The following is a 113,394-nucleotide window of genomic DNA, read 5'->3' as shown; positions in this document are numbered from 1 at the left end:
TCGCGGCCCCCCGGCCCTGTCAATAAGCTGAGCCGGGGCCGGCGCTGATGGGCCCCGGGGCCGGGAGACGCCAAGGTCGGGCGCGGGCGGCGGGGACGGGGGGCTGCGGGGACGGGGGGCCGCGGGGAGCGGGTCAGGCGCCGCGCGGCGCTGCCCGTTGCACCCAGCCCGGCCGGGTCCCGCTCCCCGGTGCTGCAGGGTTGCAGTGCTGCACCGCAGCTGCACGGTGGGTGCCCGGGCTGCTCCGGGCTCCTCCAGCGCCCGCGGAGCCAGCGGCTCCAAGCTGCACAGCCGGGCCGCACACACACCGGGGTCGCACCGGGAACTGTGCACCGCCTGCGTGCAACCACCGCACTGCCGTGCCTTGCCCGACCCTCGCCCCATGGGGATGGGACCTTCCCGCTGCCTCTCCCCGGGCCGTGGGGCAGCCTGCGCCGGGGTTGCAGGTGCCGGGGAGAGGCCCGGCCGCAACGGGAGCCCGGCACCCCAACGCGGCAGCCATGCTGCCATCTCCTGGCGCAGCCGCGGCCGGGCCAGCGGGCTGGATCCAGCACGCGCGATGCAGCCGCGGCGATGCTCCCGGCAGGGGGGACCGCGCTGGGCTGCCCCTGTCCCAGCACACAGCGGACACGGCACCCGTCTGGCTCAGCATGTTTTATTCCCCGCCGGGGGGTCCCGCGGTGCCGCCACCGCTCACAGCCGCTCCACGTAGAAGGCCTTGCCGAGCCGCCGCAGCTCCTGCTGCAGGTGCTCGCGCTGGAAGAGCCGGCGCAGGGTGGCACGTCGGACCTGCCGGGGCACCGTGAGCCAGCGGGCAAAGGCCGGGGCGCCCGGCGCTGCCCCACGCCGGGGATCGGGGCCGGGTGCGCCCGGCCTCACCGCAGTGCGCTCCTTGCCAGCGAGGCGCAGCTCCGCAGCGATGCTCTCCCGCAGCGCCCCGAGGGTCCTGGCCCAGATCCCGGCCTCCCACTGCGGCTGCTCCCAGCTGTGGGCACACGGCAGGGCACGGCCAGGTGCCGCGGGGACGCCGGCCCGAGTGGCCAGGCCCTGAGCAAAGCGGGGTCGAGCCCTGCGGCGACTCCCTTTGCCGACTCTACCTTTCCTGCACGTTTGCGCCACCGGCCTCCTTCTCCAGCGCCTGCAACCACAGCAGCACAGTTTGGGCAGCCCCGGCCCAGGGTTTAACCCATGCAAGGGGGGCGCGGGAGGGCGACGCGCTCGGCTGCAACGCTCCCAGCGCCCAGGGGAGACGTTCCCACCCCAGCAGAGCCCAACCGCCGCAGGGAAACCAGCCCAGGGCCGGGGCGCTGCTCAGCTCCAGCCCGACGGCCACAACGGGCCGTGACCCGAGCTCGATGCCCCGCAGGCTCGGGGAGACGAGCGGCCGCGGCCCAGCCCTGTCCCACCTCCTCCTGCTGCCGCAGCGAGGGCGCCCGCTCGCTCGCCACTGCCCTTGCCACTGCCATGGCCGCTGCTGTCCCTCCGCGCCGGCCGGCCGTTACCGGGCGTCCCCGTCACCCCGGCAGCCGCACGCTCTGCGGAGACAAAGCCAAGGCTGGGCCTGGAGCCACGGGCCAGGCCAACGCCTCCTCGAATCCCCGCGCCCCGGCGGGGAGGAGCAGCCAGCCCGGCTGGGAAAGGTCCTTCTGGCGGGTCCACAGCACACATCCACCTTGGGGGAACCGTCATTTTATTAAACAGCAATTAAAAAGAGTGCAGAGGCCCAGGCGAGGGGCACGGTGCCCTGCCCAATGCAGCACGCGCCGAGGCGGCCGGCGAGCAGCAGGCGCTGCCTTCGGCCTTGCAGGATGCAGACTTCAAGCCGGGGGCTGCGAGCTTCTGCCCAGAGCTGGGCTGCCCCCGCTGCCACCAGCAGCCCCGTCCTCCGGGGCTCGGGGGGAGCTGGCAAACCAGGCGCTGGTGAGAGTGGGAGGAAAAACCCCCTTGGCAGGGCAGACGGGACGTGTAAAGCTGGTATCTGTCTGCCTGAGACGTCCCCAAATGCCCAGTCGTGGCAGAGAGTAGAAACCGCAGCCCAAAGAGGCAGCTCATCCACGGCTACTGAGAACCGGCCACCAAACTATTTACACTCAGTTCAGGCACCCTCGCCCACGGCCCCGATGCAGAGGCAGGCTGAGCACCCAGCCACGAGCAGCAGGCAGCGACGATGCCACGCTCCTGCAGCCACAGGGAAAACGAGAACATTCACCCTTTGGAAAGAACAGGAAAGCAGCTCCCACGAGAGCCCAAGACCCACACGGGTGAGATGGACAGACAGAATCAGCCCCCGCCGGCCATCAGGGGGAGAGGACAGGTGGAGGAGAGCACTGGCTGGGATCGATGTCTTTTATAAATAAGCTAAAGCTAATCAAAGTCTATTCACAGGGCCAGGGCTCCAAGAAGTTGCTGGCCTCAAGGGCAGAACAAGCCTGAAACGTGTCCCCGAGCCTGACACTGAGGAGGCCCAGGCAGGCCGATCCCCTCCGGGTTCAGCAGGCAGGCACACCGCTTTGGAAAGGCCTCCAGGCGAGGGATGGGCTCCACCAGCCAAGACGGAGCCTCCGCTGAGCTATTATATCCAACGTTGTGCAACAGAGAGACCTAAGAGTGCAGCCGCTTCCTCCCGACGCTGCCCGCACGTGGAACTGCGGCCAAAACCTGCCCAGGGCACTAGCTGCACCCATCAAGGGGCTCTGCTCGCGGCAGGTCCCCGGAGCAGCGCTCCCTGCGTGGCTCACAGGGTGCTCTCCAGCGTGTTGTAGTTGTCCTTGAAGCTCTTCAGCTCCAGGAAGTGTTTGGCACGTTTGCTCTTCTGGCTGGAAGGCAGGTAGGTGACCTGGATGGTGGCTGGGTTGGAGACTTCGGGAGAGAGAGTGAGGTCCTTCGCTGCCGACTGGTGCTGCCTCTGGCTGCTGCCTCCCCGCGCCTTGGTCCTGCGGAGAGAGGGGCATGATCAAAGCAGGAGGAGGAGGAGGAGGAGGAGGTGCCGCCCTCCCCAGAGGAGCTGCTCCGCCATCGGGTCCGTCTGTCCAACGAGAGGCAGATCTGCCCTCAGGAGATGGTTCTTACTGCAGTTTTGAAAACCGAGACTGGCGTTTCCAGGGGTTCTAGGCCTGGAGAGCATTTGAAGCCCCTGGCTCAAAGCAGCCAGCCCAAGTGGGAATGCAGACAGCGACCAAGCTAGTAACTAGCCCAAAAGATATCCTTAACCCCATTAAGGGCTTGTTAAGGGCTCATAAAGTTACTTAATTGCATGCTGAGACGTCCCCAAATGCCTGTTAAGGATAAGCAGGCCTGGAGAGACAGGCTGGCCTGGGCAGAAGCAGCCCGTTTCTCCGAGGCTGGGCGTTTGCCCCAGAGCCCCTCTCCGTCCACACCTCCTGCAGCCCCAGGAACCAACGTCCCGCACCAGCTGCGTCCAGCCCAGCAGCGACACTTACATGTTTGCTAGCTCGTTCAGAGCATCCTGGTACTTCAGATATTCCGGTTTCCCAAAGACCTAGACACAAGCAGAGAAGACACTAGAAACCCGGGCCCAGGTTACACTGCTATCTGGGTCCTGCCACGAGGCTGGAGAGCAGCACCCTGGGCTGCTGCGGACACCAGGCAACGGCAGGGCTGGCGCTTACCCCAGTGCCGTAACGGGCACTCTCATACCCATCCAGCAAGGTGTCAATCAAGGTTTTGCGGATGCCTTTGAAGGAAGAGCTGGAATTCCGCAGTTCCAGCAGGTAGGCACAGAAGTTCTTTCCTGTTAAAGACTTTGGGTATCTGCCCTCTGCATGAAATGGTATTTCTGGAAAATAAAAAGGCACAACAGAACCAGCTGAAGCACAGTTTAAAATGCCTCTGTTCACCCCACAGACCGAGCTAGAAGTCCACAACTAAATAACTTCCTACCACTTCTGCTGTCTCAATTCGCCTGAGCCTGGATGGAGAGATGAACCCAATCAAGGTGAACGAGTTCACTTTGTTTCTAAAGCAGCTTTGCTGACTGCATCCTACGTGTCAGCAAAGCCAACCCTCAGGCAGCCAGGGCCACCTCCTGGATGGGCTAAGCGACTGCTGTTCTCAGAAGAGGACTTCGTGCTACCACAAGACCCTTGGTCAACACACTGAACCCTTATTTTATATACGCGTGGTCTCTCTCCCCACCCTTTCCTCCCTGTGCCCGCAGTGTGCTGCCTTACCAGATGTTCTGATTGCGTCCAGGGCCTTCATCCTGTACAAGTAGTTATAGCAGCCTGGAAGAGACAACGCACAGACTGAAAGCTCTGCACAACTTGGCAACAGGAGACACAGTCACACCAGCCTGCTGGTGCAAAGGGGGGGTTAGATGCACAGGAGCAGGGGGCAGAGTGCAGAGAGACCATCTCATATTAAGCAGCCAAACATGATGCTGCAACATGACAGCCAAAAAAAAAGGCCAGCAGTGCAGCTCAGCACTAGGGGAATGACCACAGTCACTTAAGTGAGACCTGAGCCTGCTACAGGGGGAAAAGCGCTGGATGATCTCTCTGGTGTCCTCTGACTCAGCTGTGCGTTCAGCAAGAGAGACGACACAGGCTACCTTGGGTCTCCAGCTGCAGAAGCCTGCTGTCATCCTCAGCTAGCAGCCGGGGCTCATACTTGATGTCCTGCACCCTGGACAGTCGAATGTCAATCTCCTCCTTTAAGTCCTGTACAAACGAAGAAACCACCGCCTTGAATTTACAGAGCGCCTGCTTTTTTACGGGCTCACAAGGATGATAACAGCCAAGTCCTGGGGGCTCTCTAGAGTCAATCAGAGAGAAACCCGTTTCCTCTCGAACCACCCGCGCCCCAAGGTGCAGCAAACCCCCCTGTGTCGGCTGGCACGGACAGGTCTGCGGGCACAGGTGAGGGGAGACACGTCCCCACCCGCGGGGCCGCGCGCACCAACCTTGGGCGCGTGCTGTCCGACAGGCACGTGGGGGCCACGGCGGGACTTCATGGCGAAGCGCATGATCTGCCGTTTCACGAAGATGAAGAGCAGCACAAAGACCTAGGGCACCACAGCGGGGGCAGGCGGTCAGACACCGAGCTGCACCCACGGGGGCCCCACGGGCACCTGGGACCCACAAGGGGCTCACGACCAGCCCCACGGCCACCCTGGTCCCGGCCCCAGAGACACCCCGGGCCTAGCAACCAAAAAAACCCCACAGCCACCCCAAATCCAGCAACTGCAGGGGCCCCTGCCCCAGCCCCAGCCCATCAGGGGCCCCATGGACACCCGGGCCAGCCCCACAAATGCCCTAAGACTGGCACCATGGGGGCTCTTACACCCCTCCCCGGCCCCATGGATGGCCTGAGCTCAGGCCCATGCGGGACCCTATGGACATCCTGGCCCAGCCCCACAGCTCCCCAAGTCCGGGCACATGGGGGCCCCACGGACACCCTGGCCCAACCCCATGACTACCCAAGTCCGGGCATGTGGGGGCCCCACGGATGCCCCAGACCCGGCCCCACACCAGCCCCACGGACACCCCAAGACTGATGCCATGGGGGCTCTTACTCACGCCCCTCCCCGGCCCCACAGACGGCCTGAGCCCAGCCCCACGCGGGACCCTACCGACACCCTAGTTCAGCCCCACAACTACCTGCGTCGGGGCACACGGGGGGCCTACGGACACCCCGGGCCCGGCCCCACGGGAGCCTCAGGCCCAGCCCAGGCCCAGCCCCACGGGAGCCCCACGGACGCCCCAGGCCGGGCCCCACGGACGCCCCAGGCCGGGCCAGGCCTCAGGGGCCGCACTGAGGCCGCACCGCGGACGGGGCCGTGGCCGTGGCCGGGCCCGGCGCGGCGGCGCTCACCAGGCTGCCGTAGGCCATCACCAGCACCACGTTGACCCCCGAGAGCCAGTTGCTGCTGGACGCCGCCATCCCCGGCCCGGCCCAGGGCCCCACAACATGGCGGCCGCCGAAGCCGCCCCGCGCCCCCGCCACGTGACCGGGAGGAAGGGGGGGGCGGCCTCGCGCCTGCGCGCGGCGCGGCGGCGAAGGGAGGGGAGGGGCGGGGGAGCGAGCGAGCGAGCGAGCAGGGGCCGCGCCCACGTGACGCGCCGCGCCGCGTCACGCCGGGCGCGCGGGCCGCCAGGAGGGCGCTCCCGCTTCCTTCCCTTCTTCCCTTTCCTCGCGAGCGCGCGCGGGAGCCGGGGGGAGGGGGGGGCGGTGTCACGTGGTCGCGGCGGGGTGAAGCCGGCCCGGCCCCGCCCCCCGCGCCCGCATCACGTGATGGGGGCGGGCGCCGCTGGGTAGTTGTCAGTGTGGTGGAGACTCAGGTAAAGTTGGCTGCGCGGAGGCGGCGGCGGCTCCGGTAATTGCGCGCGGCCCCTTTAAATCCCGCCCCCTCCCCCCCGCCGCCGCCGGGCTCCCCTCAGCCCGCCCGGCGCCGCCGCCGCCGGCCCGCGGCCGAGCGCGGCCTCCGCCCCGCCGCCGAGCCGCGGCCGCCGCCGGGCCCCGCCGCCGCCGCCGGGCGCCGCGCGGCGGGAGGGAGGCTGCGGCGCGGCCTAGTGGGCCGGGCCGAAGCCGGGGGCTGGCGTAGCGCGCGCGGCCGCCGCAGGTGAGGGGCGCGCGGGGCGGGCGGCGCGGCGGGCCCGGGAGGCGGGGACGCGGCGCGGGGGGCAGGGAGGGAATGGCGGCCGCGGCCATGAGGGCGGAAGCGGCCCGGGGAGCGGGCCCGGGCCCGGCGCCGGGCCGGGGAGGGGACGCGGGGCGGGGGGGGGGGCGGGGGGAGCCCCGCCGGCTGCGGGCCCCGCGCCGCCCGCCGGGCCCGGCCCATTGTGCCGCCGCCCCGGGACCGCGCCGCGCCTCGACCCCGGCGGCTGCGGCAGGCGCCACGATGCGGGCTGCCCCGTCCCCTGCCGTCCCGCCGCCGCCGCCGTATTGTTCTCCGGCTCCTCCGGCCTCGCGCGGCGAGCGCGGAAACTTCCCGGCGTCGCGGGGAGCGGCGCCGCCCGCCCCCCGGGGCCCCGGCGCTGAACTTCCCCCGGGGGCAGGACGCGCCGCGCCGCGGCTTTGTGCTGCCCCGGGGGCCGGCGGCCGCCGCAGGCCCGGCCCGGCCCGGCCCGGGCCCCCTCCCGGTTTCGGGGCAGCTGGGAAGCCCTGCGTAGCTGTAAACACCGGTGACTCCCGGGAATCGCCCCAGGTTCGCGGCCGGGTCTCTGTCCTCTCGAGATCCTGCGGGTTTCCTTTGCTTCCACGCCAGTTCGAAGCGCTTTCCTATCATATATCCACGCGTTCTCAGACTATAGAGCTGTCCGGTGAGACTTCCTCAATAAAACAACATGCTTTGATGCTAAACTCAGCTTCTCTAATGGCTTATCTTGGAGCATTAAAAAAAAAAAAAAAAGCTTTTATTCCACATATGTGTGAGTTGCTTGATTTGCAGCTGCCATGCGTTTGCTCCTGGGCAAAACTTGTAACGCTGATAAACCATCCCGCTGTATCGGGCTCTTTCTGGTGCTTGCTGTCCCCCACGGTGCAGAATGGCCGTTCCCCGTGGTTTGTGCTCTCTAGTCCTTGCACTTAAAACCTGCGAGCCTTTTGCAAATGTTAATTAAACTTTGGTGGAGGGGTATGGAAATACCACTTTTCTGTTTTAACAGATGAGGGAAACTGAGGCTGGGACGTACTGTGACTTGCGTAGCTTCACCCGGCAAGTCTAACAGAACTGGAAATAGTAAATGTGATTGACAGATCATTGTTCTAAAATTGTAACTTACCTGAAATTTCTAATAAAACTAACAGTTTTGTTATGTTTCTGTATTACCTCTTTTTCTAAAGACTCCACGTGGTGCTTAACATTTTGCGTAGACAAGAATCTTTTCTACCTAGTAAGTGAAAAGCAAGTAGTGATTTTAGCATGAAAAGGCAAAGAGGGTACCTATAAAGTGTGTTAAACTTACTTGCAGCTTCTTTGAAGAAAAGGTCTTGTAACCTGTAGCTGTGAAACTTCTTGTTTTCCCTAAATTGTGTACAAATACATTTCTTTACTGTTGCCTTGAAATGTAAAAGTCAGCCTGGTGTAATGTTATTTCTCTAGTATGATTCATTCAAGAATTTGTTTTGGCTCTCTAGAATTGCTCTTTTTATTATGTCTCTCTGTATGTTTGTTTGTTTTTTTTTAAAGGATACATGTAAAACAGTTTTGATAAATACTTGTTTGAACCAGCTGTTAAAATCAGATTATCTTTCCTTCTGTGCAGTGGCAGTTCAGGTGTCAGAATAATCAGCTAATATTTACATTTAAATATTGCCCGTGAGCTGTACTACAGCAAGTTGTATGGTTAAGGAATAAATTATCCGTAGACAAGTCCTGTTCCCTGAAAGAGACTTGTGGGGCGTTGCATGGACATGCACGCTTACCTGAAGGTCTTTGTAGGATCAGGGCCTGACTGATATTTATGTTTAACATGTATTTTTACATGTTTAAAAAAAAAATTACTTAATTGTCACTAAAATGCAGCTGGGGCAGGAGCAGAATGTGGCAGCTGTTGAACAATGCCCAGCTACTGCACAAAGGTTTAGGACAGCAGACTAATAGAACTATATCCTATTGAAATTGCAGATTAAGTTACTGCAAACATGCAGTATTGCTTCCCTCTGGGCCTGCAATTCTGCTGCCAAATTGGTTTAATATGACAACTTGTTTGTATGTGAAATACTTAGAACTGGAAGAGAGGCAGCAGTGGGGAGCAAGAATAAATACCATGGGGAAGAATCCCATATCAAGTGTGGGAGGGTTCACTATGTATCCGAAGAGGCTTTTTGTTTTCTGACTTTGGTGAGCATTAAGGTTTGGTACTCTTCATTAAATCTATTCTTTGTTGCATGCGCCTCGAATGCTCTTGTTGAATGGATAGGTAGCACGGATTGCTTTCTAATGAGCAAAGATTTCGAGCTGTGTAACCAGAAAACTGTATTCTTAAATTGCCACGAGGCATGGGTAGCCCCAAAGGGTGAACTTTTGAGGTTTTGTGGGAAGCTATAGGAGCAATTGCATTTGAAAATTTGAATACAAATGAACAATAGATGCTGATGCAAGCTGGAACAGCAAAATAGTGTTGTGTGTATCAAACCACAGTGCAGAGGTGATGTTAGGGTCTTTGTGCTCTAAAGGAGAAGTTTCTGAACCTTCGCTGATCTCTCTGCTCGTGGACTTTGAAAAGAAAGATTCCCTAATTTTTACAGTGCTTTTTGCTAGTGCTGCTTTTCAGCCTGTCTCACTTTCTTCCTGCTGCACCCTGGATCTTGCTCTGTGCTGCAATATTGATCTTTATAAGCAAAGTTTCAGATCATATCCTGGCAATTGGGTCTTCTTGCTCAGATTTCCCCCCCACTCTTCTGTCTGTCTCCTTCATCTACCCAAAGAATTCTGTGTGCAGCACTAGCAACTGGAGTAGAACCTGTTGCTTTGCAGAAATGATTTTGTTAATAGGACTAATAAACCTAAAATGTTAAGTTCGTAGTTATTTAGTTTTCAGAGGCTCATAAATACCAAGTCCTGCCTTGTGCCTTAGAACGTACCTGGCATTCCTTATTCTTGAGAGATTTGTAGGTAGGGTAAGATTATTCACTGTCAATCTCATTTTAACTACCAGTGCTGGAATTTCTATGTTCTATTATTAGGAGTTTTTTGCATCAAACAGTTACATAACAACATTACTAGCTGTTATTTCTTGTTGAAATCTACTTCATTTTCGTAGCACTTTTCTTCCACTCAATTTGGAGTATTCTAGAGTAAATTTAATATTTCTAGATCTGGTTGATAATTGAAATAAGCAGAAACATGTCTTTCCACACAGACAGTAGAACACTGTATCTCACAACATCCCACAAACCAGTAACTCTTCTGCTAGAATGTTTTTGCTTCCCCTGTCCTACTTCAAAGGTGAAGGAAGTAGGAAAGGAGAGAGAAAAGCAGTTAGAAATTCAGTCGATAGGTTTGAGGCTTTGAGGTATTTTACTTTCCAAATGAAGTTTCTTTGGGGCTTTTTGAAGTGTTCCTTGCTAGAGCTCGTTGCTCTTGCCTCCTAAGGCCCCCTTCGGGGCAAATTCATGCCAGTTCATACCCTTGCTTGTGTTTTCAGTAGTGAATCATTAAACCTTTAAGACAAAGTACTTCAGCTCTTAGGTCCTGGTTGCTGACACCTGGGTGCAGGCTGTGTAGGTGAGGTGGGGGAGATGAGGTGATGATGTTTTGTTTGGAATACTCCACTTTTGAGATTGTATGTTAGTAGTGGAGAAAATACAAAAAGGACAGGTGGCCTTTTTATCCTGGATGCACATGGAAATCTTACGTTGTCCTGGAGCGGTCTGGGGGAAGCAGAGGGGAGGGTGGGGACGGTGACGGCTTTCCTTGCTGTCTCGCCCACTCGATTGTTCAGTCTTGGTGCTGCCTTTTGTTTTCATTTTCTAACAGTCTGTTCTCTCTTCTCCCCTGACCCACCACAGAGTTCTACCTTGTAAATACTGTTATTTGTATATACTGTAAATGATGACATCGGTGGGCACTAACCGAGCCCGGGGGAACTGGGAGCAGACACAGACACAGAGCCAGACACAGCACAAGCAGCGGCCGCAGGTAAGGGGAGCATCCATGGAAACCAGCTAGCTTGGAGGTGGAGACCTGGCACTCCTACCTGGCTTGAGCGCTCGTGGCCAAGAGCTGGGCTTGGCCTAACGAACTCCTAGAACCGCTTCCTGTGGGCTGCGGGGTGCTGCTCTTGGAGGCAGGTTAACTGGGCTGCCACTGACACGGTGGGATTTCTGCATCAGTGCCTCCAAGTAGGAACTGGTGCTGGAATTTTTTTACTTCTATCTGACCATTCCCTGTTCGTTTTAATAAATGCAAGCAGCTGAGAAGCTGTGTGCGGAGTTTGCCATGACTTTCTGAAGGTGTTAAGGTCTGCCTCAAAACGGAAAAATAGTTTAGGTTGTTTTGGCTCATCCGTTACAGAGAGGCTGCCCAATGGTATTTCACTTCTAGATGTCACCCACTTGCTCTTCTTTTGTCTGACTTTCTTTCTGAAGATTTCTTCTTTCTGACCCACATTTGCGCCTCTTTCTTCGTCATATTGATTCCTTTCCAGTGTTTTCAGAGAAGCTGTATGACCTTTGGAGGAGGGTTAGTTTGAAATGTGCTGCTCTAACTGTACTCTTTTTTGCATTCAATCTCCTTAGGCCACTGCAGAACAGATTCGACTTGCACAGATGATTTCGGACCACAATGATGCTGACTTTGAGGAGAAGGTGAAACAAGTGAGTATGGAAGGTGGGAGTGAACCCTGCTGGGAAGGCAAGATCAGTGGCAAAAGTACAGTTAATGCTGGGGAAGGTGGTGGCAGGGAAGGAGGCTGCTATCTGTTTCCTGTATTTCCTGGGGCAGGCCTAATTTCCAGGGGCTGGAGGGTCTGCTGGCACTCTGAAACAAGGGGGTTGTAGGTTAGGCTGTGGTAAAACACAGTAACTCAGAAATTCCTACCCTCAGTTCTGCAGATTAACTCTTCGTTCTAGGGCATAATTAAGCTGGGGCAGATGGGGAGACTGCCAAACCCTGGCGTTTCTTTGTAGGATTTCTGTTTTGGGATTAAATTTGATAGCCTCTTAAGAGATCTGTAGAGATTTGGTGCTTCGTTGGTTTGGAGTGCGTTGACTGTACTGTCATCTTCTCCTCTACAGCTGATTGACATCACAGGCAAGAACCAAGATGAGTGTGTGATTGCTCTGCATGATTGCAATGGGGATGTTAACAGAGCCATCAACGTGCTGCTGGAGGGCAATCCGGACACGGTAGGATTGGGTCCTATAAATCTGGTGAGGCCTAGTTCAGTGTAACTGCCTATTTGGAGACAAGACCTACAATAATGTCTAGACAACGAGAGCCAAAAGGACTTGCTAGTTACACAAGTAGTGTGTAAAGTGTGATTATGTCCTGGCTTCTTAATGTTGGTGTTTGTAGTTTTGCACAAAATATGAACACAGGCAACAGGCCCAAAAGAATAGAGGAGAAAATACAATTAGTCATTTACTTCTATTCCTTTTGAATCCCAGCACTTTGACACGGTACAGTGGATCTGTTTTGCAGTAACTGCCCGTGTGCAAGCTTTCACACTGCTGTAGGTGTGAAGCAACTAACCTCCTTTTCTCTGAGGGCTAACTGACCTCGATTGACCTGTGTGTGTCCTAGGGCAGGTGTGTGTGTGTGCACATCCATGGTTCTTGCCTGTTAGTGCTGGAGTGATGCAACTGTGCGTCTCTGGCCCTGGATGTTCACATCTGGTACTCGGTGGTGCGCTGACTGGCTTGTGTGCCACTGCCGTGCCGTGTTTTCGTGGGCCTTTTTGCCCCTCATGTGCCTCTAGTGTTTTCTACTGAGTTAGACTTGACTGCTGTCATTCATACAAGTGCCTTTTTTAGGCAAGCTAAAAGTGCTCGCTTGGGAGAAGCCTTCCACATGGCATATGGGATATTTTTCTTGACAAAGGTAGTGGAGACACAAATTCTGTTACAACCTAGTAAAAAGCTTGAGTAGAATTGACTATCGGATCCTTCCAAACTGTGCCACTGATCAGACTGATCTCCCCCAGCATGCTGAGATTGGCTGACGCCAACTGAACTCTGTAGAGCTGAGGCTCTAAATATCACTTCAGAATGTTATGCATTAACTCCCCCCCGCCCCCTCCCCAGATTATTAGCTATGAATTTAGACTGAGCTGTCCAGCTCTTCTGTCTATATTGTAATGTAGCTTCTTCCCATCTTCAGGCTCTGGTGTGCTTTGCTAGCTTTGGCACCGACTAAGTTCTGCACAGTGCGTATAGGGGTTGCTGCCTTGTCTTCAGAGAGCCACGTGTGTTTATGGAGCAGCCCTTTCCATTCGTAACCGAACAAAACTGTCGGTTACTTGTAAAATCCTTTTGGAAAAGGGAATGATATGAGTGTGCATTGCTTAGGCAAAGATCTGCTGTGACACTATTTTCCTCAGCATCCCTTGTAACCAAGAGCTTCTGGTTTAAATGACAAACCCCTGCTAACCCAGCAATTACATTTCCTAGATGAACACATTGCTCATGAAAATAGCATTCATGATAGCATGCAGCAAACGGAGCTGCAGTAGCAGCATCTCCTTTACTGAAGCAGCTGAAACACCCAGCAGCATGAGGTGCAGTTACTGCAGAAGATTTGTAGAGACGGAAAGAGTGTTGGCAGAGTAAAGCCCTCCCGGTGCCTGCCACTTCTGTAGTCTGCAGTGCCATGGGGGGCCTGCAGGTTGGTACCTGCTGCACTGAGCATAGTCAGCGTCTGCACTGTAATTGGTCAAAGGTCTTGGAGCTGTTCCTGGTCTGGATTCAACTTATACAGCAATCCTGTGAAAATGGATTGTGTGATAAGAAATAGACTTGTTAATGGCTCAAATACCCCTGTGCTAATGGCAACAACTAACCTGCCAAGCTAGTTACTTGTAATTTACCATATTTCAAACAATAAAGGAGCTTCCGTGATCTTAGTGTTGAGTTAGATTTGGCTTAACATTACAGTATTCAAAGTAAATATTTTCCTAAATTTCCTTCTGAGCCAGATACCTATGGAGAGAGACTCCAGAAGCCTTTGGTTTGAAAGGCCGTTTGTGCCTGAAAGGTTTTTTGTTACTGTCTCTGCATGTTGCCATCCAAAACCAGCTGTTTACTTGTCTGCGAGTTATGTTTTCAGGTGTTTGTCAATGACTTGTGACTATTTTTAATTGTTCTAACAGTATGTAGCAGTGGTTTGGTAAGAATGTGAAACCGCTGCAGACTGTCATAAAACAAAACTGGTGTGGGCCCACAGCAGTGAGCTGGAGAAGCATTTAGCTTTTTACAGTTGAACTTGGGATTACTTGAACTTGCCCGTTGGATAAATTCTGAGATAATTTTCTCCCTGTGATCAGCATATTCAAGGAACGGATTCTGCCCCATATTCAACACGGTGCACCCCTGTGCTTGGCCGGTCGACCCCACGTACCTTTTGCATACCTATGTAGCCCAGGGAAACAAGTGCTGTTGCACCTGCTGCCAGTGGCTCATCTTACCCAAACTAAGCTTGGGATTCCTACCCTGAAATTGAAGTCTAAACGGATACCACTTTTAGGGTTCTTTTGCTCAAAAGTGGGGTATTCCCTTTCTTCACTTGCAGTCCAAATATTTATTTTTTATGTTGTTTTTTAGCAATCCTCTAATCCTCTCTTCTCTGGCATGTAGCACAGGTGCTTCCTTGAAATCCTGTGGTAGTGGAGTGGAAATAATCCCTGGAGCCTTTTCAAAAGATTCTTCTGCTTTTGAGAGAATAGTTTACCCTTAAATGTTGACTGCAGAACACCATGGGCTATTTACCTGGGTTGTTTTGAGAGCTCCCCAAAACAGTGACCTATGTGAAATAGCAGTTTTATTTCCACTACACAGGGTAACGCTATCCACACTTTGAACAACAATGGGTATTATGTCCGCTCCAATCTCAGATGTTAAGTAGATCATTGCAGAAATGGAACGACCCATCTCCTCTTCCTTCAAACTGCCTGCAGGTCAGCTGTAAGAAAACTTTCCTTGAAGGAAGAAGTTATAGTAGGTGTATGCAGGCGGAAAGGTTTTTCTAATAAAATCAGGCTGGAAACAGGTTTTTCTGGAGTCCCTCATTATATTCTCTGTAGAATGTTTAAGTATTTGTCTTTTGCACCTAGTATTGATCAAACTGTGATTAACTACTTTCCCTTTTGCCAACCTTCAGCATTCCTGGGAAATGGTCGGGAAGAAGAAGGGTGTCTCGGGACAGAAGGACAGTGGACAGACAGAACCCAGTGAAGAAAGCAAAGAAAACCGGGAGAGGGATCGGGATTTCAGCAGACGACGTGGTGGGCCACCAAGGCGGGGGCGAGGTGCCAGCCGTGGAAGAGAGTGTATGGACCTGCCCTTTAATAGCAACCGTAACTGTCACGATGCATACCAAGGCACTTAATGCGCTGCACAAAAACTAGCAGTAAAGCTCCTAGGGCAGGCAAATGTTTTTTACGGAGAATCACCCTTGTGTGTGTATGTAGAGGCCCATTTAATGCTCTCCTATCTGAGATGATTCCATGGGTGATGCACTCAGTATCACTAGCTCAAACAAAATAAGTTACAGAAATGTTTGGCAGCGTGATCTCCTGCACAACCACCATATTTTAGAGTTCAAGGTTTGGCCTTGTATCCTCCCTAAGGATGAATCCTGAAATTGTCTTTGCATCATTCTGTCTTTCAGTTCGGGGCCAGGAGAATGGACTGGATGGTGGTAAGAGTGGAGGGTCTTCTGGAAGAGGCACGGAAAGAGGAAGACGGGGACGTGGCCGAGGCCGAGGTACACCCAGGGTTCGAGGTCAGAGGGGTGGCAGGAGAAGGATTGGGTTGGTGTACCTCTCTCCGTGAATTTTAAAAGCCTCTTTTATGAGAGGGATTGCCAAACTGAAAATCAGTACTTGTTTTTTCTGTTCTTGTACTTATACTTAGTGCACTACATGTTTCTTCCATGTTTTGAGCAGGGTAGAAACAGTAACTGGTTCCTGCATCCAACCCCTGGAGTTGAACTGAATGTTGTTTTATTTTACAAAGAGGGGAGATTAAAAACTGAGGTGGCTGTCTGGCAGGTGGGCAGATTGCCTGTTAGCAGCAGAATCTGTATCCTCCTAGTCCCTGGACTCGTATCTCCCAGCACCATTACTGTGCAGAACACTTGGTTTGGCTTTTAAATACTCGGGAATTCATTTTTCCATGAAACCTGTGCTGCTCAGGAATTGTTGCTGAGAACACACACTGTAGAAATCAGAACCTGGGGTCCAATATTTATGCTTTGTGACAGCTGGAAGCCTAATCTGAGTCTGGAATCATGCATCACTAATTACACTGCCAGCCAGCTGAGGTCATTCACATACCTATAAAGATGATGCTGGAAATCTCATCAGCTCAGGAAGATCCTTGACACTTTCATATCCTAGGCATCAGGAGCTCCATATGTTGTTCTAATGTTTCTTTTCCCAGTGACACAGAGCCAACAGAGGTGCTCAGTGGTCCTTATGTTTATATTTTACAGGTGGCTCTGGAAGGCGGGGAGGAAGATTTTCTGCCCAAGGCATGGGGTAAGTTTCACTGACACAAAACAGCCAAAAAAACCCCCAAATCAAGTCCTTCGCGCAGGGATAATATTGTTTGCTTTGAGTGGCCTGTGGCTTCAGTCATCTGATTGTGTCTTCTGTTTGTTTTTGTTTTTTTGTTAATAATACAAAAGCTGCATCATGCTAACTTAAATTTGGAACGGCTAGCGTAGCTGAACCATCCCTGTACTGAAGGAGGACTGTCTTCTGGGAATTTTCTAGCTATGTCATGGTCTGAATGAAATCAGTTGCTTTTAAAATGCTTGGGAAGAGAGACTTAAAAATGTGCTTCCCCATATTTATGTTACAGAACTTTCAACCCAGCCGACTATGCTGAGCCAGCCAGCACGGATGAGAACTATGGGAATAGCAACAACAACACGTGGAACAACACTGGCAGCTTTGAGCCGGACGATGGCACAAGTAAGTGATCTTCGTGCTCTTGTTTACTGTTTTGTGTTTAGACACCAGTTGATTCTGTGTCCCTTCAGTCTTACTGAGGAGGTTACTGGCAGTAGCCCTTTGGCTCGGGGCTGGTGGGATGGGTGGTTGGTTCAGAGCTGGAATCCAATGGCCTGGTTTCTTTGCATCCAGAGGTGCCTTTCTATTGAGGAGTATCCAGTATATATTTGAGTTTATTCTAAAATAAATTTGAAACTAGAGTTTTAACTGGAAAAGCTGCATCATGTGATCTGTTATGGTAACTGTATTGGAAATTTGGAGGTGGATGATTGTGGTGTGAACTTGTGCAGGCTGTTGCCCAACAGAGGCACAGGAACACTTGCCTCCAGTTTGCTTTCCAGCAGAAAATACACTGCTGCTTTGGGAAAAGAGGCTTTTTTTATAAACAGTAGCGTGACTAACACCTGCAGGTTTTCCTGATATTCAGTGCATCCTCCTGAGAATGTTTTTTGAGTTCAGATGTTGTCTTGATCTTGACTGGGATACTGGGAGCATTTGCCTTCCTTTCATGGTGGTCTTGCTCAACCTGCTTTGAGATGAGACCTTGCTACAGAAAGCCAGCTGAAAAGAAGTCTGTTTATTGCTTCCCTGTTTGTACCAGAAACCTCTTGTTCACTGGGCTGTCTATGAACACTAATCTGCCCTTGCACATTTTCTTGCACTGGAAAAAGGTATATTGTGGGTTTTTCGTTGTTAAGGATGCACACAGTTATACAAGTGAACTCAAGATTTTGCAGTGCAATAATTGGACAGTGTGTCATGGGACAATCTCTAATCAAAAGTTTTTTAGCTGTGTGTTTTTAAGTGTTTGGGTGGGGTTTTTTCTTTCTTTTTTTCCCTTCTCCCTGGAGTAGTCTTGCATCACCATTTCCACATGCCTATTCTTTTGAGCATTCAAGTAAATACCAAGTTTGAGTTATAAGAAGCATTCACAACAGTACATTAATGTTGCAATAAACCATTTCCCTATTTCTTGTCTACGATGACAAACTTTGATTGCTTTGGAAGAAGAGAGAAATAAAGTACTGTGCTCACTTGTCCTCATTTAGTTTGTAAATCTGTGAAGAGACAGTAACCTAGCAGTTGAATTTTTACATCTAACTTACAAATACTTTTAAGCAATAATCCCTTTTACTACACGTTGTCAGTGTAGACTTTATTCTTCTTCAGAAAATGGAGAGCTTTTTGATGACTTTGAGAAATGGAGCCATTTAAATACCGGGTGACTGGTGTAGACATGTTAGTTAAGGGCGGTCGGTGCGTTTGTGGAGGAAAAAGGGATAGGAACGTATGATCTCTATATACTGGAAATTTATAACTGTCTATTCTGCACAGTAGGATGTATGTGTCTGAGAGTTTTGCAGAAACATAAAGCAGCTTAAGTACTAGTTGGGGTGAAATGAAGGTTTTTCTTTGATGGATCTATATAAATTAGCTCTAATGCTACAACGCACCCATAAAGTTTATCATGAAACTACACTGTTCACATGTGTCATGCATGGTCATTTTGTTTCCATTTTAGTAGCCTCAAGCATCTCTTTAACAATATCCACAGGTACAATGTGACTGATATACGTGGGGGCAATGAAACTCACTTTCACTTCTTAAGTCAAAATTTCACTGGTTGTCTGTCTTGTCTTTTTTTTTTGTTTCAGGACTTGATTTCATTGGGGGTGAGGGGTCAAATTATCCCCGAAAATTTGACACTGCTCCTGGTACGATATATCCAGGTGCACTAACTGCCCCGGATACCTTTACTTTATAGCTTTTTTTAAAAAAAAAAGAGAAATATCTGTGGATATGTTGTTTTTCTCTCTCTTAATTTGTTTGTTTTAATGAATATTTGATGTTTGTTCTGACTATGCTTCTACTAATGCTGACACCTCGAATCTATCTTGGGAGAAGTTAACCCTTTTATTTGTAGACTGTGTAAATTTTGACTTCAGCCACTGCTTATCAGCACCCATAGCAGCCCTGTGTCCACAGCATTGATGACAGGATCCTACCCGAGGGGAGGAAGTGTTAGGCAGCTCAGTCGTGTTCTGCTTGCCTCACACTCAGAAAGTTATGACTTGCCTTTGTCCCAGTGCTGTTTTCTTGATAGTGTGGTGTGGTGTCTGCAGCAATCGCTTAACTGGCCTCTGTAGTATGTTTCTGCGTAGGGTTCAAAACACTGCTGCAGGGGTAACGCGTCTTGCTAAACTATCTCAGCGCTTCACCTCTGCTTGCAGCTATGTCTGGGCGAGCGATGCGTTGAATGGCTGCTTTGGCGTGCTGTTACTGCCCCGCTGCTTTGCTTCACCTGAGCAGATCTGCCCTGCAATTGGAAGTTACCGTATATTTTAAGATAACCAGGATGCTTGGTGGCAAAGCTGCTCTGTGCCTTGCAGCTGTTCTTTCCTGCTTTTAGATGTTCATGCCTTTGAAGCCAAGAGAAGCCGTGAGATGATCCCGGCTGCGCTACTAAGCCTGCAGAATTCCTTCAGCATCCGTAATAAGGCCAAAAACTTGATTGACTAACATCTTCTCCAGAAGGACATTTAGCCTTGATATCCAGACTGCAGATAGATGGAGAACCTGCTGCTTTGCTCTTGAAAGTCAAGAATGAATGAGGACTGTTGAGGCTGTAGAGTGTTTTGTGGGGTGAGGGTCCTGAAGGCACTTGAATGCAGACTTGCTTCGAGTGTTTGTTGTTTTGGAGCATCTCCATGTTCTTACCTCTAGGTTAATCTTTAACTCCGACAGGCAGCATAAGGCCATATGCTAGAGTTCTGCCATTATGCTTTTGCCACACTTGCGATTTTGATTGGTTTTGTGTTCTTTTGAGGATGCTGAGCTGCTTTTTGGGTCTGTCACCCTTTCAGGCTTGGGCAATGAGCGTGCATCCTCTCATTCAAGGTAGCTGCTCACTGCCTGATGGATTGAGGGAGGAGCAAACTGATTTTATGGCAGTTGTGCTCCTCTCCCACTGTAAAATGAAGAAATTGTGTAGACAGAAAAAAGAAAAATCTTACCATGGGATTTCCTTCTTCAGCAGTGTTTGCAGCAAGTACAGTTCACTGTCTGTCAAGCAGCTTTTTGTTGTGGCATATTATGTATCTGATAAGTTACTTTACTCCTTCTCTGTTATTAGATAACAGAATTGAAGTTCTGCCTAAAAATGGATAACCTCTACCGAATACTTTTTTTCTGGTTTGAGGAGCTTTAAGAAATCTGCAGTTCTCTGAAGGGCTTCCTCACCACAGAGAGGAGGGATTGCCGTTCTGAAAAAGACACTTCTAAAATTGTCAGAAGTGTCAGAGTGCTGCTTGCATTACAGATCTCCCCTGCAGAAGAGCTTGAGGGAGAGAGATATACTTGGTATCTTTCAAAAAGTTAACCACGGTGCTGGTTAGAAAGCTCTCCGTTCCTTTTCTGGAGGATGCCTGCTGTACAACTGCTCACTGCAGATCTTTGTTTTTCCACCTGTCCATGTGCAAGGAGCACAAGCCAGGCTGAGGAGGTGCCCAGTACTCAAGTAGACTTACCAGGAGATGTTCTGAAATACAGGGAAAGCCCCATTAATGGCTCTTCTTCGTCTGCAGGATTTTCTTCCGCTTTCCTTGCTGCTTCGCTTTTCTTATTTCTGCAAACCTACTTAAATGAGCAAAACTAAAACGGAGTCTTGTGCCCATGTTCCTCAGTGCACAGACTCTCCTGCAGGAAACCCTCCTGGCTTCCAGCTCTCCCCTGCCAATCGCAGCTGACTGAAGTACCTCCAGCTCCCACTTCCTCCCTCTGGGTAGGGGACTGAGCTAGGAAGATCTTTCTGGTCCATGAGAATCTGGAAAGGAGCCTTCCTATTACTGCTGGGGGGGCCCAAACAAATGTAGGAAATGGTGAAACCCAGCTTTTCAAACCCCAGGTGTGTTGTGTGTTGAATGTATCGTACTCTTCCTGGGGAGGAAAGAGTAGAGTGCCTTGAGGTTCCCAGGACCCAAGGAAGTTGTTGTGTTAACATTTGTATTTCTAAATTGAATTTAAATCCAGAAAAAGTTCTTAGGTTAGTTCAACTCGTCAGGCAAAACCATGAATTTGCTGGTAATATATTTATTTGGTGAACTAAATCCCCCACTTCTAGATGTGCAGTTGCTTGGATGTTTCAGCCTCATAATTAAAGTGCCTATGGGAAGTTCGGCTGTGTTCTTCCCCCCAAAATCTCAGAGTCTGATTGTGTTTCTTAAAGAAGAGTCCAAAATGTTCTCATTCCATGCACAGTACGTTTTTATGCAGTAAAAGGCTTTCAGCTGATAAAGGGGCTGATGCCAATTTGTCCTGTCCTTGTAAACGTCTACAGAATTAACCCTGTTGGCTGTGTCAGCTTTTGTTTTTTTGGTTTGTATGGGCTGAAAACGACTGGCATAAAACAGCAGGCTGTTTTTGTGCTGTGAATTCTTTGGACGTAAAATTCCTGCTCTCTTCCCACACCAAATTTTAAGTTGTCTAATGGACTTGAAGTCAACATGTAAAATTCAAAGTACTGAAGTTAAATTTGGATGCAAGTGAGAGGCTGAACTGGTCAAAGACGACATGGGCAGGCAAAAAACTTCTTTTTAAGTAAATTTTGCTATCCTACAAGTTGCATTAAGATAGAATGTGGCTGAAAACCTTGTGCTTTTTCTCACTGATATTTTACGCTTTGGACTTTGTGCATGTCTGAAATTGGGCACAGAAATTCATGGATCAGTTGGTCCTATAAATTTTCCTTTCAGATTCTGCTTTACACAGGAATTTCTGATGCAGTGAGGTTTCAACTTTTTTGAAAAAAAAAAAAAAAAAAAAAAGCATGCAAATGGTTCAGTTATTCCTGGCTTTTATATAAGCTTATTTAGGTAAAATGGAGCTTTATGCTAAACTTAACCTGTAGAGCCCTTTGAAGCAAACTCATGTGCCTACCAGGTTTAACTGCGTGGTGACATCCTGCACAAGAGCCGGCCTCTGGAGCAGGCTTTGTCAGGAGGCCCACGAAGGAGGTGCCCTGTCGGAGCTGCTGGGGTAACACTGACTGCTTGTGGGTGCAGAAACGTGCAGCTACTGCAATAAGAGGGGAGATCGGGGAAAATGGGTGCCTCTGGACAAGGAGGCTGGGGAAGATGCCAGGGCTTCCTTGCTGAGCTCAGCTTTCCTGTTTGGTGCCGGGGTGTGTGCTTCGCCCTACCTGCTAGCCCGGCGGTCCCCTTGTTTCAGCTTAGCCTGCCCGAGCAAGGCTGAGGGGATCTTGCCCGTGAATCTTGGGTTGGGGGCTACTGCTTTAACTTGTCTGGTCGGCAAATAAAAATCCACTCGGCTGCTTGCAAAGCTCCCAGCGCTTCCTTGACTTTTGTTGAAAAGTAGAGCTTTGATACACAAATAACTTCTCTACCTGTTGTTATCCTTGTAGGTGCATGGAGGGCAGCGACAGAAGAATGGGGAACGGAGGACTGGAATGAAGATGTAAGTACTTTCTCAACCCCTCCTCCTCAGCATGTCTGCCAGCAGGCTGGTGTCCTGTTTGTATGTACACAGCGAGAAGAGATGCACAAAGCCTGTCCTCTGCAGACTGGGCATGGCCCAAGCCAGGCTCCCAGTTCCTGGAACTAAGATGAATGAATTGGAGTAGAATAAATATTGATGCTTCTAAAATGCACGGACAGTAGAACTTGTCATGGGAACCTAAGATGGGAAGGGACTTCCAGAGACATTGAGTCTGGTCCTCTCATTTTCTGCAGCTGCATTATTGAATTCTTTTATGAACTCACCTGGCTCCACATAAGGTTTCCTGCTCCACTCCTCCAGCTGAGTGGCGTTTTGTAAAAGTTTGCCTTTGATCCGCAGTGCGCGTAGTGGAGGAGGCAGCAGTGGCTTGGTGCACGTCACGGGCCTCTGTTGCCAAACATTGGGATCGAACAGAAGCTCTATGCTTTACCTTCTGACTTATTCTTTGGCTTGCCTCACTGCTTTCTATTCTCTACCTGTAATCTTTCAGGGGAGAATGGGGCACTGTTATCGCCTGCTCTAGTGCTGGTATGTCTGTTTCTTCTGAACTGGGCCTCAGTCCCACCATTTAAATCAAGGGAGAATTTCTGTTCTTGCAGTTAGGAGCAGGATTGGGTTTTTCTACTATTATTATTAGGTTTGCATGCTCATTTTGGCTAGGCCTACGGAACTGGCACAAAGGGAAAGCTTTTGCTCTCCAGGCACTATCTGAAGGAAGTGATCCCGCTGTGTTTGGAGGCACAAGCGGCTTCTGTGTCTACCCAAGTCAGGTCTGCTTGAAGAAAGTCTTGATAGCCCTTCTTGCCTTCGGTGTATGTAGTATGCTCTGAGAGGTTCCTCAAGGCTGTGGGGGTTTTCTGTTGTTGTTGGTTTTGTTTTTATTCTTGCAATATAGTTGCTTGGCAGCTGCTTAGTCTGGAATGAAAGCTGTTCATGTTCAGATATGTTCTTGGTTAAATCACAGGTGGTTGTTAAATCTTCATTTCGTTCCTTTTGAGAAGCATTATTTTCCCCTCCACAATTTTGAGTAGATCTGTTGGTTTCCGGTCAAATCACCTAGGTGATACCAGGATTGTTGGAAACTCAAATATCAGTCTGAAGCTTTTTTCTTTGACTTCTCCAGCAACATTTTCACCTACCTATGGGGTGGGTTTTGCAGATCAGTGCTGCGTACCCTGAATTTGGAGCATCTGATCTGGAGTATCTGTAAGGCCCCAGCAGCCCTGGTGGCTTTGTGAACCGCTAGAAATTAGTGGAAAACGTGTTTTTTGAAAAAGACTGGCAGATGATTTGTGCACTTGGCAGAGAAGAAACAAATGAAATAAAAGCTGATTCTTGTGGGAGCCAAACTGATTCTGTGGGAGTAGTTAAACCTGAACACTTTGTTTCTTGAATCTTTCTGTGACTGTTTGTCTCAAACACCTGTGTGCTTTAGTTGGCGTCCCAACACACTCTTCTTACTTTTGGATTCTTTTTCCTTCTTTTGTCTTCCAGCTTTCTGAGACTAAGATCTTCACTGCCTCCAATGTGTCTTCAGTGCCTCTGCCTGCAGAGAATGTGACAATCACAGCTGGACAAAGGTGATAGCCCACAGTGATACTGTTTATCTAGCAAAAGTGACATAGAAGTCCCAGAGTAGTTCCCCATCCCATACTAACCCTTGTCAATTAGGTAAAATGCAGCAGTTGTGAATAAGCCAATAAGGATTTAAATAGAAATGCTGAATTAGGAGTTCCTGGGTCCCAATCCTGGATTTGAGTTTTATTCTAGGCTCTGCCACTGGTTCTTCAGATTTCTTTGTGAAGCAGGTTTGGGGCATGTTTCTGTGTTTAAAGTATGCTTTCTATGAATGTAAATGGAAGACCCTGTAGGGTCTTGCTTGGTCTCTGTTCTTCTGAGGTTGCTAGTGGCAGTTGTGAAATAGTGTTCCACAGATTCATCGGGGTATGTAAGGCAGAAAGTATAAATTGGGAGGCTGGAGGTAGAATACCGCTGTGGTGAAAGTGGGGAATGTGTCAGCTCCTCTGTTAACCTCAGTGGATTCATCCTCTTTGTTTATCCAGAATTGATCTTGCAGTACTGCTGGGAAAGACGCCCTCTTCTATGGAGAGTGAGTCAACAAATCTGGAGTCTTCCCAGGCTCCTTCCCTGGCCCAGCCGCTGGTGTTCAGCAATTCCAAGCAGAGTGCTATATCCCAGCCTGCCTCTGGTAACACCTTCTCTCACCACAGCATGGTAAGGAAAACACTGTTCTCTGCCAACGTGATGTTTTTTTAAGTGTTGGTTTCTGTTACGTTCTTGATCTGCACTTGGACAATATACAAAATGTGGTTCTGACACCTGTTCTACTTCTTGTGGCATAGTCCTCCACTTGAATGATTTGTGAGTCTGGAACTCATTATTTAATTAGAAATAATTGGAATAATTCCTCCCCTGTTGTCCTTGTCAGACTTGTAACATGTGCTTCTTTCCTGCTTGGAGAAAAACAAAAGCTTTTGCAGTCCAGAAGCTTGCAAATCCTGTAGTTTCTGAGAAGTGGAACTGGTTAGGAGTTTGGTATGAGATAAAATGCTAGCAGCTCTGTACTGAAGGATGAAGAAAGGAGGTATTGAATCTGCATCAGAGATGTGCACAGAACTGGACAGATGCTTCTTTGTATAACTTCAGCAAAAGAAATAAAAATTGTGCGCTTAATGGTGACATAGTTCAGGAAGGGTTTTCAAAACCATCTCAATTACTGAAAAGCCGAGTTCTACTGATGTTTGTCTTTTTTAGCGAGATGGATGTGTGTGAATAATTTAGTACCTCTTTAAAGATCCTGTGTGTTAACTTTCTTGGTGAGCTCCTATGGCACTGTACAATATGTGGATTAGGCAACAAATAAGCTTACCTGTGCTCACACCTGATAAAGGTTGAGAGAGAAGTATGAAGTTTCTTTGCTAGTGGTGTCTGTGTGCATGTGCACATGGAGCTCAAGACTTAAACTGAGGCATGCAGTGAGAAGAAGCACGTTACAGTACATTTCAGCTTATGTTAAAAGAGATGTATCTGTCCTTGGAACTAAGTTCCAAGCCAAGGGAGACACTGACTTTGTTCTTTCATTGCTGAAATTGCAGGTGAGCATGCTGGGGAAAGGATTTGGAGATGTTGGGGAGGCCAAAGGCAGCAGTACCACAGGTTCTCAGTTCCTGGAGCAGTTCAAGACAGCCCAGGCTCTGGCTCAGCTGGCTGCTCAGCACACCCAGCCTGGTGGGAGCACCACTGCCTCCTCTTGGGACATGGGATCCACTACGCAGACCTCGTCTCTTGTGCAGTATGGTAAGGAAAAGCAGTATGGCTTCCCAACTGGGAAAGCATTCTCCCAGATCTGCAGAAACATGCTGCAGTCAACAGTGTGAGGGATTCAAATGGAGGGCCAGATCTTAAAGCCGTTTGACTAAATGCTCCTCAAGTTCACAACCAAACTAACTTTGCTAGAGAAACTAAAAGAATTGTAGGTATGAGTTTGTGGGAAACATTTCCTGACTAGAGTAGAGCGTAATACTGTATCAGAATCTGTCCTTGTTCTTTTTATACTTAGAACAGTCAAATTCAGTCTGTCTCTTAGTCATTCCAGCCAACTTCTGGGCCAGGGATCTGGTGTTCCCAAGTCCCGCACAGCGTGCAGAGCTACTTTTTGGCGGAAAGCTATGTAACAGGGAAGAGATCTGAAAATGGGTGCCTCCAGAGAATAGTTCCTGAATTCAGACACTTATGAGTCTCATCTCACTGCTGACCTGATGTCTCTTGCAAAGGAATGTGATTCTGGTGACTGTTAAATGCCAAGAGGTAACTCTGCCTCTGAACTAGCATGAGGGAATAAGCAGCGATTATTGAGAGGCTTCTGCTTTTCAGATGAAGTGCTGAGCCCTAGTGTGGTTGAGTACTGATGCCATTTCTTTCAGCTTGTGCATTTTATTTCTTGCTATAGGGAGATGGCTCTGGTTCAAATCTAAGCTGAAGAAAAATTGAGCCCTGTCCTAGTAACAGTCAGTGTTGGCAGCTCCTGATCTTTTCAGACAAGGAGCCACAGAGGAGAGCTGGAGAGCATAGGAGTTGTTTTTAGTAAGCTGTGGTATTAAGTAGGCTTCGGTGAAGGAAGAGGGTGGTGTGGGGTGTTGAGTGGGCAGCCCTGAGTGGTGGTGTAGCTCCCAGGATACCCACTACTTACAAGGAAAAGATCAGGCAATGAAATGCAGCAGTGCTGGTACAGAAAGGGAAGGAAGCGGTGTCAGGCCTTGCAGGAGTCAGGCATGCGGTGCCTCCACACAAGAGACTTTGAAGTCCAGTCTTCATAGGAGGATAAAGGGCTTCTGCTGTCCAAGCTCACTCTGTCCTGTAGAGATGGTAGAAAGAGCTGACAGGAGAAGGGATTAAAAGGCTCACGTTGGCAGTTAGAGCACAAGGTTGGGAGTGGGGATGCTGGAGTTCTCTACTCTGCAGAACCATCAGTTTGCTTCGGCAGGACACTAAAGTGCTAAATGATGCATGCGGTTTGGGAATTCTGTTTCACAAGATCTGATTTTTAACAGGCACCAGGAGAAGGCATAGTGTGACTCACTTTATTTTTCTTGATATTGAGAAATTTTAGAACTTGCTTAAATTTTAAGGGGAAAAAAATCCTGATAATTCAACTCTCTCCTCTGGTAGATCTCAAGAACCCAACAGACTCTTCTGTGCATAGTCCCTTCACCAAGCGTCAGGCCTTCACATCAACTTCCACCATGATAGAAGTGTTTATGCAGGAGAAACAGCCTGTGGTGACTGCCTCCACGACAGTGCCGGCACCCCCTTCTTCGCCGCTGCCCAGCAAAACCAATCCTGTTCCCCAGATGTCCCCAGGGTCCTCAGACAACCAGTCGTCCAGTCCCCAGCCAGCACAGCAGAAGCTGAAGCAGCAAAAGAAAAAAGCGTCATTAACATCAAAGGTGCAGATTGGGGAAGGAGGCATTGCATTGTGTGTTAGAGCTGCAGCAAACTCCCTTCGAGCTGGTGAGGGAGAGGCTGGGCTTGGCTTTTCTGATGTTAGCATCGTTTTTTGTGGGGGTGATAGAGAAAAGCTTGTGTTCCTGGGTTGAACAGAGGCAAGCAGAATAGTTCAGAAGATGCAAGCCTGTAACTACCATCATGTGGGAAATGAGGATGGATGCTAAAGTTATTTTTGAGAAGCTCAGGCTGTTTGAGGACTTTCTGTGCTCCTCTGCAGTGGAGTGAGATGCATGTTCCAGCCTGACATCAAAGAGCCTACCTGTTTCTGTGCTAAATTCTCTGCCTGATTTGGTCTGCCCTTGTCTGAGGTGGATTTTTTTCTTCTGTGCTCATCCTGAGGAGAGACTGACCTTTTGCGTTTTCCTCCCTTGCAGATTCCTGCACTTGCAGTGGAAATGCCTGGCTCAGCAGATATCTCAGGGCTAAACCTGCAGTTCGGGGCATTACAATTTGGTTCGGAGCCTGTTCTTTCGGAGTACGAATCGACGCCCACAACAAGCGCCGCCGTTAGCCAATCTCAAAGCAGCCTGTACACCAGCACTGCGAGGTGAGGACCGGGAATGAGGAAGAGAACTGGGACACACATCTGTTGCGGACAGAAGCTGATTCCGCATGCCTTGGACCGTGAGGGAGCAGTGTAACTGAGAAGGGCTTGTTCTTCAGCCCATCTCTGCTCAGGGAAAATGTGGGGCAAGGAAGTGAGATATGAGGTAGAGAGAGATTCCCTTTTAGCAGATAAATGAGACTGCTGTGATTAATCCAAGCAATAGCTTTGGAAGGCAACTTGTTCGTCAGGCTTTAGTTATGCTGCATACTAGTAGACCCTTTTTGACACTGCCTGTGGTCATAAAGGGGGGACAGTGTATGCAACAGCAAAGCATAAGTTGCCAGCAGACTCATTCAGGCAGATCTATGACTGATTGGCCTGTGGTACTTGTACAGAAAGCAAATGTTTCCTGGTGCAGTTAAATTGTTTTGCTGAAAATGCTGAAGGGGAATCCCCAGCGCAACTGCTCTTCCTTCATGGTGAACAGGTTCTGGGTGCTTTGTCATGCTCTTTGCCTGGCAAACCAGAACGTGGTGAAGTAGATGTATCTAAGGTGAGGATGCCTTGCCAAAACAAAGTTTTCCTGTCTTCTGTTGGACTGCCCTCGATATCTGGCCAGTCCTTTGGGTGCTGGGAACTGAGTGGCGACAGCTTGTGTAACATCACCTAGAACATAGCATTTTGTGATGCAGGGCTGCAGATAGATGCCAGTGTTCTCCTGTATTGGGCTAGCCCTTTTCTGGGTATGTTTCTGTGCTTGGTTTGGTTGGCTGCTTTGTCTGGTGCCTTTATGCTAATGCTTGGAGCTCTTTAGTTTGAACATTTGAGATGCTGACCCTACAGTCTGGGTCAACAGCTTGCAGCAGGGCTGCTTTGGGAAAAGTGAAAACTCCTTTTTTCCTTTGTAGCGAATCTTCGTCCACAATTTCGTCCAATCAAAGCCAGGAGTCTGGTTACCAGAGCGGCACAATACAGACAGCAACGTTTACCTCCCAGAACAGCGCTCAGGGACCACTGTACGAACAGAGATCCACACAGACAAGGCGATATCCAAATTCTATCTCTTCCTCACCCCAGAAAGATCTGACCCAGGCCAAGGTAGGAAAATGGCTTTGCTCGCACTTTGTGCTGATTAAGTGTAGTGTGAGAAGCACTGTCTTGGAAGGAGTGAGGAAAATGTTTTAGCTAGTGTTTCTGTGATCCTCCAGCCTCGCCAAGTGGCTTGTGGGCTCTTGCGAGAGCCTTCCTCTGGCTGGTACCAGAGCCATTCGGTATTTGCTTGCCAGGGACTAGGCCACTGGGAACTGGTGCCGGTTGTGATCCCCCTGGCCCTGGCCAGACTGTGGGGTATTGAGTTAAATGTGAACAGTGGTTAAGTTGACTGCAGGCCACGTTTCATGCAATGTGTAATTACCCTGCTGCAGAGTGACATTCAGGCCAAGGATTTAGTTTTGTCTTAGGGATTTGAGTCTTGCATACTTGACAAACATTCAGTGCTGGGAGTAGTTACAGTAACATCGGTTTTGACTAAAACTTGGGTTCAGGATTTTGAACCAGTCTGACTACCAGCAGTAGTGAGACTTCTTGCACTCTTTTTCAGCGTATGCTAGGGGGTCAGCTGTGGCATTGGGCTAGTTGAACTTGGGACCAGTCCTGGTGCCATCTGATACTTGTTGATAGCATGCCTTTTTCATGATTTGGGAGGGAGTGTGGAACAGATTTGACAAGTGTGCCTCTGAAAATGAGCAGCTGCAATGCCCAATCTTTTTTTTTCCTTCCTTAGAATGGTTTCAGTTCCGTACAACCCACGCCATTACAAAACACACAGGCCGTTGAAGGTAAGTGTCTGTGAGGGCAGTGGGTATCCCAAGTCTCTCGTACTCCTTGTACTCTTTGCTTTGGGTGAAAAGCTTCATCTCTGCTAATAGCAAGTTCTTTCCCTGCTGGTCTGATTGCTGCCGCTAACATTATTTGCTTACCTTGAAATGTTCAGCTTTCTGCTGATAGATCTGTGAGATCCATGATGATTTGCTTTAATATCATCTCCCTGATGACAATTTACTCTGATTTTTGTCTGTGAAAGGCATCTCATTCACAGATCTTGAAGCTCTTTGCAAAGCCAATGGCCCTGTGGTATTGGTGGGTGTGAACTGAGGCGTAGAGCGTAGTGGCACAGTCACAGCTGTGGAACTGGTTGGCAGCAGTGAGGGAAGCTCCAGGTCTCCCAGCTCCTCCAGCTGGGCCTTTGCTGCTCTGTGCCCCTGAGTTGTCCTCCAAGAGCTGCTAGTAGTTGCCCCTAACACAAAGACTTTGTTCACAGGTGCTACAGGCCCCGCAGTGAAATCTGATTCCCCCTCTGCTCCCAGTATCACGCCTCTAAACGATGGGGTATCTGCCTCATCCTTGCTGACAACAGCCAGCCAGCACTCATCAGCTCTGAGCAGCCTGAGCCACAGTGAGGAGCTCCCCAGTACGACCACCGCCCAACTCAGCAGGTGAGCTTGGCGGATGAATTTCTACAGAAGCAGATGCCAGGCTCTGCCTGGTTGCCTCTGCAGTCTTCCTTCCCACTCGGGGTCCATACTCTGATACAGCAGTAGGATTCAGTTTAGCTAATGCCAGGGATCCAGTAAATGTCAAAGTTTGTCTCTCTCACATAGGCTCTATGCAGCCGGGGTGGGGAGATGCTCCCAGAGGCAACTCATCCTGTCCAAAGATGCCTCCTTGAAGAGGACTAGGTCCATCTAGAGCTGCTTGGCTATTGCTACTGCCCTGACAACAAACATCTAAATATCCAGAATTATATGAGAGGACCGCATATGCGGCTGGAGTGCTGGTGGCACTCAGCAAGCAGCCAGGCCCTCCTCCTTAGGGCAGCGCAGGTGCTCTGTCTGGGAAGCCTTGCCACTTCAAGTCCTGGGTTGTGAGCTGTTAGATTTGTTACGATGCACTCTTACTGATTGGGCGTCTCGGTACAGTTAGGCCTGACGGGTTTCTCGGACATGATCAGTGTCTTTTCAGGTAACAGAGCTGTGCCCCCTTTCATAGAGTGGGTGGGGAGCCAGAAGTGGTAGTGGACCTGGTGCTACCAATGCAGACTTTTGCACCTTGAATTGACTGTTTTTTCCTTCTTCCACAGTACATTACCCACTCAGCAGAACAGTCTGTCCTCATCTACATCCTCTGGGCGAACGTCAACTTCAACTCTTCTGGTGGGTCTGGGTGCGCTCTAGCACTGTGTAGCCCTGTACTCTCGCTCAGCTCAGAGAGGTCTGCTGATGTTCCTTACCTTGGACGTGCAGCTGGCAGGGGTCTGCAACATGCAATAGTGACAGGAATTGCCTGGTTGCTGGTTAGTGAGCGCATTGTCACACTGAAGAATGCCACCTGTCCTAGTGGTGTCACAGAGGACTTTGTATGCTGGGTGCAGAGAGGAGGGAGGGTTACTTCAAAATACGGTGTGTGCACCTCTGGCTCGAGGCTTTCTGACATGCAGCCTGTTTCAGACTTAATAGCAGCTTCTTTCTAGCTTGTAGTAGCTGTTGAGAGAAAAGTGCCACAGAAAAGGCAGAGTTGCAACCAGGTATCAAATCGAACTGGTAGCTGATGGAGTGTCACCAAGCATATTCATGGCTGGAATGCCTGGAGTGTGGAGTCCAGTGCTATTGGCCTCGGCAGCGGAGTGAATCTCCCCGCTGCAAACGTCTGTTTAGTCCTGCTTCTCCCAGCAGACAGGCATGTTGGGACAAAGCAGCATGAGTGGCTTGGAAGCGTTAGGGGTTGGCTGCTATCAGGACTTTGGACTTAGGCCAGATGCAAAGTAGGTTTCTTTATAGCCTGCAGCAGCCGGTCGGTTACATCTGCCTGATCTCCTAACTCTCTTCTCCTCCTTCCCTAGCACACGAGTGTGGAGAGTGAAGCAAGCCTCCATTCTTCTGCTAGCACTTTCTCCACCTCCTCCAGCACGGTATCAGCTGCTCCGCCAGTGGTGAGTGTTTCATCCAGTCTCAGCAGTGTCAGCAGCCTGGGCCTCAGCCTCAGCAGTAACTCCACAGTGACCGCCTCAACTCGCAGCTCAGTTGCAACAACATCAGGTACTTTCCTGGGTACTACTAAACAGGAGGAGGGTGTGGGGACTCAAAGAAACAGCTTCTGCTGTTTTGTTTCACTGTGCACCTTTTCCTTTCCTTCAGGAAAAGCCCCTCCCAATCTCCCTCCTGGAGTCCCACCATTGTTGCCTAATCCATACATCATGGCTCCGGGGTTACTACATGCCTATCCGGTGAGTGGGGCGACTGCCGGCTCTTTGCAGCGGTATGGCATGCCACTAGATCCTCCCAGCCCTGTCTTCAGCTAGGAGGGAGGGATGGAACATGCCAAAGAAACAAAGTTGGCACCAGGTGCAGTCGAGCAGATTTAACATGGTTGACCTTGTAATATAAATGTTTTAACAATAGCCCAGTGGCGCTGCCCTGGGTGGGAAGAGTTTGGATGTCCTGTCTGCCATAGGACAGGAGCAGGAGAAATCCATGTGCCCATGGGGATAGATGTCTGTAATGCTGCTCACCACAGAGCAGGGATTGTCCGCCCATTTTATGCGACCTTCCCAACCTTCTGGGGAGCAGTGACCCTTGGTCGGAGTATGGCTCATGAAAGCATGGAGCCGCATCAGCAGCGTGGTGTGATAATGGCCAGTCAGAACAAGGGAGGTGACTGCCTCAAAGTCTTGGGCTGCATTGCAGTTTTTTCCTGAAGGTAAAGACAGAGCTGTCAATGTTGCAATAGTTTCTAGAGGGAAGATTATCAAGTGCCACCGCTTTAAGCAGTATGAAGCAGTGGTGCTAAGCAGTGGTGCTCACCATTCGTTTGGGTGGCTCGGAAAAAAACCCTTCACACTGTCAGTCTTGCAGTTGTGAATGCTGGCTGCCTGCGCTTGGATAATTGCGTAGCCTCTGATCACTTGCTTCTAGCTTTATCTAACGATGTGATTGGAACATTCACAGTCTGTGTTCCTAACCTCACCTCCCGCTCCTTTTCTAGCCACAGGTGTATGGATACGATGACTTGCAAATGCTCCAGACGAGATTCCCATTGGTGAGTACTGAAGATGAACACAGATACACTGCTTCCGCTAGTCCCAGCAGCTAGCCTGTGCTGCGTGCTTTGGGTGTTCAGACGTGTCAGGCTGTGAAGTCATCCTGAAGAGCTGGCAAAATGGGATGCTAAAAGGATGCACCTCTTTGGCAATAGTGATGAATTAATCAGTTGCTCCTTTGCACTTGGGAATTAATAGCACTAGTTGTTCAGACGGCAGCATTGATGGTGGAGCTAGGGAATGTATGAGCTAATGTAGGCAAAGCTGTGTTGTCTGACAGTGCTGAGAGGGGTTCTTGCAGATACTTGCCTCTGATCCTTGAAAGAGGCAGTGACTAAGCACTCTTCTGAGAATTGTTTTTTATTTAGGAGTATGATGTATGTCCCCTGTGTTGTGCTGTGCTGGGGAAAGTCCGGGCAGTTTAAGGACTGCATACCAGTAGACCTTATCTGGTTCTTCTGATAGCCAGACGAGGGGGATGGTGCATGCAACAAAAACCTGGAGTTGCTGCAAGCTGTCATCAGCCTTGATGTGACTGACTGAACTGCAATACTCCAACATATCTAGTGGCCGCATCCCAGAAAACCTTGTTTTCCAGAAGATGCATCTTGATATGTATGGACAGAGCTTATGGAGTTTCTTCTTATGTTTTTATCCTTCAGGATTACTACAGCATCCCATTCCCTACACCCACCACCCCGCTGACTGGAAGAGATGGCAGCCTGAGCAGCAATCCATACTCTGGTAGGGGAAAAGGATCAATCTGATTATGTATCGAATCAAGTGTTCTTCCTGAACACCTTGCTGCTTATTAGTTTCCTTTGCAGTTGTCCACTGGAATTATGTCTGCACCAGCTTTCTGTACTCGCTTTAGTCTGTAGCGCTTTTCTCGGAAGCTAAGTTCTTGACTTCTCTTGGATCCATCTGGTCATGTCTAGGCATGTTACCAGAAAGATGTGGACAAGTAGGAGTTGCTGCAGCAGCTGGAAAGGGAGTGAGGAAGGACTGGAAGAATGCAGGAGGCAGAAAAGTGGAACTGCCTTTCAGGTCTTGGTGAGACAGGAGTTAAGCAGTGAGCACTGCTCTGCAGGCGCTTTGAATAAGAGTGTAAAGAAATGTAAAATCAGTGTTGAATATCTGGTTAAATGAAGTTTTTAAAGCTATGCAGCAATCTCATGGTTAAAGCAAGCAGGATGTTTAGAATCTTTGTCAAAATTAAATCAAATGCCCAGTGAGTGACTTTTTTTCATTGACCTTGGTTGGTGCCTTCTAGCTGCTGATTGAGTGAAGCACTGAAACCTGTGAGCAGCAGTTGCTCTGGGCTTTCCTGCACTTCAGGACTTGTTGTGGTTTGTGGTTCGCTCCTTTTCCAGCATTGCTTCTTCCCTGCTTCAGCGGGACCTTGATAGTGCAAAAGCGCTTTTGCCCAGCATGTTGAGGTTCAAACCCCAAGCTCGGGATGATGGACTGTTGCATACATAATGTGCCAAGCTAACTTCGGTGATAATTAATGTTTGTAGCTATCCTGGACTTGCCTGTGAGTTGGAGCAGCATTGAGAAATTCACTGCCTTACTGTGTGAGCCCTGAATAGGGAGAGTGTTTGAATGAAAGAGCCAAGCAGGTGCTCATAAAGAAGAGCAAACGGAGGCTTCCCCAAGCCCCGAAGCCAAGCCCTCGCGCAGTGCCCAGACTGCTAGCTAGGAAGAGAGGAAGTGATGTTTCCGAGTATTCTCCGAGGGCTGCTGGGCCTCTGCAGCGCATTTGATTCGGTGCCATGATACAAGGAAGAGGAGGGAGGTGTGAGCAGCCCTGTAAGAAAGAGGCCATTCACGTATCTTCAGCTGGAAGATATTTGACTCTTTATCTTCAGTGAGGAGCTGTTTGCTGGTAGGACAGGGCCCCCAGGCTGCTGCCTCTGGTCTGGTTCTGGAGCGAGTTGTTTTTAGGGTTGCTGTTGATGCACTGAGATGGCTTAGGGAGAGCTCTAGCATCTGGGCTCCATTCTTGTGCAGGTGGCCAGTGGCAGGGTTTATCTCGTGCTGGATCATGGGCTGACATCAGGCTGCACAGCACTGCAGCTTAGCTGCTGTGGCTTTCCCCTCTTCGCCAAAGTCGTCTGCTCTCGGTCCTTCGGTGGTGCAAGGGATATGCAGAACAGGGAAGCGGCTAACAGCTTAGCTTTATGTATTATCTACCTGGCACTTGCATGCAGGGATCCGAGGGGAAAGACTGCAAGCACGGCAGCCCTTAGTAGCTGGGGGAGGCATTGGTTCAGCCGCTGTTGATCGAAAGCTGTGTCACCTCTAGATTAAGATAGATGATATGTATGTTCTTCAGTCTCCCTTCTCATTTATTCCAGGTGACTTAACAAAGTTTGGTCGAGGTGATGCCTCTTCGCCCGCTCCTGCAACAACGTTGGCCCAGCCTCAGCAGAGCCAGACACAGACTCACCACACAACGCAGCAGACGTTCCTGAACCCGGCGCTGCCTCCTGGCTACAGTTACACCAGTCTGCCGTACTACACAGGGGTACCAGGGCTCCCTAGCACCTTCCAGTATGGGCCCGCCGTGTTCCCTGTGAGTGTCCCGGAGGCAGGACTGGGGATCTGGGTCGAGAGCGCAACGCAGCAAGAGCTCCTCTCACACTCTGCTCCTCTCCACCCATTAGGTTGCTCCTACCTCTTCCAAGCAGCATGGTGTGAATGTCAGCGTCAATGCATCAGCAACCCCTTTCCAGCAGCCCAGCGGCTATGGCTCTCATGGATACAGCACTGGTAAGAGGCCTGGCAGACCGTGTTTCTCATCGGCAGAGTTGCTATCGGCAGCGGCAGGGCTTGTTCAGCCTCACTGCCAGGATGAGGGGACTGTTCTGTTAGTGTCTCCAGCAGCATCCGGAATGGATTGCAAGGGAAAACGGCCTTGATGCAACTTGCATGTCACTTGATTCTCCTTGAAAAGGCCCAGGCTTGTCCTGTGTTAGCAGGTCTGATGTAGATTTGAGGAGTACAGAGTGTTTCGCACCCTCCTCTGAGAGCCACAGTTGGATGGCTGAGGTCTGGAACACTTGTGTTGTGTCAGAGTTTAAAACAAGAAGTTGCCACATAATTGCATCTTTTACTGCCTGTATGTAATCAATAGATAAAAAAATCATTCCATATTTGAGCCTGGGAACTTATTTGACTACTGTCTGGCTTGTTTGGCAAATGCATGTTTTCTAGAAAGTGTCTTGTCTTAATTCAAAGATGCCAGAAAGTTGTGAACCTGCTGCTTCTCTTGGTATTGGGATTCGTTGGTTAATTTTTCTGCTGATTTTATAAAGGGCCTACCTTTAGATCCTGCTTCCAGCCTTTAGGTTCCTATCATGCCTTCTTTCACTGCACTGGAGCCTTTGAGGACTTTTTTCCTCTTCACAAAGATGCTTCACTCTGTAATAAGTTACCTTAATCATCTTCCTGAGAAACCAAGCACTGAGTCCTTCAAATCTCTCTCATCGCAACACTTTCCAGCCCTCAAATGACTGCGGAGGCTTTCCTCCTATACCGCCACCCTTTAGAAACTGTGGGCATCAGAAACGTGGGCTGTGTGCCAGTGTTGCTGATTGTGGCACCAGCCATGCCAGCCTACGGAGTTGAGTCACCTTTACCTGGAATTCCCTGACTTGTGGCCAAGGAGCTCTTTAGCCCTTCTTGCCACCACGTCAAGCTGGGAGCTTGTGTTATTGCCTACCTGCTACAACGCCTTGGCTCCTCTCGGAGTTGCTCCTTTCTCCATTTTTCAAAAACACGTGTTTCTCTGGGTGGCAACAGGCACATGCATTTGTTTCTGTAGGCATTCAGCAGAGTGGTGTTGTCCAGACCGAGAGAAACCTCAACACATACAGGCACATTGTGACCTGGCCTTTTCCAGACTCTGCTCTCTTGGAAGACAGCTGTCTCCAAACCTTACTGGTCTGCTGGGCCACTAGAGCTCTTTGCTACCTGTGGTGCTGGTGTTACTGGCAGTAGCTCCTGCTGAACTGGTGGCTGTTGCCTATTTCCTCATAGTTCCTTCCGTATTTCCTCCTCCCCAGGTGTATCTGTGACATCCAGTAATACAGGAGTGCCAGACATCTCGGGCTCTGTCTACTCCAAAACTCAGGTTAGTGTCTCTTGCCTGCTCTCTGGGAAGGTGCCGCTTCGCTGGGGAGCAAAACCCTGGCCCTAATGCAGTCTCCATGGGTGATGAGGCTTCTTCCCCATGGAGCAGCTGGACAGGGAGAACAGAGCGAAATGTATGGCCTCTCCCAACCTGGGGCAATTCTGAACCCATGCAGGGTGGGGAGGGTCGTGCGCAGCAGTTGTTTCCAGTCTCTGCACCGTGCAGGCTCCCCTGCCCTGTCCGTGGCTGGGGCCGTGACCTGTGGTGCTGGGAAGGGGCAGACCCTGCCTGAAAGAGGCAGAGGAGCCCGGCCCAGGTGCCCAGCCCTTACTCTACCGTTGGCGTCTCCTTGCCAGCAATCCTTCGAGAAGCAGGGATTTCACACTGGAACCCCGGCAGCCTCCTTCAACTTGCCTTCGGCGCTAGGCAGCGGCGGCCCCATCAACCCTGCGACGGCTGCGGCGTACCCTCCCACCCCCTTCATGCACATCCTGACCCCGCATCAGCAGCCCCACTCGCAGATCCTCCACCACCACCTGCAGCAGGACGGGCAGGTAAGCGACCCCCTCCCTCCCTCCCTCCCTCCCCCAGGCCCTTGCCGGGTGTCTCCTAGGGCTCTCGCTCCCCTGGCCCCCCTCTCCCTCCCTCCCTCACGCCCCACAGCGGACACGCGCAGACACGCGGTGACACGCACATGCTCACACCTGCACATACACACAGGGCCTATAAGAGCAAGAGGTGAGGAAGGGCCGGGGTGCGCTCGGCTGGGGGGTGCTCGGCACGGCCCCATTGCTGCTGGGCTGTACCAGGTACGTTCGGGTAGTGCCCCTTCACGCAGACATACCTGGTACGTCCTGACCTCCCCGTTCCTCGGAATGGCGGCTTCGCAGGCCAGCAGTAAAGGGGTTACTCGCCACCAGCCACAACCCCGCCGTAGCTTGCAGGTCTAACCGTGGATTTCTATTGTCATAGTTTGTCCCTTTATTTTACATATCCTGGTACTGCAACAGCTTCCATATTTGCAGATGATACTGTGCTGCCAACGCCAGCAGGAAGACCAGGTAATGAACCTCTCTGATAATGCATTGCACTTGCCCTGGGGTCTCCCCCGCCCCTAAGGCCCCCCAGGCTCACGTAGCCCCTTCCTTCTCTCCCCGTGGTCCTGCCAGGCGAGGAGAGAGGCCCTCAGTCAGTATGTGCACCACACACACCCGCGCGCACAGACACACACCCCCCGTGCTCACCCCCTTCCCCCTCTCACCCTCTCCCTGCCGCGCGGCCGAGCGGCAGCCCCCGCAGAGCCGCCGGGGCCCTTGCCGCCGGCGCTGTTGGATGCGGTGCTGGCCTGGAGGAAGGCGCAGAGCGGCTCGTGTGGCGGGGGAGGCTCTGTGGCCGCTGGGGCAGCGGACAGCATCGCGTGAGGGTTGCCCGCAGGCCGTGCCGGGCGCTCGGTGCAGAAGGCAGCCCGGGCCGCGTGGCCGCAGGCCCCGGGGAGCTCGTGCTGGGCCGAGGCGGGTCGGCGGAGCGCTGAGGAGCCGCGGCCCCGAGCGCCTGGGGGTCTGCAGGCCCTGCCGGCCGGAGCCGTTCCGCGGGGATGGCGCTGCCCACGACCGAGCTCGAGCTGCCTGAGACACCGTGCCGGTGTCGCCCTGCGGCGCAGGCCGGGGCTGGGACCCTGGGACCGAGGCACCCGCTTCCCTCGCGATAACCCTCTGCTTCCCCTTCTTGCCCCCTCCCCGCAGAGCGGCTCCGGGCAGCGCAGCCAAGGCAGCTCCATCCCCCAGAAATCCCAGGCCAACAAGTCTGCCTACAACAGCTACAGCTGGGGCGCCAACTGAGGCCCGAGCGGCCCCCCGCCCACCACTCGCTTCCGGAAGAGAAATCCCACCGAACCCGACGCCGAAGGATCCCCGGGGAGGAGAGCGCCCTGCCGCAGGGCAGCGCCCGGGCCCCGCAGCCCCTGGGGCAGGGCAGGGCAGGGCGGCCCGGCAGGCGGCTCTGCGTTGTCTGTTTTCAGCCACCTTTCCTGTTGTATGTAATATAGAATTTGTATTTTTTTCTTTTTTTTTCTCTCTCTCTGCATTCAGATTCTGAACCGTTTGCCGTAGGGGCCTTTTTTGGTTTTTACTCCTTTCTCCCTTCTCCCCTGCCCCTCCCCACGCCTCCTGCTGCCCTAGAACCTCTTGGATCCAAAGGAGTGGAAGCTGCGAGTCGCCTACAGCAAACCCCCTTATTATTAGGAATAAGAACAGTAATTGATATGAACAGCATTGTAAGATGAATTAGTTGAAGTGTTTTTTTGTACCGTGTTCTAAATTTAATGGATAAATGTGTCTTGTATATAAAAACAAAAACCCCACGCCGTCCTGTAGTTCTCTCATTTCCTCACCCACACTCCGCTGCTCTCTGCAACCAGCCCCGAGGAGCCATGGAGGGCACCCCGTTATTTTCTGTTCTCCATCTGCCCCCCTCCCTGTGGGCCCCGAGTGCAGGTCCTGCCCCCGCCCCCTTGCACGCTGTAAGTATCTTCTGCTTTTGGTTTATTTTTTGGTCTTTTTTTCTATGCAGTCCAGATCTTGTATTTTTCAGTTCAAACTGGTCACTTCAAATGAAGCCCCGTGTGGGTTATTTACTAAAGAGAATAAAGATCACAAAGTGATGTGTGTATTTTTTAATACCTACCTTCTGAGCCTTGTTTAGTATTTTTGGCGCAGGGTGCGGGGAGCCCTGGGCAGCGGGAGGTTGGTTCCCTGGAGGCCAGCAGCGCCTCCAGCTTTTTTTTTTTTTCCTTGCAGGTTTTATTTTTCCCCCCTGCAGCCCTGGCTACCGGCCTGGCCCTGCAGCAGCCGCAGCCCCGGGGCTGCATCGCTGCTGGTTTTTGCTGTCCCTTCCCCGGGCAGGAGTCCCGGGCTTGGCACTGCCTCCGTATCCCCATGTTGGAGGCAGCTCCTTGGCGGGGGCTGCATCCCCCTGGCAGCTGCTGTGCCGGAGCCGTTGGCACCTTGCACGGAGGCAGGGATGCACTGGAGGGGGGGTCCTCATGCAGCCAGGCCCCCCTGTCCCCGTCCCCCTGGCCACGGGGCGGGTGAGGGGAAGCCGCGGCGCAGCAGGAAGCCGTGTGGGTGCGGGGCTGGCGGCGTGCAGAGCTGTGGGGCAGAGCTGCCTTCCGCTCCCACTCGCCGCCCTCAAAAAAAGCGCGGGAGCCGCTGCGGAAGGGCGGCTGTGGGGCTCGAGCGGGGCGGCGCTGGCAGGTAAGGGGGCTGGGGGGCTGCAGGGGGGGCAGGCACCAACTCCCCACATGCCCTGAGCCCCCCCTGTGCTCTGGCCCCGCAGGAGTGAGATGCTTGGCCCTGCCGGAGCATCCCGGGATGGACGGATCCAGTCCAGGAACCTAGAGGGACGAGCTGGGGACCCGGCTCCTGCAAGGATGGAGCCGAGCGCAGGCGGCCCTGGGGGGATCCCGCCGCGGCCCTTCTCCGTGCGCCCCCTGCGCGAGCGGCTGCCCCAGCCACACGCCGCCGTCCCCCGCATCGACCTGCGCGAGCGCATCCGGTTCTTCGAGGCCGGTCCCTCGGCCGGCCCGCCGCTCCCGGCTCCCTCGGGAAAGGCCGAGAAGACGCAGCCCCGAGGTGGGACCTGGCCGGCGGCCAGGGACAGGCCTGCACCCTCGAGGCTGCCGGCCCAGGTGGACGCGGCTCCGACGCAGCCTCCTCTCCGGCCGGTCCCCGCCGTGCTGCGCTGCTCCGTGCGGGAGCAGGTCCGAGCCCTGGAGCTGCGCTTCGCCCCAAATCCAGCCCCGGGGACCCCGTTGGGACCTGGCTCACGGCAGCGCTGCGGGAGGGAGCCGCAGCCACAGCCGCAGCCGGTCGCAACCACCCAGCCGCGCCCGGATCCGCGAGGCCGCGGGCAGCCGCTGCCCCGGCGGGAGCCGGACGGACGCGCGCGGGGCCGGAGGGCGATGTGGGCTGGAGCCCGCTGGCTCCCGGGGGCGGCGGGGGCAGCACGGGGGGCTCCGGGGCGGCTCCCGGCTCCGGGCTCGCAGCCAGGCAGGGCAGAGGCCCCCCGGCTCCCCGCGAACCGCCCTGCCCCGATGTCCGTGCAGAGCATCGCCCTGGGATGGACCCAGAGCCCCGGGGAAAGACTGGAGCCCCGGGGATGGGACAGAGCCCCGGGAATGACTGGAGCCCCGGGGGAAGACCGGAGCCCCGGGGACGGACCAGAGCCCCGGGGATGAGGCCTGAGCCCCGGGGATGGACTGGAGCCCCGGGGACGGGCCGGAGCCCCGGGAATGACTCTGAGCCCCGGGGACGGACTGGAGCCCCGGGATGGGCCCGGAGCCCCGGGGAAAGACCGGAGCCCCGGGGATGGGCCGAGGCCTGAGCCCCGGGGACGGGCCGGAGCCCCGGGAATGACTCTGAGCCCCGGGACGGGCCGAAGCCCCGGGACGGGCCCACGCTGGCCCCGAGCCCGGCCCCGCGGGGCTCCGTGATTCCGCTCCTCGCTAAGGGCCGCGCTGGTGCCGCCCGGGCCCCGGCGCCTTGCGACGCTCGGCGGCGCTTTGCGGCGGCCGCGGCCCGCCCTACGGCAGCCGGGAGGCGGCGGCGGCGGCGGCGCTTTGCGGCAGCAGCGGGATGAGCTTTTACGACGTGTTCCGCGGCTTCTTCGGCTTCCCGGGGGCGCGCAGGTACCGGCCGCCGCTCCGCGCCGCCGCTCGGCCCCGGGGGCCGCCGCGTCCCTCCCCTGCCGCGCGCTCGCGGCGGCCTCGGCCTTCCCGGTGCCCTCGGGCTGGGCCTTCCCGGTGCCCTCGGGCCTTCCCGGTGCCTCCGGGCCTTTCCGGTGCCCTCGGGCCTTCCCGGTGCCTCCGGGCCTTTCCGGTGCCCTCGGGCTGGGCCTTCCCGGTGCCCCTGGGCCTTCTCGGTGCCCCCTCGTCCTCGGCAGCCCCCGGGCCTGTCCCCGGGACCCTGATCCCGGCACTCACAGGGCCCTGACCTCCCCCCCCCCCTCCCCGGTACCCCTGCCCCGGTGCCCCCCCGGCCCGGTGGCCCGTGGGGCTCAGCGCTGCGCCCCGCAGGCCCCGGGACCCGCTCTTCGGCGACGCGGCGTGGGACGAGGAGGACGAGGAGGACGATGGTGATGGTGACGGCGACGGCTGGGCCCCGCCGCGGCCCCCCGAGCACTTCGGCTTCTGCGGCTTCGAGGAGCTGCTGCGCGACGTGGGCGAGCTGCTGGGCGCCTTCGGGGGCGCCGGGGCCGGGCCCCCCCAGCCCTTTGGTGGGGACAGGCATGGGGCCGCCCCGGCCGGGGCCCCGCGGGGCTCCGGGGCTCTGGGGGGGGCGGATAACGGAGCCCCGGGGCTGGCAGCGCCGTGGGGTGCCCGGCCCTGACCCCCCGCTGCCCCCCCAGGGCTCCCCCTGCCCAGCCCCGGTGAGGACGGCGCGGGGCGGCCGCTGCGGGACTCCATGCTGAAGCACCCGGACGGTCCGGCGCCCCCGGAAGGCCCCGGTGCCGCCTGCGAGCCGGCCCAGCGGCCCTGGAGACCCTTCCTGGGGGTGGGTGAGGGCTGCGCTGCCCCATGCTGCCGCCACGGCCCTTCCCCTCGTGGGCGACGGAGCCCGCGGGTGCCCCGCCACGCTCTGCCTCCTCCTCACTGGTGTCCGGCTTTGCCTTGCAGCGGGAAGACCCTCAGCCGGCTCCTCCTGGCCTCAAGGAAGATCAAGGTCGGTGGCCGCTCAGCGGGGGAGCGGGGCCGCGTAGCGCCGCTCTGGCCGCGGGCGCCAGTGTCTCCTCTGCCTCCCCCGCGGCAGCGGTTTGTCCCGGCTGGGACCGTCCGCTGCGCCCCGCTCTCACGGGCTCGCGTCTTCCGTGCAGATCTGGACTCCCAGGTCTCCTCTGCGGGGCTGGGGACCATCCTGCAACCAGACGAGCCGAAGCCCCGCTCTTATTTCCAGAGCGTCTCCATCACCAAAGTGACCCTCCCTGACGGGGTGAGCGTCCTCTGCGCTGCCGCAGGCGAAGGACGGGCCACGGGCGACGCGGCCCGCTGTCCCCAGCGCCTTCCCGCGTGGCGCCAGGGGCCCCGGCAGCGTCCCCGGGACGCGGGCTCGGCGTGCGACGCGGCTGGTGCTCTGTGCGCAGGCGGTGGAGGAGCGCCGGACCGTGCAGGACAGCCAGGGCCGCCGGGAGATGACGGTGACGCGCCGCAGGGGCGACCAGGCCTTCATCGCCACCACCAAGGAGGACGGGGAGAGCAGAGACTACCGGGAGGAGGTGGTCAACATGGACGACCGTGAGTGCGGGGCGGGGGGCGGATGGGGCGCGGGCGGCGGGCCGGGACCCTCCGAACCAGCCCTCCCCTCGCTGCCCGCAGGGGAGCTGGCGCGGTTCGCCGACGCCTGGCAGCAGCACGACGAGCTCTGCGCTCCCGGCACCAGCGACTCCTCGTCTGCGCTGGGCCGCCTCTTCCGACGCTGGTTCTCCGGCTGGTAGCTGCGTCCCGCCGAGTGGTGCCAGGAGCATCCATACGTGCAGGATGGCCGTGGCCCCTCTCCGCCCCACGGAGCTGCTCCGTCGGGGGGGAGCCCGGGGCTTCCCAGGGGCCGTGGGGATGGGCCTGGGGGGCGGCCCGGGCTGCGTCCCCCAAAGCTTGGGGGCCGGGGCTGCCCCGCTCCGCGCCCCCGGGAGGGTGGCGGGATGTGGCCCCTCCTCACAGCCCGTTTTCATTGCAGGCGCGTCGGAGTCTGCTGGGACCCGGCGCCCGGGCGGGGGCTGCTTTCCGGGGTGCCGCTGAGCCACTGCCCCCCCCCCCCCCCCGTGGGGCCGAGTGTGTGTGTGTGTGTGTGTGTGTGTGTGCCGAAAAATAAAGTCTATTTATGCTAACGGCTGCCTGCGAGGCTCCTTCGGGCGCCGCCAGGGAGCCGCGCTCCCCTCGCCGAGATGGATTTCGGGGCGCGGACGGCTGCCGGGCTCATCCGCCCTGGCCTCGCGCCGGCCCAGCTTCCCTCTTCTGTTTCATTAGCTCCCGCGGCCCCGTGCTAACGCCTCCCCTGGGCCGCTCTCGAGGGCCCCGTCCGGGAGCCTTTCCAAGGCCGTTTCATTAGTGCTGCCTGCGCCGGCCGCAGGGATGCGATGCGGCAGGGAAGGGCGGGGGCTTGCCGGAGGGGAAACTGCTGCGCTGAGCGGCGGCGTGGGGCTGCGCCCGCTGCCTTGAGCAAGGGCCCGGCCCTCCCCTAGTCGCCTTCCCTGCTGCTCGGGACCCGGAGCGCGCCACGTGCCCGGCTCCGGTCCTGCCCCCGTAGCCCCCTGCCGTGGGGTGGCAGCCGGGGTCCGGCTGCCCCGAGGCGCCGCGGCTCCGGGTGGGACTCTGGTCCCTGGCCCGGCGAGGTGCCTCCCCGCGGCGGCGCGGCCCTGATTGGTTTAAAGTCTGCGCGTTATCACCCACCCCAGCCCGGGGCTCATAAAAACACCACCGCGCCGGGAAGGAGCCTCCGCTGCCTCCGCGCCCGGCCGGCCCCATGGTCTCCGCTCCCTTCTTGAAGAGGGCCCGGGCCCTGCTCCGCATCCGCAACCAGCTGGCGCGGGAATGCCTGGCCGAGCTGCTGGCCGTCTTCGTGCTCATCGTGAGCGGGGCGCGTGGGGGTGAAGGGCGGCGGCGGCGGGCAGGGACCGAAGGCTTCGGGGACCCCGCTGGTTCCCAGCAGCCCCAGGCTGCCGGCGTTGCCCCGTCCCTCGTCCGTCCCTGGGGGGCGGGAGGGGGGTTGCCCCGCTCCAGCAGACGCCCCGGCCTGGCGCGGGCTGCGCTGCGCTCACCTGAGCTCCCCCTTGGACCCTGTTCCTGCGGCACGATACAGCCTTAGCCGCGGCGCGATAAGGACGCGGGTGCTGCCGCGCGGCGCCGAGGGAGTGGAGCTGGGAAGACGCGTGCCTTGACACCCCCTGCCGCGATCCTCCCCAAATCAGGCAAAGGTCGGGGCTCGCGAGCTGTACTGGAGCACGGCGGGCCGGATCCCACGCGCGTGGACGTTGGCACCTGCCAGCAGCACATCTTCCCCCAGCTTCCCGGCTGGGAAGTTATTAAGTATACTTAATAACTGATAAAATTTTCACCTTGTCATCAAAAACTGGGAGCAAGACCAGCCGCTCCGCACGTTGCCCAGCGAACACATCCGCACGTGTCCCCCATCCTGAGCGGAGAGCGAGAGCCCAGGGCACCTGGGAGCCCTGTGCTCAACCGGACCCAAGCGGTACCATAGAGAGTGTGCAGGAAGAGGCACCAGAGTGGCCAAGCCTTTGCCGTGGCTTGTTCCCCCTCCTGGGCAGCCGGCGTCGCGCGGGGGCGAGGCGAGGGGGCGGCGGGCGCCGTGGGGGGCCGGGGCGGGCGAGCGCCTGCTCAGAGCCGTCCCCCTCTCGTGCAGCTCATCACCCTGGGCGGGTCGGCGCAGACGGTCACCAGCTCGGGCACCAAGGGCGACCTCCTCACCTCCTACCTGGCCGGGGCCCTGGCCGTTATGGTGGCAATTTACATGGCCGGCGGCGTCTCAGGTGAGGCTGGCGCCATCCCCGGCCCCCCGCCGCCCCAGGGCTCCGCTCTGCCCTCGTTCCTGCCGTCCCCTGCCTGTTCCTGGCCACCAAGCGGCATCAACCCCGGCCTTCGCCAGCTCCGCGCCCCGCGGACCCTTCGGCCCAGCTCCGGCTGCGTGCGCCGGCCTTGCTGCCCGTCCCCCCCAGCCCTTCCTGGCGGCTCTCTTGCAGGGGCCCACCTGAACCCGGCTTTTTCCCTCGCCCTGTGCACGCTGGCGCAGTTCCCCTGGTGGAAATTTCCCATCTTCCTCACTGTGCAGACCCTGGGAGCTTTCCTCTCCGCGGGCGCCGTCTACGCCCTCTACTATGGTAGGCAGGAGCCCCCGCGCCCCCCGCGGCCCCAGCACCCATTTGGGATGCACCCCGCTCCCTCGGGTGCCATGGGGCGAGGTGGCACGTGCTGTGGGGTAGCTGTGGGTGCACACGTGGCAAATACGGTGGGGAGGATGCTCGGCATGGGGGTCGGTGCCGGGACAGTGTGCCGCGGGTGCTCCCTGCACCCAGGGTGCACCCCAATCCCTGCACCCATGGGACCCCCTGGGCATGCACCCTGCTCCCTGCACCCATGGGACCCCCAGGGATGCACCCTGCTCCCTGCACCCATGGGATCCCCTTGGATGCACCCTGCTCCCTGCACCCATGGGACCCCCTGGGATGCACCCTGCTCCCTGCACCCTTGGGACCCTGCGGGCCGCGGCAGGGTGGCCCAGGCTTTCCCCCGGCTCTGCCTTGCCTCCGCAGACGCCATCCAGCACTACAGCAACGGCACCCTGGCCGTCTCCGGCCCCAGGGAAACCGCCTCCATCTTCGCCACCTACCCGGCCGACTACCTCTCGCTCCGCAACGGCTTCCTCGACCAGGTGGGTGGCGGGGGCGGGCGGCTGCGGCGCGGGGCCGGCGGGCGCTGAGCTGCCGCCCGGCCCCGCAGGTGATGGGCACCGGGCTGCTGGTGGCCGACGTCCTGGCCATCGGGGACCCCCGCAACAACGGCATCCCCAGGGGCCTGGAGCCGGTGGCCGTGGCCCTGCTGGTCTTCTCCATCGAGCTCTCCATGGGCTCCAACTGCGGCTGCCCCATCAACCCGGCGCGGGATTTCGGGCCCCGGCTCTTCACCTACGTGGCGGGCTGGGGCTCCGAGGTGTTCAGGTGGGTACGGGGGTGGGCGGCAGGCAGGCGGGCGCCACCGCGGCCCTGGCCCCACCGTGCCCCGGGCTCTGTCACCAGCAGGGGCAACGGCTGGTGGTGGGTGCCCATGGTGGCCCCGCTGCTGGGCGCCGTGGCCGGCTCGGCCCTTTACCAGCTCTTCGTGGCCTTTCACCACCCGGCGGAGGAGAGCGCGGCCCCGGCCTGCGACGGCCCCGGCGTCGAGAAGAACATCATGATCCCCATCGCCACCAGGACGCCCTAAGGGGACAAGTGACTTCTGTGCCGCGGCCCTGGGGACGTGGGCGGTGTGGTCCCCCTGGGCACCGGGCTTCTGCGGCGCCAATAAAGGAGCCCCGAGGAGGCAGGAGGTGTCACCCGTGTCCGTGTCCGTGGACCTCGGTGTCCGTGTGTGCTGCGGGGACGGTGCCCAGTGAGCGGAGTCGGCCGCGGGGGGTTTCAGTGGGCTCCCTCCGGCTGCGCCCGGGGCCTGCACCCCGGCCCCCCCGGCCACGTGCTTCCCCCTGCACCCATGGGACCCCTTGGGATGCTCCCTGCACCCCGGGGATGCACCCTGCTCCCTGCACCCGTGAGATCCCTTGCGGATGCTCCCTCCTCTCTGCACCCATGGGATCCCCGGGAATGGTCCCAGCACCCCTGGGATCTCCTGGGGATGCACCCTGCTCCCTGCACCCATGAGATCCCTTGCGGATGTTCCCTCCTCTCTGCACCCATGGGATCCCCGGGAATGGTCCCAGCACCCCTGGGATCTCCTGGGGATGCACCCTGCTCCCTGCACCCGTGAGATCCCTTGCGGATGCTCCCTCCTCTCTGCACCCATGGGATCCCTGGGGATGGTCCCGGCACCCCTGGGATCCCCCCCGGGGATGCTCCCATCACCCGGGGCTGCCCCCCCCGCTCCCCCGGAGCAGCCCCCTCGGCCCCCCCGGGATGCTCCCCGCCGCCCCGGGCCCCCCATCCCCGTCCCTCCCCGTCCCGTCGGGGCGGCGCGGGGCAGCGCTACGGCGCCCCCGGGCGGCGGCGGCGGCGGCGCGGCCGGTCCCCCCCCCCCCCCCCCCCCGCATCACTTCCGCCGCCGCCCGCGAACCGGCGCGGCGGCCGCGCGGGCCCGGACGGGGCGCGGAGGCGGCGGCGGCGGCGGCGGCGGCGCCCCGGGCCCGGTGGCTGCGCTGGGCCGCGCTGCGCTGCGCTGGGCCGGGCCGGGCCGCGCGGGGCGCCGCGCCCATGGGCCGCGCCGGGGGCAATGGAGCCGTGCGCCGCCCGCCGGGCCCCAGGTACCGGGGGGGGGCGGGGGCCGCGCCGCCGGGGGGCCGGGACCGGGGCCGGGGCCGGGGCAGGGGCAGGGGCAGGGGCCGCCGCCGCTGCTGCTGCTGCTGCGCCCACACCCGGCCTGCAGCGGGGCCGGGCCTGCGCCGGGGGGGGGACGTGGAGACAGGGACAGGGATGGGGACATGGGGACATGGGGGGCAGGGACAGGGCTGGGGGGACGTGGGGGACATGGGGGGCAGAGACAGAGCTGGGGGGACATGGGGACATGGGGGGCAGGAATGGGGCTGGGGGGACATGAGGACATGGGGACAGGGATGGGGACATGGGGACATGGGCAGGGACAGGGCTGGGGACATGGGGGACATGGGGGGCAGAGACAGGGCTGGGGGGACATGGGGGATATGGGGACATGGGTGCAGGGACAGGGCTGGGGGGACATGGGGGGCAGGGACAGGGCTGGGGACATGGGGACATGGGCAGGGACAGGGCTGGGGACATGGGGGATATGGGGACACGGGGGGCAGGGACAGGGCTGGGGGGACATGGGGGGCAGGGACAGGGATGGGGACATGGGGACATGGGCAGGGACAGGGCTGGGGACACGGGGAGCAGGGACAGGGCTGGGGGGACATTGGGGACATGGGGGGCAGGGCTGGGGGACATTGGGGGGCACAGGGACATGGGGGGGCAGGGGCAGGGCTGGGGGACGTCGGGGGGCACAGGGACATGGGGGGGCAGGGGCAGGGCTGGGGGACGTCGGGGGGCACAGGGACATGGGGGGGCAGGGGCAGGGCTGGGGGACGTCGGGGGGCACAGGGACATGGGGGGCAGGAACAGGCCTGGTCTGGGGGTGCAGGGCAGGGGGACACTGGGGGCAGGAGCGGGCTGGGGGGTAACGGGGGGTGCAGGGCTGGGGACATGGGGGGCAGGAGCGGGCTGGGGGGCGTTGGGGGTCTGGGGGCGCAGGGCAGGGGCGTGCGGGGCGCAGAAGAGCAGCGCGGGGGGGGCAGGGCTGGGGGCTGGGGGGCTGCGGGGGGGGCTGGGGGCGCCGCGGGGCCGCGCCGCGGGGCTGACGGGCGCCGTCGCAGAGGAGGAGAGGCGGCTGCGAGCCAACGCGCGGGACTACAACGAGAAGTTCCAGTACGCGGTGAGTGGGGCCCCCCGACCCCCCCCCCCCGGGGCCCGGCCCGGCCCCCCCCCCCCCGGCTCCTCTCCCCCTGGCAGCGGGGGGGCCGGGACCCGCGTCGCCCTCGCGGTCGGTGCGGGGGGTGACAGCCAAAAATAGCTGTTTGTCCCTGAAACCGCTGGCGGTGCGACGGGAGGCGCGGGGGGCCGGGGGGGGCACCGGCGGCGCGGCCCCCCCTGAGCCTGCCCCCCCCCGCGCCCCGTCCCCCCCCCAGAGCAACTGCATCAAGACCTCCAAGTACAACGTCGTCACCTTCCTGCCCGTCAACCTCTTCGAGCAGTTCCAGGAAGTGGCCAACACCTATTTCCTCTTCCTCCTCATCCTGCAGGTGGGCGCCGGGGGCCGGGGGGCACCCTCGCACCCCCCCGGGGGGGGCCGGGGCTCGCCGGGCCCCCCCTGACCCCCCGCTGCTCCCCCCCAGCTCATCCCGCAGATCTCCTCGCTCTCCTGGTTCACCACCATCGTGCCTTTGGTCCTGGTGTTGACCATCACGGCCGTCAAGGACGCCACCGACGACTACGTGAGTGTGTGTCCCCCCCCGGGGGGGGTTTACGGAGTCGGGGACGGACGGATGGACGGACGGACGCTGGTGTGCACCCCCGTGACGCCGCCGTCTCCCCCCCTCCGTGCCCAGTTCCGCCATAAGAGCGACAACCAGGTGAACAACCGGCAGTCTCAGGTGCTGCTCGGCGGAGTGTGAGTGTCGGGGACGGGACGGGACGGGACGGGATGGGACGGGGCGCCCGCTCCCCCGTGACGCCGCTCCGTCCGTCCATCCATCCGCCCCCCCCCTCCCCAAAACGCAGCCTGCGGCAGGAGCAGTGGATGAACGTCCGCGTCGGGGACATCATCAAGCTGGAGAACAACCAGTTTGTGGCGGTGAGTCGGTGCCGCGCTAAGGACGCGGCTCGGGACCCCGCCCCGGGCAGGGCAGGGCAGGGCAGGGCAGGGGGGGCACAGGGGGGGCCCCCCGCGCCCGCTCAGCCCCTCGGCGCCCCTCTCCCCGCAGGCGGACCTCCTCCTCCTCTGCAGCAGCGAGCCCCACGGCTTGTGCTACGTAGAGACCGCCGAGCTCGACGGGTAGGTGCCGCCTGCTCCGCTCTGCTCCGCGCGGGCAGCGGGTCCCGGCCGCCGCGGGGGGGTCCGCTGAGGGCCCGGGGGGCTGCCGCTGACCCCCCCCCCCCCCCCCCCCCGCGGCGGCGCCCCTCCGCCCGCAGGGAGACCAACACGAAGGTGCGCCAGGCCATCCCCGTGACCTCGGAGCTGGGCGACACCAGCGAGCTGGCCCGGTTCGACGGTGAGCAGCCGAGGGCGGCCGGGGTCGGGCCCCCGCCGTGGGGCGGCCCCTGCGTCTCCTCCTCCGTCGCCTGGCTGGGATCCGGCGCTCTCCTGGAGAGACCGGGGCCGTCCGTGTTGCGGTCCCGTGGCTTGGATCGGGTCGCTGGGGGCTGCAGATGGAGCTGGGATGGAGCCAGGGGTCTGGGATGGAGCCAGGATGGAGCTGGGGGCCTGGGATGGAGCTGGGATGGAGCCAGGGGTCTGGGATGGAGCCGTGGGCCTGGGATGGAGCTGGGATGGAGCCAGGGGTCTGGGATGGAGCCAGGATGGAGCTGGGGGCCTGGGATGGAGTTGGGATGGAGCCGGGTGCCTGGGATGGAGCTGGGATGGAGCCAGGGGTCTGGGATGGAGCCGTGGGCCTGGGATGGAGCTGGGATGGAGCTGGGTGCCTGGGATGGAGCTGGGTGCCTGGGATGGAGCTGGGATGGAGCCGGGGGCCTGGGATGGAGCCAGGATGGAGCCGGGGTCTGGGATGGAGCCGGGGGCCTGGGATGGAGCCGGGCGCAGCTGCGGCCCCCGCGCGCCAGCGCTGCGGGACGGAGGCGCGCTACAGCCGCGCTGCCCGCTGTGTGCAGGCGAGGTGATCTGCGAACCCCCCAACAACAAGCTGGACAAGTTTGGGGGGACGCTGTACTGGAGGGAGAGCAAGTACCCGCTGAGCAACCAGAACATGCTGCTGCGCGGCTGCGTCCTGCGCAACACGGAGTGGTGCTTCGGCCTCGTCATCTTCGCCGGTGCGCCGGGGCGAGCGGCGGCGGCGGCGGCGGGGGGGGGCGGCGCGGGGGGGAGAGGCCCCCCCTGACCCGCTGCCCCCTGCCCAGGTCCCGACACGAAGCTCATGCAGAACAGCGGCCGGACCAAGTTCAAGCGGACGAGCATCGACCGGCTGATGAACACGCTGGTGCTCTGGGTAGGCGGGGGGGCGGCTCGGGGGAGCCCCCGCACCCGCCGCCGGGCGCTGACGCCCCGTCGCCTGCCCTGCCCTGCGCAGATCTTCGGGTTCCTGGTGTGCATGGGCGTGATCCTGGCCATCGGCAACGCCATCTGGGAGCACGAGGTGGGCGTCTGCTTCCAGATCTACCTGCCCTGGGACGAGGGGGTGCACAGTGCCTTCTTCTCCGGCTTCCTCTCCTTCTGGTCCTACATCATCATCCTCAACACCGTGGTGCCCATCTCGCTCTACGTGAGGTAGGGCCCGGCCTGGCGGGGGCCCAGGGGTGCGCGATGGGGCGGGGGGGGGGCACCGGTGACAGGGGGGGCGCCCGCGGGCCGGGGGGGCTTGGGGACGCTGGGCCGGGGCCGTGCGCGGAGGGGGGGGGGCCGCGTCCGCCCTTGGGGACCCCCCGCAGGTCCCTCGGGGGCCCCCGGCTGCGCCCGCCTGGCTGCTCGTCTGCCCCTGCCCCGGCCGCCTGCTGCTTGTCCCGCTCCGCCGCCGCCCCGCCGCCGCCGCCCGGCTCCCGCACTGCCCCCTTCTCTCTCTCTTTTAATTTCTCTCTCTTTTCGTTCCCCAGCATGGGTTCTGTCACCCTTAGCCCCGAGGTAAGAGCGTGTCGCCCCCACCCCTCCCACTAGCTCGTTGCTGTCTGCCCGGGGGGCTGGGGGGGGCCGGGGCGCGCGGGGTCGGGGGGGGGGCGGCACCCCTCGGATCCGCGGCGGCGGGAGGCGCGGGAGCGGGAGCCGGCCCCGGGGGAGGCGCGGGAGCCGGAAGGCAGCGGGGGCGCCCGGGGGTCCGGCCCCGCCGCTGACGTCCCGCGTCCCCCCCCCCCCCCCCAACGCAGCGTGGAGGTGATCCGCCTCGGGCACAGCTACTTCATCAACTGGGACAAGAAGATGTACTGCGCGGCGCGGCGCACGCCCGCCGAGGCCCGGACCACCACCCTCAACGAGGAGCTGGGGCAGGTGGAGTACATCTTCTCCGACAAGACGGGCACCCTCACCCAGAACATCATGGTTTTCAGCAAGTGCTCGGTGAACGGGCGCAGCTACGGTGAGCGCGCGCGGCCGGACCCCCCCCCCCAGCCGGAGGGAGGGGGGTGCTGGGGGGGGGGGGGCCGCGTTTGGGGGACGCTGACTCTGCACCCCGCTTCGCAGGCGACGCGCAGGACGTGCTGGGGCGCAAGGCGGAGCTGGGCGAGGTAAGGATGCCGCGGAGCCGGGGCCCGGCGCGGGCTGTAACGCGGGCCGCGGGCTGTAACGCCGTCCTTGCCGCCGCCAGAGGCCGGAGCCCGTGGACTTCTCCTTCAACCCGCTGGCCGACGCGCGGTTCCAGTTCTGGGACCCCGGCCTGCTCGAAGCCGTCAAGCTGGGCGACCCCCACGTGCACGAGTTCTTCCGCCTGCTCTCGCTCTGCCACACCGTCATGTCCGAGGAGAAGAGCGAAGGTGGGTGCGCGGGGGGGGGGGGCAGGAGCATCCCGTCCCGTCCCGTCCCATCCCGTCCCGTCCGCCCCTGCGGCGCCGGGGCAGCGGCGCTGAGCCCCGCGCTGTCCCCGTGCCGTGCGCAGGGGAGCTCTACTACAAGGCTCAGTCCCCGGACGAGGGGGCGCTGGTCACGGCCGCCAGGAACTTCGGCTTCGTGTTCCGCTCGCGCACGCCCAAGACCGTCACGGTGCACGAGCTGGGCCGAGCCGTCACCTACCAGCTGCTGGCCATCCTCGACTTCAACAACATCCGCAAGCGCATGTCCGTCATCGGTGAGGTCCTGGGGCCGGCGCGGGGCCGCTGGGAGGGACGCGGTGGGGCTGGGGACCGGCCCCGCGCGGAGGGCGACGTGACCGCGGGGGCGTCGGGCTCGGAGTGGGACCCGCCGCTGCGCCCGCGCGCCCAGGCCGCTTGTCCCCCCCCCCCCCCCCGCTCCCCGCAGTCCGCAACCCCGAGGGCAAGATCCGGCTGTACTGCAAAGGGGCCGACACGATCCTGCTGGAGCGCCTGCGCCCCGCGAACCAGGACCTGACGAACGTCACCGCCGACCACCTGAATGTGAGCGGGGCCGGGGCTGGCAAACGCTGAGCCCGGCTCGTGCCCGTGCCGGGGTGGGATTGGGGGCCGGGGACGCCCTGGGGGTCTGCCTCCGCGCCCAGCGCCGGCTGCTCGCAGGAGTACGCCGGCGAGGGGCTGCGCACGCTGGTGCTGGCCTGCAAGGACCTGGAGGAGAGCTACTACGAGGACTGGGCCGAGCGGCTGCGGCGGGCCAGCGGCGCCGCCGAGGCCCGCGACGATCGCCTGGCTCGGCTCTACGACGAGGTGGAGCACGATATGACGGTAGGTGGGCTGGGAGCGCCGGGGCGGCGGGCGGGCGGCCGGGGCGGCCCCCTGCTGACCCCCCCCCCCTCCTCCCGCCGCCTCCCGGCCCCGCAGCTGCTGGGAGCCACGGCCATCGAGGACAAGCTGCAGCAGGGGGTGCCCGAAACCATCGCCATCCTCACGCTGGCCAACATCAAGATCTGGGTGCTGACAGGGGACAAGCAGGGTGAGCCGCTGCTGGAGGGGCAGGGGGCTTCGGAGGCGAGGGCGTTGGGGGTTGCGTCCTGCTCGCTGGGGGGGCAGTTGGACACGCTCCCCCCCACCCCCGAGCTGCCCCCGGCTCAGCTCCTGCTTCTCCCTCGCCAGAGACGGCTGTGAACATCGGCTACTCCTGCAAGATGCTGACGGATGACATGACGGAGGTGTTCGTGGTCACGGGCCACACCGTGCTGGAGGTGCGGGAGGAGCTCAGGTGAGGGTCGGGGGGCCGGGGCCGGACCCAGGACACCCCTGGGGCGCTGTGGGGCACGGCTGTGCTCGGGGGGGGCTGGGGCATACCAAAAGGCCCTGGGTAGAGGCCCCCTGACCCCTCTCCTCCTCCTCCTCCTCCTCAGGAAAGCCCGGGAGAAAATGATGGATGCATCGCGCTCCATGGGCAACGGTTTCTCCTACCAGGAGAAACTCTCCTCCTCCAAGCTCACCTCGGTGCTGGAAGCCATCGCGGGCGAATACGCCCTGGTCATCAACGGGCACAGCCTGGTAGGGGCCCGCGGCCGCCGCGCCGGACAGGGCGGCCCGTCGCGGCGGTGGCCCTCGCCCCCGACTGCCCGCGCTCTCCCGGCAGGCCCACGCGCTGGAGGCCGACATGGAGGTGGAGTTCCTGGAGACGGCGTGCGCCTGCAAGGCCGTGATCTGCTGCCGTGTCACCCCCTTGCAGAAGGCCCAGGTGGTGGAGCTGGTGAAGAAGTACAAGAAGGCCGTGACCCTGGCCATCGGCGATGGGGCCAACGACGTCAGCATGATCAAGAGTGAGTCCCGGGGGAGAGCCGTGTCCATCCTTGCCCCGTCCCAAGGCTTTCTGGAGTCTCTGTCCCTGCCCCTCTGAGCCTGCAGGGACGTGACCCACCTGGGAGGGGGCAGCTGCTGTCCCCGTCCCCGGTTCGTGGCAGGGCCCTACTGACTCCGCGCGTCTCTTCCCTCCGCAGCCGCCCACATCGGCGTGGGCATCAGCGGGCAGGAGGGCATCCAGGCGGTGCTGGCCTCTGACTACTCCTTCTCGCAGTTCAAGTTCCTGCAGCGCCTCCTGCTCGTGCACGGGCGCTGGTCTTACCTGCGCATGTGCAAGTTCCTCTGCTACTTCTTCTACAAGAACTTTGCCTTCACCATGGTCCACTTCTGGTTCGGCTTCTTCTGCGGCTTCTCGGCGCAGGTGCGTCGCTGGCTCCGCGCGCTCCGCGGGCAGGAGTCGGGGAGGGTTGGCACGCGCAGGGTCCCTCTGCCTCCCGGCTGAGCGTGTGCCCGAATCCCTGGGCTCCGCCGGCACCGGCGTGCCTGGCATGCAGAGCTCGCGATGCCGCCGGCCCCGAGGCTCGAGCGAGGCCGGCGCGCCGCGAGGAGCCCGCGTCGCATGGGCTGCCACGCGGTGGCAGCAGCACCCCGCGCGCGGCGGCGGCGTGGGCGCCTGCGCGGGCGCCGCTCTCCCTCGCCGCGGCTCCCGCAGCCCTGGCTGCGGCCGGGATGCGGGGTCCGGCCTCGCGCCCCGCTGAGCGCTCCCTCCCGCGCAGACGGTGTACGACCAGTACTTCATCACGCTGTACAACATCGTCTACACCTCGCTGCCTGTGCTCGCCATGGGCGTCTTCGACCAGGTGCGCCGGGGCGCCGCGAGGCCGGGGGCGCGCAAGGGGGTCGGAGCCGGCGCCGCTGCTCCCCGCGGGGTTTCAGCGGAGGCCGCGGGAGCCCGTCCCGGCTCTGCGCTGCCCCGCCGCGACCCGCTCTGCGGGAGCAGGGCTGCTCCCGCTCCCGGGCTGGGTTGTCCTCGTGCTCGTTGCCGGCAGACGCCGGCCCAGCCCCAGCGCGCAGGCTGCGCCCGCCCGCGGCTGGAGGGACGTGCCCACACTGGCCGCGTCCCGATCTCGCCCGCGCCCCCAGGACGTGCCGGAGCAGCGGAGCATGGAGTACCCCAAGCTGTACGAGCCGGGGCAGCTGAACCTGCTCTTCAACAAGCGCGAGTTCTTCATCTGCATCGCCCAGGGCATCTACACCTCCGTGCTCATGTTCTTCATCCCCTACGGCGTCTTTGCTGACGCCACCCGTGACGACGGGGCCCAGCTGGCCGATTACCAGTCCTTCGCCGTCACCGTGGCCACCTCGCTGGTGATAGTCGTCAGCGTGCAGGTAGGGGCTCCGGCGCTGAGCACGGCTGCTTGGCCCCGCCGTGTCGCCGCGCTGGGAAACGGCTGTAGCACGAAGGGCGTTTGGGGCTGGGGGTCCCATCCAGCCCCGCGACCTTGCTCCCGAGTGCCATGGCCGGTCCCTGGAGCCCCTGCCTCCTCTTCCTCCTCCTCCTCCTCCTCCTCTTTCCCATCTCCACCAGATCGGGCTGGACACCGGCTTCTGGACAGCCATCAACCACTTCTTCATCTGGGGCAGCCTGGCTGCCTACTTCGCCATCCTCTTCGCCATGCACAGCGACGGCCTCTTCCAGATGTTCCCCAACCAGTTCCGCTTCGTGGGTGAGCGCCGGGGGGCCGTGAGCGCGGCCGGGCCCCGCAGCCCCCCCTGCCCGGGGCGATGCGCGCCCGAGCCCCGGCTCACGCCGCCTCTCCCCAGGTAACGCGCAGAACACGCTGGCCCAGCCCGCGGTCTGGCTCACCATCGCCCTCACCACCGTGGTCTGCATCATGCCCGTGGTGGCCTTCCGCTTCCTCAAGCTGGACCTGAAACCCGAGCTCTCGGACACGGTAGGAGCGCGGGGCCACGGGGGGCGAGGGGGGCCGCGGCGCCGGCCGGGCGCTGACGCCGCCTCCCGCCCCAGGTGCGCTACACGCAGCTGGTGCGGAAGAAGCAGAAGGCGCAGCACCGGTGCATGCGGCGCGTGGGGCGCGCGGGCTCGCGCCGCTCCGGCTACGCCTTCTCCCACCAGGAGGGCTTCGGGGAGCTCATCATGTCGGGCAAGAACATGCGCCTCAGCTCCCTGGCGCTCTCCGGCTTCGCCGCCCGCCCCAGCGCCGGCTGGATCGAGACCCTGCGCAAGAAGAAGGGCGGCGAGGGCAGCGCCGCCGGCAGCCCCAGCGGCGGGGCCGACAGGACGCTCAAGGTGTGAGGCGGGCTGGGCTCCCCCCTCCCGCGGGGCCGGGACGTGCCGCGCAGCCGGGGGCGCCCGGGGGGCAGCCGGGGCCCCGCCGGGTGCCGAGCCTCGGAGAGCCGGTAGGAGTCTGCAGCGGCACGGTGTAACCAAAAAAACTCGTCCCCGTCCCCGTCCCTGTCCCCGGGCCGGATGGACGGAGCCCGACCCGGGGCCGTGCCCCCCCCCCCCCCCCGGGGGCACTCGCCTATCAGTATTCACCTCCGCCGAGTGCAAACACCTCGAGCCACACGCGAATGTATCATGCCAGAGCCACCGCCACGGGCCGGGGGCGGCGGGGGGCTCGGAGGGCACCGCGCGCCCTGCCCCGCTCCCCCACCCACCACCCACGTGTCTTCTTTTTTTTATATATAAGAGAAAAACGAAAACAAAGAAACAAACAAAAAAAAAACAACAAAAAGGAAGAAAAACCCTCCAAGTTTACAGAGCGCCTCTTTTCTATCCGTGGTGGCACGGCTGGTTCCCGAGGGAGCGCGGGCGGCCGGGCCGGCACAGGGGCACCGGGGTGCAGCCGGGGGGGCTGCGGGGCAGCATTTGGCCCCTAGCGCTCGGTCCCCCGTTTGTGCACGGAGGGGACGAGTCCCGGTGGCCGGGTTTGGCTGGCGCGGGGGGAGCCTGGAGCCCCCGCCGCCCCCCCCCCCCAGGCTCTGGGCTGCCTGGGCGCTGGGTGCGAAAGGGGAACCGCTGCCCTGGCGCCTTCCTGCTTTCTGTGGGAACGGGCTCGGGGAAGGCGGCGGGGCGTCTGCGCGCGGCCGGGATTTGCACCCGGCCTGGGGACTTGCACAACCCGTCGGGCGCTGGGCTCCGCTCCCTTCGCCCTCGTGCCGGCGTGGGGAGGAGGGAGGGCAGGGCTGGGTGCAAGGTCCCCCGCGAGCCCGGTGCCGGCCTCTCCCGTGTGTGCAGCTCCCTCCTCCTGTGCAAAGCCCTTGCACGCGGATCTCCAGTCCGTGCACCGTCCGGGGGGAGCCGGCGCGCAGCGGAGGGACGCCGGACCCCTGCCGCCCCGGGGCGCAGGGAGCGGGGTCGCTGCCTCCCCCTTCACCGGGCACAAGACGGTCCGTGGGCTCGCTGCGGCGGGGGCCAGGCCCCTGCCCGCTCCGCGGCTCCCCGGGCCCTGCTGGGAGTTGGTTCCTTTTCGTCCTTCTGGGAAGGCGAGCGTGCGGCCGAGCGGGCAGCGCCGGGGCGCGCCGGCCCCCGGGGCCCCTCTGGCCTTTATACCAAAGAGGAAACAGTGCAGGAACGGCTTTGGCGTGCTCTAGAGTCTATTTTTGGGGGCGTTTGGGTTTTTCCCCTGTTCTTTCGGAGCTGGGGAGAGGCAGTGGTAGGCAGGGGCCAAGGAACGTTGCATATAATTTATTACACATTTCTATACTTGCAGAATTGTATCATTTTATGGGTATACAGAGAAAAATAATCAGCTTTTTATAAAAATGCCTTTCTGAGCAGCTTCTGCCTTGTCTCTGTTTTCCCGGCCTGGTGCGGGAGGGGGCCGAGCCCCCGGCCGGATCCGCGGTGGCCGGATCCGCAGCGGCCGGTCCCGAGCATGCCGCCCGCGCTGCCTCCGCGGCCGCTGCTGGGACGCAGCGAGCGCTGCAGCCAGGCCGTGGGGCTCGGGCCCCCCCGTGCCGCGGGTGCTGCGGACTGGGACCGGAGCCACGGCTGGGCGCAGGCTGCTCCCGGCCCTGGGGCTGTGCCAGGAGTTTCCACGGGGCAATTCCTCAGCGCCGGCAGCGCCATGCCTTGCATGGGCAGCGCCGTCGGGGCCGGGGACACGGCGAGGGGGGGACGCGGGGCAGCGCCGCGGCGCGGTGTAAGGGGTCTGGGAGGGGGCAGCGCGGTCGGTGCCAGGGGTGCGGCAAGGGGGGAAAGGGGAGTCTGGGCTGGGGACACATGGTCTGGGCTGGGGACACGGGAAAAAGGGGGATGGAGCAGCCCTGGGGGCATGGAGAGGGGGGGTGGGATGGGGCAGCACGGCTGGTGCCGGGGGCACGGTGCCGGGGGAGACGGGGGGGTCTGGGAGGGGGCAACGTGGTGGGTGCTGGGGGCACGGCGATGGGGGAGATGGGGGTCTGGGTTGGGGCAGCCCCGAGGGCATGGTGAGGGGCACCGGGGCAGCCCCAAGGGTGTGGTGAGGGGCACCGGCGGGGGGCGGCGGGGCAGCCCCGAGGGCACGGTGAGGGGCACCAGCGGGGGACGGCGGGGCAGCCCCGAGGGCACGGTGAGGGGCACCAGCTGGGGGCGCCGGGGCAGCCCCGAGGGCGCGGCGAGGGGCACCGACGGGGGGCGGGCCGGGGCCGCCCGGGCGCACGTGCCGCCGCCGCCGCCACGGTCCCGCCCCGCCCCGCCGGTTTCACAACCGCGGGCACCGGCCGCGCCGGGCGGTTCCGCAAATGTTTTCCTGCGCGGGGCCCGGCCGCGGCTCGCCCCGGGCGCATGGCTCGGCCGCCGGGGCCGCCGCTCCCGCGGCTGCTCCCGGCGCTGCTGCTCGCCGCCGCCGCCGCCGCGCTGCCCCGGCGGCCCTGCGCCCCCGCGGGTGAGTGTGGCCGGGCCGGGAGGGGGGACGCGGGGGCGGCGGGGACACGTGCGGCGGCCCCGGGGCCGGGGGAAGCGCCGGGGGGGGCCGGCGGTCCCGGTTGGGGAAAGGAGCCCCCGGGGCCCGTTTGGAGCAGGCGGCAGCCCCGGTTCCTCTGCGGGGTTGCGAGCGCCGCCCGGACCCCCCCCGCTCCCGGTCCTGGGTGGGGGGGGGGGGGCAGGCCCGGACGCCTGGGCCCTCTCCCCGCTGTGGTGGGTGGGTGGGCGGGCGGGCGGGGGGGGTTCTCGCCGCGGGGATAGGGACGACCCCCGCGGGTCGGGCCGGGCTGAGCCGGGCTCCGGCTCCCCGAGGTTCCCTCGGGCCGGGAACGAGCCTGTTCCCGACCTTCCCCGACCTGTTCCCGGCCGCACGCCCGGGCTGGGGCCGGGCCAGGCCAGGCCGCGTGGGAGGCCCCCGTCCCCCCCCCCCCCCCGCCTCCCCCTCGGCTCCTCCGGCCGCGGCGCCGGCACCCAGCGCCCTGCCGCTGCCCGCAGGCCGGGCGCCCCGGGGCTGCTCCGACGGGGAGCCGCCACCGGCCCCCGGTGGCTTCCTGGGGCCCGCGGCCAGGGCACGGTGTGGGCACCGCCAGCCTCCCCGCGTGTTGACGTGAGTCGGGATTAGCAGGTCCCCGAGAGCCCTCGCGGGCGGGCGCCCGGCTGCCGCCGGTGCCGGCGCTGTTCCTGGCAGCCGGAGCGAAGCTGCAGGTCCCGGCTGGCTGTTGACCTTTGCAGCGATCCCAGGAACGGGAGAGCTGCCGGAGCGTCCCGTCCTGTCCCGTCCCGTCCCGTCCTGTCCCTTCCCGCCAGCCTCCCCGGCCTGGCCCCCGGCGCCCGTCCTTGACGCTTTAACCCTTTGCAAGCCCCCGGGGCATCGCTCCAGGCAGCCGGGCTCCCGCGTGCCGCCCAGGACCAGCTTCTCCCTTCTGGGAGCTCCCGGCCAGGCCGGACCTGGCAGCGGCGGCAGGAGGGAGCAGCTCGGCTCGGCCGGAGCCGATGCTCATTCAGGCTTGGCGTCTCCTGCAAATATTGACTCGGAGCAGCCCCTCGGCGGCAGGTCTCCCGGCGACCGCGCGGGAGCAGATGGGCAGGAGCGTCTCCGCGGGGCCGGATCCGGGGAGGCGCGTGCTGCCTCCCCCTGACACCGTCCCATCCCGTCCCGCCGCCGCGCAGGCCTCCCGCCGGACACGGTGCTGGGGCGCCCGGGAGCCAACGTCACGCTGAGCTGCCGGGGCGAGGGGCTGGCGAATGACACCGTGTCCTGGGAGCTGGAGACGCGCCGGGGCCGGCGGCTGGCGCAGGGGGACGCCCTGCCGCTGCGCGGGCTGCAGCGGGACGACGCCGGGCGCTACAGCTGCCGCGCCGGCGGGCGCCCGCTGCGCACCCTGCGCCTCCTGGTCCAAGGTGGGTCCCGGCCGCGCGGGGGGCTTCCCGGGGTGCCGCGGCCCCCACTCGCCCTGCCAGCACCTCCCTGCCTTGCAGACCCCCCCGAGGTGCCCCGCGTCTCCTGCTACCGGCGCAGCCACGACCGGGACGTCCTGTGCGAGTGGCCGCTGCGGCAGAAGCCGGCCCCCGGCACGCAGGCGACGCTGTGGGTGAAGCGGCGGTGAGCGCGGGCCGGGGGCTGCGCCGGGCGGCCGCTGGGGCTCGTGCGCCCCGGCTCCGGCCCCGGCTGAGCCGCGTCCCCGCAGGTTCACGGCGGAGAACGCCACGGAGCAGCAGTGCCGCTATTTCTCCAAGGTGCAGAAGTTCGTTTGCCGCCTGAAGGTGCCCCCCGGCGTGGACGACAACAAGCCCCTCGTGGTGTCCACCTGCGTCCGCAACGGCGCCGGCAGCGCGGCCGGCGAGGACAAGATCATCACGCTCAGCGGCGTCCGTAAGTGCCGCCCGCGCCGGGGCCGCCCGGGGCGCCGCGGGGGCCCCCGGCACCGCCACTGCCTCTCCCCTCGCCCGCAGTGAAGCCGGACCCGCCGCTCAACGTGACGGTGCGGGCGCTGGAGCGCTGGCCCCAGCGGCTGCGCGTCGCCTGGGCTTATCCCTCCTCCTGGGACCCCCGCTTCTACTGGCTCCGCTTCCAGGTCCGCTACCGCCCCGAGCCCGCCCGGACCTTCACGGAGGTGAGCGCGGCTGCGGCGCGGGGACGGGCCCCGACCCGCCGGGGCGCAGAGAGTCCCCGTGGCGGCCGTGGGCTCACGCCCCGTCCGTCCATCCGTCCCCCCGCAGGTGGACCAGGTGACGCAGACGTCGCTGGACATCGCCGACGCCTGGCGGGGCACCCGGCACGTGGTGCAGGTGCGGGCGCAGGAGGAGTTCGGCCACGGCGCCTGGAGCGAGTGGAGCCGGGAGGCGGTGGGAACCCCTTGGACAGGTACCGGGGTGGCGGTGGTGCTGCTGGGGGGGGGACGACGACACACGGGGGCCGCGGCCGTGCCCGGGACCTCACGGACCCTCCCGCCGCGCAGATCCCCGAGACCTCGCGTCGGAGCCGGGGCCCTTCAGCTCGCAGGTAGGACGGGGCCCGGGAGGGCAGTGCCCGTGGGGGGGGGACACCGGCCGCCCCCTCCCACCGCCCCCCTCTCGCGCAGTTCCCAGCGGAGGACGGCACCGACGGCTACGGGGCCACGCTGCCCCCCGAGCTCTTCGGGGCAGAACCGGCCGAGGAGGCTGCTGACGGTGAGGAGCGGGTCCCGGGGTGGGGGTGTGTGTGGGGGGGTCCAGCCGTGGGCCAGGCCCCGCTGACGCCCCCGTCCCCCCCTCTGCCGCAGGGGGGCTCGCGGAGGCCGGCGGCCGCTCCGGGGCGGCCCCCTACACCTTCCTCATGGCCGGCGGCAGCCTGCTTTTGGGAATCGCCCTCTTCGTCGGCATCGTGGTGAGGTGAGTGCCCGGGCGGGGGGGTGCTCGGGGTGCCGGGGGGGGGGGGCTCGGCCACCCACGGCCCCTCTCTGACGCGGGGCCGCCGTCCTCCGCAGGTACCGGCGGACGCGGCGGGCGGGCGGGCGGCGGGGGGCCAAGGCGGACGGCGCGGGGCAGCACGCGCTGGTGCCCCTGGCCCCCCCCAGCCCCGGCTCCCCGCTGAGCGAGACCCCGCTGCTGCCGCCCGCTGCCGCCCCCCCGGCCCCGGGGCCCTTCCACGTCACCAACCTGGACTATTTCTTCTCCGGCAAGTAGCCGGGCTGGACGCTGCGGGGGGCTCCTGGCCCCCGGCCCCGCGGCGGGAGCAGCCCTGTGGAGAGGGGCTGGTGCCGGATGCCAGACCGGGGGGGGCTGCGGACCGGGGGGGTCCGGCAGGGAGGCAGCCCCGGGCCAAGGATCAAGGTGCCGGGAGCGAGCGTGGGACCGGGGCCCCCGCGGGAAGGGCAGGGCCCCGGCCCCGGCCCCGGCCCCACGCGGTGCTGCCACCGCGGGCACCCACGGGAGAGCCCGGCTGGGTCGGCCGCGTCCCGCGGCCCTGGCGCGGCGCGGCGCAGAGAGTTTATTTTTACAGCACGTGTTGGGGAAACGTGACAGAACGCGTCTCCTCAATAAACGCCTTTTATTTTTAAGGGAGCGTCGAGGCACCTGGTTGCATGGGGCAGGGGGGGCCGGGCGGGCGCTGCAGCCCCTCGCGCCGCGGGAACTGGGCCGGGACGCCGTGCCGTGCCGTGCCGTGCCGGCGGCCCCGGGAGCAGCCCACCCCGTGCCGCGTTGTGCAACGCCCTGGGGAGCCGCAGCTGCAGGAAACCGCAGGGCAACGGGAGCGGGCGCCGGGCTCCCTGGGGACGCCGCGCTCCCCGCGGGGCCGGCCCGCCGCTATAAAAAGCTCGGCAGGATGCAGATGTGCGCGGGGGGCCGGCCGGGGCGCGGGGCGGGGGTGCCCTGCCAGCGGGGGCCTCCCGAAAGCGCCCGCTCGTGCCGGCACGAGGCCGGGGCTGAGTCACCCGCTTCCGTCCTCCCAAACGGCACAAGGTGCCGCGGGGCTGAGTAACCCCAGGGCCGGCCCCAAACCTGCCTGCCCCCCCCCCCCCCCCCGACGGCCCGTGGGTGTTTTCTGCCCTTGCCCTCCTGCCGAAGCGCGGGGCGGCCGCGGGCTCACCAGGGCCCCGGGGCCGCAGTGAGCATGCGGGAAGCTGTGGTGCCAGCGCGGCCGGCAGCGCCCGAGCCTGCTCTCTGCACGCAAAGCCCCGTGGCACCCGACCAGCTCCCGGAGGGACCGGTTCGGCCAGGCTTCTTGTTTTTCCTCTCCAAAAAATGGCCTCGTGCAGCTGGTAACGCGCAGCTCTAGCCACGAGGTGGCAGGGGCCTGACGACCACGATGTCCCGAGCTGGCCATGGGTGCAGGGTGCTCAGTGCATGGTGCATGGCCCAGGGTGCTCGGTGCAGGACCCAGCACCCTGCGCTGCAGCTGCCCGGGACCGGAGGACCCTGCTGCTTTGGCCACCGCCGCAGGAGCAGGAGGGGTCGCCGTGTCTCTCTGCACCTGCTGCGCAGCCCCCTTGCCATGGGGACCTGCCTTGGCCCCCCCGCCCCATCCAGCACAGCCCTCCCCCCCGCCCCGGAGCAGCCCGTGTCCTCTCGGCCAACACCTTTATTTTATTACTCCGTTACACGGCCCCGTCGCGGCGCCCCAGGGGCCGGAGCGGGCGGCGGCGCGGGGCGCGCGGGCGCTAGTGCAGCTTGCAGTGCACAGGGTGGAGCAGGGCCATGTGCTCGGCCCCCTTGAAGGGCAGCTTCTCGGTGGAGTAGTAGTGCACCACCTCGGGCACGCTGGCGAAGACGCCGCTGGTCTGGCTCAGCGTGTACTTGTTGTCCTTGGTCTGCGCCACGATGATGTGCACGCAGCCCTGGCTGGTCCTGCGGCGGCGGCGGCAGGCGTCAGCGGGGGCCCGGCCCAGCCCGGCCGCTCCGGCCCCGGGGCCGCCCCGCTGCCCGATCCACCCTCTATTTGTTCCCGTTCCCCGCTCCGATTGTTTCGGCTCCGGGGGCTCCGCTTCCTCAGGAAGGAAACGCCGCCGGCGCTGCCGACAATGCCGCCGCGGGGAGGGGGCCGCCCCGGCGCCGCGGCCACCGCGCGGGGCAGCGCCCCCGGGCCAGGACGCCTGGGCCCCCCCTGCTCCGGGATGGGGGGGAGGGGGGACGATCCCCTGGGATGTTGGTGCTCCCTCCCCTGCCGCGGTTCCCACGGGCAGCCCAGGGTCCGGATGGGACCCTCCGGGGCCGAGACCGCCCCCCCTCCGGGGCTGGGACCCCCCCATGGCCAGACCCCCGGGCCACTCACTTGAGGGCGATGGAGTACTTGCCGCTGCCGGTCTCGCTGGTCCGCACCAGGTAGCCGGCCTCCTTGCAGGGCTGCAGCCGGGTCTCGGCCTCGGCGCGGGTGATGGCCCCGTGGTACCAGCTGCGGCAGAGCCGGGGCGGCGCTGAGCGGCGGCGGGCGCTGCCGGCCCGGCCCCCCCCCCCCCCGTGTCCCCGTCCCCCCCCCCAGACTCACGGCTGCTTCTCCAGCGCCACGGCGGGATCCACCCGCTCGCCCTCGCCGTGCTCCGGCGCCGCCGGCTTCAGCATCTTGGGGGTCCAGCTCTTCTGGCGGAGATGCTGCCGCGGCGGCGCCTCCTCCTTGGGCCGCTCCGAGCCCTCGAACTGGACTGGGGGTGCGGGGGGGGGGGAGGCGGCGTCAGCCCCCCGCGGCCGCCCCGCCGCCCCCCGCCGCCGGCCCCGGCCCCTTACCCGAGAGCGCCTTGACGATCTGCTCCTTCTTCCACTCCCAGGGCTGCTCGTACTCGGCCGCGGGGCGCTCGTCGTCCTCCGGCAGCCGCCCCTCGGCCGCCCGCGCCTCGCCGGGCTCGTAGGGGGTGTCGTAGAGCTGCGGCCCCTTCCCCGGCCCCTCCTTGGGCCCCGGGCGCTTGGCCGCCGGCTCCGGCTTGCCGCCGGCCTCGCCGGCCTCGCCGGGGCCGTCCAGCAGCAGGATGGCTTTGACCAGCGGGTCCTTGGAGCCGCGGCGGCGGATCTCTGCGGGGCGGAGGGGCGGCGGGGTCGGGGCGGGCAGCCGCGGCGGCCACCCCACGCACGCACCCACGCACCCACCCGGCGGCGGGCTTCGCTCCGCGGAGGGACGCGCGCGGCGGGCGAGGGGCGAGCGGAGCTGCGGGACACGTGCTGGGGCGCCAAGGGTCCCCAGCGCAGGATGGGCGCCCGGGCCGGGAGCGATGCCGCCCACCCCGAGCCGCCCCGTCTCGCCCCCCGGCACCGGGCTCCGGCGACCCGGCTTGGACAAACAGCCCGGGCCGCCCCGCACGGAAAAAAACCATCAGCAGCAAATCTTTTATTTCCAGCTTCCGGCCGACTCACTTCCTGTTATTCTGTCCAGCTGTGCGGGTGGAGCGGGGGGTCGCGGCGGCGGCAGCGAGGCCCTGGCACGCCGCGAGCCCCCCGGAGCCGGCGGCCGGGCGGCGGGTCCCGCACCTCCCCGGGGAGCCGCATCCCGCCCCGGCACCCCGCCGCAGCCCCAGGCGCGAGGCTGCTGCAAACCTGCCGCTTATCTCCGCCGGCGCGGCGGCAGGAAGCACCGGAGCCGCTTCCCTCTTCCCGACGCCCGCGCCGCGCCGGGCGGCTCCGCGGCGGAGGCAGGGAGCTCCGGCGGCTCCGGCGGTTCCCGCGCCCACGGGGGCGGCCACCCACCTGTGATCATCTGCTGGGCGTCGTAGGGCTCCATGTAGCCGTCGTTCTCGCCCAGGCGCTCGGCCTCCCGCTGCCCCTTGGTGCGCTTGGCGTCGTAGGGGTCGGCGTAGTCCTCCAGGATGATGACCTGCGCGGGGCAGCGGCGCCGCGCCGCCGGCTCAGGCCCCCGGCCAGGCTTTGCCCGCCGGGGTGAAAGTCCCCGGGCGGCTGCGGTGCCGCGGCCGGGCGCAAGGACACGCGCTCCGCGGGGGCGAAGACCCTGCTCCCGCCGCGATCGTGCCAGAAACAGCTTTACGTAACCGCTCGTTTCGCCAGCGCCGGGCGAAGGGGGCCGGCAGGGAGCAGGGCCTGGGGAGGACGGACATCGCACCCCCCCCCCCCCCAAAACGGATGAAGGGGATGAAGGCGCTATGCACGGCGGCTCCAGGGGCCGCGGGACGCCGTGGGTCTAACATCACCCCCCCACCGCCGCCACCGCGCGCGTTCCCCCCCCCCCGCCTTACCGTCTCCGCCTTGGCGCTCTTGCCCTTGTCCTGCTCGGGGGCCGGCGCGGGGCCGGCGCTGGGATAGCCCTTGCCGTTCTTCTCGTGGGCCTCCACCTTGATGAGGCGGTTGATGTAGGTGCCGCAGCCCTTGGCGGGGGGCTCCGGCGCGGCCCCCTCCGCCCGCGAGTTCTTGCGCATCCTTCCCGCGGCCGCCTGCAGCAGGCCCTGCAGGTTGTCCCGCGACAGCCGGCCGCCGCCGTCCCGGCCGGCCCCCGGGGCGCCCCGGCAGCCCCCCAGCTCCGCCGCCGAGTTTTTGCGGTTCTTGCCCGGCGGGGCCCCCCCGGCCGGCTCGCCGGGGCCGGGGCTCTTGCGGGACGGGCTGCACAGCTTGCCCAGGCTACCGCTGCCCGGCCTGGCCCGCTCCGACACCGTCTTCAGGTTGGAGGGGAACTCCTTGAACCACTTGGCCGCCATGGGGCAGGGGCTGCCGGCGCGGCGCCCCCGCCGCCCCCCGCGGCCTCAGGGCCAGCTCAGCCGCGGGGCGGCCCGGCTCCCCCCGGCTCCCCCCGGCCCCAGGAGCGGCCGCCCGGCGGGCAGGGGGAGCGGGACCCGCGGCGGCCGGGGGCCAGCCCGCCGCGCCGGCGCCTCTCCCCGGGTTGGGGGGGTGGGGGGGGGGCCGGGGCTGCCGCCCCCCGTCGCCGGGCGCGCGAGGGGTCTCCAGGCGTCCTTGGCTCCAGAGGGGGCCGATGGGGCGGCCCCGGGTCCTTCGCCCCCGGCGGGCAGTCCCGGCTCGTATGCGCCCCCCCCCCCGGGGGGCCGGGGGTCTCTCCAAGGGTCCTTGGCCCCAGGGAAGGGGCGCCGGGGGGGTCCCAGGTCCTTTGCTCCGGTGGAACGGGGGGGTCTCTCCCGGCGTCCGGGGGGGGTCCCAGCTGTGTCAGCCCGGGGCGGGAGCGGGGTGTCTCCGAGGGCGCTTTGCCCGGGGGGGGCCCCGAGCCCTCGGCCCCGGCGGCGGGTTCCAGCAGTCCCTCGCTGCGGCGGGTCCAGCCCGGGGCAGCCCCGCGGGGGCTCTGCGCGGCCCCACGGCCGCTGCCGTCGCGGCTCCTCGGCGGCGCCCTTCTGCGGGGCGGCGGGGCGGCAGGGGCTCAGGCCGGCCCGGGGGGCCCCATGCGGCGGCGGCGGCGCGGGATGGGACGCGACGCGACGGGACGGGACGGCGCGGAGCCGAGCGGGGCCGGACGGGGCCGGAGGGGGGGTGGCGGGGCCGGCGCTCCCCGCCCAGATCCGGAGGGGGCGGCGCGGCCCCCGGGGACGCAGCGGCACCGGCCCGGCGGGCGTCTCACCGGCCCCGGCCCCGGGCGGCGCCCCGGCCCCGGCCCCGGCCCGACGGGGCGGCCCCGGCCCCCGAGAGCCCCCTTCCCCCCCCCCCCCCGCCCCCGACGCCAGAGCCTTTCCCACCTCGCCGCAGAGGCACTGGGGGGGGGGGGGGCTCCTTTTTGCGCCCCCCCCCCCCCCCCGAGTGGCCGAGGTGCTCCTCACTGCTCCGAGATGGCGGTGGGATTGTTGGGGGGGGGGGGGTGGTTTGAGGGTCCCCTTGCGGCAGCTGGGGCTGCAGTGTGCCGGGCCACCCCGCAGGCTAATGGGGAGGGAGGGCACGGGGCTGCCAAAAAGGGGCTGCGACTTGACACCCCCCCCCCCCCCCCAACACACACACCCACACACCCCGGCAGGCAGGTGCTTGCCCGGCTCGGGGGCTCAGGGCCTCGGCCCCAGCGCTCCTGCCACCCTGCTTGCGGCTGCGGGATGTGGCTAAAAGACCCAGTTCTGTGAGGATGCGGAAAGCAGATTTTGTTTCCTGTAAGGCTGGTGTGTGTGTGTGTGTGTGTGTGTGTGTGTGTGTGTGTGTGTGTGTGTGTGTGTGTGTGCGCGTGTGTGCACATGTGTGTGTGGTGCTGGGGCTGGTACACTGACACATTTGCCCCATGGCAATGGGGGGAATTCTGCAGATAAAGTTTTTTGCAGCTAGAGGTGCTCGGCAGCTCCCAGCCTGGGCTGGCTCAAGCTCCGCCTGTCCGCAGGCTCCCAGGAACGGCCCTAAGGAAAAGCTGCCCTTCAGCAGGGCTGAGTGTCGAGCTGGGGCTGGGCCGGGTCTTGTGGCCAGAGCAGGGGCTCGAGCCCTGATGCTGCGCCGGAGCCGCCTGCGCCAAGCGAGCAGCCCTTGGCCGCGTTGGGGGGGGGGGGGGGGGGGGGGGACGGACCATGGTGGCACCAGGAGCTGCATGCGGCAGCACGGCCCTGGCCCGCCGCAGCGCAGTTGCAGCAGTGGCTTAGGAAGTGGCGGTGATTTCCACCTCGGCGCGGCTCGACAGGATGCGACTCGCGGTGGCGAGGCGCCGCTCCCAGGCTGCCGCCCGAACTGGCTCCCACGGCACCGGCACACGGGGTCACTTGGGCTCCGCTCAGCTTCCTTCAACCACCCCCGACGCCCGGGTGAGCCAGGCTCTGCGAGCCGGGGCGGCAGCTCCGCGAGACGGCCCCGTCTTGCTTGGAAACCGCCCGACCACAGCAGCACAGCGTTAGTGGGGCAAGACTGAATTAAAGCAGGAAGAAGCACTTGCTCTGCGGCTGCCCCGCGCCAGCCTCGGTGGCTCTAGCGCACATCTGCCGCGCGCGTGCCGCTCGCAGGAGTGCTGCCAACCTCCATCCGCCGCCGAAGCGCCTGCTCCTTGGAGCAGCTCGTGCTCCACGTGTGTGGTGGTGGGATCCCGGCTCACTGCAGCTCCACTTGTTCCGGGCCAAGCAAAACGCCAGGTCCCCGCTGGTAAGGTTATGAACGAGACTAAAAGCTGCTGGTTTTGGGTCTTTTCTTGGCTTACTGCCGGGTTTAAATCCCTCTTAGTCTTTCCGGGGGGACACGAACGGCAGAAAAACCATGCGGGGGGGGTGGAGGCCTGGGGAGCCACCTCGTCGCCCAGACCTCGGCTGAGCAGACGTGGCCCCAAAGAAAGACACCCGCCCCCGGCAGCATCTCGGGGACGTCGTGACCCACTGACTGCAGCCCGCGCGCCTCACGGCGCTAAATCCAAACCTTCTTTTTTAGCAAGTCTCTCCTCCCGCCCCATCCTCTGCCAAATCCCGAAGGGGAAGGTTGTAGGAGCTTCTCCGACGGAGGTAACAGATGGTGCCGAGGGCTTGTTTCCCGAGAAGCCAAAACAAGACAACTGCAAAGCTAACGCGATGGTGACTAGCGCTGAACCTGTCTGCGGAACGAGGTGGATCCTGCCGCTCGGGTAAGTGAGAACAGACGGGACACGCGGCAGCGTGAGGCGGACGAGTGCCAGACTCCGGCTCGTGCTATTCCTGCCGCGCTTCCAGCCTCGAGTTCACCACCCAGCCGAGGAGCAGCAACGTCCCTGAGCCGCCTGGGGTGCAGCCAGGGCTGCCGAGGGGGACCCTGCGGGGACACGTGCTCCCGCGGCTGGGGCGAGACCAACGCCGGCCTCCGTGCACAGGGGAAACTCCAAGTGCTAAAGAAAGCAGGAGCGGGAGGCTGTCGCCGTACAGCCGGGGCTCCTGTCGGTCTGCGATGTTCCCGCAGGGGTTCGAGGGGCAGTTCAGCAGTCAGACTCGTCCTCAGGACCGCTGGACTTGGGCTAATCGCTCCCGCGTGAGGCCTTAGCACCTGCAGCGCTGAGTTAATGTTTAATCTTGCCTGGGTGCAGTACTCAGAAACGGAAAGCCCTGCCAGCCCCGGCCCCGCAGTTGCTGATCTACCCTGGGGGGAGGCTGGGGCAGAACTGGAACGGGAAGGCAGCCGGCTGCGGAGCCCTGGTGTCCTGCGGCTGGCTTCTGAGGAGGAAGGCGGCAGGAGCAAGGGAGGCTGCATTCAAATAAAACTCTGGTACTGTTGTTCCAGTCTCCTGCCTAACTCAGGGGACACCCCAGACCCCTCCGAATCCGGCCAGGCCTGTTGGGGAAGTAGCTAGGACCTGGGAGCGAGGGCTGCTGGAAGCTATCCAGGTCATCTTCCAGAAGGAAAATAACCCCCAAGCGCTAGAGCAGTAAGGAAGGCTCAGCTGCAGACGCGGCCCCCGTGTGACCCAGCAGCCCGGACCTAGAGGGACAGTGACGCCGCAAAGTTGGGCAATGCCTCGCTCAACATTCATTAAACTGACTTAACCCCCTGCTGCACAGCTGGTGCTTTGGACAGAGGGTGCGAAGGGAGCCAGGAGAGCGCGAGGATGCCTCCACCGCCGCCGGCCCGGGCACAGGGCCGGGAGCTGGAGCCCCGCACGGCCGCCCCCGGCTCGCTCCGGTCCAGGGCATGGGAGAGCTGCTGCCTCATCCGCAGGACAAACCCAGGAGCTGCCCTGACTTTCCCAGTCCTTCAGCACAACTCTGAGATGGTCCTTCGCAGAGGCTGAAGCCACCCCTGAAGCAAACATTGAAAAGCCATCAGTAATCCCCTCTCATACAGCATCTTTTTATTCCAAGGCTTGAAGCAGGGCAAAGCGTAATGAGCAGAACAGCTGCTGGGTAAGATAATGGACTTCTTCTGAGTCCCTTTGATTTTCTAATAACTTTTATTTAAATACAATGAATTAATACTGATGGTTGGATTTGACACTAAATGAGTCAGCTATGCCCTACAGCCTAGGACTTTACACCAAAAGTTAGAGCGGCTATAAAACCAAAATTTGTTTCCAGCAACCTAAATGCAGAGTTGGTGAGATGCAAGCAAGGAACAGGACCTGAGCAGCAGGGCACGGCTGGAGCCCGCTGCACGAAGGCTTTCCATCAACTGCTGCAGCTCAGCCCTGTTACCGCTGAGCGGGGCAGGAGCAGCAGGCTAGGAAAGATGGCACGAGGTTGAGGAGGAAATAATAAATAAGATCTACAGAACTGGTGCCACTTGCCCCAGTCTGCTGCTGCAGGTCAGTAAGTCTCCCAGAGGACAGTAAGAGGCAGCATGACACGAACCCCTTCTGAGCAAGACCAGCCTGCGCGCAGCACGGAGCCGTGGCTCGCACGCAGCGCTCCCGGCCCGAGCCCGGCGCCCGCCTTTATTCAGTAGCTTTCGTCTCTAGTACAGCAGTTACAGGTACCGAGGCAAGGGCTGATCTTGCATAGCTGAGTGCACAGGATTGTGCCAGCAAAGGAGATCCCGCTTTTAATGAAATGGAGTCAAGAGCTACAGGACACGGCTTAGCATCGTAATTAACCAGTTGCCATGCTCAACTCACCAGCACCACAGTGCAGATGCATAAATACAGGCTTGTCTTCTACAACATTCAGCTTGCTCACCCACCTTCCCCACCCCACACGTTCAGCAGGGAGAGACAGGCAGACACCGCTACAGCCAGCTCCAGGTTTATCACAGCTGAGCCTCTGCTCGTCTGTCTCACTGCTTAGCAACACAGGACACTGAAGAGAACAGTTCGCAGTGAGAGCTGGCAGCCCTTAGATGCACATACAAACCATTCATCCACAGCAGCACACAGGTAACTGTTACAGATCTTTCCATCTCTGCTTCCCGAGGTGTAAAAGTTTGCAGTTTATAAAGAGAAAAGTCTGTTCTTGATCTAGAGGAGAAGAGGGCTGGAAGCCCTGCTCCTTTGATGCTTGGAAAGAAGGGTTTCTTTCTTCCAAGAAAGTTTGTACCAGACTTTCCCACTTGGCTTGTCCATGAAAATCGCAGAAGTGTTGACACCAAGCAGGCTTTGGCCATTCCTCTACCCCCACCTCCAACACGGCCCTTTCACAGGCCCTTCACTCCGTTCACTGCCCCGCAACCGAGCCAGCCCGGTGCAGTGTTGAAGATGTAGCATGGCAAGGCCACTGCAAACTGGTTTGCTCCAGGCTGCTGCCAGCAGAGGGTAGAATTCCACCCAACAGCAGCTTGGAAAAAATTAGTCAGACCAGCATCTTCAAATTAACAAACTGTAATTTTTCTCCAAAGATACATTTTCCATACACATCCATCATACACTGTAACAAAAAAAAGCAGTGTACATGAAATAAGAAAATAAATTAAATCCATAGCATAGGTAAGGAGGATGCTCTAGACTGGAGTAGAGTCGAAAGTTTCCAGCGATACAAGAGGCTCAAAAGTTTGTTTTAATAAGAATGCCTGCTAGCAAGGGTCCAGCAAGTGTTTTAGGTCAGTCCAACTGCTTAAACAGTTTCTTTAGAGTTTATAACAGCCATTATTGTCCTGCAACAGGCAGAGCTATTACATCCTGGGAGAAAGCCAAAGAGGCATCTTAAGATCCAAGTACAGCATTCAGAAGATAATCAAATTGGTCCTGCAGTATCCAAGTATCAGTGCTAGCCGTCTTCCTTGGGCGGCGTGTACCAGCCTGAAACAAGAACGGAGATCCATGAGACAAAGCTGCACACGCACACGAGCGCCGCACCTGAAAACACACAGCTAGAAAAGCTGCAGAAACTGGCAGCATGAACATGCTGTGTCCCACTTGCGAGGGGCCCAGTACGAAGACTCCACCGCTCCGTGGGGGCCTCCCAGACTGCCAGGCCTCCTTCTCTCCACACTACTTCCTGATACCGTCTGAACAGCAACATCGTATCTCCAGTTATACCGGAGGGACCCCAACACCAACCGCCAGGGCCAGGGTGGGAAGGGCAGAGGGATGCTGCAGCCATGTTTGCTGCTTTAGAGAGCAGTTGTTTCCCCTGGCTGTCGGTGTGATCTTGCTCCAGGCAATCTCTGCACTTGGGCAGTTACAGACGGGGCAGAAAAAACTTGAGCAGCTTGTCTGGATGCTCCGCCTAGAGGAGTCCCAGACTAGCAGGGAGAAAGGTCACCATCCTGCAGACACTCCCTCTCCCTCAGGCCTTACCATTTTTCTCATGGATCTGAACCAGGGACTTGTAGGACTGCTGTGCTCTTGTCAGGCTGTACTGATTCTGCAAGGGAAGCCAGGTTGACAGTCAGTCCAGCTAGAACCCGACATAACAAGCAAGACATTTCACACACCTTCCCTACACAAACTACGCTGCCAAAGAGCTGGTAGGTTTCTCCATCTGCATCCATTCTGCTAGCTGCTTCCTAAGTTTGCTTACATGGTACAAAAACGCAGTTCCCAGATGCCTGCCCTCCCCTTCCCTTCCCAAGAAAAATTCCCTGGACTACAGCACAGTCATAAAAAACAGCCTTTGCGTTAGGCTCTCGCGACCCCAAACACCCAAGAGCATTGCCTTGTCTTAGATCCACAAAGCAGCCTGCGTTTGCCCCGAGGGATAAGGCCCTGCCTGGCTGCCCCAGACCAGCTCCTACCTTATTGGCTCCAAATTGCACTCTCGCTTTCCCTTTCACCAGGGTGGCGCTGATCTGCATTATCACCGACTCGATGGAGTACGCGCTGCTCCAGCCCTGCGGGACAGAGGTCAACACCGTGAGGCCAGCGCGCACCGCTGCCCCTGGGCTGTGCTTGTCAACAGCAAAGAAAGGGCCGTTCCAAGCACCGCACAGGCATCGCAAAGCCCTGCCAGGTTACAGCTGCCGGCAGGAGACACAAGTAGCGGTCGGGGCAGCGTTCTGCCACCAGCAGGCCCCAAACAGCAGAATACGAAGCACGACAGACAGCAGCTGCTCCCCAGGCCACACTGGCGGCCTTGGAGCCCCAGCGCTTCCCAGGGCAGCTCCCAGTACCCACCTGCTTTGTAAGTAGCTCCATGCAGATGGCACCGCCACCCAGAACATACCTTGGGGAAGGGAACAGGCAAAGTTGTGTTAGAGACAGACACTGGCTCACCCGCCCCCTGCCCCACAGACAAGCAATCTCCTCACTGCCCCAGAGCAGGTCTCAGATAAAACAAAAAGCCCCACCAACCCCTGCCTGTACTGCCTGGGAGCGCCCAACCGAGCAGGTTTCTGCAGCTTTCATTCTTCCACACTGCCACAATCACACCTCTGCCGCAGGGTTACACTTCGGATCCCTATTCCCTTCCCACAAGCAGCACTGCCTGCAGCAATCGGAGCAGGTACTGCTGCAAGGCAGATGGGTCACTGTCACCACCGGATAGGCCAGTCGCTTCACAGGCTACCGCAGACCCACATCACCAAGATTACAGGACTGTGCAGCACTCCTCAACGGATAAACCTGAGGAACTGTCACTCCTTTATAGCAGATGTAATATGCCGTACTGAAACTGCGCCAGGAGGCGGTGCAAGAGACCTGGCTGAGCAGAGACAGGCAAGCAGTTACTTACCCCCCTGAGAGCACAGGGGACACGACCCTTACAAACGGTGGGTCAAAAGGAAAGTTATCCTGCAAGGAGAGAAGGGAAGCAAAGCTGCTGAGAAACGCTTTCTCTTATGACTCGCTGAAACAGGCAAGTCTTGAGGATGGGGAGAAAGCCTTACTTTAAAGGAGAAGTTTAGGAGGATGAAATCTGTTCCTTCTTTCTCTTTGAGGATCTGGAGATCATTGTGCAAAGCGCTATCCTCGTCAACCCTGTCAAAGGAAAACCCCAGCGGGTGAGAGACAAGGTCGTGCACATAAAGTCAGCCACACACTGCCAACGAGCCCCAGAGCTACTGTACCTGCACAACCTGGCTGGCACGTGGGCCCTCAGGTTCACACCCAGAGGGCAGTGACAGCATGCGCTGCCAGCATTCTGCTCCTGGTTTGCAGAGAAGACCATCACACCCTTTGCATGCTGTCAGCTTAAAAATAAAGACTGCCTGGCCCAAGGAAGAGACCGTACTGGTGTCTGGAGGGTGTGAAAGCTCAGGGTTTTGTCTGATGCACCTCTTCCAGGTCTCTAGGAACAGCAGACAGACTTGCAGAGCCCTAAGATTATCTCATTTCTCTGGAAATATCTCCCTTCTGATGCGGAGACAGCAAGCAGGCTACCCATGAGACTAAAAAAGGCTAAACTAAGCTCTGCCAGATGCTCCCCTGCCCTGGTCACTTCTCCCCTTGCTCACAGGGATGTTTTGGTCCCACCACCAAGATCCACAACAGTTGCATGTTCCCAAGCTTTGCCACCTACTTCAGGAGTTTGACGTTCCAATCGTACAGGCTGTCGTTCACTAGTTCAACTGCATAGTATCCTGCAAAGCAGAGAGGAGGCGCATTAGCACAGGGGAGTCTGAACAGCCATCCAAACAGGGGTCTGCGCTGTCATCCAGATTTCAAGTCCCCTTCGCTCTGTAGCACAAACTGGCATAGGCCCAGCCCAAAAAAGGAGATCTTATCCAGGGGGCCATCCTGATGGCAGCAGTTTTGACTATTCCTCCTTGAATCCTGGCGCTCAGGAAAGGAGTAGGAGCAACATTACCAACTAAGGCCAATCCCTACAGCAGAAAGGCATGTGCAACAGACAAACACATCAGAAAAGTAGCTTTTGTCTCAGAAATGCTCCCGTTCACAGCATGCTCCTTGCTTCCATCCAGCACCGACAGGGAATGGAGATGGTAGGGCAGTTTTGCTTACTCTTGACTGAGCCACAACAACCTAAGGCCTGAGATCCTCTTCCCCATGATACAGCTAAGCAGAACAGAACAATTCAGCTCTGAGACCCATTAGGTACCACCCGGAATGACGAGGAAAACCCCTACACGAACCCCTCCCTCAAGCTCCTTGAAGTACTTACCGCCTTTGAAACTTGGTGATCGGTAAATATCCCTGAGCTCCTTCATTAGCCGGTCGGTGGCCTGCACAGACCCAGACACTGCACCCTGAGAGGAATTTGGGAGGAGGGGGAATTGCATTGTTACACTGCACACGCTGCGGCCATCGCTATGCGAGGCTAAAGCCTGAGCTCGAAGTCCTGCCCTGGAATACCTGGCCTCTAGACCAGACCTTACTGTGTCCCCCACTCTCTCCGTTTTCCCCTTTCTCCCTCCAGCAGGCTCCCTTGTTCCAGACAAATAAGCTACCCCAGGTAGTGCAGCTGCAGCAGAGATTCCTCCCTGTCCTCTGAACTAACAGACTGCCCAAGAGTCGCAACGCGCCAGGCATCTCCATGACCCAAGGCAAAGCTCAGCTCCTGAGAGCAGGGGAGAAGCCAAGATCTTGGTGCAGGAACGCTGCCCTGCATAGCGCCAATCTCTCAGGGGCACCACGCTCGCCTGAACCCAGCACTGACTTCCATGAGCCAAGGGGCACTTAACTGCCTTCTCTGCATAAGCCACACCAGCCCCTGATGGCCTTCGCTGTACCTTTGGCTGGAGACTGCCCCTTTGATATGGGGCTAGCGGGTGTCTCCATCACTCCCTTGGGTCCCTCTGCTTCCCCAACCCTCCGGCCCTCCAGGTGACACGTACATTTAAGTAATCTTGCCTCTGGTTCTTTTTTATTTTCTCTAAAATGGCGAGGTTTTCCTTCCCAATGCCTTCATCCTCTGTCTTTTTTCCATCTGCTGGCTCTTCCTCTTTCATCTCATAGTGGTCCAAGTCCTCAGTGTCCTGGGAAGGGGAGAAGAGAACTAGTATGACATCCACTCTCAGCATGAGATCCATCTGCTGGTATGAGATCCTCCCTGCTCTGAGTAACCGTAGAGACCAAGCTGTCTCTCTACCAAGATGCACTCCTAGTGCTAACCTCCCTCCCAAAGAAATCCCAAGGCTTGCTACTAGGCACAAACGTTGGGATGGAAGAGAAGACACAAGACCTCAGTGCAGGGAGGTTGTCTGGGCATGCTCGAGAAAGATTCTGTCCTATAAGCAAGAAGTTTCAGGCACTGGGCCCCTGCAGCCCTCCCGTGCCAAAGCCAGCAGGCAAAGAGGTACATTTCCCTTTCCAGATTTAATTTGGGCTCGTATAAGCTCTTTGTTCACTAGATTCTTCACTGCCAAGTCTCATGCCTGTTTATAATTAGCCATTAATCTTGCATATGCTCCTCAATGAGCCTCACGTAACTGTGGGGCATTGCATCTCAGCGTGCATGTGGCTCAAACAGCCCTGTGCTTCATTTTTGGAGGGCTGAAACAAAGCACAGATACTCGATGCAGTGCTGCTGAGCTGTATTATTCCCCCTTTGTGAACAAATACCCAACAAGAACCCAGGTCACCAGCACAGAAAGAAGAGATTCTTTCATACACAAAATTCAGTGGCTCAGGACATTTTCCCTGAAAGAGATGTCACATTTCACTATGTGTCTGGAGGCTCTTTTTAGGTCAGCTCAGCTCTCCATCCACACAGCAAGCTGCCTAAGTTCTCCCCAACACAGCCAGAGGCTCAGCCCCTCATCCTCTTCCACAGTAACATCCATCAGGCTGGCAGGTGCAAGACAACTGATGTTAATAATCAGCAAAAAAACAGTCACAGCAATACAGTGGCCACTGCAGACCTCTTTTCCGCTGCACAGTGGCCACTGCCACTATGGAAGGCTGCATGTCAACATACAGGGCTGAGCTACCGGGAAACTGCCTGCAAATGGCTACAGATATGCACAGCTCCAACGCTGGTATTAAATCCTCGGAGCAAGTGTTTACTTTAACCTCTCCAGCTAGCCGTTGCTATTCTGGACGAGCATCGTTTTGGGAAGGGCTTTGACATTTTTAGACCTTCACACAGGAAGAAAATCCCTCGAGCGGATTAACCTGCATAATGCATCTCTGCACCAGGGCAGAGTTCGGCTGCTCTGCTCTTCAGACGCAGCCCAACAAATCCAGCTGCACAACAAGAAACCTTTGCTTTAAACGGTTCTGTCAGCTGTACAACAATGCAAGACATCAGCAGAAGGCAGGAGGGGGAATACTGCTCCCGCATATGCAGCTTACCACTAGTAGCCACTCGGTTCCCAAGGATCTGTTTTCCAGCCCACGGGAATGTGAGGACTTGCACATCACAAATTTGCCATGAAACAGCAAGTTTGTAGATACGCAAGGTTATATGTGGTATCAGTTTAAGCCTCCACATTTTCTCTGAGGACCCTTGCAAAGACTGGTCTCGATTTAACAAGCTATTAACTTTGCTAAAACCCCAAGAACTGCTGTGTGTGCTGCTAAGTGACCTGCCCCTAGGTTCTGCGGTGCTTCTAACTAGGTGCATACGCCTCACACACCCAAAGAGAAGTGCATCACAAAATATTACCATGGAGATTCAAGATTATTCCACCCACTTCTAGAGATCTCTAAACCACAAACCAAACAACTGAAGCCTGTGGGTTTTACAGCATGATATTCTCAGCCTACAGTGAAGTATGGCTGCCTCTACCTTTCCTGCCAATTATCTCGCTCGCACACTGAGCGATCCTACCTAATCCTCTCTGCAGGAGTCAAATTTTCACGGTGTGATTTCCCTGCCAGCAAGGGCAACTCAGCTCTGCACGCCCAGGAAATCAAATCGCTCACGAGTGAGTTTCAGACTCTAGAGAACAGCAGCACAAACCGAGAGAGAAACTGGCCAAGGGGTTCCCTTCTTAGCTCATTTTACACATCTTAAAGGCTATGGCAATGCTTCTTATTGCTGCAGTCCTGCACATTTTGTTAATGCATCACTCCCACCTGTGTCCGAGGCCAATGGCCACCTGCGAACCCAGCAGGAAAAATGCTGAAAACAATCAAGCTTTTGACCCAAACGGCGTCTTCCACATCTGGACTCCAAAAGCTACTTCCAAATATGATCTCTGTGTCTTAGCACCTTTTATCAGACATCTCATAGCAACAGCCCCTGTGCTCAGCTGTCCAACGTACTTCCTCATACAGTGAAGAGGCACTTACCTCTGGCATCTCTTCATCTTCCTCTTCAGAGGACACTTCTTCCTGTGTGCTCTATGAGGACAAAAGGATAGAGACAGATTGCATCATTAGCTTCCTGTGGCGGAGCTCCTGGAGCATATGCCAGCTGAGCAACCAGGTTCTCGCAGCGTGTGCCTAATAACATCTTTTTTTTTGTTGCAAAGCTGCAGTTAGACACACCGGCAGCAGCTCCAAGGGCTGGGCAGTCCTGTGCCTCACTGACTGCAGAGGGGCCCTAGATTTGTCCCCTGCCAGGTACAACGAACCTGGCTGTCATTACCAAGGAGACGAATCTGCCCCTGAGAGAGAAGATAAATGCCTCACATTCAATTAGAAGAAAACCCAGCGATCCTGGCCAAGGTTCAGTACCACACTAGATGCAGCGAAAAGGGCACATCACCACAAAAGATGGCACATACAGCACACCAGGGGGAGAACAGTGCTCGTCCGTATGCTGTATGTGCCATCTTGTGTGGTGATGTGGTTAGGAAGCGTCAGCCTTCAAAGCAAAAACCTGGGAACTCATTCTATAGGCTTGGGAAATCTCATCCAAGGTTACTCACCTGTTCTGCCGGCAGAGGCTGATCCAACATTTCAACATCTGGATGTTGGGGAAGGTTGTAGAGTTTGCACAGGTCTGAGATTATTCGCTTCAGGTGCTGCAAAAGCTGTCCAGAGAGCAGATAAGTGTCACAGAAACACAGAGATCCCACATACGAAGCTAAGCTTCAGCTCTCCTCAGTACTGTAATCGCTCTCCTCCACAAACAAGGAAGGCCCCCGCTGCAGGCCCAGAAGACACTCCTTTCTGCACAGCACCACTGCCAGCAGCAGCGAGCACACAAGGGAAAATCATGCCCAGCGTCAAGTAAGAGCATGTGGAAACTCAAGACAAGTCAGAGCCGCTCATGCCCAATTTCCAAACCCCTTGACGACGGCAGAAACATCCTCCCACCTCGGGCAGTTCACTGAACGCAGCAGGGATTTTGCTTTCAAGAAACAGGCAGCCACTATTCACCCCTCCCCTTTCCCCACCCAGTGCCCCCCTCACCAGCGTATTTCCTTTCTTGACTTCCACCAGCCTCTCCAGGATAGCTGCCAGGTTTGGATCATCTGACTCCACAGACCATATTGGGGGAACAGCTGGATAAGACTCCTAGAGAAAAGGAGAAGGTGGTGTTTGAGCCACTGTTAACTGTCTCAGCCCCACCTACGCAGACTGTGGGGAGCAGAGCAGGCATGCAACCAGGACAGGGAGCTGCAGCCCCGTATCTCCCACAAATAGATCCCTTCAAACTGCACGCATCAGCGGAACAGCGTCCAAGCAAGTGCACTCCACCCTCTCGACTAATCCCGGATGGAGGGCAAAACAAACAATAGCTCCGACCGCACTAATCTATCTCAGCTACGTGCTGCTTCTCTCCCCCAGCCCCCGGGAGCTGGAGGGGATAAGGGAGGTTGTAACGCTGACCGTCCCTTCAGCACTTGGGGCTGGGGGACGTGGAAGCGATTAATACGGAACACAAGGGCACTGCAGGCTGCCACACAGGCCTCTCGCGTCACTAGGTCTGGAACAGAAAAGCTGTCGGAAGAGATTACATACGCACTACCAGTGACAGCCACCTCCAGCACCTATTCAGAGGCAGCACGAGGGGCCGAGCTGATGCCTTTTATTCACAGCGAAGCCGGCTGACAAGCTTTGTCAACTTTTCTTCTAAGTCACCCCTCTGGAAAATCCCAGACACATCAGTCCCATCTCATGGCTGTACACTTCTGCATTAGGGGCTTTCCAGATACTGCCGTTCCTTGTCTCAAGCTGCAGTACCAGCTTTAACCTGCCTCGTGAGATCAGATCCCAGCACATGTGCTGTTAACTTCACCGAGCTGGCTGCACACACACAACATGCCATCCTGGAAGGCTCTTTGGAGGTGCCAGCACTGGCAAACTGATCCAGAAACAGGAACCTGCAAAATCCAGCCCAGGATTACTTAGGAGCCCCAGATACTCCAGAAACTTCCAGTCCTTGCTGTGATACTTTGTGTTTCACACTAGGCCAACCAAGTGTTTGTTTTTTTAAAATGTCAACTCATTCTGAGCCACGCAAAGATCCTGGGCAGAGAGACGGAGCACGTGTGAGTGGCTGGTGAGAGGGCATGGATGTTGTAAACATTAACTGCAGGAGCAATAATCTCCCCTGAGATACAGAGCAGTATAACAAGCCTTGAAATCTCCAACTCAATCTACCCAGGAATATCTCCTCTGGAGCCCCAGGAGAAGACAGCACAGGCCTTAAGAATTCACCTTGGTCAGGGACTGCAGCTACTGGGCACTTTCCCTTCCAACTTCAGAAATCCTAGAAGCATTTCCATTTAAGACAGCATCCACTTCTCAAGCCCATCGAGCATATTTGCAGTCACATCCTGTTTACAGAGCAATGACCCAACTCATGCACCACATCCGTGAGCAGGCTGCTCTGGACCGCAGCTCACCATCCCACCACGACCTGGTGGCACCCCCGCGTTCAACGCGTTTTCGCGTCCATCCTCTCTGGGAAAAACAGAGCGGTGGGAGAAGATGCTGATGCCTTCAGGCCACAGCAGGGCAAAGCGCGGAAGGACCAGTGCTCACAGGAGGAGATTCCCCCACCGCTCCACGAAATGAGGGGCTTGGCACCAGCGCTGTGGCCCAGAGAAGCGCTGGGTGCGCCCCTGCTCCAGGTGGGAACACTGCTCAGGGCCACCTGGAAACCCCGCGACAGAGCCAGCCACGCGCTGTGCAGGGGGTGCAAAGCCCCTCGCTGGAGCTGGGGAGGCAACAGGGAATTCGGGAGCAACCTGCTCCCCCAAGAAGCGCTCCAAGGCAGCCACCATCCAGGCTCTGTCCGCACGCATCAGCCAGCCCTCGCGGCCGGAGTCTAATGGGTGACGGCTGCCCGTTTTGCCCTGCTGCGGGACGGTTTCCCCAGCAGGCACCTCGCCCTCCGGGTGCCACCAGGCCGCTCTCCTCTCCCAACGCGGGCGCAGGGCGTCGGGGTGCTTCTGTCCGCACTCGGAGAGGAGCCGCTCGGCTCCAATGCGGCGGCCACAGCTCCGGGGCCAGGCCGCAACCCGGGATGGCGAGCGGACAGCCAGCAACGCCTGCCTGGAGCGACTGCAGCGGGAAGCGGGGACGTGCCGGGCCTGGCTCGGCCCTGCAGCCCCAAGGGCGCGTCGGGGTCCGCCCGGCCCCGGCTCCATCCCCAGCCCCGGCACCGGGGGGACCCGGGCCCGCCCGCTGCTCCCCTGGCACCGTGTCGCGTCGCACCGAGCTGGGCAACCCCGGCAACGCGGCGGGTTCCGCGGGCCAGGCCGGGCCAGGCCGTGGCGGGCCGTGACGGGACCGGTGCCGCCCCGCCGGTGCCGCCCCCCCCCCGGCCCCCCGAGCGGGCCGGGCCTCACCGTGATGTTGCAGTGGATGCGGACGGGCCCCGGCGGCGGCCCCCGGGAGCCCGAGCCGCCGGCGCGGGCCCCGGCGGCGCCCGGGACGAACTCGCAGCTGATCTCGTCGGGGCAGGCGCTGCCGATGCGGAACCGCTCGTGGCCCCGGTGGAAGATGGACTCGAGCAGCCGCAGCTCCCGCCTCAGGAGCCGCCCGGCGGGGGCCGCCGCCACCCCGGCCCCGCTCCGCCCGGGCCCCCCCGCCGCCGCCTGCGACCCCGCCGCCTCCTCCGCCCCCGCCCGCTGCATCTTCCCATGGAGGGACCCGCTCCGCCGCCGACGGCCCCGGGCCCCGCCGCCGCCGCCGCCGCCGCAGCCCTCGGAGCCGGCCCAAGATGGCGGCCGGGACGGGCCCCGCTCTCCGGAAGTGACCCCTCCCCGTCGCCAGGGGAAGGGGGCGGGACCGCGCCACGCCGGAAGCGCCCGCCCTGCCCCTCCCCCTTCTCCCGCCGCCGCTGCTGCCGGGGCGGGGGCGGGGCCGAGGCCGCGCGGGAAGTGACGTAACCTGCAGCGCCCCGGAAGTGAAGGCGGGCCGGACCTGGCGCCCGCGGGCCTCGGGCTGCGGGAGGCCGGAACCCTCCCCGCTCGGCGGCGGAAGCGGGGGCGGGGCCTGGGGGGGGCCTCAGTGTCCCCGGCGGGGGGGTCAGGGTCTGGGGGGGTCCCGGGGGTCCCCACGGCTTGGGGGGCCTCAGTGTCCCCGGGGAGACCTCGGGGGTCCCCACGGCCTGGGCCTTTCGGGGCCCCGTTGCCTGGGCCCGGGGGTTCCCGGGGTTGAGCCCTGCCGGAGACCCTGCTTGTGCCGCCCTCCCTGGGCTGCGAAATCCCAATAAAGCGGAGCCGACGGAGCGCGTCGTGCGTGGACGATGGCGACACGTGGGGCCTGGGGGGGGGGAGGCTGCAGGGGGCCGGGAGGTGCCACCACGGGGCCCCGGCGGCTCCTCGTCTGCCCTGGGCAGCGGGGCACCCGCCGGGCAGCGGCCTGAGGCCCCCGGGAGCCCCTTGCTTGCCCGTGGGGCTTCACAAAGCCGCCCAGGCTGGCTGCTGGGAGCACTGGGAGCGGACGTGTTCCCGCAGGAGCCTTCCACGCCCGCCCGGAGATGCCTCCCCGCTCCCTGGTTGCGAAGGAGGAGGCGCCCCGTGGGGTTTTCCATGCTACGAGGGCCCCCTGGTGCCTCCCGGCCCCCCAGGCCGGCCTCGCTGCTGGCTCCCGCCACCGGGGCTTGCGGGGAGCCCGGGCAAGGCCGGAGCCCCCCGTGCCGGGCAGCTGCCCCGGGGGCAACGGGCCCTGCACCCACTCGGGGCCTGGCCTGCCCCGGGGAGGGCAAAAGCAGCCGGGATTTGCCCCTCCGGGCCCGGCCTCACTGCCCGCCTCGGTGTCCCTCCCGGCCTCGGCTCGCCCAGCTGCGGATCAACCCCACGCAGGGGCAAAGCCCCAGGACCCCCGCGGCAGGAGGTGCTGGGATGTCCCGCAGCGCCCGAGCCCCCCCAAAGCCCCGGAGCCCCCCCAAACCCCTCTGCTGCCCTCGTTTCCACGGTCTCCCTGGTCCCCCCAGCCCCTCCGGCCCCCCCAAATTCCCTGGGCAGCCCTGGCACCCCTCCGCCCCCCCAACCTCCCAGACCCCCCCGCACCCCCGGGCTCCCCCAAAACCCCTCTACAGCCCCGGAGCCCCCCAAAGCCCCCTGCAGCCCTGGCGCCCCCCCCGGTCGCCCCCAGCCCCCCTCTGCAGCCCCGGTTCTCCCCAGCTGCCCCCGGCCCCGCTCGATCCCGGGGGGGGGGGGCGGGGGCGGCCGGGCCGGTGACGGCGGCGCTGACGGCGGCGGAGCGGAGCGGGGCGGCCCCGGCGCAGCGCCCGGCACCGCCTCCCGCCCGGGGCCGCCCCGCCCGGGCCGCCGCCGCCGCCGCCGCCGGCTCCAGCACCGCGGAGAGCGCGGGCAGCACCGGGGACAGCGCCCCGGGCACCGGCACCGGCACCGGCACCGGCACCGGGCCGCCCCCATGGCGCTGCTCCGCGTCCTCTGCCTGCTCGCCGCCCTCAGACGTGAGTGCCGCCGGGGGTCGGGCACCGGTACCGGCACCGCGGGGGGGGGGGGCAGGGGGCGCCGCCGGGCTCGGGGCTGCGCCTGTTGCACGGGACCGGCCGGCGCCGCGGGGGCGGAGGGGGGCGTCCGGGACCGGCCCGGCCCCCTCCCGGTACCGGCCCGGCCCAGGCACCGTGCAGCCCTGCCGGCGGTGCCTGCCCGCCGCTGGTCCAATCCACTCGCCCCGGCCCGGTGCCGTTGGCCGCCCCGCACCCCTGCCAGCGGAGGGACCGGCCCCGCCGCGCCGCCGCTGCCCCCGGTCCTGCCGCTGCCCCGGGGCCGGGCCGAGCCCTCCGGGGCCGGCGATGCTCCCGGTGCTCCCGGCACCGCCGGGGCTGGGACTGTCCCTGGGGCTGGGGGAGGGCAGGGCTGGCAGGGACACACATGTGCACACACTTGCACGCTCATGCACACACGTGCACGTGCATGCACACACGTGCACACATACGCATGCACACGCATGCACACGCATGCACACGCGTGCACCCGTGGCCCTCGAGCTGCCCCGTGCCCAGGCCCCGGGGAGCTCGCAGGGCCGGCGCAGGGCTCCAGCCCCGGGGGGGTTGTGGCCCCCCCCGGGGGGGTCTGGCCGCCGCAGCAGGGCCGGGGGCGCAGGGGGTCTCACCCTGCCCTGGCGCCCAGGGAGCCTGGGCACCGACACGGAGGAGCGGCTGGTCGAGTACCTGCTGGACCCGGCCCGCTACAACAAGCTGATCCGTCCGGCCGCCAACGGCTCCGAGCTGGTCACCGTGCAGCTGATGGTGTCGCTGGCCCAGCTCATCAGCGTGGTGAGTTGGCTGGGGCTCTGCTTCCCCGGGGAGCGTGCCGAGGGCCCGTCCGCACGGCCGGCCCCGCGCACGCGCTGCCTCTGCGGCAGCTAACCGGCTCCCGCTCTCTCCGCAGCACGAGCGGGAGCAGATCATGACCACCAACGTGTGGCTGACGCAGGTGAGAGCCCGGCCGCGCCGTTGCCTCCCCGCGCCGGGGCCCGGCGGCGCCTGCCCTCACCGCTGCCTCTCCGCAGGAGTGGGAGGATTACCGCCTCACCTGGAAGCCCGAGGACTTCGACAACATGAAGAAGGTCCGCCTGCCCTCCAAGCACATCTGGCTGCCGGACGTGGTGCTCTACAACAAGTAGGTGTCGGGGGGCCGCGCGCCCCCGGCCCGTGCGCGGCCCTGCGCAGCCAGGCGGGCTCAGCTGACGGCGCATCCCTCCGCCCCAGCGCCGACGGCATGTACGAGGTCTCCTTCTACTCCAACGCGGTGATCTCCTACGACGGCAGCATCTTCTGGCTGCCGCCGGCCATCTACAAGAGCGCGTGCAAGATCGAGGTGAAGCACTTCCCCTTCGACCAGCAGAACTGCACCATGAAGTTTCGCTCCTGGACCTACGACCGCACCGAGATCGACCTGGTGCTCAAGAGCGACGTGGCCAGCCTGGACGACTTCACGCCCAGCGGCGAGTGGGACATTGTGGCGCTGCCAGGGCGGCGCAACGAGAACCCCGACGACTCCACCTACGTGGACATCACCTACGACTTCATCATCCGGCGCAAACCGCTCTTCTACACCATCAACCTCATCATCCCCTGCATCCTCATCACCTCCCTCGCCATCCTCGTCTTCTACCTCCCATCTGACTGCGGCGAGAAGATGACGCTCTGCATCTCCGTCCTGCTCGCCCTCACCGTCTTCCTGCTGCTCATCTCCAAGATCGTGCCGCCCACCTCGCTGGACGTGCCGCTGGTGGGCAAATACCTCATGTTCACCATGGTGCTGGTGACCTTCTCCATCGTGACCAGCGTGTGCGTCCTCAACGTGCACCACCGCTCGCCCACCACGCACACCATGCCGCCCTGGGTCCGCACCCTCTTCCTCCGCAAGCTCCCGGCGCTGCTCTTCATGAAGCAGCCGCGGCAGAACTGCGCCCGGCAGCGCCTGCGCCAGCGCCGGCACACGCAGGAGCGCGCCGCCGCCAGCCTCCTCCTCCGGGCCGGCGCCCGCGCCTGCGCCTGCTACGCCAACCCCGGCGCCGCCAAGGCCGAGGGGCTCAACGGCTACCGCGAGCGGCAGGGGCAGGCGCCGGCCCCGGCGCCCCAGGGCTGCTGCGGGCTGGAGGAGGCGGTGGACGGCGTGCGCTTCATCGCCGACCACATGCGCAGCGAGGACGACGACCAGAGCGTGAGTTGGGGCGTGAGTTGGTTTGGGGGGGGGGGGGGGGCTTGTGCACCGCTGGGTGCATGCACACGCTGAGCGCGTCCCTGCACGGCCACGCGCGGGGGGATCCCCAGGCACCGTGCCCGGCCCCTGCTCCAAAGCGGCTCTCGGGAGCGCTGCCCCGACCTCAGCAGCCTCAGCTGCACCGTGAGGCTGCAGATTGCGGCAGAGCCAGGCTGGACCGGCCGCAGGGCTCGCTGGCTCCCGCCGCTCGGCTCACCAGCGACACGAGCTCACCGGGCTCAGCGGAGGGAGACCCGGGCGTTGCTGGCGGTGGCTGGAGCCAGCGGGGCCCCGGGCAGCGTCGGCGGCAGCAGCGCGTCCTGCAGCGAGCGCAGCCGTTGCGTAACCGCCCTGACCTTGAGCCTCCGTCCGGGCTCGCTGGCGAGGCGCCGCGGCTGACCGTGCCTCTGCCCCGGCCCGCGCAGGTCAGCGAGGACTGGAAGTACGTGGCCATGGTCATCGACCGCCTCTTCCTGTGGATCTTCGTCTTCGTCTGCGTCTTCGGCACCGTCGGCATGTTCCTGCAGCCGCTCTTCCAGAACTACGCCACCAACTCCCTGCTGCAGCTGGGCCAGGGCACCCCCACCGCCAAGTAGCCCCCGCCGCCGCCGCCGCCATCCCCGCGCCCCACGGACAGCGAGCGCCCCCGGAGCCGGCTCCGGCCACGGGGCTGGGGAGCCAGGGGCTGTTTCCAAGCCCGCACGGCCGGGGGGTCGGGGCCAGGCCCAGGCTTAGCCCCCTCTCCGGCCGTGCGGCCGGGTCCGGCCATCGGAGGTGCCGCAGGGGTGAGCTGGACCAGGGCCGCGGCGCCGGGCAGCCGCAGCCACTGCAAACCAATAAATACTCACACCGGAGGGGGCTGGTTCGTTCTTGTTTCATTTAATTCCGCACCGCTCCCTGCGGCTGGGGGCTCCGGCTCCCCGTGGAGAACCCGGGGGAGGAATCATCCCGGTAAGAGAAAAGAGCAAAATTGCCAAGGGAGGGAGAGCAGAGGCACCAAACCGGCCTCACGGGGATGCACCGTCCCCCAAGGCATCTCCTCCGTGGGGACAGAGCCGGCAGCAGCAGCAGCAGGCGCGCGGGGAGCAGCGGTGGCGGCCGCCTGCCCTGTGAGCGCCAAGGCGAGAGCACGTACCAGGCGGGCAGCCGCTATTTTTAGGTCGCACCTGCGGGCAGCACCGAGGGCCAGCAGCTGCTCCAAGCTCCAGCGGCTTGACTGGACCCTTGCGCCGCTCCAGGCTCTCTGGAGCCCAGAACAGCGATGAGAGAAATTGCATGGGGGGGCGGGGGGGAGCAAACTCAGCTCCAGCGGGAGGCTTGGAGAAACGCAGCTTGCGGACTGCTGTGCTGAGCAGCGCTTCGTGCAGGGGAGCAGGAGCCGGTGCATGGGGGCACACGGCCCAGCCAATTGCTCAGCGGCAGCGGCACTTCCCGTGCTGCCACCAGGCAGCAATGGGCCTGGTCAGGGAAAATTTTAAAGCGAGTGTTTTCTATAAATAACACCAACCCTCCGTGCTGCAAGGGAGCAAGGAGCAGAGGGCAGCCACCAGCACGCAGTGCAGCAGGAGGTCGTGCTCCAGCAACCGATTCAGCCCCTCGCGAATTAAACCTGGACACTCCAGCAGGTCAGAGAAGTCCCCAGGGCTCCACCATCTCCCCTGCCCTGGGAGCACGGGCTGCTCCATAATTACCAAGACCCCCAGAACAAGCTGAGCTCTGGGAAAGGTTCTGCTCCAAAGGCAGGCTGTAACTGCTCGGGGAAGTATGATAAAATTGCTGTGGGAAGGACTGGTGTCTTTATTTCTCACCTGCAAGGTTGATGCACTGCTGAGCTCGGATGAGTGAGCGCATGCTTGCAGCAGCCCAGGCCGCTGTGCTCGTGGGCCACGCTGGGGCGCTTCTAGCGCAGCGTACGATAAGCATCTCCAGCAACCACCAGTGCGGCCAGGGCCTCTGCTAAGTAGCTTGCTCCAGCGCCAGGGAGAACCCCAACCGCTCATTTCAGAGCGTTCAAGCCTCCCAAGGGCTCTGTTTTGCCCAGTGATCCTCTGCTTAAGGCAAGAAGCTTAGTTTACAACTGCCCTGGTATCAGCAAATGACACCACAGCCCAGCTGACCGTGTATTAAAGCAAATCGTTCATTTGTCAGGGCTTTGTTCAGCAAATGGTAACTTGTCTCCATTCCTCTCTGAAAACTCCCCATCTCTAGCCAGGGACCCTCCTTTCGATCTGCAGGATTAAAACACCCCATTGAACACAGACATCTAATAATACAGAAAAAGTTTTATCAATGCGGAATGTAACGCTGGTCCTGCTGGCTGCCTTTGCAGAGATCACAGCAAGAATGAGCAGTCCTGTGTCCCAGATGAGAGGGGCTGCCAGCCACCATCCAACAGAGAGGGTGAAAGACGGACAACCAGCCCATAAGCTTTCTCAAAAGAGAGAATTTGCCTCAAAACCTGCCGCAGGGATCTGCGGTGCATGGTCCAAACGTTTTGAGCTTGCAGTCCTGGAATCCCTCTGGTTTCTTGTGCCTTCTTTTTTTAAAAGAGGAAGAGAGAACATAAAAGCAAAAGGTGACTGAGCCTGCTCTAGATAAAAAAAGACATGATTTTCATGCACATTTTAAAAAGGGAAAGGCCAGGCTCTCAAAGTAACAAGAACTGCTCCAGCATCACCAGACATGGGTTCTCCAGAAGGCAGCCCGAAGGACTGAAGGGAAAACTGCTGCATACTCCTGACTCAGTTTGAAAAAGTTGGTAGTGAAAGATGGATACACACACTCACCCACCCACACACCTCCGCACATTCACCCACACACACAGGGCAGCACGCTATGCGTTTGAGAAAGAGAAATTATCTTCCTCTTGGGGTTTGCGGATCCAGCTGCCGTAGCCCATCTCTTCTAGCGCTTTGAAGAAGTACTGCTTGGCTTCTTGGTATGCAGTGGCTGCCTCCTTAGCATCTGAGTACACAGAGAGGTTCTGTAGGTCTTTGCAGTTGTTCTTGGCACATAACTGCTGGAACAGGGCAAACATTTTCCTCTTGGACACACGAGACACCTCCAGCTTTGGTCTGAGAAGCAAGACAAAGGCAGTGAGGAAAGCCCTGAAGACAGGACACAAAAAAAAGCAAATAGGAGCAGGGGACACAGGGAACAACCCTGCAACCAGATGCCTGCGAGATCTCCTGGCTTAGTGGGGCTCTGCTGTAGGGTTAGGGCTGTGAAGCATTTTGTTTTGCTTGAAGAGTGCCCACTTCAGTTAAGAATTGCTCTCTCCAAACCTCCCCACACATAAGGTGCTGCCACACTGCAGTGTATTAGTAACTTCAGAACTGACCCCTCCACTTCCCCAAGCAGAAAAAGCAGTGTCAGGAAAGGCTCTTCTTACCCATCTATTTTTCCTTTTGTGCCATCCAAGACTTCAACTTTGCTTTCATCAGCAAGACACCAATTCACCGAAGACTCCTTGGTCTTGCCTGTCTGCCTGGCAGAGTCGTATACGCTGACTCTTCCAACCTGCACCATCAGAGATAAGAGGGTTCTTAACACCAGTCCTGCTGCGTAAGCTCGCGCTGTTAAGGGGAGCCTCCTGCCAGGGGACTGGGCACACTGTATCAGCTGCTACGCGCTTGCCTGTGGCCAAGCCTAGCGTTTGTTTTCCCAGGTGCTCAGGCTTTGCACACATTAAAATCTCTGCTACACCATGCTTAAGGTCCCCTGCTGCTGCTCCTTCAGAGAGGTGGTCGCTCTAGATCTGATCTTATCTGGGACACGTGAAATCTGAGGAGTTTCCATCCCCTGCAGACAATGGTTGAGCTCACCCCAAACTCCTGAGAGCAGCAAGCACTTGGTTCTTACTTTCTGAAATAAAATACTAAACTGAAGGCTAAGGGGGCACAAGGACAACCTTGGTCTCTCTGTTCCCAGACCTAGCCATTGCCAGTAATCCAGAGATACTGTGGGATGATAAAGGCAGGCAGGTTTACTGGCCATTAACCTTCTGACCCTGCTGGAGAGTTGTCTGCAAGGTGACACTCCTACAGAATGCCTCGGCGGAGGCTGAACCCATCGGTAGAGATGGAAGAGGGGATGGAAACATGAAGAGGTGCCAAGGCCGCAGTACCTCAGGATGGTTAATGTGATACGGAGCCTGGAGCTTTGTCCCCAGCGTGTTCCCGTCTCTTGCCACGCGACAGCAGATTGCACGTGTCAAATGACCCTGACTGTACAAGTAACCTGGGAAGACATACATGAAGGCATTAGGAAACAAAACTGCACTGGCAATGGACAGGACAACACCTGAGAATTGCAGCACTTCTCACAAGCTCCAGAAAACCAGTAGCCATGTGGAACAGAAACAGCAGCTTTCTCACTGCTAGATGTCACCTAGACGTGAAAGATGAAGTTTTACAGATGGCAACATTTATCACCAAAGACATACACAGGCAATTTTTGTCTCACTCTCTAGATCAGACGTGCCTCCTAAAATCAAGAACCTGCAGAAAACACCCACTCCACCCATTGTGTGAAATCCACAAACTCCCATTTCACTTCAAAACAGCACAACTCTACCAAGAACAACGTTTCAGTCTGTTACTCCTACGGCCTCCGCAAATGAGCTTCTTTTCTATTCCTGCAGGAGGGAGGTTATTTGTTACTACAGCCCAGTTCTAAGGAGCAGGGCAGCACAGCTATCCCAGCCCAGAAAAGACTGCAGCTCTCATACCGAGTGTAATGGAGCTGAGATAAACCGGCTCTATGAAATGTGATAGCAGTGCCCCTTGCAAGCCGAGTACATTCCAGCGTAAGATTTTGTCACTGCAGGACATGGTGCGCAACCTCTCCCCATGCTGGATCCCATCCCACGTTGGCACAATGTCACTTGATTCCACAGGAATGGTACCTTCCCCTGCATGAGAGAAAAAGAAAGCTTTTCTGTGAAGAGTCCGATACAAAATAAATCTCAAAATGCCATCACCTAGAGCACAAGAAATTAACTTGCATGCCTTCAAGGCAGAATGGGCACAGAATGACCTCTGGAGTCAGTCCAGTCACCAGGTTCTAGGATCATTTTAGTACCACATAAAAAAAGGGAACTCTCTATACTGATTAGAGACAGGTCATTTTTCACATGGCTGGAACAAAATTAAATTGCGCTTGAAAGGGAGGTCGGAGCAAAATAAGCTTCGTAACAAACTTGCACTGTACTCTTGCCAATGCAGCAGTCAGACAGGAAGAATGGGGAAGGAAAAAGATTCCCTCTAATGCCCCCCATCCCTTTCACCCCTTTTGGTTCCTGCATGTTTCAAATCCCATGACAGCACCACAGAGAGCCGGGAAAGGAAATTCTGGAGCTCCGGTGCTGAGAAAGGTTCAGATCAGAGGATTAGAGTCACCCCACGGTGTAGGGAGTGAATGCACTAACCATTCTCCACCTTCGTGCGCAGCTTGCCTTGTTTGGGGTTCTCAAAGAGAGGCTGATGTTGAGCTTCCCCTATCATGCTTGCCTGATCGCTGCAGGATTTATCAAAAAGTGCCCCATCTCCACAAGGTGCCGTGCTAGAAAACAAACAACTCCCCAGGTTAGCAAAAAAACAAACCAAAACAAACAAAAAATATCAAACAGCATCCAAGACCAGGGTGCAACAGTGCAATGCCTGGCCCACTTATGTCTGCAGCACTGACCCCTCATGCAAGGTGAATTTACTATTAAAGCCTGCCCTTGTCCGGGCTCTTTCAGGCACAGGCCACTGTTCTCCAGCAGCGCTTTGTATACAGCTGTCAGAATTACAAGTTAACCTGCTTGTCAGAACATGCACAGTGGGAAGGTCAGGCCATACACAGTCCAGGAAGAAAGGCTGTGATCTGACTCTGCGATCACCTCCAAAAGACAGGGGTGCTGCTGATACTGGTCATTCCTTGTAGACCAGACCACAAGCCCATACAAACCTGACATATAGATGAAAGGTGATATTGCTCTTTATTCTGAGTCTCTTCTCTCCTGCTGGCTCAAAAATGCTCTCTTCTGCAGAGGAAGGATTTGATGGGTCATACTTCATCAGCTCGCTATATAGAAACCTGAAAATAACAACGTAACATCAAAAGGCTGCTCTGTTCCTCAGACAAGGACCTCCTCAATCCAACCACAGCCTGTGCCTGTGACAGGCAGTGCCCCAAGTTCTGCCTTTGTCACAGAGTCAGGAGCTCTTGGTCCTGGAGTCGCAGCTGAGAATACTTGGAAGCCAATAAATAGCATTTGACACTGCTGAAAGAGTAATGTAACAAAGCAGATTTCCTGCTGTACAGAGGATGGGCACTAGAAAATAAGTGTTCTATCTGGTGAGCAGAGGGAAGCACTGGCAGGAGAGAGCAAGGAGCCTGTCTGGCTTCTGTTCGTGCATATCTGATCTGAGTGTGAAGAAGACTTCAAGGTTGCTAACCTAGCACCTTTAGTCAGCACTAAGTTTGCATTATGAGTAAACAGTCCCACAGGCAGCTGAGCGCAGATGGTATTATTAGCACGACCACACGATCTGTTTACAATGACTGGGTCTTTTATGGCTGCTTTTTGTTCAGGTACAGGGAAAAAAAACTTGGTTTCCAACATACTGTCAAGAACTAAAGGAAAACTTCAGCTTCACAGAGACTCAAGTACAGCCTGTGCAAGGACTTTGTGAGGTGAGGTGAAGCTCACCACCCTCATCTCCAACAGACTCTGCTATGTCAGAGTGACAGAGCAGCCCAGCAGCCGTGATTGTCAGAATTAACAGCCAAAGCAACCAGTAAGCAAGAATGCAATTCTCCGATTTTACAGCTTGCTAGGGGCCTGCCCTCGACACCTCCCTATGCTGAGGAGCATATGAAGTACAGTGGCAGCAGACAAGGGCTTTAAGAAAGCACCTGGCTTTGCTGTTCGTGACTGGAAGGGTAGGCACAATAGTAAAGCTAGTCCGATTTCAGCTGATTATTTCACTTCAGTTAAAAAAGTGTCATGCTAAATGTGTAAAAAGAGAACAGAAGTGACAACTTTGTGGTCTAGTTTGGGAAAGCCCTTCCCAGCTGATGAAAAAGGATTTCTCACTTATCAACATAAACTCATCTGTGATAAGTTTTCCTGAATGACATCTTCTACACCCAGATCCAGAAAGGCCAAAATGGTGTGATTTGGCCTGCAGGCTCCCCAAATTATCAGGCAGTGCTCTACCCTGGCTCAGACAGGGCTGTGCTTAGACTGACACAGTGCTCTGCATGCTGGCCAAGCAGCTTCTGCAGGATGCTTTATTTTAAGTACATTAGATGCGGCCCTTGGGCTCTAGGCAAGTCTCCAATTCGGTACTATTTCAGGCACCATTCAGGCATGGCCCTTTCTTATCAGAAACAACATCCCTCTATTTAACAACACATGGATAAACAGTAGTGTTAGAGGATCACAGCCTCTCTCAGCACAGCAGCCTCCAAAGGAACCGTCATAGCTACGTTCCCTTAGAATGGGTCAGCGCGTGGGGGCAGCACCTCTTGGCAGCCAACTCTTCCTCTCCTTTGGATTTCTTCTCTTCTCACCTCACAAAGCCTCTTCGAGAAATGATTTCTGCATGACAGTCATTAACTGTTTCCCCTTTCAAGCTCAGCTCTTCTCCTTTCACACAACGGTTACCTGGAAAACAAGGCAAGCATCATATAATGCCAACACACAGCTCCACTGAAAGAGGGAGGGTTTCAGCTTACCTCAAGTTTTACTCCTTTGAGTTCCTGAGCAGCACCCTGACTATTAGAAGATTATTATCCTGATCCAAGCAGTTAGGAGACTAAAGGGACAAAGAGCACACACTACTCGAGGGTCAGCAGAGATCTAAATTGCCACAGGCTTAGGGCAACGTACCTTCAAAGCCCTGAGTGCTTTTCACCCCACCACTTTGAGGGGAAGCAGTGGCAGCTATCTAGGAAAGGGGTTAAGGTATATAAAGCTGAGAGAGTCTGGGGGATCCTGTGCTACATGACGTGAGGAAGAATCCATGCTCTGATGCACAGACTAGCATGTAGCAATGCAAGCAAAGATTAAGAGCAATATAGCTGAAGGCATTTTCACTTTGTTCTCTCTCTATAACTAGATCACTTGTGACACCATGCGAGCCCTGGGAATGTTTCTTGTCCTCCCTGAAGAAGCCTACAGCAACAGCCATTTCCTAGTCAGAGCTGACTGGGAATCCAGCGGGGAAGTCACAGTTCAACAATATATGCTGGAAGAAGTCATTCGCACCTGTTCCGATGCTAACCACAGCCCCCAGGCCTTTGCTTCCTCGTCGCATGATGATGGCAGCCAGGATCTTCCGTCCAAGCAGACTGTATTGGATGCGAGCAGTGAGGGCGTTGAAGCGCTGGTGGCTCAGCATGGCCATCTGATCATGGAGGGTACTGCCACTTACAGGGAGCTGAGAGAGGGACACAAAACCAACACAGCTGAGAGAACCTGAGCAGGTCACTGAACAAAACTGTTCAAGAAGCAGCTAACCTGAAGCACAGCTATCCAAGCAGAAGGCAGGAACGCAGCAAACGAACTACAGGCAGCAGAAGAGACCAGTGCAGTTTTGGGTTGAGTGCATGGACACTATCCTGTCAAGGGGTGGATGAAGTGTCTTTCAGGTATTTCCGGGAAAAATCCTGTTCAATGTTTTGAGTTCTGATTTGAGGACATCGTTAACAGACAGCAGCAAGCTGTCTTCCTGGCAGCAAGCTAAACGGGCTGAGGAATGGCCTCCTGAGATTGTCAGAGGAAACCCCCATTGCAAAAAACAAAAACAATCCTGCCTATTTCCCTCAGAGACTCAGCCAAGGAAATCTGTTACTGGCTTTGGAGGAATTCCTTCTCTGGTTGGCTGTGAGGAGACTGCACAGTTGCTCCCATCTCAAATGGGCACTTGCCTCTTCTAGCACAGCTCTGACTGACACATCCTCCCTGATGGCTTTTCTATTTAGAGCCACAGCTGCTGTGCTCAGCTGTGCAGCCTGGAACACAGCTTTTAAGGGATCACAAAACTCAGTGTGATTTAAAGCAGTACAGATTTGGGACTGCCATCCTGCCAGCACCAGCACTTTGTTCTTATCTGATGCACTTTTTCTTGAGTTGACATATAATTTTTAAAGTTGTACCAAGGAATCTGAAAGGGGAAGTCACAAAAGAAAGACGAGTGTGTTCCTGCTCCACCACAGGAGCATATTTCAGTAGCTCGCGGATGAATCTGAAGATAATTTAGCCCTAAAGCAGATGCCAGCAGGAGGGAAGAGTACGCGCGTACCCTGAGGAAACACCTAACCCATTTCAGGAAAGCATCAGCACACCTACACCTTTAGAGAACAATGATCTCACAGTTTAATCTTGGAGGCATGCTTCTGCCGGGTTGAAGGGCACAGAACAGAAAGGGCTACAAAAGCAGTCCCAGCTTTGGGGGAGAGAGATTTACCTCTGGGATGTTTATCCCTTCCATGCGCTCAGCCTTCTCTGTTTCCCCAATGAGGACTCTGAGTGCTGCATCAGCTGCCTCCTGCTTGCCCTGTTTTTTGCTGTGTGCAGTTACAGCTGGGAACCAACGGCCTCCAACCTTCGCCTGATAGATGAACCTACAAAAATAGCATTGTACCACTGAGAAGTTCAGAAACTTACGGATTTTAGTCTGTTTTTAAAATTCTCTCAGTGAAGGTAGCTCACTGTCACCTGGACATAAGGTTTGGCAGAAGCAGCAGCCTGGTCTGTTGCCACCTCTAACTGCATCAAGAGTTTTGTGTTTTCTGCATGAACCTGCCCTTTCTCTAGGACAACAATAACAATGTGAATTTCCTCATGGACAGATGCAGCTACTTACTTTGGGTCATGGGGAGGTCCTGACTGGTCAATGAGTTTGAATTCTGCAGCAAACCCATTGGTGCGGGCGTATTCCAGCAGGCCACTGACGGGATTGACATTAAGGTATTTGATGAGCTCCCCAACACCCTTTGCTTTCGCTGCCTTGGATTCATCTGGAGCGGTGATCCGTGCTCCACAATTTTCCATGGACTGGTCACCCTGGGACTCCTTGATAGGCTAGAGCAGAGTTAGACAGGAGAAGGCTGTTAAATACTGAGCAGCTGGTAAACAGGTAGGAAACCTCTGCTACAGCCAGCACATGATGCTGGGTCATTTCCAATAGAATACAAAATAAAGAGAAAAAGAACAATACACGTGGACCTCATAAAGAAGCTCTCTGTACCTGTTCAGGCAAGACATGTGCTCCAGACTCTCCAGAAAGAATCTTCACAGCAACTTCTGCTGCCATCTGCTTTGCTCCCTTCTTGCTGTTGCCTACCACAGCAGGGAAAATCTGGTCACCCATTTTCACACAGAAGCTGAACCTGACAGGACATTATAGCATACGAAGAATGTTAAGCATAGATGCCTCAGTCTGTTTATTATCCCCTTCTCTCAGTTCAAGTTGGACCCTTCCGGGTTTTCTCCAATTTAAATCTACCAGAATGGCCCTGAACACTCCAAAATTCCAGTCAGTACTATCAGGTTGGGTACAGGACTAGAACCTGTTCCTGGTTTTGCAGAAGAAACAGCATCCTGCCTCTCTGAGAAAGGGCACTATTTTTGATCCCTCTCTGGAGACCAACATGCTGGAGGAGCCATGCCCAGATTTTCTGGATAAGAGAAACACTCAGCTAGGTCAGAGACAAGTATAGGAATGCAGGTAGCGTGCTAAAGATAGGATGTTAAAGAAAGGGTTTCTATCCTCCCCAAAGTTTACAACAATTTGCCATACTTAGGATCATGAGGTGGGCCTTCTTGAGAGAGTAGCTGGAATTCAATTGTGTTCCCCGATTTTTGTCCATATTCCATTAATACGCTGACAGGGTTCTTCCCAGGAAGCAGGTTCAGATGAGCTGGCACAGATGGCGACTCTGGTTCTGGGTGCAAAGGCTATAGCAAGAAGATGGAGAAATACAATTTCAGACTAAACTCTGGTTGACCAACCACAGAAATAAAGAATACAAGACTTACTAGTTCTGATTCAGAATTGTCTGAGGGAAACAGCTCTTCACATTTAATTCTACTGTGTCTTCCATCCTCTGCTTCGTTCATCAGGATCTTCATAGCATTAGCTGCTGCCTCCTGCTTAGCCAGTTTTTTGCTACCTGCTTCTGCTGGTGGGAATCGGCGCCCATTAATCACTGCCTGGAACGTAAATCTTTGAAAGAAAAGAGAAACCAAAAAAGGTTAATCAAGAGACAAAAGCATGATCTGCTCATAGCAAGCAACTAATGCTGTTCTTGGGATTCAAGCAAGACGGAACAGCTAGTTTCCAAGTATGAAAACAAACCCAGGTCACACTGTGCAGAAAGGACAAAAATATCAAAGATGTCCCGAAAGCTCTGCATCTGGGCCTCATTTCAGTGTTTCACAGCTGTTCATGACAGATACAGCTCCTACATAACACGATGATTTATCTTATTCTGCAGGTGCCTGAAACATGTAATGGCTGTATGCGAAGAGCAGTTCAGTCACGTCTCCTGCACAGGGATGAAGAAAGCTTAACAGCTTGCGTTACTGCAGTCTGCTGTTCCATCTGCACCTGGTCATTCGTCCCTCTGGCAGTGTTTTCTCCAACTATCCAGAAGCGCTTGTGAGCTTCCCAGTATATTCGCACCATCTCAGAGAGGTGCTGCCTCACTTAAACCTCTTGCCTTTAATGCCTTTGTCTCTCCTGAGCTCCCAGTGAACTCTGAAAAAGATGGCTTCTCTTCCAGCCTCCAGCCCTACGCAGAGAAAACCTACTTCCAAAGAAAATGAATCAAACTGGATCTGGAGATGGATTGCTGGGGCTAAATCCATTCAGATCTCCCCTTACGAGAAAAGCCTGGGACTCTGCCTTTAGAAAACAGGCCAATTTTCCTGTCTAGTGGGTCTACTGACATATTCCGGTGTGGCACACATGGTGCTTTTCACTGTCTCACTGGTGCTCAGGAATAGCCACAATTTGGCAAGGGGAGGCAGGATGCCTATGTGGACCCACAAGTGTCACGACACTTGCTCTGCTCACACAGAGGCTGCTCTGACCTGCTACACCGCACAGATGTTCAGTGTGTTCACCACATCTAAACTGAGATGTTACAATTGACACATCTACACCTGAGCAGTTTTGTTCTGGGCTCCCTTTTTAACACTTCCAGGGTGAGAGCATCTTGGCTGCCTTTATATGGGGTGAGAGGTGCCCTAGAAATACCAGTTTCACCCCACGTAACCTACATGAAAGCCAAGTGATTAAATCAAGACAAGGGAGCTACCCGAATAGATGAATCCCACCTTCATTGCTCAGAATGAGGTGTGGGGTTGCCAAATCCAGGCTGTATGGAGTTAAATTTTAGCCCTGCAAATGGAGAGACCTGACAGCTCAAAAAAAAAAAAAAAAAAAAAAAAGCTGTTGCAAGGAATCAACCATTCCTGGGCAGACACATCAGCATCTGTACACCTCTCTCAAAGGGAATGTGTTCTTCAGCAGCTGACCTGGCACTTTATTTTTATCCCATTCCTCACAGCAGCAATTCCTAGAGTCAAAAGGAGTTGCAAATAAACAGGCAAAAGCCTATCTGCTTCCTTCCAGTTTGCTGATTCCTTACGTCGCTGGCCAGAGCAGCGCCCGCCCGTAAATGCTAACTCCCACTCCTCCAGCCTTACAGTTGCATCCTTTTCTATGACTCTGGCCTGAAGTATGTTCGGCAATGGAAAGTGGCAGGAAGAACAGAACAGGGCATTCCCTTTCTGCTCTGCTCTCCAGAGGTGCGATAACTTGTCTTCTTTTTATTAATTGCTCTTTCCTGTTTTAGTTAAGGCACGTACAAAACCTTTGGGAATGGAAACTGCTTTTTTAGTGAAACCTAGGCTAATCATTTCAAAACAAAGTAAACATTAATGAGCAGGCCCTTCAAGACAAGGCTGAGTGGATGAATTTAATGGATGTCAGATCAGTTTGAGCAAAAAGACAGCTCAGAAAACTTTTAAAATTTTCTTACCGTGGTTCATGAGAGGGTCCGCTCTGCTCCAGCATGGCAAACTCACAGTGTTGGTAAGTGTACTGGGAATATTCAGTAAGGCCGCTCACTGGGTTCTTCTCCTGACAAGCAATCAGTTTCTCTGCAGGCGTACACGGGAAAGCAGTTTCAAACTGGGCTGTATAACTGGGGGAAGAGGGAGAATTCATGATACATCTTGACTCGTCAGGCTGCTTGTTGATAGTGTTCAAGTTATCTGGGATGTCATCTGTGGCCCACTTGCCATTTTCAGAGTTATCATAATTAATGAAACTGGAGAATTCGGACTTGCTGTCAGGCAAGGCTGCTTCTGTGTCACTGGCATCACTCTGATCAGTTTGCCCCAACAACTGCTGCCCATTTTCTATACTTTCTTCTTCTGATGTTGTTACTGCTGGTGAAGCTACTGTCATCTCCTGTGGTTCTGGAGGAAGAGAGGAAGGTGGAAAATTTGACTCTGCGGTGGGATCTGCTGTTTTTGTTGCTGCTTTAGCCTTCAACCTCATCTGCATCCGCTCGCGTTTCCTTTCTGTAAGAGACCATCGTGGGGGGCTTGTGTTCTGTTTGTGAACATCTCCCAGCTTTTCCAGAGCATTAAGAAAGGCATTAACATCTTTGGCCCTCGAAAACCCAATGTTTTTGGCAAGGTTGAGTGCCGTTGTGTCTGCCACACTGAACAAGTAGTTGCAGATTTTTTCCTTAGTCTCAGCCATTACGGGATCAGTGTCTCCTGAGCCACCTGCTCTGCTTTCTTCTCCTTTGATCTCAAAAGTTGGACCTGTGTGGCAAGCCCTGTAGTCAGGAGGGCTTCTTTCTCTCCCTGCAGCTGGGCAGGCAATCCTCCACAGTGGCGGTTTCTCTTCACCTTTGTGCAGCTTGCCTTCTCTGAGCAGTTTATACAAAACACGATTGACTTCCTTCTTTTGAGTTTTCAGTTTACGTGCAAGATCATAAACTGTACAAGTCTTCCCCTGTCCAAGCTGTCTGAAAATAGTCAGAATTTCTTGTTCACGACTTTGTCCAGCAAGAGACAATCTCTGGAAATTCAGCCTGATGGTGTCAGACCACCCTTCTGAGTTCTGACAGCGGTACTGAGGAGGGCAATAACGTGGTAAGGTTTCTACACACTGGCTCTTGTTGGAGGATCTAAGACATCCTCCTTGGTTGCAGCTGACTTGCCATCTCTCTGTAGGAGCTGGTGCCACAGCTTGCAAGCCTCTGGCGTGTGGTTCGTAGGGCAACCTCTGTCCCTGAAGTAAATAGACTGGAGCTTCACTGACCTGGCCTGTTAGGAACTGTCTCTGCTGGTTTAGAAAGGTTTCCCGATTATTTTCTTGTGGGGCAAGAGGACGGTTAAGAAAACCTTGATTAGTGTTGGGGCAGTTACGTCTTGAAGGGGTAGAATATGAGCCTTTGCCTCGACCAATGCCTTTGTTCATAGCGCACTGCTGGAATGAGAGGATGAATCGGGCTGCTTGCACACCAGAAGAAGGGCAGCTGCGTTCACTCTTCACTCTCAGCTCCTGAAGACAGGCCTGCTAGAAAGGAAAAACAGAAATTCAGAGTCTATTCACATGATTACAGGAGTCCAGAAATGCAATTTAACCATCTTCACCTCTTCAATACTTTCCATCCTTCTACCAAGTCCAAATTATTCATGTAAAAATAAATAGCAAATTATGTGTCTGCCCAGCATAAAACCAAACTGTCAGGAATCACAGGTGAGCTTAACTACAAGAAACAGCTTTAAAAAGAGAGACTGACCCTCCATTCCTGTTGGACCGAATTTCAAGCTAACTGCACAGATTTTTCATGATGCTTTCTGTCTAAGGGTCACAACGTGCTTCCAAAATGCAAGGGAGTTTTACATCTCAGCCCTCAGAGAGGCAAGAATCACAGATCCATTTTGCAAACAGAGAAACAGAGGCACAAGGCGATGGAGCAGCTTGCAGTCACATGGACTGGAACAGAGCTGCAACAGGCTCAGAAATGATTTCAGACTCCTGACCGTAAGTCTGAAACCCCAAGTGTCCTTTCCTTCCTGGACAGCGTGCGACCTATAAAGCCTCACACAGTGAGGGACGTAAAGTGATAACATACAGAGAAATTGGATAGGTTTCTAATTGGCAATGGCATGAAAAGTCTTTCAGGATTGTAAACGCAATTACTCTCACATCGCTGACAGGTGTGCCATCCCCCAGAACTACAGGGATTAATGTAGAAGTTTAAAGAGTTAGTTTTCTTTAAAAAAAAATAGTAATGCACAGGATATATTCTAGCCTTTCAGCAGCAACTGAATATGAAGCTGAATGGATACAAACATGCATCTGATACCTTCTTCTAGGCATCCTATCCTACCTTTTTCCAGGTGACCTGTTTAAGTCACCTATCTTCATAGAGAGATTACTGCGAGAATGTAAGAGGAGCTTCGCAGCCAGATGCTAAGTGTGAGCGATGGGTGGAAGGTAAGAGAACCAACAGCCAAACAGCGAAAACAAGGCGAGAAACAAGGCAGGCTCTAAGTGAACGAGTTAACTCCTCAAAACGACTCAACACTGGAGCATCCCAAACACCTGTAAACTGCGCTCTGTGTGTGGAGTCAAACAAAGCTCGAGGCCGCCTTCAGTTTCCCTTTCATTAGACAAGTCTGCAGCCTCCGCCCGCCCGCAGCTGCCACCACCGCGACGGGTTTTACCGACCCAAACGACGCGGCCGAGCCGTCCGGCGCAGGAAGGGGGCAGCCAGGCCCTTCCCGAGGAACTTGTTGTAATTAAAATCCCCCCCCGAGCCAGGCAGAGGGCAAAAATCCTTGGAGGCGGGAGGGGGGGCGCTTCAAAGCTGCTCTTACTTCGGTTGCGCCCATGAGGCCACGCACGACGCGTTTATTTTGCCGGGAACCGGCGGGGGGAACTCGCGGCTGCTGCAGAGCGGCCCTCGGGGCGGAGGCGGCGGGAGGCGGCCGGGGGCCGCGGCAAGATGGCTGCGAGCGCGGTTTCGGTTTCGGTTCCCGCGGGGCCGGCGGCGGAGGCCCCGCCTGGGGGCGGGCAGCCCCGGGAAGCGCATCCCCGCCCCGGGGGCCGGCGGCGAGGGGGGGCGGGGGAGGCTGCTCTCCGCCTTTGGTGGGGGGGGGGGGGCGGGCCGCCAGCTCCGGTACCGACCCGGTAGCCCCGCGTCGGAGGCCCCGCCGGGCCCGAGCCCCCAGCGGCCGCCCGTGGGGGCACCGCGGAGGCGCCCCGGGGCTGCTCCGCCCGCGCCCCGCCGCCCCGGAGCCCCCCGCCCGCCCGCCCGCTCCGGCCGGGCCTCGCCGCCCCGCGGCCTCTCCTTACCCCCTCGGCCGCCGCTGCTATTGTCCCGCACCCGGCGCAGCCTGATGACGCAACCGCGCCTGCGCGCCGCGCCCCGGCAGCGCGCGCGGCGGCCATCTTTGGGAAGGGCAGCGCGGGCCATGCCCACCCTGCGCCGCGCATGCGCCCTCCGCCTTCCCCCCCCCCGGGGCCTCCGCGGCTCCCCCGCGCCAGGACGGCGCTTTCCGCGCCGCGCTGCCCCCGACGGTCACGTCGGAAGAGGCGGTTTGCGGCACCAGAAGCACCCGCCGAGCTGCAATTTCCACGTGTTCACTGCTGCGGGGCCCGGGAGCGTGGCAAACCCCCGCCCCGGGCGGCAGGGCTGCGAAGGGCGAGGCCGGGCAGCACCGAGCGGCGTCTCACGGCCGCTCCCCAGCGGGGCCAGTGGCTGCCCGGCGCGCCGCGGTCGCCTCCTCGGCCTGCTCTGTCCTCGCCGCTCGCCGAAGCCGTGGCCCAGCCTCGCTGAATCTGATTCACGTTTGCTGTCCTTAAAACAGAAGCGGAGGCGACGGAGCCGCCCGCAACCCGCAGCCGGGCCCGGACGCCGCCGCGGGCTGTGCAGCCCCCCGACGGCGGCGACACCCGCCCTTCCCGCTCCTCCTGCTTGCGGGAAACGGGGCAGATGCCCGGCTCGTTTCCACGGCAACGCGGCCGGGGACGCCGCGAGGTGGCGGTCGCCGAGTCGCGATAGAGCAGCGCGGCCGCGCTCGATTCGGCCGCGGCCGCTGACGGGCTCGGCGGGGCAGCTTGTACCGGGGGGGGGGAGAGGGGGGTTAGTGACTCATTTACGGGGTAGGAAAGAGGCCCCGTCCGCTCGTTCCCGTGCAGCGCCGCGGAGCGGGGAGCCCCGTCGGGGGAAGGGCAGGGCCGTCGGGGGGGCCCGCTCCCGCCCGCTCCCGGCTCCCCGCCGTGCCCGGCTCCCCCCTGCCCGGTTCCCCCATCCAGCCCCCCCCTTCCCCCCTACCCCGTGCCCGGTCCCCCCCATGCCTGGCCTCCCCCCCCCGCCGGCCCCGTCGGAGCCGCCCGCTCCCCGCGCGGTGGCGGCATCGGCTCAGGCTCCAGCCCCGGCGCCGCCGCTGCCGCCCGCTTTGTTTTCCTCTCTTCCCCGCTGGAATGAGCTGGGATGAGACGAATGGCAGCGCGGCTCCCCCGCCCGCCTCCCCGCTCCAGCGCCAGCCCTTGCATCAGCCTCTTGTGCCACCGAGCTTCATTTCACACGACGTTATATTAGACACTAAAACATCTCTCCCTCGCTCTTGAAGGCAGCCTGTTCCTACAAGACGGATAAAAGCTGATGGCTTCATTGCAAAGGGGACATTTTGTTGCTCTCCTAAATCAGCCAGCTTCACTTTTTAATTGAATGTAGCCCCAGGAGCGGCGTGTATTATTAGCCTTGCTAGTGCCTGCTCCCCTCCGCCCCAGAGGCGAGCTCTGCTTCTGCACTGCTGAGACAAGAGGTACAATTAGTTTTTGGCCTTTTTGCAGAAGTGCCCATAAAGCCCTCAAGGCCTCTTTTATGTACAGCAAGGAACTGGGCCGAAGTCACCGATTCAGTTCCCGCGTCCTCCAAAATGGGCAGCGTTGCCTCTTTATTGGGTCTGTCTGGGTGCAGGTGCAAAGCCGTGAACCAGCGTGAAAAACCTCCAAAATTCTTGTGCCTTCAGTTTGCCTTTAAATTTTTTTTTCCAACTATTTTTATTATAGCTATAAACACTGTGAAGGTAACTCGATAGGTCCATCCAGGAGCGTGTTTATGGTGCCACATTTTTAAACATGAGCTTGGGGCAATTAATCAGCCCGAAGAAGAACTATTATTAGTACACGCTTGTTATATCACCACAGGGCACATGCCGAACTCGGTGTGGATGAGCTGATACACACCATCGGCCAGACCGCGCGTGAGCGAGCCTGTCCAGCCACGTTTGAGGTAGATTGCGCCTGGAATGACCCCTGCTCGCCTGGTTTCCTCAAATATGGAAAACGCTGCCCCATCCCACGTCTGGGGCACTGCTCCCAGCACATCCTCACCAGGGCTCGAGTCCGGGCGCTGGGGGAAGGTGCTGGTTCCTGCAAAGCGAGCTGTGCCCCTCCGAGCCTGCTCCTGCCTCCGAGGGCTGGTTCCCAGGCTGGGAAGGCAGCAGCGCTATCCAGGGCATTGCACAAGCTTTTCCTTTGGAGGTGCCTCGCTGCTCAGTGACAGCCTGAACCTGAGCTCTGATAACGCCGAGGCAGCTGCCACGTCTGTTCTCAGCAGCAATTACTCATCTCGAGAGCTCAAGGTGCGCAGAGGAGGGGGATCGAGGAAACCCCCCGCCTCTCCCCGCAGCGCTGCCGTCCACGCGCTGCTCCTGCTCCAAGGACCCGGCCACATTCCCACGCGGGAGGAAATGTCCTCCGTGCTGCGTCGCTTTGCAGCGCAGTGGGAAAGGCAGGTGCGGACGGCACAGCTGCGCCGGGAGAAGGAGCCGGATCCGACTCCCACAGCAGCTGCAACAGTGGGAAGCGCGGGTTTTTCTCGCTGTCACGAAAGGCAGCGCGTCGCTTCGAAAAGAGGCGGCCGAAGGGCGAGCGCTGTGCAGGCGATGCCACGTGAGCGCAGCAGCGCCCAGCTGCCTTCGCCGTTAGCCCCTGCGCGCTAACGGTCCCATCCGCCAGGGTTTTAGAGCCGTGCCGGCGGCTGCCTGGCAAGCGCTGCCCTGCGGCGCTCTCCTCTCCTCCGCTCCGCTCCGCTCCGCTGCTGCCCTCGCTGCTGCCCTCGCTGCTGCCCTGCCGTTTATCCCCGCCTGGGGGCACGATGCCGGCGCCCGAGCTTCATCCACATCCCTCGCATCGTTTGCCCCGGAGCCCAGCCGAGCGGCCTCCCCCTTCCTCCGAGGTCAGCACGCCCCAAGCTTCGGGAGCCGCCCGGAGAGGCGGCAAGACACGACCCGCTGCTCCCGGCCCCTTTCCGTTTCTGCAGCTACTGAGCCCGGAGCGCCTGCGTGATGGATCGTCTAGCGAGGGAAAGACTGGCGCAGCTGGGTCTCCGAAGGGCTTCCTCGCAAGTAGGGCTGCGCTGTGCCTCCCACGGGATCCCATTACACCTTCTTCACTGCTTATTCTTTATTCGCTGTAGATTATTTTTTCACACAGCGCAAACCAACAGACGGAGCCAAGCGCTGTAGATCCGTGACATGCAGAGACGGATGGGCAGGAGGGTGGCTGGAGGGAGTGATAGATGGCACAGAAGATGATAGCTGTTTGCAAATCTCAGGGACATGTACAGTGCTTTAATTGGCTGGTCTGCGCAGATTTCCTCACAAACGGCATTTTTTAATCTAAAGGAAAGCAAGAAACTGGAACGTGTCTTGTTTCTTTCATGACTTCCCTGGAGGCAGCAGCAGCACATTAAGGAAAAAGAGAAGGAGGAGGAAAAAATAGTCAGAGGCACCAGGTGGCTGAATATCTTGCAGCCTAATTGATTCCTCTTTAATTAGTACAAAACCTGTTGCTCTCCAAAACATTCAGTGCGAGCTTTGGAGCAGGCAGCATCCTCCCCGGCCCTGTGCCAGCTTCGCTTGGTGCAGCCGAAGGAGGGAGAGGAGCAGCAGGGAACAGGGGTTACGTTCGGCTTCTGCAGCCTTGTGCCGAGCAGCGAGAGCAGGCAGGGAAGCGAGGCAGCCACGTCGGTGCCGGGCGCACGCTGCACCGTCTCGGCCCCACGACCAAGGCTTGGAAGCGACCACCTAGAGCAACAGGAGGCTGCAGAGGCTCCTGCCTCCGTGCCCACGCCTGACCTCATCTGGAAACCGCTCGCACATCGTCACCTACAATGCAGCTTTAATGGAAAAGAGCTCAACTTTGTTAAACTGTTTGCCAGACATATAGCGTTGCCATAAATACTGTTTGCAGGCATGCGGGTGCTGTGCGGTCAGCAGTGGGGACAGGGGACCTGGCTGTCCCCTATGGACAGCTTTAAGCACAGACACCAACATATAAGAGAAGATTTGAGCCAAGAAGATATTTAACATTGAAAGTAATAGCTTCCTTTTTTTTGTGCGTTGCTGGAATGGCTGATGCTCACGGGCTCATGAGAAGCCTCAAGTTTCATTTTCAGTGAAGTTATTTCCCTGTTTTCTCCCCTCTTGACTTGCAGAAGGACGTTCAGGCACTCGCATGGTTTTAAAAACAGGCCGTGAGTTTGCCAGGGCTGCTCTGCACGTGGCTCATGCCGCTTTCGCTCTCCTGGGCTGGGCGGTGGCTCTGTAAAGCACGTTGAAGCTCGGCCCCTGCAGACACCTTGCCAGACCACGAGCACGTCTTAAAAAAAGGAGAGAGAGGAAAAAAAAAAGCCGTTTTATGGGTTTGATTCTTTGGACTTTCTGATGTGTGTAATCGCTGCCGTCGGCGCAGAGTGGGCGAGTGCTGCATTGTCACCGAGCGGCTTCTCGGCAGCAGTTCCGGGAAGCAGACGCAGCTCCTAGACCTGAGCCTCCTGCTCCGTCTAAATACTATCGCAGGAGAGGTGACGGTTTGCTCGGAGGCTTTGCAGCAAAGCCCCCACCGCCGGCCGGTTCGCAACGGTTGCCACCGCTTCAGCGCGGTGCTTGCTACCCAGCAGGAAATTCAGAAATACCCATTTAGGTAGAAAACTGTAATTTGCCATTGCATTTTACAGCCCACCCTGCTGAGCAGCCCTTCTTATTGTGCGAGCGCCAGGCCAACGGGCTGCAGGAAGAAGATACAGCTCTCTCGTTCTGACAACCAAAAACGGGACACGAAGGCCATTGACACAAGCCTGGCGTCTCTGCAGGCAGCCGCGTCCCCCACGAGAGCTCCTGGGAATTGCAGGCGAGGTCGGAGGAGAAGGGGAAGCTCGCAGGCAACTGGCCTGAGCGGGAGAGACGAATGGTGCAGAGGTGCTGGAGCAGGAGGGAAGAGCCCGTTGCTCGCTGCTCGCAGGGCTCTCGAGGGAGCAGGGCGGTTTTCGTGGCGCTGAGCCCTTGGGCTGGCGTTGCACAGATGCCTCCTGCAGCAACGAACCACCCTGTCAGCACCCGAAAACCCCAGACCGAGGTGATGAAGTCGGCAGCTAAACGGCCGTGATTTTACCTGCAAAACGAGCACATCCGTGATGGAAATAACTGCAGGGAAACAGACCCTGGGTTCATTTAATTCCTGCGGCAGAGCACAGCCGCAGCGCGAGTGTTTGCAGGAGGCTTTTCTGCCTTGGCTCAGGAGCCCCAGCCGGGATCCGCGGAGCTGCTTCCCGCAGCGCGGGCTGCCCAGCGGCTGCATCGCACCCTTCCCGCTGCCCGCCCGCCTCATCCTCTGGGAAGTGGAAAACTGCTCCCGACGGCTGCCTGCTCGGCGCCCTGCAGCGGGCAGGAAGGCTGCAGCCGGCAGAAGCCGGAGCTCGGTGCCGGAGCCCCTTCCCTGCTGGCTGCCGAAGGCAGAGCCGGGTCCTTGGGGGCCTCCCTGCCCCGCGGTGCCCAGGAGCTGCCTCCGACACTCCGCTCGGCTCCGTTGGAGCAGGTGCTGCTGCAGCGCCCTGGTCTGCAGAGCTATTTGCTGCTTGTGGTTTTCCCCTCCGCTGTCGAAGGCCAGAAGTTCCCCACTGTTTATAAAAGCTCCATCTGCTTTTAAGAAACTGCTGAGTGAAACAGTAAATAGCCTCCTGCCCTGCCAAGTGCGCTTCCCCTCCCGCCAGCGCCGAGCACGGGACACGGCCCCACGGGTACCGCCACGCGCACGGCGTGGGGACGGGGAAACCCACCCGCGGGCCCTGGCACCAGCACGCTGCCGCCTCCTCCAGCTGCAAAGGCAGAGAGCAAAGTGCTGCAGGGAGGCCAGAGATCTGGTACGGACATTATTCTCCTTCTCCTTGGAGGATCCTTAATCCAAAGCCATTAATAAAAACAGTTTTCATGCTGTATGCAAAAGATTAAACAAACTTTGCCTAATCTCCATGTGCAATTTCTAGCAGTATCAAGTGCAGCTGTGCTCATACATTAGGGCTCTGCTCCACTAAGCCACTAGTACTGGAAATGGAGTTATACAGCTTTAATCTCCTGCCGAAGGGTCCCCCAGATTGCTGGAGGTATTTTCAGAATTTACAGGTATTAACTCAAAAGCAAACCAACATACTGATGCATCACTAGTCAACAGTCACACGTCACCCGTGTTCCTCCCGCGCCGTCCCCACGCGCCTGCGCCGGACTGGCTGCAGGCTCCTGCTTGGCTGCTCGTTCCTGCCTGCTGGGGACCCGGCTGCAAACTGCTTACGGGGCTGCTACTCCTGATTTCTAGGGCTGCTGCTTTAGCGCCCATTTGCTTGAGCACTGAACCGGAGCTGACAGCACAGCTGCTCCCAGGCTTTGAATGAGGCTTTTGAGCCATCGGTTGGATTTAGCACCCTGCACTAAGTGGGAAAGGCTCCGACCTCCTCCTCTCTTTACCAGCACGTTCCCTCTGTGAAGTTGTCTTTGTGCCCTTTGTGCTCCAGGCAGCTTTTATCCCTGTTTCTTTAGAAGTAAGGGAAGAACCAAGCCATTAGCTTAACTGGAGGGAATAGCCCAGGCCTGATGCACTCGCCTTCTCTATTGCACTTAGGTAGGAGAGGGGTGAGCAGGAGGAAGATCCTGCGCCACCTTCCCCAGCTGTCCCTCACCCACTTGCACCTTCCCCATTACCTGCAAAGCAGTTTGGCCATCGCCCATCGAGCCTGGCGCTTGCTCGGAGCCTCGTGCTCGGAGCCCGGAGCGCTCGCTGTGCCCAGAGCGCCCGAGCACCAAGAGCCTCCGCAGAGCTGGAGGAAAGAGCGTTTCCAGCAGCGGCCCAGCGCCGCTGAGCAGCATGGAAAGCCCCAAGCCCCTGCAGAAGAAACCGCTTTTTCTTCTGGGAGCCAGTAGTTTGGAAATGCCTCAGGGCTCCTGCAAGAGAAAGGCAGGTAGCCGGGGGCCGGAGATCCCCAGGGAGCAGGGAGCACCAGGGGCTTTGCGACGCACCGAGGAGCTCCCGCGCGGCAGCTCGGAGCAGGCGAGCAGCCTGGCTGCCCTGGCTCCAGGCTGCCGCCGCAGGCTCTCCGGGTGTCCCAAGCCCCACGTCCCTCTCCTGCTTGTTACCCTCGGATCCCATGCGGAAGAGGCGAGCTGGGCTCGGATCAGAGCCAGGAGAGTGACAGCCACCACGCGCCCCTCAGACACGGCTCCGGCGCGTCAGAGACCGAACGCCTTCCCCAGCGGAAGAACAGAGCTCCGGAGACCAGCACAACAGAGGGTCTGAAGCGTTTATATATGTACGTAGATATCATATATTTGTGTGTGTAACTATACATAGATATTTGCATACTTACACACCCGCACAGGTAAATATTTATAGATACTGACCTCTTCAGATTAAAGTCCAAGGCACTTTTTACAGTGAACAGGTTAAAGCCATAGTTTAAAACATGCCTGTTTCTGGGTACAGATCGGTTTTATGGCAATGCTGCGGGAGCGGCAGGTTCCCGCTCCCTTCCCCCTGCGCGAGGGGCCCGGCCATGCTCCGAGCAGGAGGAGCAGCACGAGCCAGGGCCAGGTCCTGACCGCAGGGGCCCGCGCGGCTCCAGCGGGGCCGAGTCCAGCCCGGGGCAGCCCGGCGGGAAGAACACTTTGGGCAGAAGCAGAGCACCAGGGCTGGGAGCATCCACCGGGAATGGCGTGCTGGAGACCTCCCGGGCGCCCCATTGCCTGAGCCCAGGTGGCACGGGCCAGGCTCGGGAGACAGCTCATCCAACAGGGAACAGCTAATCCCGAAGAGCAGCTTTTCCTCCCCCCACAACAGCCTCTCTCCGAAGCCCCGGAGCCCTCGGGATGCCGTCGGGCGAGGGGAGCTGGGGCTGCAGCCAGCGCAGAGCCCTGCAGCAGCAGCAGCAGCTTCCCTCCCCTCCCCAAAGTGCCCAGGGAATCGCCACCCCCCCCGAGGCAGCTCCCGCAGCAAACCTACCTGGCGGCGCAGCGCCGGGCTCCACGGCAGCAGGGAGATGCAGGGCGGGAGGAAGCCGAGGGAGCCCAAGCGCCCTTGACGTCCGACCGCCCTTAGGAGACCCAGAGCCTCCGCAAGAGCTACGCAGAGCCCAACCCTCCTGCCCGGCTCCCAGCAAGGGGCAGCCACCTCCCAAAAACCTCCCTGTGAGTGGGGCAAACGCATGGGGCATGAGCAACCCCAGCCCCTGTCTATCAGCAGCCACCAGCTAAGCGAGCGCTTGGGCTTTGCCTGCCCTCTCCGCACGTAAGCGCTGCCTTTCCGGGCAGGAGGCGGCCAGCAGGGCCAGCCGGACCGCCAAGGACTGGGCTGTGCAAAGGCAAACCCCGTGCCGTGGGAGCAACTGGTTCCAGTGGTAGGATTTAGCGCTCGCGGCGCCGCCACGAAGCCGTCGGAGCTGGAACCTCGTGGGCAGGGCTCTTGGCGAGGTACAGCTGCTGCCTTGCATTGCTGGTGGGGCCTGACGCTGAAGTCCTTTAATTGGCCTGGGAGGGTCAGGCCAGCACAACAGTGACAATAATAACAGTGATTAATAGTAACAGCACAACAGTGATAACTATTCTAATACAGATGAGTCAGTGTAGGGGCTTTTACGCACACGCTACTGTGGAAGAAAGCAGCAGGAATTGGTCCCATGGGCTCTGCTCGCTCCTGGCCATTACCACTAGCGAGGCCACGCTCCACACAGGAAGACTAGCCAGGAACAAGGATCAGGGCTGCAAAAGAAAATGTTAAGCCTTATTTGCCCACAAATCTTTTCCTACACACAATGCAGATCAGCTCCAGCAAAACTGGGGGCTGGACACGAGCAAGAGATGCTCTCTGGGTACATGAGGCCATAAACGTTGAGTACTGGAAAGCCGGGGGGAGAAGCACCTGGAACCCTGTCGTGCCTCTTCCCACATTCAGGAATACCCCTTTGCCGTCCTACAGTCACAATCTCAGCCCAAAGGGAACAAAGACAGGTCGGCCTGGGCTGTAGCTCTCTGGGACAGGGTGCGAAGCCTGATCCTGCCCAGCCCCAGAGAGCCAGCACGACCTGGGCACTGAGGGCTTCATTCAGCACAGAAACTCAGTGCAATTCATCACTGGCACAAGCACGGCCGAGGAGGGAGCGTGAGCTGCACTGACTCAAAGGACGGCAGGAAAATTTCCTATTCCAAACATTTCCCTGTGGGAGCAAACCTTACCTGCAGCTACACAGGTCACCTCAGCATGCATGTCCCTACACCACCACCCAAGAAATTACTTGTTGACCTGAGAGGAAAAAGAGAGAGCACTGTTTCTGCACACCTCCTTCCAAGCAACCCGCACAACCGGGCTTGAAGTCTAGGGAGCAAAAGCACACAGGAACCATCCTTCCCTTGCAGGACCCCAGGCCAAATGCAGAGCAATGTATTGAAGCAGCAAATGCACAACAGACCAGCTCTACCGGGGAAGATGTTCACACCCTCCTGCTTTTCTAGGCACAAGTGAGCCCTAGTTCATACCTGGGTCCTACCTGTGTCACTCTATACTCAGCCAAGATTGATTATTCTCTACTAGAGTAGCATAGACTGTGCTGCAAGACACATTCGAGGCAAGGAGAAGCACTCCTTGCACTGCTTATTCCACAAAAGCCTCCATCCCAGTGGGAAAACATGGTTTGCTGAACTGGAATTTCAGGTCTGGTACAGTTTGTACCCAGTGA

The 113,394-nt window shown here is 59.2% G+C and overlaps 10 protein-coding genes and 2 non-coding genes across 27 annotated transcripts; 8 read left to right on the top strand and 4 right to left on the bottom strand.

Moving 5' to 3' along the window:
• Positions 1-2,654: 2,654 nt before the first annotated feature.
• C31H1orf43 (chromosome 31 C1orf43 homolog) lies at positions 2,655-5,959 on the bottom strand. 2 transcript variants are annotated; one of them, XM_067313422.1, is made up of 7 exons: positions 5,833-5,959; positions 4,922-5,023; positions 4,568-4,679; positions 4,191-4,244; positions 3,630-3,796; positions 3,441-3,499; positions 2,655-2,933 (listed from the first exon to the last, which is right to left on the bottom strand). In XM_067313422.1, the coding sequence occupies exons 1-7, from the start codon at positions 5,899-5,901 to the stop codon at positions 2,735-2,737; spliced, it is 762 nt and encodes a 253-aa protein (XP_067169523.1). In that variant the 5' UTR covers positions 5,902-5,959; the 3' UTR covers positions 2,655-2,734. The 2 variants fall into 2 exon arrangements, with proteins under 2 accessions (XP_067169523.1, XP_067169524.1); XM_067313423.1 differs by having other exon boundaries at positions 4,571-4,679.
• Positions 5,960-6,274: 315 nt separating this feature from the next.
• On the top strand, positions 6,275-39,618 carry UBAP2L (ubiquitin associated protein 2 like). 9 transcript variants are annotated; one of them, XM_067313447.1, is made up of 29 exons: positions 6,275-6,299; positions 10,474-10,603; positions 11,203-11,280; positions 11,701-11,811; positions 14,780-14,948; positions 15,290-15,385; positions 16,115-16,160; positions 16,486-16,598; positions 18,293-18,352; positions 22,057-22,109; positions 23,646-23,731; positions 24,215-24,386; positions 25,268-25,469; positions 26,841-27,118; positions 27,554-27,726; positions 28,635-28,824; positions 29,510-29,564; positions 30,047-30,221; positions 30,866-30,938; positions 31,625-31,820; positions 31,920-32,008; positions 32,773-32,820; positions 33,484-33,565; positions 35,182-35,399; positions 35,491-35,596; positions 36,892-36,959; positions 37,316-37,513; positions 37,970-38,020; positions 38,702-39,618. In XM_067313447.1, exons 2-29 carry the CDS (start codon positions 10,514-10,516, stop codon positions 38,795-38,797), a joined length of 3,372 nt encoding a protein of 1,123 aa, XP_067169548.1. In that variant the 5' UTR covers positions 6,275-6,299; positions 10,474-10,513; the 3' UTR covers positions 38,798-39,618. The 9 variants fall into 9 exon arrangements, with proteins under 9 accessions (XP_067169548.1, XP_067169553.1, XP_067169552.1 ...); XM_067313452.1 differs by having other exon boundaries at positions 32,767-32,820; positions 37,985-38,020; positions 39,047-39,618; XM_067313451.1 differs by having other exon boundaries at positions 32,767-32,820; positions 39,047-39,618.
• LOC136994670 (small nucleolar RNA SNORA58) lies at positions 27,987-28,123 on the top strand. The gene has a single exon (XR_010886646.1). It is a non-coding gene; the product is annotated as a small nucleolar RNA SNORA58 (small nucleolar RNA).
• LOC136994669 (small nucleolar RNA SNORA58) lies at positions 33,250-33,384 on the top strand. Its single transcript, XR_010886645.1, has one exon. It is a non-coding gene; the product is annotated as a small nucleolar RNA SNORA58 (small nucleolar RNA).
• Positions 39,619-41,541: 1,923 nt separating the features above from the next.
• Positions 41,542-43,792, top strand: HAX1 (HCLS1 associated protein X-1). Its single transcript, XM_067313288.1, has 7 exons — positions 41,542-41,643; positions 42,031-42,230; positions 42,363-42,508; positions 42,631-42,676; positions 42,828-42,943; positions 43,095-43,245; positions 43,327-43,792. Exons 1-7 carry the CDS (start codon positions 41,591-41,593, stop codon positions 43,443-43,445), a joined length of 831 nt encoding a protein of 276 aa, XP_067169389.1. The 5' UTR covers positions 41,542-41,590; the 3' UTR covers positions 43,446-43,792.
• Positions 43,793-44,074: 282 nt separating this feature from the next.
• On the top strand, positions 44,075-47,056 carry AQP10 (aquaporin 10). The gene is made up of 6 exons (XM_067313306.1): positions 44,075-44,575; positions 45,371-45,497; positions 45,708-45,845; positions 46,278-46,396; positions 46,465-46,682; positions 46,761-47,056. The coding sequence occupies exons 1-6, from the start codon at positions 44,471-44,473 to the stop codon at positions 46,942-46,944; spliced, it is 891 nt and encodes a 296-aa protein (XP_067169407.1). The 5' UTR covers positions 44,075-44,470; the 3' UTR covers positions 46,945-47,056.
• Positions 47,057-47,903: 847 nt separating this feature from the next.
• On the top strand, positions 47,904-58,545 carry ATP8B2 (ATPase phospholipid transporting 8B2). Its single transcript, XM_067313459.1, has 27 exons — positions 47,904-47,974; positions 49,058-49,116; positions 49,370-49,483; positions 49,577-49,675; positions 49,790-49,851; positions 49,962-50,034; positions 50,165-50,235; positions 50,373-50,452; positions 51,069-51,227; positions 51,315-51,403; positions 51,485-51,681; positions 52,272-52,480; positions 52,585-52,628; positions 52,709-52,874; positions 52,997-53,185; positions 53,356-53,471; positions 53,589-53,753; positions 53,850-53,961; positions 54,102-54,207; positions 54,350-54,494; positions 54,580-54,763; positions 54,941-55,164; positions 55,520-55,603; positions 55,887-56,132; positions 56,332-56,470; positions 56,568-56,698; positions 56,773-58,545. Exons 1-27 carry the CDS (start codon positions 47,944-47,946, stop codon positions 57,058-57,060), a joined length of 3,582 nt encoding a protein of 1,193 aa, XP_067169560.1. The 5' UTR covers positions 47,904-47,943; the 3' UTR covers positions 57,061-58,545.
• Positions 58,546-59,535: 990 nt separating this feature from the next.
• IL6R (interleukin 6 receptor) lies at positions 59,536-63,212 on the top strand. Of its 2 annotated transcripts, none has more exons than XM_067313464.1 (10): positions 59,536-59,635; positions 60,844-61,074; positions 61,153-61,261; positions 61,362-61,546; positions 61,627-61,787; positions 61,894-62,038; positions 62,133-62,176; positions 62,256-62,343; positions 62,436-62,544; positions 62,640-63,212. In XM_067313464.1, the coding sequence occupies exons 1-10, from the start codon at positions 59,536-59,538 to the stop codon at positions 62,836-62,838; spliced, it is 1,371 nt and encodes a 456-aa protein (XP_067169565.1). In that variant the 3' UTR covers positions 62,839-63,212. The 2 variants fall into 2 exon arrangements, with proteins under 2 accessions (XP_067169565.1, XP_067169564.1); XM_067313463.1 differs by having other exon boundaries at positions 61,153-61,276.
• A 1,007-nt stretch (positions 63,213-64,219) lies between these two features.
• Positions 64,220-67,398, bottom strand: SHE (Src homology 2 domain containing E). The gene is made up of 6 exons (XM_067313465.1): positions 66,828-67,398; positions 66,325-66,451; positions 65,374-65,655; positions 65,138-65,291; positions 64,925-65,044; positions 64,220-64,500 (listed from the first exon to the last, which is right to left on the bottom strand). The coding sequence occupies exons 1-6, from the start codon at positions 67,281-67,283 to the stop codon at positions 64,314-64,316; spliced, it is 1,326 nt and encodes a 441-aa protein (XP_067169566.1). The 5' UTR covers positions 67,284-67,398; the 3' UTR covers positions 64,220-64,313.
• Positions 67,399-72,732: 5,334 nt separating this feature from the next.
• UBE2Q1 (ubiquitin conjugating enzyme E2 Q1) lies at positions 72,733-83,259 on the bottom strand. 2 transcript variants are annotated; one of them, XM_067313466.1, is made up of 13 exons: positions 82,957-83,259; positions 80,570-80,674; positions 80,083-80,187; positions 79,502-79,552; positions 77,101-77,241; positions 76,428-76,512; positions 75,825-75,885; positions 75,193-75,283; positions 75,039-75,097; positions 74,483-74,531; positions 74,104-74,199; positions 73,667-73,733; positions 72,733-73,165 (listed from the first exon to the last, which is right to left on the bottom strand). In XM_067313466.1, the coding sequence occupies exons 1-13, from the start codon at positions 83,242-83,244 to the stop codon at positions 73,134-73,136; spliced, it is 1,230 nt and encodes a 409-aa protein (XP_067169567.1). In that variant the 5' UTR covers positions 83,245-83,259; the 3' UTR covers positions 72,733-73,133. The 2 variants fall into 2 exon arrangements, with proteins under 2 accessions (XP_067169567.1, XP_067169568.1); XM_067313467.1 differs by lacking the exons at positions 75,039-75,097; positions 75,193-75,283.
• Positions 83,260-84,906: 1,647 nt separating this feature from the next.
• Positions 84,907-88,128, top strand: CHRNB2 (cholinergic receptor nicotinic beta 2 subunit). 2 transcript variants are annotated; one of them, XM_067313461.1, is made up of 6 exons: positions 84,907-85,034; positions 85,717-85,862; positions 85,978-86,022; positions 86,099-86,208; positions 86,358-87,255; positions 87,720-88,128. In XM_067313461.1, the coding sequence occupies exons 1-6, from the start codon at positions 84,992-84,994 to the stop codon at positions 87,888-87,890; spliced, it is 1,413 nt and encodes a 470-aa protein (XP_067169562.1). In that variant the 5' UTR covers positions 84,907-84,991; the 3' UTR covers positions 87,891-88,128. The 2 variants fall into 2 exon arrangements, with proteins under 2 accessions (XP_067169562.1, XP_067169561.1); XM_067313460.1 differs by having other exon boundaries at positions 86,298-87,255.
• Positions 88,129-89,558: 1,430 nt separating this feature from the next.
• ADAR (adenosine deaminase RNA specific) lies at positions 89,559-103,703 on the bottom strand. 4 transcript variants are annotated; one of them, XM_067313457.1, is made up of 15 exons: positions 103,683-103,703; positions 100,339-101,894; positions 98,330-98,516; positions 98,091-98,248; positions 97,539-97,680; positions 97,155-97,372; positions 96,756-96,912; positions 95,555-95,726; positions 94,858-94,951; positions 93,247-93,375; positions 92,723-92,856; positions 92,024-92,206; positions 91,421-91,533; positions 90,686-90,813; positions 89,559-90,368 (listed from the first exon to the last, which is right to left on the bottom strand). In XM_067313457.1, exons 2-15 carry the CDS (start codon positions 101,793-101,795, stop codon positions 90,128-90,130), a joined length of 3,513 nt encoding a protein of 1,170 aa, XP_067169558.1. In that variant the 5' UTR covers positions 101,796-101,894; positions 103,683-103,703; the 3' UTR covers positions 89,559-90,127. The 4 variants fall into 4 exon arrangements, with proteins under 4 accessions (XP_067169558.1, XP_013797176.2, XP_067169557.1 ...); XM_013941722.2 differs by lacking the exon at positions 103,683-103,703 and adding an exon at positions 103,205-103,327; XM_067313456.1 differs by lacking the exon at positions 103,683-103,703 and adding an exon at positions 103,056-103,180 and having other exon boundaries at positions 100,339-101,891.
• Positions 103,704-113,394: the final 9,691 nt, after the last annotated feature.

Source organism: Apteryx mantelli, chromosome 31 (assembly GCF_036417845.1).
Source record: "Apteryx mantelli isolate bAptMan1 chromosome 31, bAptMan1.hap1, whole genome shotgun sequence".
Lineage (NCBI taxonomy): Eukaryota > Metazoa > Chordata > Aves > Apterygiformes > Apterygidae > Apteryx > Apteryx mantelli.
The sequence above is the reverse complement of the archived record's forward strand: the minus strand, read 5'-3'. Positions and strand labels throughout refer to the sequence as shown.

Excerpts from the sequence above, each read along its gene's own strand:
- C31H1orf43 (XM_067313422.1), bottom strand. The coding sequence starts at position 5,901 with ATGGCGGCGTCCAGCAGCAACTGGCTCTCGGGGGTCAACGTGGTGCTG. Across the intron at positions 4,245-4,567 it reads GCAGCTGGAGACCCAAGGTA|GCTGCTATAACTACTTGTAC; the intron begins GCCTGTGTCGTC and ends TGTCTCTTCCAG. Across the intron at positions 3,500-3,629 it reads GTGCCCGTTACGGCACTGGG|GTCTTTGGGAAACCGGAATA; the intron begins GTAAGCGCCAGC and ends GCTTGTGTCTAG.
- SHE (XM_067313465.1), bottom strand. The coding sequence starts at position 67,283 with ATGGCGGCCAAGTGGTTCAAGGAGTTCCCCTCCAACCTGAAGACGGTG. Across the intron at positions 65,656-66,324 it reads CGCCCAGCAGATGATCACAG|AGATCCGCCGCCGCGGCTCC; the intron begins GTGGGTGGCCGC and ends TCCGCCCCGCAG. Across the intron at positions 65,045-65,137 it reads GTGGCGCTGGAGAAGCAGCC|CTGGTACCACGGGGCCATCA; the intron begins GTGAGTCTGGGG and ends GCTCTGCCGCAG.
- HAX1 (XM_067313288.1), top strand. The coding sequence starts at position 41,591 with ATGAGCTTTTACGACGTGTTCCGCGGCTTCTTCGGCTTCCCGGGGGCG. Across the intron at positions 42,944-43,094 it reads AAGTGACCCTCCCTGACGGG|GCGGTGGAGGAGCGCCGGAC; the intron begins GTGAGCGTCCTC and ends CTCTGTGCGCAG. Across the intron at positions 43,246-43,326 it reads GGTGGTCAACATGGACGACC|GGGAGCTGGCGCGGTTCGCC; the intron begins GTGAGTGCGGGG and ends CGCTGCCCGCAG.
- CHRNB2 (XM_067313460.1), top strand. The coding sequence starts at position 84,992 with ATGGCGCTGCTCCGCGTCCTCTGCCTGCTCGCCGCCCTCAGAC. Across the intron at positions 85,863-85,977 it reads TGGCCCAGCTCATCAGCGTG|CACGAGCGGGAGCAGATCAT; the intron begins GTGAGTTGGCTG and ends CTCTCTCCGCAG. Across the intron at positions 86,209-86,297 it reads GACGTGGTGCTCTACAACAA|CGCCGACGGCATGTACGAGG; the intron begins GTAGGTGTCGGG and ends CCTCCGCCCCAG.
- UBE2Q1 (XM_067313466.1), bottom strand. The coding sequence starts at position 83,244 with ATGCAGCGGGCGGGGGCGGAGGAGGCGGCGGGGTCGCAGGCGGCGGCG. Across the intron at positions 79,553-80,082 it reads AGCCTCTGCCGGCAGAACAG|AGCACACAGGAAGAAGTGTC; the intron begins GTGAGTAACCTT and ends TTGTCCTCATAG. Across the intron at positions 75,886-76,427 it reads ATCACCAAGTTTCAAAGGCG|GATACTATGCAGTTGAACTA; the intron begins GTAAGTACTTCA and ends TCTGCTTTGCAG.
- ADAR (XM_013941722.2), bottom strand. Across the intron at positions 90,814-91,420 it reads ATCACATTAACCATCCTGAG|GTTGGAAGAGTCAGCGTATA; the intron begins GTACTGCGGCCT and ends CTGATGGTGCAG. Across the intron at positions 90,369-90,685 it reads ACAAAAGGAAAAATAGATGG|ACCAAAGCTGGAGGTGTCTC; the intron begins GTAAGAAGAGCC and ends CTTGCTTCTCAG.
- IL6R (XM_067313463.1), top strand. The coding sequence starts at position 59,536 with ATGGCTCGGCCGCCGGGGCCGCCGCTCCCGCGGCTGCTCCCGGCGCTG. Across the intron at positions 61,788-61,893 it reads CCGCCCGGACCTTCACGGAG|GTGGACCAGGTGACGCAGAC; the intron begins GTGAGCGCGGCT and ends GTCCCCCCGCAG. Across the intron at positions 62,177-62,255 it reads CGGGGCCCTTCAGCTCGCAG|TTCCCAGCGGAGGACGGCAC; the intron begins GTAGGACGGGGC and ends CCTCTCGCGCAG.
- ATP8B2 (XM_067313459.1), top strand. The coding sequence starts at position 47,944 with ATGGAGCCGTGCGCCGCCCGCCGGGCCCCAG. Across the intron at positions 50,035-50,164 it reads AGAACAACCAGTTTGTGGCG|GCGGACCTCCTCCTCCTCTG; the intron begins GTGAGTCGGTGC and ends CTCTCCCCGCAG. Across the intron at positions 54,764-54,940 it reads CGACGTCAGCATGATCAAGA|CCGCCCACATCGGCGTGGGC; the intron begins GTGAGTCCCGGG and ends TTCCCTCCGCAG.
- AQP10 (XM_067313306.1), top strand. The coding sequence starts at position 44,471 with ATGGTCTCCGCTCCCTTCTTGAAGAGGGCCCGGGCCCTGCTCCGCATC. Across the intron at positions 45,498-45,707 it reads CATGGCCGGCGGCGTCTCAG|GGGCCCACCTGAACCCGGCT; the intron begins GTGAGGCTGGCG and ends GCTCTCTTGCAG. Across the intron at positions 46,683-46,760 it reads TGGGGCTCCGAGGTGTTCAG|CAGGGGCAACGGCTGGTGGT; the intron begins GTGGGTACGGGG and ends CTCTGTCACCAG.
- UBAP2L (XM_067313446.1), top strand. The coding sequence starts at position 10,514 with ATGATGACATCGGTGGGCACTAACCGAGCCCGGGGGAACTGGGAGCAG. Across the intron at positions 18,353-22,056 it reads AAAATTTGACACTGCTCCTG|GTGCATGGAGGGCAGCGACA; the intron begins GTACGATATATC and ends TTATCCTTGTAG. Across the intron at positions 33,566-35,181 it reads GAGCAGCAATCCATACTCTG|GTGACTTAACAAAGTTTGGT; the intron begins GTAGGGGAAAAG and ends CATTTATTCCAG.